This window comes from Martes martes, assembly GCF_963455335.1.
Source record: "Martes martes genome assembly, chromosome: 5".
Classification (NCBI taxonomy): domain Eukaryota; kingdom Metazoa; phylum Chordata; class Mammalia; order Carnivora; family Mustelidae; genus Martes; species Martes martes.
In genome coordinates this window covers 131,815,078-131,938,675 of record NC_137892.1, presented here as the reverse complement: position 1 = coordinate 131,938,675, position 123,598 = coordinate 131,815,078, and the positions used below count along the sequence as shown (strand labels likewise).

Sequence of the window (123,598 nt, the reverse complement as noted above, 5' to 3'; positions counted from 1 at the left end):
CCCAGGCACCCCAACCTTGTTCCTCCTTATCCCATCACTTCCTACACTTTCCTAGCTAGTTCTGTTCACTCCTCCCCATCCAAATTATCATTGCAATGTATATATCATAAATTAGTGGGGGGATATTAAGAGAGAGAAGAATTAGCTGACATGTTTGTTCTCTTGGGTCTCTTTTGTGTAAATTATCTTCCACTCCTAGTCCACTCCTATATGAAATTTAGTCCCAGCCAGTCAGGACTTGACTCCCATCTGGATCAAGGCTCCAATCTATCTTTGAGTCTGAGATAGCAAGAAATGCTACTTGGGATTTCCCCAGCATCTGGTATGCTTACTTGTTTAATGTTGATCTCTTAGCTGAATAATATAATTAATATTATAAATAAATATAATTATATAAATATAAATATATAAATTATATTATATAAATATAATTCCACGAGGAAAGAAATTCATTCATTCACTTATTCATTCATTCAGTAAAAAAAAAAATTTTTTTTTCTTTAAGTAGGCTTCATGCCCAATGTGGAGCCCAACATAGGGCTAGAATCAAGACCTGAGCTGAGATCATGAATTAAATGCTTAACTGACTGAGCCAGCCAGGTGCCCCTCACTCAGTAAATATTTATTGAACGTCTACTCTGTGCTGGACACTGTTCTAGAGCTGAGGATAAGGAGGGGTGTGAGATGAGTAGCTGTGAGGTGTCTGAGACTAGAAGCGGGAAGACCTGTGATGGTTGTAGCAGAAATTCCAGAGGGAAATGATGATGGTGATTAAGGTAGTAATAGCGGGGCTGGAGAGAAGGGCCAAATTCAAGAAATGTTTCTGAAGAAGCTGACAGATGTATGCAAGGCTTACTAAGAAGCCAGAAATAGGGATGACTCCCAGGATCTGGCTTTGATCCTTCAGTTTCCAAAAGTGGGCACACCAGAGGAGGGCAGGTTCAGTGAGAAAGGGGACACTCACTAGCTCCATTTTGGACATTTCACTTGGCACCTGGTGCATCTAAGTGGAATTGTTCAGGGGATAGGTAAATTGTGGAGTTAGGGGTGAGAGGAATGTTGCCTAGCATTAGATATCTGAGAGCTGAAGCCATAGAGGAAATAAGACAACTTAGGGAAAGTGGATAGAGGCAGAAGAGGAAAGAGAAGCACACATTTAATGGCTGTTATTATATGAAGAAGAGGGATCTGTGTATTCTGTTTACATAGGGCTAAACCTGAGAGAAGCCTCGAGAACAGAATGTAAAAAGGAGAGGGCCCTGGGGCACCTGGGTGGCTCAGTCAGTGAAGCGTCTGCCTTTGGCTCTGGTCATGATCTCAGGGTCCTGGGATCCACCCCCCTTCAGACTCCCTGCTGAGCAGGGAGTTTGCTTCTTTCTGCCCCTGCCTCTCCTCGCTGCTCATTCTCTCTCTCTCTGTCTCTCTCAAATAAATAATACCTTTAAAAAAGGGGGGGGGGATGGCCCAAGAGTGTCATACGTTACAGAGAGGCCAAATAAAAGTAGGATTCTGAAGGAATCCTAAGTAGGATTCTGTAAGAGGGCCCCTTCTCTGAGCCCGAGCCCTCTACTCACCTCGGCAGGTCCATCCTGCCTACTGCCGCTGACCCGCTGGACAGCAACTGCCTCTGGGAACCAAGGCCCCCTTCGTCCTGTGATCTTCCAATTTTCTATCTAAATTTGCTTTTTGAGAAGAACAATAACAACAATAATAGTTAATATTTAGCACTTAGTGCATTCTAAGTAAAAACACTTTACATGAGTTGTCTCATTTTAATTACCTCATTTCATCTTCCAAACAACCCTGTGAGATAGGTACTATCCCTTTCCTCATGTTGTAGATGAAAACACTGAGACTGAGAGAGCTTAATTAACTTGCCTAAGATCACAGAAATAGTGAGCAACCCAGTTCTGTGAAGTGCGGAGTCCACAAGCTGAAACAATTCTACACTTTATCTCCAGAATAAGTGGGTCACAGAGATGCAAACATCCTATTCTATTTGAATTCTGTTTCTCACCATAAATTAATAAATAGGCATTCTCATGAAATTTGCAAATGGAATAATATAGATTTGCGAGTGATTTGGCTACAAGCAGTGGTCAGTATTAGGAAGCATTGACAGCTCTAAATCTGCCAGTGATATAAATGGGAGAGATATGTGAAGTTTGTAAGGCAAGTGTATTACAGATGTTTTGTCACCGTTATAGCTTCTTTTTTATTTTAAAGATGGGAGAAAGATGATTTGTTAGCTAAAGACAGTGAGGGGAGGAAGGAAAACATCAGGAGGAAGGGGGGAAACTGAGGGAACAAAGGACCAGAGGAAGAGGCCCGTCACAAATTCAGAGTACAGGTGGCAGAAATAACTTCAGATGGAGGAAAGCTTTTTCCGCTAAGAAATGGAAGCAGTTGCAGAGACATTGCAGGAGAAGGAGGGTGCTGGAAACTTAAGATGATCTCCATGCTCTCAGTAAAACGGGAGGAGATGTCTTTACCTTGAGGGTGGGAGACATTTAAAAAGGGGGAGTTTGAGGAAAGCGCGACGGTTGCAAATGCTGCTCTGGGAAAGGAATCTGCTTCAGAAGGGGGCCAGTTCATAGAATTCCTGGGGGCCACAAAAAGTCCAGCAGAGGTTGGAGACCAGGGATTTGCCGGGGCAACGCTCTGAACAATTTTGTGATTTTCCTCAGCAGCTCTTGACGACCTGATGTAGGAATCAAGCAGTCTGTTACTGGGAGTGAAATTTCATTATGCAGTTAAAGCAGGAGAGTAAAGTCAGAAGGGGCTGAGGGGCTGCTCCTGGCTTAAGCTACGTAGAGAAAGGATTGAAAACGAAAGATGAATGATAGATCGGAAGGAAAAGGGAATCAAGAGTCAGAAAGAAGGGAGTCGGAAAAAAAGAAAGTGGTGGGCAGAGCATGAGATCTGAGTTGAAAATTTTAGAGGAAGTTCTAGGTGAATAATTACAATGGGCAACATTCTACTAATTGCACAGTTTCAAGAATCGAACCGAAGTGCTTGCTGGCTAGCAACGAGGTAATGTAATAGCTAGAAATGCTATTTTCAGGCTCCAAATATGGCATTCAAAAGACAATTGGGAACATCAATATTTAATGTATAAATATCGAATAAGAGGTCTTTTGGTACTGATGTGTTCTATTTCCCTAGCTCTCTGCCACAGTCTATGTACTGCTCTTTTTTTGGCGCAAGGCCAGTACAGTCGATCTTTGAACAACATGGATTTGAACTATGCAGGCCCACTTATACGCAGATCTTTTTCAATAAATATAATATGGTACTGTAAATATATTTCCTTCTCATTTTCTTCACATTTCCTTTTTTCTAGATTAGTTTATTATAAGAATACAGCATACAATAAATATAATATACAAAGCATATGTTAATTGTTTACATTATTGGTAAGGCTTCTGGTCAACAATAGGCTCTTAGTTAAGTTTTGGGGGAGTCAAAATTATATGCAGATTTTCAATTATGGGGGGTGGGACAGGGTCAATGCTCCTAACCCTTACATTTTTCAAGGGTCAACTGAATCTTCTTTCTGTTTCAACTCTTATAGGGCACTCACAATGCTTTTATTCCTCTTAACAAATATGTGTCACTGCCTAATGACAGATAGCTTCGTGACCCCGAGATCAAGAGTTGTAACCTCCTGGGTGCCTGGGTGGCTCAGTCAGTAAGCATCTGCCTGTGTCTCAGGTCATGATCTGGGGGTCCTGAGATTGAGTTTCCAAGTCCAGGCTCCCTGGTCAGCGAGGAGCCTGCCTCTTCCTCCCCACCCCACCCCCATTCCTGTTCATTCTCTCTTCCTCTCTCTCTCTCTCCGTCTGGAATTTAAAAAAAAAGAAAAAAGAAAGAAAAAAGAGTTGCATCCTCCTTCAACTAAGCCAGCCATGCACCCCTGCCCATTTTCTATGTGGATTTTTTAAGAACTGTTGAGTTTTGAGGGTTCTTTATATATTCTACATATACACACTTTGTAGATAAGTGTTTTGCAAATATTTTCTCCCATTCTTTTCTTTTTTTTAAAGATTTTATTTATTCATTTTTTTTAAGATTTTATTTTTTTATTTGACAGAGAGAGAGAGAGATCACAAGCAGGCAGAGAGGCAGGCAGAGAGAGAGGAGGAAGCAGGCTCCCTGCTGAGCAGAAAGCCCGATGCAGGGCTCTATCCCAGGACCCTGAGATCATGACCTGGGCCAAAGGCAGAGGCTTAACCCACTGAGCCACCCAGGCACCCCTATTTATTCGTTTGACAGAGAGTAGTAGAGAGTGAGGAAAAACACAAATAGGGGGAGTAGCAGAGGGAGAGTGGGAAGCCGGCTTGAGCAAAGGCAGACGCTTAACCCACTGAGCCACCCGGGCGCTCCTATTTTCTCCCATTCTGTAGCTTGTTTTTTTCATTCTCTTAACCTCGTCTTTCACAGGTTTTCTCATTTTGATGAGATTCAATTTATCAATTTCTACTTTTATAAATCATGCTGTTGGTGTCAAGCCACGCCCTGGATCCTGAAGGTTTTCCTCTTATTTCTTTTAAAAGGTTTTGTGGTTTTGTAATCGAATCAACATGAATTTGCTCCTTGGTGAGCCAGAAATTGCACCAGGTTGAGTTGTTGCACAAGGAAAACTTTCATTTGTAGCAAATGAGATCATAAGGAATGGCTTCCAAAGCTCTGGCTCCCTGAGAGGGTGAATGGGTTTCTTCGGGTTAGTGTTAGGATGACTGTTTAGATAGAGAAGACTTGTCATCCTGCGGAAAAGAGGGCATAAGGTCATGCTTGTGTCTTAAGGAAATGTGCCTACACAAACATTGTATGTCATGGAAATGTGGCTGAGGCTTCTCCTGGAGCAGAGACTGTGGTATTATAATTAGGTAGAGGTAATTATAGGTCATTCCCTAGGTCAGACCACAGTCTATCTGCAGAGGTGTGAGCCAGGTTTAGCTCAAATGGTCTTGGTGGTCTGGCCAGCGGGGAGATTTTGTCAGTGCGGTTGGTCATCTGGGGGGTGATTTTAGGTTTCATGTGCCCGAGTCTAGAGGAAAGCCTGAGAGAAGTGCTTAGGGGAAAATGTAAGACCAAAGTTAGTGGGTACAAACAGGTGGGCAGTAAAGGCGGGGTTTTGGGGTCAGGCTGGTGACAGTTTTACATTAAAGTCTGTATTCCATTCTGATTTAATTATTGTATAAACTGTGAGACTTAGTTTAGGTGGACTGATTGTTGCCAATGGATGTTCAGTTGTTTTAACACCATTTCTTGAAAGGCAACCTTTCCTCCACTAAATTGCTCTTGCATCTTTGTCAAAATTAAACTGGGCACACTTCTGAAAATCTATTATGGGCCAGAGCCTGGGCTATCTTCCTTACAGTAGTTTTTTCTCCTGGAAACAACATGCAAAATCATTATTTAGCATCTTTTCTGTGCCAAGCACTGTGCCAGTTTGGAGAACTGAGAGGCGGAATGAGCCTGCCTGGAATGCTTCACCGAAGAAGAGACAAGCATGAGCACAAGTCTGCAAAGAGGAGGGAGGACAGGGAGAGCTTTCCGTGCTGAAGAAAAAGCATGTCAAAGGGCTAGGGGGTGTAGAGCAGCTTTGTACATTTAGGAAGCAGTAAGTATATTACAGCTAAAAGAGAGGAACAGGAGATAATTTTCTCATGTTGAGTTTAAAATACCTGTGGCTTACTCAGTGGAAATGACCAGCAGGGAGCTGGCTACATGGGTCTGGAGCTCAAGAGAGAGATCTGGGCTGGACACTAAGCTTTGGAAGTTGTCATAGCACAGTTGACACTGAGCAGGGAGCCCAACATGGGGCTTTAAACAAACTAGCAATTATTTAGCTTTGTGCTGGCTTTTTAATGTCAGTTTTCCTCCATCCTCTTCCAATTAATGTTGAACAGTGTAAGTTCACTTAGTCGGTTAATATTTGCTTCCTAAAATCAATACCGTCTTGATTGGTCTGTTGGGGAAAAAAAGGGCTGAGATTGGGGTTAGTGATGATTGCCTTAAAACCAGTCAAGTGTCTTCATTATTCAAAATCCCTGGAGTCTACAGAGTCTAAGAATACTTTCTCACTGGAGTTGTTCACTTTGCTAATATTTACTTGTAAAAGGGAAGCTTGAAACCATAAACTACTGATAACTGTTTAACATAATAATCATAATAAAAATGCATTTAATTGACCGGTCTCTGGCTTGGTTTTAACTGGATGCAGGGTTTTGATAACGTGTTCTCTTTAGGATTCAGGGGTTGTTTTTTTTTTTTTAATTTTAAGATTTTATTTATTTATTTATTTATTTGACAGAGAGGGAGAGAGAGAGAGAGTGTGTGTGCATAAGCAGGGGAAGCAGCTGGCAGAGGGAGAGGGAGAAGCAGGCTGCCCGCTGAGCAGGGAGCCTAATGTGGGGCTCCACCCCAGGACTCTGAGATCAGGAACTGAGTCGAAGGCACATGCTTAACCAATTGAGCCACCCAGGCACCCCTAGGATTCAGTGTTTGATCTCATGTCTTCTCAGACTCAGTCTACATTTTGATTTTTGGCTGTAGGGCACTTCTCTGTGTTGAGGCTCCAAGCAGAACCTAATGGTGTGTTATACTCTTCTAAAGATTTAATCTTTTTTTCTTCTAATAGATTAGGACTCTAAATAGTAAATACTGTCTTTAAGCATTTGTGGGTACAAACTCTTCTAAATTTCAGAGGGCTTAAATTTGGATGTGTTTAAAATTGGATCTATCCAGGGGCACCTGGCTGGCTCTGTCAGTAGAGTGTGGGACTCTTGATCTCGGGATTAGGTTTGAGCCCCATGTTGGGTGTAGAGATTACATAAAAATAAAATCTTAAAAAAAAATAAAATTGGATTGTCCAAATTTAAATTATCAAATATTTATTATTTAAGTTTTTATTTATTTGTTTAAATTAATTATTAATTATCCAAATCATAGCCCAATCTGTAATTCTGTAATGAAAATTTACATATATGTGAGAGATACTTTTCTTTCTTTTTTTTTCAAAGATTTATTTATTTGAGAGAGAGAGAGAGAGAGAGAAAAGTGGGGGGGGGCAGCTGGGGAGGGAGAGAAGCAGACTCCCCTCTGAGCAGGGAGCCTGACATGGGGCTCAATCCCAAGACTCTGAAATCATGACCTGAGCCAAAATCAAGAGTCCGCCACTTAACCAACTGAACTACCCAAGCATCCTGAGAGGGGTGGTACTTTTCTAAATGGGGATTGGGGGTGGAGAAAGCCGGGAAGAAGAAGCAGATATCAAAGTGGACAACGTCCTCACAAAACCAAAGAGGGAATATAACATTTTTGCAAAAATTTTATACAAGATATTTTCTAAGATTCAGAAGCAACTAACTTACAATGTTTAGAACTTAATCCAATTTTCTTTGGAGACTGCTATGAATATTTTGTAATTACTATGTAGGAGAGTAGGGCCTAAAACAGAACCTTCCAAATGACAAATGTTTTCGATTTGATTTTTTTTTTAAAGATTTTATTTATTTATTTGACAGACAGAGATCACAAGTAGGCAGAGAGGCAGGCAGAGAGAGAGGAGGAAGCAGGCTCCCCGCTGAGCAGAGAGCCTGATGCGGGACTCGATCCCAGGACCCCGGGATCATGACCCGAGCCGAAAGCAGAGGCTTTAACCCACTGAGCCACCCAGGTTTCCAATGACAAATGTTTTCATCTGGAGCAATGGCACCAAGCTATGTTCTACACATGAGAAGAATGAATTTTAAAAATTATCATATACTTACTGTTTAACAGAAAAAGTGAAAAATGGTATGTCATCTTCGAATCTGTTCTGATGTGAAATAAGGAGGTGACATTAAATAACCCATTTAGTGGATTTATTTGAGCCAGGATTTCTCAGTCTTAGCACTGTTGGTGTTTGGGACGAGATAGTTCTTTGTTGTAGGGAGCTGTCCTGTGTAATGTTGACTGGTTAGCAGCATCCCTGGTCTCTACCCATTAGATGTCTTCCCTCTGCAGTGTGATGACAAATGTCTCCAAACACGGTGAGACAAAAGTGTCCCCAGCTGGGAACCACTGATTTTTAAGCCTCGAAAGAGAAAAGCAACAAATATTGGCCCCCAGTGTTTTAAAAGAAGAATTTGTTTTCCCCAGTTTGATTGAGATATAACTAACACGTAGCACTGTATACGTTTGAGGCATACAGCACAATGATCTGACTTACATATATCATGAAAGGGGCTTAGTCTTAATCCTTACCAATTACTTCTGCCTCATTGAAACTGCCTTATCTTGAAACTTTTTCTATGGTTACATTTATCATGGTTCATTACACTTTTTATTTTTTATTATTTTAAAAAATTTATTTATTCAAGAGAGAGAGAGAGAGAAAGTGGAGGGGAGGGGCAGAAGGTGGGGTAGAGAGAAACCCAAGCCGACTCCTCACTGAGCATGGAACGCCACTCAGGGCTTGATATCATGACCCTGAGATCATGACCAGATGGGAAAGCAAGGGTCACAGTCCTAACTGACTGAGCCCCCCAGGTGCTCAAAGCTTTTTTTTTTTTTTTTTTTAATTTATTAAGAGGGGGTGCCTGGGTGGCTCAGTGGGTTAAGCCTCTGCCTTCTGCTGGGGTCATGATCAGAGAGCCCAGGGATCGAGCCCCACATTGGGCTCTCTGTTCAGTGGCGGGGCCTGCTTCCCCCTCTCTCTGCCTGCCTCTCTGCCTACTTGTGATCTCCCTCTTTTCAAACAAATAAAATCTTTTTTAAAAGTTTATTAAGATGATTAGAGGGGCACCTGGGTGGCTCAGTCCTTAAGCATCTGCCTTGGGCTCGGGTCATGATCCCAGGGCCTGGAATGGAGTCACAAATCGGGCTCCCTTCTGCAAGGGAAGCCTGCTTCTCTGTCTCCCACTCTCCTTGCTTGTGTTCCCTCTCTAGCTGTGTTTCCCTCTGTCAACTAAATAAATAAAATCTTAAAAAAATTTGTGAAGAGGATGAGAAAGAGAGAACACAAGAGTGGGGGAGGGGCAGAGGAAGAAAGAGATTCTCAAGGGGACTCCCCGCTGAGCCTGGAGCAGATGCCAGACTCATTTTCAGGACCCATGAGATCATGACGTGAGCCCAAATCAAGAGTCCTATGCTTAACTGACTGGACCCAGCAGCCGTCCACTGCTCTTATATTTTCTAAAATACGGGGCTTGTGTCCTTTCCTGTCTGTGAACTCTTTCAGGAGAAGGGCAGTGTTTTTCCTTGACATCCTCTGGATGCCAGTAGACGTTCGTTAGTTGAATGACCTTTTAGGCTGATTAAAAGCACGAGATGGATGTCCTTTATTTATTTTTATTTTTATTTTTTTAAAGATTTTATTTATCTATTTGACAGAGATCACAAGTAGGCAGAGAGGCAGGTAGAGAGAGAGGAGGAAGCAGGCTCCCCGCTGAGCAGAGAGCCCGATGCGGGGCTCGATCCCAAGGCCCTGGGATCATGACCTGAGCCGAAGGCAGAGGCTTTAACCCACTGAGCCACCCAGGTTCCCCTGGATGTCCTTTATTTTAAAATTTATTTATTTGTCAGAGAGAGGGAGAGAGGGAGCAAGCACAAGTGGGGGAGCTGCAGGCAGAGGGAGAAGCGAGCTTCCTGCTCAGTTCGCTCCATCTGGGCACTCTGGGATCCGCTCTCGTGACCTAGGGCTGAAGGCGGACTGCAGTGTAAGAGATGTTATTAAAGAAAGGGTTTCTCTGAAGTTTCTTTTTAAAGGAATATCTCTGTTTTGCCTATCTTAAATATTTCACTTAAAGTAAACAGCAGTGATCATGCTGACATTTCATGATGATTGAGCTTTGGCTAAGTGAACCATTTTATGTATTCGATTCTTCTCACTTTCAATCAGAAGATACCTGCAGACTAACAGAACTATGTGGAGAGGATAGGCAGGTCCTTATGTTTTGGGGTCCTTTAATAGTTTTGGTGCCATCAACCCAGGCCATGCCCGGCCACTTCATGTCCATCTCTAGCTGCTGGATATTAATACCGCCAGCGGCACACGGCTTTCTCTGGGCCCGCCGTGGGAAGAAGAATACGTAGATGTGTGTTAATTTTTGGGCCTTGACATCGTTTCCGAGGAATTTAACTCCACCTCTCCGGGCAGAATGCAAAAACAGCGCCCTCCTTCCCGCCCTTCACTACCCCGTGACCTCCTCCCACTTGCCTTTTGGTCCTCTTCTGTTACAGAAGTTCTGATTTTTTCCTAGACAGCTAGAGGGAAGGTACCAAAAGTGGAGTTATATTATCTCTTTATTTGCTCTGGTGGGACGCCGGAGAGGAAATCACACTTGCAGCTGGTTCTCCAGTTACAAATGTAGCGCTGCAAACTTAAGCGCCCGCGCAGGGCTCCAGGTTTGATTGACAAGGACGCGCCGAGGGAAAGCGCGGAGGCGGGGCAGGGGGCCGCGGGTCGAGCCCGAGACAAAGAGGTTTTGGCTGCTACTGAGGAGTGAAGGGCCCCTTGGGGTAACTAGCTTTGAGCTCCCAGGGGGCGTTCGGCGAGGTCGTGTTCTTGTCGGGAGTGAGGGAGGCAGGCACTGGGGCCGAGCGGGCTGAAGGGCGGGGTGGGGAGGGGGCGCGGGGCGGAGGAAGGGGCGCGGGGCGGGGGAGGGGGCGCAAGGGGGGTGGCGGGGGTGCGCCGCCGTCACGTGGCCTCCGCCGCCGCGGGGTTGGAGCTGTTCTTCCGGGTTGGAGGCGCAGAGCGGTGGGGCCCGAACCCGGGTCTGCCAGCGCGGCGTCCCCCGCCGCGTGCCGCCCACGGCCGCCTGGCCTCTCAGCCAAGGTGAGCGGCGCGGCGCGGGCAGCCCAGGCGCGGGATTGGGGCGCAGCTGGGGAGGGGCCGCGGGGCTCGCGGGGATGGTCCGGGCCCCCGCCGTGGAGACCTGTCAAGGAGCAGAAGGGGGCGGGGTCGGCAGTGACCCGGGTGCGGGGTGCCCCGCGGCGCCCGCAGGCAAGAGGCTTGGGTCCGGAAGGAGAACCGCGCCTCGAGGGCCCTCTTTCCTGTCTCTTGCTGGGGCGACGTGGAAAGGAGTGGCCGGGTGGTTGGGAAACTGGGTACTCGCAGGGGTCAGGGGACTGGCAGCTGTGCAGGTGCAGATCTTGGAGCTCTGGGGGCGCAGCGGGAGTCGTGCGGTGTCATTTCTGCCCGCAAGATGGGAGGAGGAGGGGAGGTCATAGAGGACTTTTGATAGAGGGTGCACCTAGAGAAGTGGCAGCTGGACGCCCCGAAATTGTGCTGGAACCTTGAGGGAATTCGGGGTCGGCGATCGGCTGGAGACCTAGGCGAGCGAAAGTTGTGAGTGTGCCTGTCTGTGCGGGCTGGCGGTGGTCCGGGCAAACTTCAGCCGGGCAGAGTGGGGCTCGGGGTTGGCGACCGGGAGGAGACAACGGTGGGGGCCGAGCTGATTCGAACCCTGGAGGCGGAATGTCTATTATTCCGCCTTGGCCAATCGGCTCCGGGGGAAGGTTATAAATAGCGGTCCGGTGCAGTTGCCAGCAGCGCGGCAGTTTAGTGGCCGAAGGAGAGGGGCGGAACCGGTGGGTTTGGGCGAGGTCACGCTGCCTGCCAGCCTAAGCTGCTGTAGGGTGTAGTGTCCTTGGTTGGTATGCTTCGATTTAAAAGCGTGACTTGTTTACGGTCGCAGGCGTCCTTTATTCGCCCTGTAGTGCAGGGCAGTCGTAAAAAGATCGCCTTGTAAGGAGTCTTGTGGGACAGACGCCGTTTGGATGGGGCTTGCATGCTTTTTTTAAAAATGTCCCCCTCTTCTCCATCGCACCCCTTTTATTTGCAAACCTGGCTATTTTTATTTTATTAAATGTACAGTTTAGGATTACTTTCTTATCGGCAAGTGTGCTCAGGCTTTTTACCTTTGCTGATGGAATCAGTTTTCCACAAGGATACACAGCATTTCATTTTCAAAGGAAATTTCCTGAAACTCTGTAGAACGTGTTCCCTAGATACCTAGGTTTCAGGTTACCTGGCCCTAGTTATTCATTCATTCAGTCAAAAAAAACACTTGCTGTTTTCCTACTTTGTGGAAAGCTCTGGGCCAGTTAAAATACCAAAGTGAATAATAATAGCAATTAAAATAACTGTGTCTTTTTAATCTTCACAACCCAAAAAGGGTGGTGTTGTCATTATCATGTTAAAGGTGAGGATATCAGGTTCAGAGGAGTTAAGTGACTGACTTGCCAAGGACACAGCTAATAAATTGCAGAATGGGGGCTTACAACCCACAGGTCACCTTGTTAGGCTGTAGGCTGCCCTCTCTCTCTGCCCTCAAGAATTTTAGAACCTACGGGGCACCTGGGTGGCTCAGTGGGTTAAAGCCTCTGCCTTCGGCTCAGGTCATGATCCCAGGGTCCTGGGATCGAGCCCCGCATCGGGCTCTCTGCTCGGTGGGGAGCCTGCTTCCTCCCTTCTCTCTCTGCCTGCCTTTCTGCCTGCTTGGGATCTCTGTCTGTCAAATAAATAAAATAAAATAAAGAATTTTAGTACCTATTAGGGAAGATAGTTGTCCAAATCACTTACATTACACTGATGCACGGATGATATACTAATTTTTTCTTTTTTTTTTTTTTAAGATTTGATTTATTTATTTGACAGAGAGAGATCACAAGTAGGCAGAGAGACAGGCAGAGAGAGAGGGAGAAGCAGGCTCCCCGCTGAGCAGAGAGCCCGATACGGGGCTCAATCCCAGGACCTTGGGATCATGACCTGAGCCCAAGGCAGAGGCTTTAACCCACTGAACCACCCGGCACCCCTACTATTTTTTTTTTCTTCAATTTTGAGTTGTAAAGCTTTCCCCCGTCTCTTCAAAGTCACAGAAGCACGTGGATAATAAAATAGCAGAGAGCTTTTTAAGTGAAGAGAGGGGTAAATGTGACAATTAAGCTAGTATTCTATGTTTGATGGAAACAAGTACCTGCCTGTGATAACACAGTCTCAGATATTCTCTGATTATCTTTTAGGGTCATTTGTATTTGATTTAGGCTTAGTGGTAGGAACCGTTCTTGTCAAAAAACTACTTTTTGATCGCTGTCTGGTTATGTTCATAACTTGATTAAGTGGAATTTTTTGGTGAGATCGGCCTCTGAAGGCCTTGTCCTTAACTGATGTCTGATGCCAGGGATCTGTTCAACATCAAATTCTCATTTTCCAAGTAGGCAGGGCAGTTTTTTCCAGATTCCATGAACTAGGACTTCAGCTTTAAGGCATTGTAAAATCTCATCATAAAAGTTTTAGAGCCTAATGGGGGTCTTACAAATGAGCTTTCCAATGTTTTACAGATGAGCAGACTGAAATGCAGAGACATTCAGGTCAAGCAGGGAGTGAGTGGCAGTGGGTCTGGGTAAACCTCATAAGCCCCACGAGAATGGTGGTTGTTGGGGAGGTGGGATGACCCAAGAAGAGAAACTAGGGTAAATGGGGAGATTGGAATAAGACTAGGTCGTTGGTAATGGTAGGACCAATCTCCCTCAAGGCAAGAATTTTTTATATCTGTATCTTTTATATATCTTTGTATCTCCCTTGGTTCTTGGCATAGATTCACTGAATGTTTTGAATGTAGGGCTGGATGGCTCTCCATTCTCAGCCATGACTAACCCTACAAGTGACCCATGAATAAATAAGGAGAATATTTATGGGACTCAGGAATGCTTGGGATTGAAATGAAACGACATGTGGAAACCCTGAAAATATAAAACCTATTCAAGGGCAAAGCATTATTCATATACATTTCTGATTGCCTGAACCAATCTCGCACGCTTCCCCTTCCTTACATTTTTTTTTGTATTACTTTCTCCATCTTAAATGTATTTCTTTTCTATTTTCTGAGACCTGTAGGAATGCATAATCTCCTTCTTTGATGCCTCAAAGAACTTTGGACTTGCCTTACTCTGCTTTGTAGTGTTATTACTTGTTGACTTTTCTTATCTCAAAATGTGTGACCTATTCCAGTTTGATTTTACAGATGCTTCTAACGGCTGTGCCTCTGACTCAGCTCTCTATACGTGTTTGTTGAATTAAAGGGCATTTTAAGAATAAGACCATCTGGATTAAGGATTTCCATTCCCAGTGTGCCTTTCTGGTATTTGTAAGAAGTTGCTTCAGGGAGTTGTAGCAGCAGTTCTCAGGGAGCTAGACCCTTCTTCCTTTGGATGCTGGGAGAATGCTTATGGAGGTCTTCTGGGACTGGGTTCTGGGCCCCATGAGGGCCCACATGGTGGTACAGAACTTAAAGTAGTTAGTGGAGTTAGCTGAGCTTGACTGATAGGATTCCAGATCTTCCATTTTTTTCCTGATTTTGAAGGAAAGAAAAGAAGGTTGGGGGTTGGGGGAACATTGGGAATCCAGGAATGGTGGGGGTACCTTCCACGTACCCCTGGGGATCTGCCATGGAGTGCAGTGGAGGGAACCACTGAAGCTTAGGTCATCCAGCCCTGTTAGAGCTGGTAAAGAGTGGCCACTTGTGAGAACCACTGATGGAAGAGTTCCTAGTGGCACCCATACCTACAAGCACAAACTAATGTGATAATGGCATTTTCCTTTCTTTTTAAAAATTGGAGTCATATCCCACACATGTTTAATTTTCTTTTTGGGGGGGGGAGATTTTATTTATTTATTTGACACACAGAGAGAGAGAGAGAGAGAGAGAGAGAGTAGGCAGAGGCAGGCAGAGAGAGGGGGAAGCAAGCTCCCCGCTGAGCAGTGAGCCTGATGTGGGGCTCGATCCCAGGACCCTGAGATCACGAACTGGGCCGAAGGCAGAGGCTTAACCCACTGAGCCACCCAGGCGCCCCATGTTTAATTTTCTTAAGATGTGCACTTGGCAAACTTGCATCTCATGTTCACTTATCTCAATTCAGGGGGTCTTACAGGATAAACATCTTGCTTCCGACTAGGTTGCCAGTGTTTTCTGTTCAACATGGTGGCTAAGTAGGTTGCTATTATACACTATTATAGACAATTTAAGGGAAATCCAAGGGTAACTGTGTAATTTTTGCTGTACATGCAGACTTAGAAGGTAACTTGCCTGTAAGATGTGACTGAACGCTAGCAATTTTCTTTTTTAGCTTTCCAGCTACATTAGGGATCAATTAGACTTAGGTGATTGAGGCTTAGAATTGAATAATGGGTTTAGAAGCACAATTTAAGTGGGAAATGAATTCCAAGTTTTAAATATCTTGAGTTGGAAACAAACTTTTGAAGCATCTTCTGTAAGTAAAGGACTTGGCAAATAAATTCATCTTAGGTGCCCACACACAACTTTTATATTCCAAGCTCTTTGAATTAGTATTTTTAAAAATGTTTTTGATGTTCAAATGACAAAGTATGTTTTTCTTAGCACATAAATGCTTTATTTTCTTTCCTTTTAGTATTTTACCGTCAAGGAAATTTGGCATCCAGAAAGTTGGGAGCTCATATGAACATGGCGAGCCTACTGAAAACCGTGGTGTCTGGCTGTTCATGTCCATTACTTAGCAATTTGGGGTCCTGTAAGGTTATACCTGGGAAGAAGGATTTTTTACGAACATTTCATACTCATCAGGCACTGTGGTGTAAATCTGGAAAACCAGGTAAAGTCTCACATCAATTTATGTAAATCAAACCTTCAAGTTGTAGAAGCTAATAGATCTTCTGATAAGAGGAAAAAGATGCAATGTGATAGCCTGGTGTTTATGAGTCATTATTTTGCATTTAAGAAAGCCTAAGAAATGCTTTTTTATATTTTCCATGTATAGAAGTTACTGATCATCAGTGCTAATAGAAAAGAAAAGAAAATAGAAAAAGAGGAACAATAAACCAGTTGAGTTGTATCCAGGAAGCTATTGCTCAGTGTAACCATTTCTCCCAGCAGCTCCTCCTCTTTCCTTGTCAGTACTGAGGAATTGTAACATACATGGCTCATCTCTGCTCAAGAATTAGCAACTAAGTATATGAATTAGTCTGAAGTAGTGCTTCTTAGTTTAGTGAATGGCAACTTCATTTCAGTTACTCAGTTCAGAAACCTTGGGGTCATCCTAGATCTTCACAGTAGGTATGGGTCAGTTCTACCTTATATCTGGAGTCTGTTCTCACCATCACTGCTGTTATCATCCTGTTCCATGGCACCATCATCTGTCACTGGGACTACTGTGCTAGGCTTCTAAATGCGCTCTATGCTTTCTGCCTCTGCTCCCACTACGGGCTGTTCTCTACACAACAGCATCATCTTTTAAAAATGAAAGATCATGTACTTTTCTATTCAGAATTTGCCAGTGTCCTAGCCCATGCAGAGTTAAGAGCTGAAGTCTTTCAGTAGTCTACAAGACCTTCCCTGCTAGGATCCCCACGCTGCTGTTCTAGTGTGCAGGCCAAAAGGAGCTGAAGCTGAATAAGGGCTTTCTAAGCTGAGTGAGATCCCTTTATGCATTTTGCACAAAGGCCCTCCTAGGACTCTGTCTATACCTCATTGGCCAAAACTCAGATAGGTGGCCATTATGTGGTTGTAAGGGAGACTTGGACATAAAAGAGGTCCTTTGTTCTAGATGATGACATATTCCACTAAAATAGGCATTTTTAAACTAAGGTGGAAGAACAGGATGGATATTTGAGGGGGGCAAACTAAAGTCTTTGCCACATAGAATAATGCCCTTCTTTTTAAGTTTGTAGGACTCTTTGCACTTGGGATCCCAACACTGCTATGCTTTTTGAGTTCTTAGGTCTGTCTATCACAGAATTCACAGCCTCTTTTCTTGTTCTCACATGGCAAGTGACTCTTGGCTGGGTACCTGACCCTGCGACTCCTCAATTTTATGTTCAGATTTTTATTTTATTTTAGGTGTTCTAGAAAGCCAAGTGATCCAAGTGTGATAAAACTGTGTATAAGATAAAAGTAAGTAACTGCATTGAGGATGTGAGAGTTGTCCTTGTGAATAAAGGCTGGACATCAAGATCTCTATAGCGACTATGCAGGAGACTTGTTTATTCAATTTCTGGCTCTTGACTATTTCCTAGATAATTCCTTTTTATATCTAAAAGATAAGGATTCTATTTAAAATATATAACGCCACAATTTCATTACCACATTGAAAAGCATGGACAGTAGCCCAGTTAGTATTCATATTTTTTTTTCCATTTTTTTTTTTACGGTTGTCTTACCCAAATAATGATCCAAACAAGGTCCATATGTTGTATTTGCTTGCTACGTCTCTTCTTTCTCCTTACCTTGTCCAGCTTTTGGAAGCTGCTTGCTTTCTTTGGCTCGTGGCCCCCACTTCCATAGCATCTTCAAATTACTGTTTGACTCTGACTCTTCTGCCTTCTTTTTCCACAGTTAAGGACCCTTGTGAGTGCATCGGGCCCACCCAGATAATCCGGGATAATCTCCTTGTTTCAGGGCCACTTGATTAGCAACCTTAATTCCATCTGCTACCCTGATTCTCCTTTGGTGTGTATCCTAACATATCCACAGGTTCCGAGGATTAGATTGTGGCTATCTTTGGGAGACTGTTACTCTGCTTTCTATACATCTGCTAAAGTTGACCAGCGAAGCTTTTTAAAAATACTTGTTGTTTGAGTATCGTGACTAACTCACTTGGATGTGTTTTATTACATTGCAGTTAATTATTCTCTTTCCTGCTCAGATTGCTTCTTATTTGGCCAAGTGGATGCCCTTTCAGCTTGGCTCCGAAATCTTCATTCATCTTTGGTAGCTTCCTTGACTTACGGTATATAGGGCCTGGGTAATCTGAGGTTGTCAGATAAGTAAACTCCAAATGTGATTTAACTTTGCACATCAATCCAAAATATTTTCCAGCTTTCTATTTGTTTCCTCCCTCTTCTTCAAGTAGAGGGTAAGGTTCGTTGTATTTTTGCGTTTGGCTTACTATCGGTTATTACTGCTTATGGAGTATGGGGTCTAAGACTGTGATCAAGTGAAGGTATTTTTAGGTTGACTTCATTTCTCTAAGGCCTCACTTAATGATTATTGTTATTCTGTGGAGATAATTTTTTTACTATGTATATTTAGAGTTTAAGTTGTTAGAGTAGATTTCCTAAGCTTTAGTAAAACGTATAGAAGCAGATTTTTATTTAAAAAAAAAATCTAGGGACGCCTGGGTGGCTCAGTTGGTTAAGCGGCTGCCTTCGGCTCAGGTCATGATCCCAGCGTCCTGGGATCGAGTCCCACATCGGGCTCCTTGCTCGGCGGGGAGCCTGCTTCTCCCTCTGCCTCTGCCTACCACTCTGTCTGCCTGTGCTCGTGTTCTCTCTCTCTCTAACAAATAAATAAATTAAAAAAAAATAAAAATAAAAAAAATCTATTTATGCCTGCATGTTGAGTAAAACAACAGAAGAAACTAATCTACTTTAGCTAAAGCTGTTCAGAACCATCTATAAATACTTTACGTATGTCATACAGGCTGTTTTGGTTTGCAAGGAACAGGATCCCATTAGGATATATTTTGTGATGAGGGTTTATTGTATGTGTTCTTGGGAAGTACAGACGCCCAGGAAACCGTTCATATACTTCTTGGAAAAATGGAATGTTCTTCTGGATTTCATAGCTATGGCTCATCTTTCCTCTTTGTATCACCACTCCTGATGTTTCTACAGCTGTTGCTGTATACCTCCCTTTGATTACCTCATGACTGCTCACGAATAGCTTCTGTACCATTTACTCCCTCTGTCCTTTTCTGTGGCTCTCAGACTCCCTGAGAAAGAACCTGAATGGATTGGATCATCACTGGCCAACATAGAGTGTCCTTGGGCAGTTCCTGTGTAAGTCACATCAGAGGCGTCTGGCCTGTAGACTGTTATCTTTGACCCAGCTGTGAATCCCTGGTCTGATCAGCTGTGGTCAAGAATGTAGGGTCTCAGGATACAACCTTGGAAATCTATGAGGAATTTCTTGTGGTCAAATTGCCAGGAAGGAAACTCTTGAGTGTGGCAGGCCACCAAAATGTCTAGTATAGGGTAGTTCTTTAAAACAGCAAATTACTTCTGTCTTCCTTAAAGGTAAGGACAAGGAGACCATAAATCCCAGAGGGGTAGTTTGAAGAGTGGAATTTGCCTGTTGATTGATTTTTCACAACCCATTCCCCCCACCCCCTAGGCTAAACTCATCTAGTCATGTGCCTTGAAGAGAGCCATTTGGCTAAATGAAATATTTGGGAATTTTCTGGGGAGTGGGCATAAATATTTCCCATCACTGATCAAAAAACTCAGTATGGCTATGGAGTGGGAACATTATGTGGAGCTGTAACTTGTGTGTGTAGTGTATTTTGAACAAACTGCCTATTTTTGTTTTTATGTTGTTTTTTTACTTTTTTTTTTTTTTTTCCCTCTGTAGGAATTCCATATAAACAACTGACTGTTGGCGTCCCCAAAGAGATTTTCCAAAATGAGAAGCGGGTGGCCTTGTCTCCTGCTGGTGTTCAGGCCTTGGTCAAGCAGGGCTTTAGTGTTGTCGTGGAATCAGGTGCTGGTGAAGCTTCCAAGTTTTCTGATGATCACTACAGAGCAGCAGGTGCCCAGATCCAAGGGGTGAAGGAAGTGCTGGCTTCTGATTTGGTGGTCAAAGTAATTATTCTTTCCCCCCCTCATTTATGGAATGCTGACTTTTAAAAAACTTTTCATAAGAAAATTACATTACTCTATTGCTATGTCTCTTCATATTTTCAAACAATGCCTTTTCTCAGAGAAATGCTTGCATGTTGTGAATATTCTTCATATTCCAGTAGAACTTTTCTCAGGCAGTGTGATCCATGGTTAACCACGAGGGGAGAAAGTGATCTTCCTTTTTACATTTGTCATGTGGGAATTCCCTTCTTTTTGGCTGGGGAGAATTTGCACTTCCTGGTTCATATATATCTAAAATACCTACAGGTGAGTATTTAACTGCTACTGGAATAGAAAAAAGGCATGGAATTCCTCCTGGGACTGAATGTACGGTAATCTTCTGATACATAGAAGGAACAGTGAGGTAATTGACATAAATGCTATTTCTAGAGAGGGCAGCACTGCCCTGGATAAAGCAACAGGGGCTGAGTGGAGAGTAGCCATACCTACTTTAATAAAAGGTTTTAATATACAATAGGATCTCTGTGCTGAAGAACTTTAGATGTAAAATCTAAAGTAAAAATTCATATAGAGAAAGGAAGAGATTGCATCACAAGTCTAGCAGAGATAATTACTAAAGGGGAGCATTAACTTAAATCCTAAGCCTTCTGCAACCAAGACAAGGAGGAAAATAGGGATCATAGAAGCATAATCATTAGGCTGAAAGAAGCTCCTTACTTTTCCAGGAAACATGAGCTGTGTGTGTGTGTGTGTGTGTATTAATTTCTAAGATTAATTTTTAATTAATTAATTAATTTCTAAGATTAATTAATTTCTAAGATATAATTTTTTTTCATAATCTCTACTGAATAACTTGGGTAGGGTCTTAGTGATTTTTGCAGAAGACACAAAATTTTTTGCTATAGATGTTAATAGTAAAATTTATGGTATGTAGGTAAGTTGCAATTCAGCTAAAGCTTTTAGAATGTTTAGGTGTGCAGATGCTTGGTGATATAGCTTAGTATATTAAAAGAGCTTAGATAGAAAAATAAGTATAATCCATTCCAATATCTGATCTAGGGATCAAAAACTTTTGAGACATCCCACAGTAAAGGGTTGGTAGGGTACACATAAGTTTTGGAAATGCTTTGTGTTCTTATTAGAGACTCAGTGTGTAGGAGCATGTTAAAAGCATTGAGAAATCCTATAATATTGAAACTTATATAACTCTATGCTTGCATTAATAAACTACTTGGCTTTGGGACCTATTTTTTTTTTAATCAAGTCTTCACTATCTTGTGGAACTAGTGATCTAAAAAGCACATTCAGGGAAACACTCTATTGACTTAAATCACTCAGAAGCCACCCGTTTCATCTGAGCATTTTATAGGGGCCAGTAGCATTAATGCAAAGTCGTCCTCTAATTTTTATTAAATCTATATTATAGATTCTCACTGAGGAAAAATAGACCTTGCCAGAGAGTCTTAATTAAGTCCAGAACCTTAATTAATTAATTAAAATCACATGCATCACTAGAACAGCAACTGACATGGGAGTAACCAATAAAGGCGTCTCATAGGTAAATTGAGATGAAATGCTGTGGAATGAAAGTATTGACCCAGTGTCTGTGTTTCTGTTTCCTTTTAAAATGTAAGTCCCCGAGCTATTGTTTTCTGGGCTTACTTGCCTAAGAACACGGCTGCGAAAGGAGAGCTAATGAAAGGATACATGTTAATTGGAGACTGATTTTTAAACTTGGATATAAAACACATTTTAAAAGCCAGCCAATGAATTGGCTTACCTGAATGCCTGCAGGAACTTAGGAAAGGCTGGTGGTAGTAAGCCATGTTACCAGCCTTAAACACATTGAAGTCATTAAGGTCCCGGAAAATGGCTTTAAGAAATTTAAAAAAAAAAAAAAAAACACAAAACCCCCCCGAGAAAAGCCACATTTCAAAAATCTTTTTAGGTGGAATTAAAAAAAAAATGTGGTTTCAGAACATGGACATTTGAAACTTCCTAACATATGGTGTGTATGTTCATTGATTTATTTGATACTTCTTCCCAGAACAGAGTTGCTTTTTGCTTAAGCGCAATTTAGCACGGCTACTAGTTTGAATAGTGTTCATCCATAAATATTCCCCTGGAATTTTAAGGTGACATAAATCTATAGGTATGACAGTGGAGAGTTTAGGTTATACTGTTCTTAACTTCTTGCCACTCCAGATGTTTGTGCTTGCCAAAATTTGCAAGAATCAAAGAACACACAACAAAAACTCCCTGTCCATTTTTTCTAATATCTCTTAATCTTACCAGAATAATAGTATGCTCTGTACTCAGACTAGTTCATAGGTCATCAATCAGAGGACAGATGGCAAAGATCTTTGTGTTCCTTACCTCGTTTAGGAATTTAATCAGAAATTTATTGCCGAAAGATTACTTCTGGAGTGTTATTTTAATTATGGCATATTATTTACATTGTCCTAGTTACTTAAAAATATGATAAAGATATTTACGTTTTTAATCAGTGACGTGACTTTTTCCCCTCAGGTACGAGCCCCCATGGTTAACCCAACGTTAGGTGTTCATGAAGCTGACCTTTTAAAGACATCGGGAACACTGATTAGCTTTATTTACCCAGCCCAAAATCCAGACTTGCTAAATAAACTTTCTAAAAGAAAAACTACAGTTTTGGCAATGGACCAGGTTCCAAGAGTCACAATTGCTCAGGGATATGACGCGCTAAGCTCCATGGCCAACATTGCTGGGTATGTCAATTCTTTTCCGTTTCAGTTGAACAAAAGTACAGTGGTGCTCTAGAAACATGCTCATTGTAGCTCTTCTCTCTTACAGGGATCTTACCTGTAATAATTGTTGGAGATCGCAGCTTTTTGAAAGTTTGCTTATTTTTAAGGCTTATTTTATTCTTTCATAGTTACAGGAAATGACTTTTCATGTTCTAGTCTGCTCTGCACCCTTTTTTAGTCTTCATAGGTGGAAGCCTTATTTCCTTGCACTGAACAAATGATTATGAAATTATTTGTATGAGGAATAGACTCTCTTCTACATATGTGTGGGTACATGAAATGCCTATTTTTGGTGATATGTTGTGATATGTGACGTGTTGAGTTGGCTATTTTTTTTCAAGTTTTATTGAGAGATGATTGACTTATAACCTTGTATAAGTTTAAGGGATAAACATCATGATTTGATATATCAGTATATTGTGAAATGATTACCACAGTAAGTTTAGTTGATATAAATGGATGTTTTTATAGGTAAAAAATGGTTGGATATTGGCAGTTTCATATGGTTCAACCTAAGGTATACATGTTAGTATTTGCCATTTAATTAGGTTTTACTTAGGTAAATTCATAAACTATTTAATGAATACGGAAAATGTCTGGACTTGAAGAAGTTTCATCTGGTGTCAAAACCCATATTGCTAACTGAGGGCTAACTATGTCCTCTTATTTTTGCCTGCCACTCACATGTTCCCCGGGTACTGGCTGGAGTGCTGTGTAGAGAGGAGACTAAGGCACTTTCTGCTCAGAGGAATGTGGCTCAGACTGAGGAATCGTGCCTGCCCTGGGGAGGGATGGGAGTAGCTGTATGAGTGTAGCCTATTGCTGACTTGGCTAGAGAGTGGGAAAAATCTGGAAATAGATGATGCTTCTGAAATCACCTCCTCTAAGAGACTAGTTGAATTAGGTTTTAAGCATGAAAACCATTGGTAGTGACAATTTGCTAATATGAATGAGGCACCAACAGATGAAAATGGTTAAATAAACAATGCTTGAAAGCGACACTAACTTGAATAAAGCTTTTTATGGCCTGACACATGAGCTGAAGTTTTTCTTAGGTTTTATATCTTAGATGTAGTGTGTCAAATAGGCCAATAGAGCAAATAGATTCTACTTTGGGTTTCAACTGTCCGTTTTTTTATAGTAAAGTGGAAAACAGAATGGACATATTAAAAACACATTTTGTTATTCTTACTATAATATGGCAAATGGTTGGTATGGAAGATGATTTTTGTGATATAAAGTATATACCAAAGGACAGAATTTTTGCCATGTTATTTAGTTTGTAGAAAAGGTGCATTAGGTATTGTGGGACTAAAAATTTTCTGTAGAATGGCTCTAGATCAGTGGTTTTTAACTGTGGAATCTTTTGAGCAAATGAAATACTATGAGGCGATATTAACAAATCCAGGAAGAGCAGAGTGGCCTAGCTTAAATGGAGGGATGGAGGGGTGTCCAGAAACATGTTTATTCTCTACCCTTCCTGGAATGGCTCCATAGCTGGCTGAAATTTGAACCTTTGGGGATTTATGGGGCACAATGTAAAGAATCACTGTCTTATGTCCTGATCTGATATATACAAAGGGCATCGTTGCAGGTGAATCTTCTGGTATACTTATCCACACAGTATGGATAAATCACTGTCTAACTCACACACATAGCTGTGTTACAGTGAGGACACGCTCCTCCCAGTTCACTGATGTTCTTCTGGGCTATTTTGTTCTCATCAAAAAAAGGACAAACTGTTACTACTTTTCCCCTCATCAACATTCTCTTGTACATTTCCTGTGTGCTCCATCTCATTTTTGTTATTTTTTCAGCATAGCAACTGAATCTTTTGAAATATTCCAGCGTCTTACAGTGGCCTTTGAATCTTTGTTTACCTTTTTTTTTTTTTTTAAAGATTTTATTTATTTATTTGACAGACAGAGATCACAAGTAGGCAGAGAGGCACGCAGAGAGAGAGAGGAGGAAGCAGACTCCCTGCTGAGCAGAGAGCCCGATGCGGGGCTCGATCCCGGAACCCTGGGATCATGACCTGAGCCGAAAGCAGAGGCTTTAACCCACTGAGCCACCCAGGCACCCCTTATGTTTGCTTTTTGAAAATTTCTATGACTTGGATTCAGAAGTAAGACTAACAAATAACATAATCTCTAAAGTACTGTTTTCCTGCTATAATAATATTTAACTTAAAGTAATAGTGGTTACCATTTTATACTTTTGTATCCATTATCTTATCAAGTATTATTTTATAAAAAATAGGATCAGGGGAAGGTTTTATTGTCAGCTAGCAAGTAGATCTTATTACACACTTGCATTGTGATTTTAATTGTGTGTATGCTATCAAGTGAGACTGCAGAAGTGCCTTTAAGGTATAAAATGATCTGAAAATGAACTTACTCTAATATGTTAAAAATATCCTAGTAAGGAAAATTGATACATTTTACTAGTTTTTCTTGCGTAGAGTATTTCTTTAGCCAGAAACACTAATATTTACCAAGCATTTATTGTGGCGGGCTTTGTGCTAAGAGCTTCACCTGCATTATTCCATTTAGTCCTTGCAACAACACTAAGAGACAGATGCTTTTTTGTCCCCACTCTGTAGACAAGGAAACCAAGGATTAGAGAATTATAGAAATTTACCCAAGGTCACAAAGCCTGGTTAGTGGTAGAATTGGGACCTGAGCTGAGGGCAGTCTGTCTCAGCATCCCATGCTTTCAACCACTACCGATCAAGGGAAGTGTTTTGTTTGTTTGTTTGTTTGTTTTAAATTCCCTACCTCTCTCTGTGTCTCTGTTTACTCATCTATAAAATGAAGGTAGTAACAGTACCTTTCTACGGGATTGTGGTGGAGGTTAAAGGAGTAGGTATCCATGCAACAGTGAGAACAGTTTTTGACAGGTTTCATGCTTAAAACCTAATTCAACTAATCTCTTAGAGGAGGTGATTTCAGAAGCATCATCTATTTCCAGATTTTTCCCACTCTCTAGCAAAGTCAGCAATAGGCTATACTCATGCAGCTACTCCCACCCCTCCCCACGGCAGGCACAATTCCTCAGTCTGAGCCACATTCCTCTGAGCAGAAAGTGCCTTAGTCTCCTCTCTACACAGCAGTCCAGCCAGTACCCAGGGAACATGTGAGCGTACAAGTGTACTAGTGTACTAGTAGGTACTAGTACTAGTAGGTACTAGAAAATGTTAGCGACTTTTCTTTGATGATTAAAGAAAGCTTAATTGGCAAGGCAGGATAATAGAGGAGTCTAAGATCTTTCATTTCATAGAAATACTTATTTTTTTCAGTTATAAAGCTGTTGTACTAGCAGCAAATCATTTCGGACGGTTTTTTACTGGTCAGATCACAGCCGCTGGAAAAGTTCCTCCAGCTAAGGTAGGAAAATTTTTCATGTTTCTTCATAATATGAATGGATGAAAAGTGAGGGTAGGTGTAGTACTAAATAGTACTAAAATACAGTTGTTTTAAAAGTTTTGTTCGTGTTGACTTCACACTAACAACCCTGTGGCACGTACGGGCACACTGTGGAGCCTCAAGGCTGTTTACGGATGCTTGACAGAAAAGAATTTCGACATTTCTGGAAGTTCTAGTGTTTTTCCATTTTTGACTTACTAACTTGAATTCTTGGAGGGGTTTTGGGTAACTCATTCTGTGTAGCGTGTTTATTACTGATATTTTTAAAAAAACTTCAAGATACCATTCAGTAAGTTCTCAGTTTCGCAATGTTGTGACACTGGGTTCATAGGAAAGATTGTCTTAGTTCAGCAAATTCTCGATTTTCCAACTGTTACATTTCACTCACAGAAAAGATTGTCTTAGTTTTTTCCCTTTTCTTCAAAAATGGGTTAAGAGGAGGGGGGAGGGAAGGGAGGTGGCGTAATCCCGGTCCTTGGCAGAGAGAAGGGGTGTGATTTCTTTAATCTAGATTGAAAGCCGAGAGGAGCCGTTGATGAGCTGTGGGGATGGCTGGGTGGAAGAAGAGATTGCTTCGAAACCCTTCAACACTGCATCCACTAAATGACAGTGTAAGCACATTGTCTGGGTAGAGGAAATAGGACTGAAGAGTATGTCTGTAGGTACAGGTTTCCTTGGTGCTTCTTGCTCTTAAGTACTTTATTATACAAACTGAGAACTCATATGAGATAAATCTCCCAGAAAAAAATGAAAGAAAAAAAAAAAAACGATATGGCAGCTTTGAGGAATCTAGTGGGCCTTAAAAAAAGGCTTCTTCTGACACTTCTGGTCACCCAAAGGGCTTTCTCTATACCGAGCAACTCTGTGACACCAGCAGTGTGTCCCACAACTTATTTCTAATACCATCTCCTTGGGGGTAGGGTGCGATCCACAGGTAGAAGGCTCAGTTCCCCAGGACTGCCCTCACCCCCCTTCACATGCCAGTCGCCAAGTCCAGTTTGTTACAGACAAACAGACTGTAAATCATTCAAAGGTTCCCACGATCCCCTCCCTGGGTTCAGTTAATTTGCTAGAACTGCTGACAGAACACAGGAAAATAGTTCCTTTACCGTTTACCATTTTGTTATAGAAGGAGATGATAACGGGTACAGATGAACTTCCAGATGGAAGAGATGCCTGAGGCAAGGGAGGTGGGAAGGGGTGTGGAACTTCCGTGCCCTCCCTGGACACTCCTGTCTCCTTGCACTTCCCTGTATTCACCCAGAAGTTCTTCAAACCCTGTACTTTTGGGATTTTTTTTTTTTTTTAAGATTTATTTATTTATTTGACAGAGATCACAAGTAGGCAGAGACAGGCAGAGAGAGAGGAGGAAGCAGGCTCCCCGCTGAGCAGAGAGCCCGATGCGGGGCTTGATCCCAGGACCCCAGGATCATGACCTGAGCTGAAGGCAGAGGCTTTAACCCACTGAGCCACCCAGGCGCCCCACTTTCGGGATTTTTAAAGGAGGCTTCATCACGTGGGCATAATTGATCATTAACTCCTTTTCCAGCACTTCTCCTCTCTCTGGAGAATGGGAGGTGGGGCTGAAAATTCTCAGCGGCTGTCCACAGACTCTCTGGTGATCAGCTGCCATCCAGGAGCCCACCAAGAGTCAGCTTGTTAGAACAGAAGATCCTGCTATCACCCTTGAAATTCCAAGGGATTTAGGAACTCCATGTCATGAATTGGGGTCACAGACAAGATATTAGAGCAAAAAATGTTCCTAGTGCTCTTCTAGTTTTGGAAATTACAAGGGTTCTAGGAGTTCTGTGTCGGGAACTGGGGACAGAGGCTAATATATATATATTTATTATTATCTCATGAGGATTTAAAAAAATCGTATGGAAGTTCTGTGGGAGAATGGTTAGTAGGGGGAAGAGTGAAGGCAAGATCTGTTCGGAACTGACTGCAAAAGTCGTGCCCTGGGAAGGGAGTGGCAATAGAGATGTGTAGAAGGGGGTGGATCGGGAGATCTTTGGGGGTTGACACCACGAGTACTTTCTGGTGGACTGAAGGTGGAAACGTGCAAAGGGAAGCCTCAGGATGACATTCCTGTTTTGGCTTGAAGAGTTGTGTGCACAATTAGCGCTCTTAACTGAGCTGGGCAGGCTGAGAGGAGGAACAGGTTAAATGACTGGAAATGAAGAATATCCCTTTTTAAAAAGATTTTATTTGTTTATTTAGAATGTGAGCGAGGGGAAGGACAGAGGGAGAGAGTCTCAAGCAGACTCCGTGCTGCGTGTGGAGCCCGACATAGGACTTGATGATCTCATGACCCTGAGATCATGACCTGAGCCAAAATCAAGAGTTGCACACTTAACTGACTGAGCCATCCGGGCGCCCTGGAGATAGAGAATGTTCCTATGGGGCGCCTGGGTGGCTCAGTGGGTTAAGCCGCTGCCTTCGGCTCAGGTTATGATCCCAGAGTCCTGGGATTGGGCCCCGCATTGGGCTCTCTGCTCAACGGGGAGCCTGCTTCCCCCCTCTCTCTGCCTGCCTCTCTGCCTACTATATGATCTCTGTCAATTAAATAAATAAAATCTTTAAAAAAAAAAAAAAAAGAATGTTCCTAAAGGTCATTTCTTTCCCATGGCCTTCCCTGTTTCCTGAGTTTATGTCTGTGGTGTGCCAGTCAGCAGTCAATGCTTTAGATTCCATCCTTTGATAGAACTGCCATCTGGGAAGGGGTTTTTTGACTGCTCTGTTGCACAAACCAAGCGGCTTGCTCAGGGTCACCCAGGACTAGTTGGTAGTCGAGTCAGGATTTGACTGTGCCCCTTAATCTCTCTGTCTTTTTTTTCACCCGGTGCTGCAGAGAAAGTAAATTCCTGTTGTGAGATCTACATGGCTTTATTATTGTGCAGTTACGGCTTTTAAATTATGGGATTTTTTTTTTTTTTTGGCTATTTCTTAATTCAGGATAGCTTGGTCTAGTTCTGTGATTTTTACTTACTTTATTTTTATTTCATATTTTCTTTTTGTTAGTTTTTTTTTTTTAAAGATGTTATTTATTTGAGAGAGAGAGAGAGAGGGCAAGAGAGAGAACGAGAGCAGGGCCAGAGGTTCAGAGCGAGAGGGAGAAGCAGACTCCCCGCTGAGCAGGGAGCAGACTTGGGCCTTGATCCCAGGACTCTGGGATCATGGCCTGAGATGAAGACAGACGCTTCACCTGAAGCATCCCTTAGTTCACATTTTCATAGTGTGGAGTGGGGTCGGTGCCTTGGAGCCCAGAGCCTCCTTGGTCTCTCTTTGTCCCCTTTTACCCGTTTGTCCCCAAACCATCACCATCAAGATGAATTCACATGATCTCTAAAATACTGCTTAGGGGGCACTGGAGTATGGGTTGACTAGGCTTCTTAAAGAGGTGGAAGGATGTGTGGACATGATGGGTAGGTGGGAATTTATAAAGCTACACTGTTTCGGTTTCTGTGGGTGGCTTTTTTTTTTTTTTTTTTTACACAACCACAAGGAGTTGCCTCAATTGACTGGGGAGTATAATAGAATTTTTTTTCTGGAAGGCCCATTCCAGACTAGAGACAACACTGCTCTTATTGTGTTTCTTAGAAGGCAGGGGCGACTCTTGTTTCTGAGGAATTCTTTGGTTTTCTTGGCTCTGACCCATCCATGGCTAGGGAGAGTCATTGTGTTGCTGTGGTACGGTTCATTCATGATGGTTCAGAATTACGTAGTTCATCCTCTGCTGTTCTTTCAGAAGCATTTGAGCTCCAAATACAGGATAGAGTGGCTATTTCACCAAAGTTGTACCCATCTTTGAAACCTATTTTGACGTCTTACGAACATAGGGAAACCTTCACATTTGAGAGGGGAGGGGTAGCTAGAATGCTACACTGGGAATTTGTTTCAGTACACATAGCTTTATACACTAGGAAAGACCTAGTAATCTTTAACGTATGTACTGTTCATCAGACTGTACGTGGCTTCCACATGGAGAGGCTGGTTTTTTGTTTTCAGTGAAGGTGTTGGGCCTTTGCCAGCAGGTGGTCCTTTGATGAATTTGTAAAAAGAGTGGTGGTTCCATTAAAGAGTTGTCTGTCCACTCAGTGTATTAACTGAGGGCTGTTCACCACCAGCACACCTGGTGTGTTACTGAATTAACTGTGTAGTGCCCTAGCCGCTGACAGTTACTAGCTGGTAGTTTTTCATAATCAGTTGATAATGAACTTTGTTTAAAACATACCATTCTGCCCTTTCCCCTAGATTCTGATAGTTGGTGGTGGTGTTGCTGGGCTGGCTTCAGCAGGTGCAGCGAAGTCGATGGGTGCAATTGTTCGAGGATTTGACACCAGGTAAGTGCCTTTCTAGTGATTGCTGCTAAGGCAAAAGCATGTTGTTTCAGGTGGGTATTATGCTTTCCTTAGAATTTATAAATGGCAGTTGCACATTGAAAACTGCTTTATAAGCTCTTTCCATTTAAAAATATTTCTATTTCTTCAATGTTAACTCAAAGTGGAAAAATATTATCTAGTGGGGGGAAGAAATGGAAGGGCCCAGACTCAGTACTGAAGAAATCATTTAAAAAGCAGAGGAATTGGGGGCGCCTGGGTGGCTCAGTTGTTAAGCGTCTGCCTTCGGCTCGGGTCATGGTCCCAGGGTCCTGGGATCGAGCCCCGTATCGGGCTCTCTGCTTGATGGGAACCCTGCTTCTTCCTCTCCCTCTCCCCCTGCTTGTGTTCCCTCTCTTGCTGTCCCTTTCTTTGTCAAATAAATAAAAGTCTTAAAAAAAAAAAAAGCAGAGGAATTGAAAAGGAAAGACTCGCATTCAGTTTTCTTTCTTTCTGTGGATTAACAGTGGGACCAGAGTTAATCCTATCCTGAGTTTGTGATATGTTGCTCTACCATGTCCTCTTTTGGTTCAGGATGCATTTACAAATCAGGCAGGTCGTGACCACCACATCTGTGAGTTTGAAGAAAGAAAGTAGTACAGGAGATATTTTGGGGGCACTGGGTTGGCTCTGTCGGTAGAGCATGTGACTTGATCTTGGGCTCGTGAGTTTGAGCTCCATGTTGGGCATAGAGTTTAGTTTAAAAAAAGTCAGCGTTAGAGACATTTTGGAGAACAGACAGGTAGCAGAGAGGTAAGGGGTATATTCTGTCTCGAATGGTTGGAAGCAGATAGAGGTGATTGGGCAATGGTAGGCCCAGGGGAAAGTATTCAGTTAGGTTCACAGTGTGCTTTAAAGCAGGCATATCAACGTTGTCTATAATTCTTTAAAGAAAAGTTTGATTAAAATTGTTCTTCATTTTAGAAGATATTAGATACTGGATTTTATTAAATGCTTATTGAGAATGGCTATCATTTATGTGTATGAATACTATTTCAAGGTTGAAACATATGATGGTTATCAGCTGAGATCGGTAAAAGAATAATACCGTGGCTAATCTTGAAAATAGAATGGTCAAAATTTTCAAAAAAATTTGCAATATTCAAAGTTGGAAAGAGTGTGCGTTTCCGGAGTAAGGAATGTTCCATAGAATGTGGTTGTCAGGGCTTACCTGGAGTTTAGAGAAATGATGTACTGATGGAAAGCTATCGCGCTCACATGAGAAAAGGCATTTTTGAAGTAACCAGGTTGCAAGACAAGGATAGCCCAAGTCAAGCCTGTCATTAGTGCTGTCTTTTAATTTTTAATATTTGCTGATGTGAAGTCTTTGAAGACAGCCAAACCCAGAGGGAGGAGGTTGTGCAAATTTTCACTGTAGTGACAGTAAGCAGCATTAAAGTGGAAATGTGTATTTTTGGCTTAGAGAGGTTTTGAAACTTGATGTTGGGACAGCTACAGAGAATTTATTAGGTATTTTGATGTCATTGGTTTAGATTGTGTTCAGAGCTGATAGCTTGAGGGTGGCCGTTGCTTAACTCCATTTACCGTTTATTAGGATAGGTCAAGTACACAACGAAGAAAGATGTGCCTGAACTGACATAATGCTTTTCTAAGAATTATAGCTCATTAATCACTATTTTGAGACTAGAGATTGGTATCATATATAAATATGAAATCCAAATGTATTAGAAAACACAAACAATTACAAATTCTTGTTGGAAGACTGAATAATATATATTTTTGGATAAACATCCTAAAACCTTAAGGACAGCTCATTGCCCAGTGATATTAAAGGGGTGTGATTTAAAAATTTTTTTCAAACAATAACTAGGAGATTCCCCGTGAGCATCCTACTGAATGCCTACATTGAGAAGTTTAGAAAATAATAGCTTTACTTTTTTATCTTTCTGTGTGTGTGTGTGTGTGTGTGTGTGTATGTATGTGTATGTGTGTTCCAATAAAGTTTTATTTACAAAAATAATTGGCAGGGGCACCTGGGTGGCTCAGGGGTTAAAGCCTCTGCCTTTGGCTCGGGTCATGATCTCAGGGTCCTGGGATTGAAACCCGCATCAGGCTCTCTGCTCAGCAGGGAGCCTGCTTCCTCCCCCACCCCCCCGCCCACCTCTCTGCCTACTTGTGATCTCTCTCTCTCAAATAAATAAATAAAATCTTAAAAAAAACCAAAAACAAAAAACAATTGGCAGGTCAGGAGTTGTAGTTTTTGGACAGCTGTTCTAATGCTTACTCTCTCAGGCATTGTGCTATATGTTTTATTTTGTTCTTTACAGAACTTTATGATGTAGAGATAAATAGCCCTGTTTTACATATTATAAAGAGATATAATCAATTTTATAACATTCAGGGTTTTTTTTTAAGATTTTATTTATTTATTTGACAGAGATCACAAGTAGGCAGAGAAGCAGGCAGAGAGAGGGGGAAGCAGGCTCCCCACTGAACAGAGAGCCCGATGTGGGGCTCTATCCCAGGACTCTGAGATCATGACCTGAGCCGAAGGCAGAGGCTTAACCCACTGAGCCACCCAGGCGCCCCTCAGTTTTATTTCTTATCATAAACATAATACATGCTTATTTCCCCAGTTCAGAAAAATATAAAAAAGTACAAAAAATGAAAATAGCCTATTCCCTGGAAAGAACTATTAACATCTTTGTATATGTTCCCTTTTCTACATGTTAATTAAAAATATAATTTTACTGATAGTACTAGTTAACTGACTTTTTTTTTTTTTTTTTTTTTGCTTAACAGTAGATCGTGAAGATCTTTACTTACCTACAAATATATTTAATGGCTGCATAGGATTCCACTGTGTGGAAGTACAGTGACTTAATTAGTCCCCTATAAATGGACATTTTTACTATGTATTTTCTGTGTCAGAACATAGGTATTTCGAGAGATTTCATTATTTAATTAGGGTAAATTCCTAGAAGAGGAATTTTGGGGTCAAAAATATTCATGTCTTACATTTTGGTATATTATAATAGTTTTAAATGATAATTATTTTGAAGGCAGAGATTCCAAAATAGGAGATGCCTGGGTGGCTCAGTCAGTTAATCCCAGGGTCTTGGGATTAAGTCCTGCATCCTGCTTCTTCCTCTGCCTGCTGCTCCCCCTGCTCATGCATGCGTTCTCTCTCTGACAAATAAATAAAAAAATCTTAAAAAAATGACAAAAAAGCATTTATGGTTCCGATTATGCATGTTCATTTTTGAAAAATACAGAGAAACCTTAAGGAGGAAAAGAAAAATGCCTTTTATAATTCTCCCAGCTAGATAAAATTGTTAATGATTTTTTGGGCATCATTTCTTACAGGTATTTATGTAGATACCTTTTGATCAAAATTGTGATCACTCACACAAATATGTCATTTTATTTTTTTATGTCATTTTAAATTTATCTTTTCATTAAAAGTAGTAGACATTTCTAAAACTTGGTAAACAGTAGTATACCTTTGGCTGTAAGGAATAGAAGACAACTCAAACTGGCTTAAACTCTGAGAAAATGTATTAGCTCTCCTAAATGAAAATTCATGGGAAGGGCTCCCATTTTCACACTGACGTCAGCAGCGCATTGGTCCTCTCCACGACCAGGTTCTTTTTGTCCTTTCTGTTGTCTTCAGCTTTGGCTCATTTCCCTGAGTCACAAGTTGGCTTCTGCAGGCAATCTGGGCTTGAAGTTTCCTTGTTCAAGCCAGCAGAAAGGTGAGGACCTCTTGCTCAATCATGTCCTACCCATTGGGTCTGTTCTCTCTGACCCCAATGGTTGCTGGGGCCTGGGAGGCTCAGACCACAGTTTCCCCGAGTTCCCTGGTGGCCAGAATTACCTGCAGCTCTTGCTAAAAATAAGCTTCTGGCCTCTCTGGGGGAGATTGTAATTCAGTGGGTCTGGGAAGGGGCCTACAAATTTGAAGTTTTAACAAGCCCCTGAAATAATCATTGTCATCAGGGATGTTTGGGACTCACTATAGTGGGATGGGTGTTGACAAGTCAAACACACTGTCCAGCGCAACTGAGATCTTTGCTGGCTCTGGTTTTCCAGCCAGTACACGGTGCATGGCTGGTGTTTATTTATTTATTTATATTTATTTTTATTTTTATGATCTCTTGTTCCTTTGCAAGAGAGCGAGAGAGAGCGAGCGAGCACAACTAGGGGGAGGGGCAGAGGGAGAGGGAGAAGCAGACTCCCGGCTGAGCAGGGAACCTGATGTGGGGCTCAATCCAAGGACCTGGAGACATGACCTGAGCCACCCCGCTGCCCCTAGTGTTTATTTATTTATTTTTAAACTGAATGTATTTTTATGTAATTTAAATGTATTGGCTCTTTATACCTTTTATAGGTTGTTTTTTTCAAACACAGTTTATTGAGGACTAGGGACAAAAAATCACTTTGTTAAAATACTTCTAAGAGTCATTCATGAGAGAGAGGTTCCCCTAATTCAGAACATTTATAAATGAAGACCTCAACTTGAGTGATTTGAATGAAGTCAAATCTTAATGTAGGTCAGAGTTCACATCATCATTGACAGTGGGGCCCCAAGAATCAGAAGTGATTGTTGGAGTTATCAGTAGTGAAATTCCTTCTGTGACTGAAGTAAGTAGAAGTTGGAATTCCCTGTAGTTTTAATTTTTCCAGAAAAAAATAATTTTCATAGAAGTGGCACATACTTTTGGAAATAACTGAAATAGTCCAGTCAGAGATATCAAAAGAAAATCTCCAATTTTGCATATATACAGTTTGCTCTTCTTAAAACTCAACACACAAAAAACAATCCAATTAGAAAATGGACAGAAGACATATATAGACATTTTTCCAAAGAAGATATACAGATGGCCAACAGACACATGAAAGGATGCTCAACATCACTGATCATCAGGGAAATGCAAATCAAAACTACAATGAGAGATCACCTCACACGTGTCAGAATGGCTAAAATGAACAACACAAGAAACATGAGGTGTTGGTGAGGATGTGGAGAAAGAGGAACCCCCTCTCACTGTTGGTGGGAATGCAAACGGGTACAGCCACTCTGGAAAACAGTATGGAGGTTCCTGAAAAGGTTGAAAATAGAGCTACCCTACGATACGGCAGTTGCACTACTGAGTATTTACTCAGAGAATACAAAAATACTAGTTCTTTTTTTTTTTTTTCAAAAATTCTAATTCAAAGTGATACATGCACCCCAGTGTTTATAGCAACATAATAATAGCCAAATTATGAAAGCAGCCCAAGTGCCCATTGACTAATGAATGGATAAGGAAGATGTGGTATACACACACACACACACACACTCTCTCTCTCTCTCTCTCTCACACACACTCACACACACAATGGAATTTTGTCCAGCCATAAAAAGTAATGAAATCTTGCCATTTGCAATGACATGGATAGAGCTAGAGAGCCTAATGCTAAGTGAAATAAGTCAGAGAAAGACAAAAAACAATGATTTCACTCATATGTGGAATTTAAGGAACAAAACAAACAAACAAAGGAAAAAAAAAAGAGGCAAACCAAGTAACAGACTCTTAACTGTAGAGAGCAAACTGGTTACCAGAGGGGAGGTAGGTGGGGGCATGGGTGAAACAGGTGGTGGGGATTAAGGCGTGCACCTGTTGTGATGAGCACTGGGTGATGTATGGAAGTGTTGCCTCACTATATTGTACATCTGAAACTAATATTACACTGTATGTTAACTAATTGGAATTTAAATAAGTAAAAACTTTTTAAAAAACCTCAAAAACCCCCCAAAATGTGTAGGTAAAAGCTGATCTTGATTTCTGTTAAGGGCCTAAAATAACCACCGCTTTCCCTTCAATAATCACCAGAGCTGCAGCTTTGGAGCAGTTCAAGTCTCTTGGTGCTGAGCCCTTGGAGGTGGACTTGAAGGAATCTGGTGAGGGGCAAGGAGGATATGCAAAAGAGATGTCCAAAGAGTTCATTGAAGCTGAAATGAAACTCTTTGCCCAACAGTGCAAGGAGGTGGACATTCTCATCAGCACAGCGCTGATTCCAGGTACGTCCTTAAGCTCACGCTTATCAGCAGAGCACTTTGACTGGTGGTATTTCAAAAGGACAGTGAAAGTTGTTTAACATTGGAATTTCTTTAAGTAAAGATTGATTTACTTTCTAGAAAATGAGAAAGCACTGAAAGGCAGAAAGGACAAAAATCGCAGTAGCCCCTAGGTAAAGATGATTATTAATAGTGGGGTGCATTTTTTCCGTATATTTTTACGTAACTTTGTTCATAGTCATATTCTGTATATCATATTGTATTTGTAAGCAATTTCCTTTGTTTATACCCTTGATGAATTGGTTTTTTAATTTACTTCTGTTCCCTTTGTTAAGATACTACATTCTTATTGTAGGACATTCAAACAGTACTGAAAAATACGAAGGAAAAAAGTACAGACCAGAAGTTGCAGCAGAGATGACCATTATTAATATTTTAATCATTTTTCCATACACTAGAGAGAAAGAGAAGGGGACTTGGTGTGTGTGTGTGTGCATGTTTTTGGAAATTCTGGTATATGTTTTTTATTAAAGGATATGACACTTTATCACTTTTTAAATCATTTCCTTTGGCATGTTTGTTCTTTGCAACCAAATTGCAAGCTCTTTGATGGCAGGAATTACTTTTCAATCCTTTACCACATCCTCTTTAAAGAATATTTTTCACTCAATAGATGATTGGTTAAACCTACTGCTTTAGTAAGCAGTTATTATTCAGTAAACAGTAGCTTGATCTAGCAAGATTTTGGCATTGAACAAATGCTCCACCCCTCCTCTTCTCCCTCTCCTTCTGATATTGAATAATGACCACCATGCTAACTCTACTGTTTTCCTTTCTGAAAGGAAGTAGGCCAGATAATGAGAGCTTAGAGGGTTAATGGTTACTTGTGTTAGAATCTTCTAAAGGAGCCTTGCTTTCTCTAGGGGACAGTGGAAAATTAGAGGTTGCTTTGTCATGAGGTCATGGGAGAGGAGAAGTTCTCTTCTGGCATCTTTCCACAACCCCCCAGCTGAATAATGTGTATGCAAGGGCAAGAACTTGAGTGACACCACATCTGTGAGCTTGTAGGGGAAAATACGTCCCCCCAAGTTCTTCTTTCTGTCCTGTTTACCCAGATGATATCAGATAGGTGAGCTGGCCTCTCCAGACACCCACAGCCCACCAGAGCTGGCTAGGGGAAGCAGATGGGACAGGCTAGGGATACAGGGTTAACCCATAGAAGAATCTGTGAATCTAGAAATGAGGTGGGTCGGTTACTGGAGGTGGACGCAGATCAGGCCAGCCAGGGGCTCATGGCAGTGTTGGTGAAGTCTGCTGACTCATGAACAAGCAGTGGCAGGAGAGCGCTGAAGGATTTTGTCCTTTCCTTTTGTGGCAGTGGCTTGTGGCCCAGCTGTTGCACAGGTGACTTTGAAGGAGGGATGGGGTGGCCTTTGCTGTAGCCCCCATCTGACCTTTGGAAGTTAGCTGCATGTTGTGGAGAGGTTATGAGCTGACTAGGTACAACAAGTGGCCAGTAGAGGGTGCTAAAACATTTCCTCATGGAGTAAATGATGCGGACCGGAAGCTGGTTTTAGTCAAGTCGTGTTCTTTTTGGACGTAAGATAATTTGGACATAGTATATAGAATTATTATTGGTGATAAAGCCTAATGTAAGCAATACAACTCAAGACTTCTTATATAAAATGCATACTCTTTTTAGGGCCTACTCCCTCCAATAATATCTTATTTTTTAAATAAGAACTTTATAGTAAGTGTACTTTAGTAAAAGGTCAAATCGTGTAATAGTCTTAAAGAGGATTTGTTAAAGACATTTTGTTAATCTGTTCCACTGAGCCTCTACTGTCTTCGTCTTTTCTGAAGCAGTGATCTGTTCAGAGCATGTTCAAGTTAGATGAAGTGCCTGCCCAGTGGACTGGCCCAGAGCAGGCACTCAGAGGGCTAGTCTTCGGTTACTTTTTTTTCCCTTTTTTAAAAGATTTTATTTATTTATTTGACTCAGAGAGAGAGAGAGATCACAAGTAGGCAGAGAGGCAGGTGGGGTGGGGGCGGGGAAGCAGGCTCTTGATGCGGGGCTTCATCCCAGGACCCTGAGATCAGGACCTGAGCAGAGGCAGAGGCTTAACCCACTGAGCCACCCAGGCATCCCTACATTTTTTTTTTTTTTAAAGTAAAAAAAAAAAAAAGAGAGGAAAAGTTGGTGGGAATATTATGAGGAAGAAGATGATCTTTCTAAAGCTCTTTCTTGTCCCAGGGGGACTGAGACCCGAAAGCGTGAGCATTTCAACAAAAAGATGAAAAGACTTTATAAAGGCACAAATACCCTTTGAAAACCTGTCCTTGGCATTGTACCTTGACTGGTTTATGTCCTGAATCTCTGCATGGGTCACCTGATGTGTGTTGAGCTCCTGAAAGACTCTCGGAACAGAAGCTGTTCTCAAGTTTCCTTGAGTGGATCCAAAGGGGATTAAGTCAAATGTCAGAAGTTGGCCAAGCTCACTTGCTTGGACACAGGTGCTTGGAAGGCTGTACACAGGACCGGATGTGGATAAGAACACTAAGAGGGGGGCATGGGCAGTTAGCTAGCTTCGGGTAGCAACCTTACGGAGCTGGCAAATTTTTGATCCCCCAAGGTGCACTCAGTCTGTGGACTTGAAAGAACAATTACGTTGTGTTTGTGTAGATTGTATGTGGAATGAAATGTCTCTGGAGGTGCTAATTACTATGCTGCCATTTTGTACCACATACTTGTGCCATCATCTGGACTCCCTAGATTGGGGCGGGTGAAGAGTTAAAGGCTCTAGTGTCATTTAATGTAGGTAGCTTCAGGACAGGGCTGACAGTCCCGTTTTGTGGTGCTCTGCACACACGGGAAGACTCCCCAACTTCCCTGTCTGGCTCTTTGTCCTTTGGAGCTACTATTAAAAAGTAAGTCCCTCTGGCCATGTTCAGGTTGTGCTCATAATCTTTTCTGCTAAACTTTTTGAGACTCAAGAGATTTTTCAGCATCTCTGTTGTTCTGGGTGCCATCCTGAGGTCTTCGTTGTTACAGTCTCTTATTTTTCAGTGCTGTCCAAGGAATGAGAGAAAGAACACTCTTTTGTCTCAACTTTTGGATAGGAGCAGTGCAAAGGCTAACTTAAGACTGGGAACCTAGCTTTCTTAAATTTTCCAAAACCAGAATACTTGCCAAATTTGTAATTTGAGGTGGTTAGCTAGGTCTCTCAGGAGATAGAACTGGGAAGCAGTAGGAGGTCTGTCTAGGAGTTAGAAAGTGTTTATTGGTCAGGAAGGAAGATACTCATTGCTTGATTATAAATTATAATATCATAGGTCATATATGCTGGGACGTCTTTTTAGGCACAATACAGATTATGGTAATGATACTTTTCTAGGTAAGGTCTGTAGAATATACCCTATAAAGGATACTTGTGATAATTCTACATGACTCGGAGAATTGGGAGGGGCTGTTTTCCCCGACATGCAAAGGCTATATGCATGGGACAGCAAACTAGAGATATTTTGCCATTGCCTGGAAAACGAGCATTGGTTCTCCATCTGACATTACTTGTCTTTTTGAAATCTGTCTATCCCGAAGAGTAGAAATACGGCACACGGGACGCCTGGGTGGCTCAGTTGGTTAAGCAGCTGCCTTCGGCTCAGGTCATGATCCCAGCGTCCTGGGATCGAGTCCCACATCGGGCTCCTTGCTCCGCGGGGAGCCTGCTTCTCCCTCTGCCTCTGCCTACCACTCTGTCTGCCTGTGCTCGCTCGCGCTCTCTCTCTAACAAATAAATAAATTAAAAAAAAAAAAAAAGAAATACGGCACACAAGAATACTTTTTCACAGTAACGTTCAAACTTATGTTCAGGCAAGAGAATAATTGATACAGTGATATACTCTCACATTTGTGAAAACCACGAAGATAATATTGTTTTCATGCCTCTACAGAGTTTTGGCCCAAAGTCCATGTTTATTGTTTGGAGAGACTGGTCTTTTCCTTCTCTGTAAGCAAGAGGATCTCACAGTACAAAACTATAGAGATCAGTCGTTTCTAATTTTCTTTTTTAAATTATTTATTGTGTTTTACTGACTGATCTAATTCATGGGTCCTCCTTCCCTCCCTTAAAATTATCATATGGCTGTATGGAATTTTGTAATATTACTTCTACGAATTTTCATTTGTTTTGAGAGTTTTGAAGGACGGAGAGAAAGACTTAAGTGTTGCAACATCAAGGGTTGGTAACCACAGGCTGTCTACACACCTCTTGGTAGCTTTCAGCACAAACAGGGCAACTTGTCATCAGGAGGAAGATGCCAAGATGGGGGAGTGTTCATTACCATTTATCAGTCGTGACTTCTGAGAGTGTGTTTGAGCACACTTAGTGAGTTATTGGGCCAAATTTAACAAATGGTCTGCTAGGAAAATTTACGGCACAGAATTATATTCTGGTTTGGTCTGTAATTTCTCCAAAAGTGTGTTGCAAGATTGGAAGCATTGTGTTCCCTTCCCTGGCAGTCCCTGAGTTGAAAAGGATTGGGAGGCCGAGGCCGTCTCTGGGGAAGAACCCTGGATGGAGTTACTGCGAGCAGCTAGTGTGGCCCTCCACGTGCATTTCAGTATTTTCCTTCTTTCCACTCTCCCTATACTTTCTTGTGCCTCCGTGTTGGGGTGGTCTAGCTGCTCTAAGAAAGCAAGGCAAAAGCTCAGACATTACGGAAATTTACTCCTTGCTCAAGTTAACAGGAATGGGCGGTTGACACACTGGTGGGCATCTCTCCTTCACGTGATTGTCTGGGGATTCGGGTAGGACAGCGTTGCCGTTGTCGTCATTATGAGGCTCTGAAGGGCACTCTAGGCACGGTCTCTCTTCCAGTTAGCCGGAAGGGATGGGGACATAGAAGAATGTGCCTAGGATGCCAAGAAATGCCACCTACCACTCCTGCTCACGTTTCTTCGGAAGACTTAGTCATATGGCCAAACCTAACTGTTAAGAGAAGCTGGGAATTGTTGCTTTGCTGTGTGTGCAGGAATAACAGAACATCGTATTAGTCTGCTAATTAGTTAGCTAATTAGTAGCTAATTTTGCTAAGAAAATCCCAGTTTAAACAAGGTGTTTATTTTCTCTCAGTCTGGAGGTTGGCGGTCCCAGGTCAAGGCATAGGCAGGTCTGGTTTTCTTCCGCGTCCTCTCTGGCTTGTAGATGGTTCTGTTCTTGCTGTGTCCTCACATGGTCTTGGCCTCTTTTCATATCCACATTTTCTCTTATTTTAAGGATATCCGTCAGACTGGATTAGGGCCCAGCCTAATTGCTTCATTTTAACTTAATTATCTCTCTAAAGGCCATCGCTCCAAATACAGTCCTATTTTAAGGTACTAGGGGTTAGGGCTCCAACATAGGAATTTTCTGGGGACACAATTCAGCCCAAAACAAACATGGATTTTGGTGAGCAGCTAATAGGTTTTTCCTTTTTCTCACTTTGTAGTTTTATCTGCTCATGTTTAATGCATTCACAGGGGATCAGATCTTGGATTTAGAGCCTGATAGAGTAGATTCAGATGCTAGGTCCACTGCCTGATAGCTGGCTGATGTGTCTCTCTGAACCTCCAAGTCTTCATCTCTGAAAATGGGGTAAAATTTTTATCCCATAGAGCTCTTTCATGAGTAGATGAAGAAAACAATCCCATGTAGGGCCTGGCATAGAGAACATTAGTGTTATTCTCTTTTCTGCCATTGGTGATGCCTGGTTTACAAATGGTACTCAGGACTGAAAACTTACCTCTTTTTTCTTTTTTTAAGATTTTATTTATTTATTTATTTGAGAGAGAGAGAGAGAGAGAGAACGAGCCTGTGCACGCCTGCATAAGCTGAGGGAGGGACAAAGGGAATCAGAATATCAAGCAGACTCCTCGCTGAGTGCGGAGCCCACCTTGGGGCTCAGTCTCATGACCCTGAGATCATGACCTGAACCAAAATCAAGACTCAGACCTAACCAACTGAGCCACCCAGGCACCCCTTGACATTTTTTTTTCCCCCTTGACATTTTTAATAGGAAGTCCAGACAGTCTCAAGGACTCGGTGGAATGTCTAAGACATTCCCTGAAAAACTGCATTTTCCAAAGCTACGCATTTCATTAAGGCTCTTTTGTCAGTTAATCTCATCCTGACCTAAGTTGAATAACATGGGAAATAAGCAGTATTATTTCTATTTTTAAAAATAATCTCTTAATTATTTTATAAAACTAGTAAAATCAGAATGTGTCATAAATATTCATTGCTTCAGTTTTTAAGGCATTTGGTAGCAAAGGTACATTTAAGCATGTGTTGGAAGGAACACAAAGAATGTTGTAATTTATGGAAGAATATAGATGTTGTACGTTTAAGAATGTATACCTTATATTTTTCTGGGGTGCCTGGGTGGCGCAGTCGGTTGAGCATCTGCCTTTCGCTCAGGTCATGATCCCGGGGTCCTGGGATCAAGTGCCACATCAGGCTCTTTGCTCAGCGGGGAGCCTGCTTCTCCGTCTGCCTGCTGCTCCCTCTGCTTGTGCTCTCTCTCTCTGACAAATAAATAAATACAATCTTAAAAAAAAAAGAATATTATACTTTCATGCTACAATTTAAATATGGTAGACTATCTGTTTTTTTAAGAATTTCTACTTCTTATGGAGCCATGGTAAAATCTTGACAAATTTTGATTTTTATTTATACAGAATTTTGCAGCTATGAGAGGTGGATTATTAAGATAATCCTTAAAAATTTTTTTTATGAATGTGTCCTTTAATAATTAGGTAAAAGCTTGTTTTTAGTTTTTTTCATTAAACAGATCTTTCGGGATTTCTCTAATTTGCTGAAATATGCTGTTGACTAATCGTATTTCGTAAGTATTACATTTAGAAATATCTCACGGCATTCAATTTGTAAAAGCCAAGGTTTTGCTGGCCTGGCTTTCTCTCTGTTCCTTATACAAATAATTAATTGTGCAGAGAAAACTTGTCTCTACTGTTATGGATAGAACTCACATGTTAAATACTCTGCTTGGCTCTTTAAGCTTGGGTTAGAATCTCTGTTCCTGACCATAGCTGTCTAAAGCTTAGCCAGTGATAACATAGAAGGAGGGGTTGAATCAGTATGTTGCTCCATGTACCATGAGGCTGGCTAAATCAGACCCAGTAGATGAAAGACCCATGGATCACATAGTCTGCAGTTTCTTGCCACTTCTGGTCGATTACGTAATCAATCATCTGTTTTTCTTATAGGTATACGTAAGTGTATAAAAACCCTTTTGTCCTTCTCTGTAGGCATTTTTATAGCTTAAGAGCCAAAGCTTTAACCCCCATCTGTGATTTTGAAATTCCACAAGAGCCTTTGGTATGTATTGATTACGATGACTTTGGCTGTCAGAAGCAGAAATTCCTGCACATTCAGCCTTAAACAGAAAGGATATTTCTTGGGTTATGTATGCAGACAAAGTCCAGTCAGAAGTGTGGGTAGGTGTGCTGACATCAGGGGGCTTTCACTGTGCTCCTGTGTTCTCTTGCATTGCCCTGCTCTGTGAGTTGGCCCTATCCTCAGTGCTGGAAGGCAACAGCGGGTTGAGCCCTCTGGAGTGCCCAACACAATGTCCACAGGACAAGACAGGTTAGTTCCGATGGCTCCTTCTTTTTTTTTTTTTTTTTTTTTAAAAGACTTTATCCATTTGACAGACAGAGATTACAAGTAGACAGAGAGAGAGAGGGAGGGGGAAGCAGCCTCACCGCCGAGCAGAGAGCCCCATGCGGGGCTCGATCCCAGGACCCTGAGATCATGACCTGAGCCGAAGGCAGAGGCCTCAACCCACTGAGCCACCCAGGTGCCCCTCGATGGTTCCCTCTTGAAGAGGAAGGAAACTTCTTTTTCAGAAGCCCCGAGCAAACCTTCCCATGTTCTTACTGGCCTTCATTGGGTTAGTGTCCATCTCTGAGCCAGTTCATGGAGACAGGGCAATGAGGTACCCCTTGGCTTACATCTGGATTTCTGAACTGGTCACTAATAAGGTGATAAGATTACCCTTAGGCCAACCAGCCTGCATCTGGAGTGGTTTCTGGGGTCAAGTTCCTAGGCTGTGTGGAGAAAATGGAAATCAGAGTAGTGACCGGAGGACAAACAAAGTGGGTGCTGGGTAAACAACAGCACTCAGTGCAAAATTGTGTACTATTAATAATGACATTTCTTTATGTAGAGATGCTGTAGTTCAGAATGTCTTTACATGCTGTACTTTCCATTGAATCAATGTATAGTATCGCATTATGTTAAAAATTCTCCTTGTCTTGTTAGTGCTTGTTCATGAGATACTCGTTTTGGTTTGGATAAATATATTCTGTAATTTGTATTTTTAATGTCTTTGCTACTATATTGTTAAATATACTATGACCTTGTTAAAGCAGAAAGTTTTTCTTGAGCTTGTCTAATTGGATGCCTTATAGGTCAGGAAGTTAGGAGTTTCCCCCATCCAATTACATACTATTGAATAATTCCAGTAAATAATGCTAAAACTTCTTTAGAATCATTTTAGAATTTTGTGGTAAATCCATTTCATCTTGGTGTCTTTTTTTTTTTTTAAGATTTTATTTATTTATTAGAGGGAGAGAGAGCGAGCGAGCAAAAGAGAGCACAGGTGGAGGGGAGGGGCAGAGGCAGAGGGAGAAGCAGACTGCTCGCTGAGCAGGGCTCATGACCAGAGCGGATGGCAGATGATTAACCGACTGAGCCACCCAGGCTCCCCTTGGTGTTTTGTCCTTAATATTTTTAGTGGTTTCCTCTTAATTTGTTTGTTTGTTTGTTTGATGTGATTAAAGTTGTCTGTGAGGGCTTGATTCTTTTCCCGGTAGAGTCTGAGAATTTATTGATTTCAGATGATCATATTAAGCCTGATTTATTCAATGAGGTATAATATATTGAAACTTTCTGGTAACTCTTTACTCATTGGTATTTAGTTTAAGCTAAATCACTCTTTCTGAATATCGTCTTGCAGAGAGGGCAATGATATATTTTTTTGCTATATAGCCCTAGTTGTTACAGCTATTTTTTCTTTCTTTCTTTCTTTTTCTTTTTAAGTAATCTCTATACCTATGTGGGGCTTGAACTCATGACCCTGAGATCGAGACTAAGAGTCACATGCTCTTCCAATCCAAGCCAGCCAGGTGCCCCTAAAGCTGTTTTCAGAAATGAGTAATTTTTCTAGAAATTTCATTTTTGTAAAAGATTTTTTTTTATTTATTTGGGGAGGAGGGGAGAGAGAGAGTAAGCAGGAAGGGGAAGGGCAGAGGAAGAGGGAGAGAGCAAATCTCAAGCAGGCTCGTCTCTGGGCGTGGAGCTGGATGCAGGGCTCAGTCTCACAACCCTGAGATCATGACCCAAGCTGAAACCAAGAGTTGGATGCTTAACTGACTCAGCCAGCCAGGCACCTCTGGAAGTTTCTAACTTTAATACTTTTAAAACTTAATCTTAGCGTTCAATTAATGAGAAAATACATAGTATGAAAAGAATTCGATGAATTCTTAAACTGTGACTTCAGTCATATTTAAGAATGTATGTGTGTGGATCACAGCCATACATCCACACAGCTAGAAATGGTGCACAGGTGAGGCACTTTTTCAGCCTGGAGCCAATTCTGATGCACACAGAGATTCAAGGATACTCACCCAAATCTATGCCATCCCTGCTCACCCTGAATAATGGCCAACCAGTTAGGAAACTATGACATTTTTTAGATGACTGCTTTAAATACCTCAACTGTTTTGGATAATGTAACTGTTCACTAAGCTTTGAATGTAGCTTCTTTCAGTCCTAAAATATTAGTCTTCAGAGTTACAGGGAAAATTTTCCTTCCCTATCCAGCCTGCACATGGTAGGCACTAAATAGTAGTTGAGTGAATGAAAAAATGAATATTCGAATGATGACTGTGATGGCACGATGTCCTACCATTGCCTTGGCTAAGATATGGAAACAAACATCCCCCACTGGGAGAGAACAGAATAATCTTACCATGAATGTGATGTCCAAGAACCAGGAGGAACCAAGAAATATTTCATGAAGTTGGACATCAGGTCAGATCTCTTAGCCACAGTTTGCATTGTGCCAGGAAGTACATAAAAAAAAAATTCTCTCCTTGTTGATTTTTTTCTGTCACATTTTCTGTTGTCATTGTTGTTTTGGGTGGTGGTGGTTTGAGGAAATGTAACAATTTTGGTCTTTTTGTGTAGCTCATGTTTTGCAGATAAAATTATAAAATTAACAGAAATGAGCAAAGGGGAAAGCCCAGTTGTGCCTGCTTAACAAAACAAAACAAAACACCTCTTACTGCCTTTTTTTTTCTTTTTTTTTTTTTTTGGTTTGTTTGTTTCTCTTACTGCCTTTTAAGAAGATTAACTCCTCTGCCTTTTTTTTTTTTTTTTTTTTTGTAGGATTTTATTCATTTACTTTAGAGAGAGAGCAAGCAAGAGAGAGCATGAGCATGGTGGCAGGGAGGGCAGAAGGAGAAGCAGACTCCCCACTGAGTGGGGAGCTGATGCAGGGTTCGATCTCAGGACCCCAGGATCATGATCTGAGATGAAGCCATATGCTTAACCGACTGAGCCATCCAGGCTTCCCTTTATTTCTTTTTAATTAAAAAAAAATTTTTTTTTAAATTTTCAGTGTTCCAGTATTCATTGTTTATGCACCATACCCAGTGCTCCAAATACGTGCCCTCCTTAATACCCACTACCAGGCTCACCCAACCCCCCACTGCCTCCCCTCCGAAACCCTCAGTTTGTTCCTCAGAGTCCATAGTCTCTCTTGCTTCATCTCCCCCTCCGATTTCCCCCAATTCACTTTTCCTTTCCTTCTCCTAAGGTCCTCCATGTTATTCTTTATGCTCCACAAGTAAGTGAAACCATATGATAATTGACTCTCTCTACTTGACTTATTTCACTCAGCATATCTCCTCCAGTCCCATCCATGTTGATACAAAAGTTGGATATTTATCCTTTCTGATGGAGGCATAATACTCCATTGTATATATGGACCATATCTTCTTTATCCATTTGTTTGTTGAAGGGCATCTTGGCTCTTTCCACAGTTTGGCGACCGTGGCCATTGCTGCTATGAACATTGGGGTACCGATGGCCTTTCTTTTCACTACATCTGTATCTTTGAGGTAAATACCCAGTAGTGCAATTGCAGGGTCATAGGGAAGCTCTATTTTTAATTTCTTAAGGAATCATCACACTGTTTTCCAAAGTGGCTGCACCAACTTGCATTCCCACCAACAGTGTAAGAGGGTTCCCCTTTCTCCACATCCTCTCCAACACTTGTTATTTACTATCTTGTTAATTTTGGTCATTCTAACTGGTATAAGGTGGTATCTCAATGTGGTTTTGATTTGAATCTCCCTGATGGCTAATGATGATGAACATTTTTTCATGTGTCTGTTAGCCATTTGTATGTCTTCTTTGGAGAATGTCTGTTCATGTCTTCTGCCCATTTTTTGATGTGATTATCTGTTTTTTGAGTTTTGAGTTTGAGGAGTTCTTTATAGATCTTGGATATCAGCTCTTTGTCTGTAGTGTCATTTGTGAATATCTTCTCCCATTCCGTGGGTTGCCTCTTTGTTTTGTTGACTGATTCCTTTTCTGTGCAGAAACTTTTGATCTTGATGAAGTCCCAAAAGTTCATTTTCACTTTTGTTTCCTTTGCCTTTGGAGACGTGTCTTGAAAGAGGTTGCTGTGGCCCATCGAAGAGGTTACTGCCTGTGTTCTCCTCTAGGATTTTGAAAGATTCCTGCCTCACATTTCAAGTTTATCTTTGTGTATGGTGTAAGAGAATGTAAGAGAATTCGAGTTTCATTCTTCTACACATAGCTGTCCAATTTTCCCAGCACCATTTATTGAAGAGACTGTCTTTTTTCCACTGGATATTTTTTCCTGCTTTGTCGAAGATTATTTGACCATAGAGTTGCAGGTCCATATCTGGGCTCTCTACTCTGTTCCACTGGTCTATGTTTCTGTTTTTGTGCCAGTACCATTCTGTCTTGGTGATCACAGCTTTGTAGTAAAGCTTGAAGTCAGGCAATATAATGTCCCAGTTTTGTTTTTCTTTTTCAACATTTCCTTAGCAATTCGGGGTCTTTTCTGGTTCTATACAAATTTTAGGATTGTTTGTTCTAGCACTTTGAAAAATGCCAGGCTCCCCTTTAATCAACTCTTCTGACTTCTGCAGTTATGTCTTGAAACACTTGATATGATCATTTGATCTTTTATTCTTATATCTAGAATCTATACTAGACTGTCTCTAGGGTATTTGGGACATCTCTTTATATTTGAAGGATTTGAATTAAACATTGGATATAGTCTTCTCATTGTTTTATATTGTAAAAGTCTTCCTGTTTGCTATCCATCCTTATTTAGGTCTCTGTCTTACTCTGTAAGTGTTTTAGAAGCACTTTGAAAGGCTGTCCTAACTGTGTAGCTTCATTTGCTGTAGCAATATTCAACTGGTAAGTAAATAGATTGGTCTAATGGCATTTTTAAGTTGTTTTAACTCTTCTAGTACAACTCTTTTTTTTTTAAGATTTTATTTACTTATTTATTTAAGAGAGAAAGCGAGAGAGCATGACTGCACAAGTTGGGGGAGGACCAGGGGGAGAGGGACAGGCAAACCCCAGGCTGAGTGTGGAGCCCAGCTTGGGGCTCAGTCCCAAAACCCTGAGATCATGACCTGAGCCAAAACCAAGAGTCCAATACTTTAACCCGCTGAGCCACCCAGGTATCCCTCTTCCAGTACAACTCTTAATTTATGTCTTCAACCTAGAGAAGAAACTGGTTGTGATTATACAGGAGTACTTTATTTATTTAGGAATACTTTATTATTATTATTATTATTTTATAAAAATAGTATGTGACTTTTGGAAATGCGGTAAAGTACAAAGTAGAAAATAAAGATCGTCTATGATCTCTCTTCTCAGTGAAAAATACTGTTAACATTTTACTGTTTCCTTTTAGCTTTTTTTTCCATGCATTTTTTAAAAAAGATTTTATTTATTTATTTGACAGACAGAGATCACAAGTAGGCAGAGAGGCAGGCAGAGAGAGAGAGAGGGAAGCAGGCTCCCCACTGAGCAGAGAGCCCGATGTGGGGCTTGATCCCAGGACCCTGAGATCATGACCTGAGCCTGAGGGAGAGGCTTAACCCACTGAGCCACCCAGGTGCCCCTCCATGCATTTTTATCCTGTGGGATCAGGACATAATATCATTCTCATTTTTCACATTTATTTTATTTTAAAGATTTTGTTTATTTATTTGGCAGAGAGAGAGAGAGAGAGAGAGAGCACAAGCAGAGGGAGCAGCAGGCAGAGGGAGAGGGAGAAGCAGGGAACCTGATGTGGGACTCAATCCCAGGACCCTGGGAACATGACCTGAGCCGACAGCAGGCACTTAATCAACTGAGCCACCCAGGCGCCCCTCATTTTTCCCATTTTATACTATATCATAAGTTTTCTCCTTCATATAGCATGATGAGTTGTTAAGAAATTTTTGTATATATATTTTTAATGTTGGGGGGGGATTTTATTTTAATGCACCACATTTTATTCAATGGTTAATGCAAAATTGGGCTTTTCATTTAATTCCACTTTTTGTCAATTAAAAATAATGCTCTAACATTTTTTCTGTGTTATTCCATCATGTGTGCCTTCATTTACTTCCCTGGGATTAATCAAATCTTAGAAGTAGAATTACTGGTTGAGTGGATATCAACATTTTTGGCTGGTTGATACATATTGGTAAATTATGCTTTCCTGAAACTTTTGCGTCGTTCATAATCTCATCAATAGATCATCCAGCTAATTGTTTCATTTCAACATTGTTATGATTTTTAAAAGATTTTATTTTTAAGTAATTTCTACATCCAGTGTGGGGTTGAATTTATAACCCCAAGATCATGAGTCTTATGCTCTGCTGAATGAGCCATCCAGATCCCCCCATTATTATGATTTTTTGATTTTTTCATTTTGAGAGACAAAAAAAAGTATCTCACTTTTTGTAACTTTGATTCATATAAGGGTGAACTTTTTTTTTTTAATTTGGTTGTTACCATTTCTTTTAGAATTGACCATTTGTGTTTGTTTTTCATGTATTAGGATCTTAGTGTTTTGTCTTTATTAAATTTTTTATTATATTAAATTAAATTATATTAAATTTTTATTATATTAACTTTTTGTCATATTGATTTTTGAGGAGTATAATACATACATATTTCATATTTGAATCTATTGATGTTTTCCTTATTTTCCCCATTGCTTTAATTTAAGAAATACTTTTTAATTCAAAGACTAGAGAGAGATTCACCAAGGTTTTCCTTTTTTCTTTTTCTTAATGGGTTGATTCTCTCTCTCTCTTTTTTTAAGATTTTATTTATTTATTTGACAGAGATCACAAGTAGGCAGAGAGGCAGGCAGAGAGAGAGAGAGAGGAGGAAGCAGGTTCCCTGCTGAGCAGAGAGCCCGATGTGGGCTCTATTCCAGGACTCTGGGATCATGACCTGAGCAGAAGGCAGAGGCTTAACCCACTGAGCCACCCAGGTGCTCCAGTTCTCTCTCTTTTTAAAAAATTTATTTAAGTGATCTCTGCACCCAATGTGAGGCTTAAACTCAAGACCCCAAGATCAAGAGTGGCATGCTCTCCCGATCGAGCCAGCCAGGTGCCACAAAGGCTCATTCTCTTTTATAATTCATTCTGATCAGTAGAATTTAGAGTTTAGTTTGAAGTCTGATATTAGATTTGGGTAGATTCTCCTCCCCCCATATCTCACTGATCATCTTATACCTTTTGTTCCTTCCATTTTGTGATGTCACATTTATCATATATTACGTTTTTACCCGAGTAGGCCATCAGGGTAAGACAGTATTTTGAAATTGCCTTCTTAGTCTTCCTCTTGAACTATTCTTTTGAGGATTTGCTCATTTGGAACTTTTATTTTCCAAATTTATGTACTTTGCTCCTCTTTTGGCTCTATTTTTTTCCCTTCTGTTTTCAATTTTCATTTCTGCACTTTTAGAATTTTCAAAAAATTAATCCACATGTGAACGCTTAAAGCCAGCTGCACTATTATATTCATCATTGTATTCCCTGTAGCCTTTATTGATTTTTTTTAATTATAAAATTAAAACTAGCTCTTACAGAAAATTTAGGAGATAAAAGCACAAAGAAGAAAATATTCTTACCACTCAAAGATGTCCTGCTATGGTTAAATATTATACAACATAGAATTTACCAGAAACTATATAGTATATGTAGTATTTCATATGTGTATATAAATATATAAAAATTCACATATGTATATATAAATTTTTTTTTACATTAAGGCAGCAGTCTATACATACTATTTTGCTGTGTGCATTTTACTTATAATAGTTTCATGTATTCCAAATATTCCTCCGTGACTTAAATAAATTTTAACTCACCCTCTAGTTATCTGACTAAAGAAATTACTTTTTGTGAAGGAATAGCGTATCCTTTCAAAAATGAATGGAGTTCAGACTGACAGTACAGACAGAACACTTATTATCTTTGTTAAGATGCAAGTGTGTTTACACGTGGTGTGTGTGTGCATTTAAAGTTGTGTCAGCCAGTGCCTAATCGTTTTGTGAAGGTTGAGTGAATAAAATCAAAGACAAATCGGTGGTATATTGGATGTTTTCTAGGGGTCCTAAATGGTTTGGGCCACTTCAAGTCACTAGGGTGACACAGTCCAGAACTGATCCTTAGCTCTCGCTGGGTCAGAAGAAGGAAGGACTCCAGAATTTTTAGGGTGGGAGGAATTAGATGCCAAATTGAATTTGCGAAGCCTATGCCTGTAAAGTGGGGGCCTTTAGAAGTCAAAGGGGGTGCATTTGGACCCAGATTGCCCTGTCAGGCATATCAGCCTAAGACAGGAGGGAACAAGTAAGATGTGAGGAAAAGCTGTTGCAAGCAAGAGGCTGGTTCACGGAGAGGAGGTCGTGGACTAGAAAAGAGGAAAAAGGACGATCAGAAACACCTAGAAAGTACACATTGCACTTGAAGTTTGCCAGTTTACGTGGATGCGACCATGCGACCCATAGCTTTATATTATCGCAGAGCTCAGCAGCATGACCTCCGGGGGCAGGGGGAGGGAGAGTCCTCAGATGTAGGTTCTTTGCGTCCCCAAATTCTTGTGTTTGAGTAAAGTTTAAATATCCAGGATGGCTTTGTTGGACTGTAGTGGGGGAGAGTAGAGGAAAGGAATATTTCCAGAGAATTTTGAGAGGTGGTGAAGCTGCCAGGACTTCAGAGTGTTGTCTCTTGGGGAAAATACCTCCTCATTCTTGCTCTTTCGTGGAGAGTCAAGGGGTTATCCAACAAACCATGTGACAGCTGGCCCTGTGTGGCTGGAACAGAAGGTCCAGGGGGGCAGTCATGAGAGAAAATGAGAGAAAGAGTGCTGATACCCAGTCAGGAAGGCCTTCAGTAAGAGGAGGCCTGGGATTTGGACTTTATCTTGGCAGTATACAGTTGGCGTTGAGAAAGAGAGAAGTACTATATAAATACCCCTTTGTACCTTTACAACTCTTTTTTTCCACATGTGCTACAAATCTTTATTTTTCTTTTTTTGAATCACATGTATTCCAACCAAGTGGTTTGAAAAACAGATTATTATAGTGCAAATTTTATTTTATATTAATTTCCATTTATAAAATCGATAGTGGTCTTTCTAAAATTCTGTAAACAGAGTTGAAAACTTTCTGAAAGAGGAGATAATGATACTTAGGCTATTAACTCTCTACTTTCCTACTACCAGTCTCACAAGTTTTTTCCTTTGTCTTTTGGGTAACACATATATTGTTCCGTGAAACTTGAGCATCATAATATACTGAGGTGTGGGCCCTATTGAATGTTACTAATATAGGTTAGGTTGAAAAATCTTTACGTTTGGTGCTTTATCTTCTACATAAGAATCAGTGAATGAAATTTTTTTTCTAACTATTTTATTTGTTTATTTGACAGAGATCACAAGTAGGCAGAGAGGCAGGCAGAGAGAGAGGGGGAAGCAGGCTCCCCGCTGAGCAGAGAGCCCGATGCAGGGCTCGATCCCAGGACCCTGAAATCATGACCTGAGCTGGAGGCAGAGGCTTTAATCCACTGAGCCACCCAGGCACCCTGTCAGCGAATGAATTTTAGGTGTGAACTATCTCATGGCTAGAGTGTTCTGTGAGAACAAAGTTCTTTTCTGCTTATCTACCAGTATATTCTGAGCACTAGTATAGGGCTAGACTCACCAGAAGCAGAATTAACAGTGTGCAGAGGGAATAAAAGTGTATGCATGATTCCCAATTCTAATCCCAAACTGGGATTTCCTATTGTTTTCATTTCATGGCATTCCTCTGTCTCTCCTTGGAGTTATCCGGTGTTAAATGAAGGTAGATTAATAAAACATGTGGGAAAGTCTGGTGAAGTTTGTTAAGATGCTTGGAAATATTTAATTTAATTTAATTAATATTTAATTTAATTTAATTCATAAATTACTATTGAATATTCCCTTGACAGTTGTGATCTTTATGAATTGTCCAATTCAGGTACACATATTTTCCTTAATAGCTTACTATATGCATTTAAAAAGAAACGGGCCAAATGTTTGTGTTTTCATGAGTGCCCCGGATGTAAACCCATCTGGAAGAGCAGTGTTGCATGAAGTAAAGGGCGAGATCCCTCCTGCATGTCGGCTTTGCAGTTCCTACTCACAACATTTCTTCCTAGGAGGATGACCAGTTTCGCCGGTGTGATGGACTTTCGGGGTATCTTGGAAGAGTTAAAATTTCAGATGTTACGTTACATTTTTGAGTGTCCAGAGACGACTATAATAATTAGGAAATAAGAGTTTGAAGAAAGCATAACATAATTTGTGCTGTTCTCTTTGATTTTTATCAGGTAAAAAAGCTCCAGTTTTATTTAGTAAAGAGATGATTGAGTCAATGAAGGAAGGTTCAGTTGTTGTGGATTTAGCTGCCGAGGCTGGCGGAAACTTTGAGACCACTAAGCCAGGAGAACTCTATGTCCATAAGGTATAGCAAACAGCTTCTTCTGTGTACGAACCAACTCCCATGTCTTCAGTGATCTGTAAGGGAATGTTTATTCCTTTAAGTATTCAGAGAAACTGAGGCCTGAAAATTTTTAAAATTAAAAACAGGCATATTTAAAGCTCTTTTGAAATCTGTATTTGTTTGTGAGATGTGTATATATTTCTAAAGGTGTGTAATTTCACAACTTAGCCTTGGCTATGGCTGAGATGTGTCCTAGAAGGAATGTGAAGAGATCGACCTTTCTGACTGTAGTTTTGTTCATGCAGGGAGTTACTCACATCGGCTACACAGACCTTCCCAGCCGAATGGCCACGCAGGCCAGCACCTTATATTCCAACAACATCACCAAACTCCTGAAGGCCATCAGCCCTGACAAAGATAATTTTTATTTTGAAGTGAAAGATGACTTTGACTTTGGTACGATGGGTCATGTCATTAGAGGAACTGTAGTGATGAAGGTAAGTGAAGAGACCTGTTGTTCCCTCCTGAGTTTTCATTAGAACTGTGTCTTAAGATTTCTGTTTTATGGAAGGATCCTATGTTGGAACTGAGATATAATCTAATAAAGGGTTGATGTGTTGGGTTTATACCCATTAAAAGGTGTTTAGAAATGCAGAATGATTTAAAGAAAAATATCACAAAGGCTTATATACACTTGAACTCATCCAAAACATGCATTGCTTTTGAAAAACAGAAACAAGCAAAACAAAAAACCAGAACTGAATAAGGTAAAAGTTTAATTTTCCCCTTGCCACCTATCTCCTTTTAGGGGATTGGTCTGTGTTTTTTCCATATATGTTCTGTGCATATAGAAATTATGTATCCATGCATGTGTAACATTCTATATTTATACACACATATGTATTTATATAAAATAAGTTATAAGTGACATGAATTTATTTAAGATTACATTTGAGAGGCGCCTGGCCGGCTCAATCAGTAGAGCATACCACTCTTGATCTCAGGGTTGTAAGTTCAAGCCCCACGTTGGGTGTAGAGATTGTTTAAAAATAGATCTTTTAAAAAAATATGTTTAAAAGAACAGTTTTTCCCCACCCCCAGTACAGTCACTATCTTCTGTGTTTTTGACATGCTGGACTGACTGTTAAAAAAAAGTCTGTTTTTCTAATTTCTATTAGGATGGTGAAGTGATTTTCCCCGCTCCCACCCCAAAAAATATTCCTCAAGGTGCCCCAGTAAAACCGAAGACAGTGGCTGAGCTGGAAGCTGAGAAAGCAGCTACCGTCACCCCCTTCAGGAAGACGATGACTACGGCTTCTGCATATACAGCTGGTGAGAGCCCCGTTCATGAGGGTGGAGTCCTGATGGTTTGGATTTTGTAAGAAATGCATTAAGTGTCAAAATCAGTGAATGAGATCCTGTTGTCCTCTTTTGGATTCCATGAGGAAGCAGACCTGTTAGAAGCAAGTTTACGTAAATGGGTTGCTAGTCTCACCTCCATGGCCTTGGGGACCGCACTGATGGCTGACCCCAGAGATACAGGCACTCGCTAGATACTGGAATAAATGTGTGTGAAAGCGTAGACGGGCTGTTAATGCTTTTCTGTCATAGAAAACATTTAAAATACAGCTGTTAAGAGTTTCATCTTACATCAAATATTATCAGGTAGTGATGTGTGTCAGATTGTGTTGGTGCTAAGTGCCTATATATGGGGTTATTTATTTATCTTCATGAGTTATAAAACGTCAGTTATGATTGTCTGCATGTTGGGTAAGACTGGGGAACCACATGTTTGCGGTGAAGAATAAACAGTAGGAGACAGGTATGGCCCTTGGTTCTTTGTCTAACATCCTAAGTTCTTCACCTAGTAACAAATTTCAGCTTTTAAATTTTCATTTCTTTAAAATTTAACACAAATTCTTGGCCTTTTTCATCTTTATGAAAACATTAAACAGTTGCTGTAAAATAGTGGTAAATAATCATTCTGGTTATGAAGTGTTAGAGTCTAAAATATGGACATTTGGTTTTTAAATTGGTTTCTCTCTCATCAAATGAATTAAAATTATTTAGATCTACTTGGAGCCAAAACAAAAACAAAACAAAAGCAAACTATAAAGAATTAAGGACCAGCAGCAGGCACACAATTCTTGTAGCCTCAGCATTCTCCAAATTCCCCTGTGAGCCCAGATGTTTGAAAGAGAAAAATGTAACTCTCCTTGAAGAAAGAGCAATTCTCAGCAAGATGACTGAAAGCCTCTGGTTGTGAACATGGGGAATAAATGGGGCAGTGTCCCTACTTGCACTTGCTTGTTAAAAAAAAAAAAGAAAGAAACCAGATTATTATATTGTACCTGGAGAAAATCCTTGGGAGGACTGTAAATTTCCATTTCTCTTTGCGATTCGTGAGGAAATACAGCGAGTCACGTATGATGTTTTATTTTTCTAGGTTGCTCTTTCATTCGTTAAGGTTTATTGTATTTTAATAGATATGAAATTAGCATATTTTAGTGAATAAAAGAATGGCCTGATACTTGTTTTTCTTTACCTTAAACTTCTTCCTTTATAATAAACACAAGTATTTTTCTTTTATGTGTGTGTTAGGAATCTATTTGAATAGCATTCTCTAAAGAATATGATTTGCTTTCTTTTCCCTTTCTTTTTTTTCCTCTGTCTTTCTCTTTCCTTTGTTACAAACACTATAGAAATACATTATTATTATTAAATATACTATAGAAAAGACATTAGTTTACTAAAGAGTTGATTAAAAAAACCTTCACATAGGTGATTTTTATCTTAAATGCCCAATAAAAAATGGACTCCAGATTATGATAATTTAGTGCTGCTTGATTAATGTGCTGATTTAATGAATGGTAGGCATTGCACTAAATACTTCATATGCCTTAATCTATTTACTCTCTACAAGACCTCAGTGAGGTGGGCATATTATTTTTTTCTTTTTCCAGGTGAGGACAGAGAGGGTTAGTAATTTTACAGATGATGATACTATGGCACAGAGAAGTTAAGTAACTTGCCTGAGATCACACAGCTAGCAAGCAGCAGGCCCACAGTTTGAACGAGGCAGTCTGGCTTATGAAAACATATTCTTAACCACAACTCTATATAGCTTCTCTGATGTTTAATTAGAGCACAAAACAATATTCTGTCTCCTCTCCCTCCAGATGGTCAACAGGCCATGTATTGGAACCCTGGGCATTTTATATGTGGGTAGAGCAATATAAATTAAAACTGCAGTCTTATTACATGATCTAAAGTAAAATTAATGTCAATTCCTAGATGTTCTAGCTGTGCCACTTATAAAGAAATACTTTGTATCAAGGGGGAAAAAAGTACCTTACTCAAGAAAGTTGAATTCCAGCTCCCTAGTGCCCCCTTTGCATTCTGTTTTTACTGACCACTAGGTAACCCTTCCTTCTGTTGCAGAACAGCAGTCCACATGGTTGCTATTAGGAAAGGCAATAATTAAAGATGTATGTTCAGAGCCGACTGTTTGTATTCTGCACATTCTTAATTTAATTTGGGTTTTTTTTTTTTCCTTTTCTTTGTAAAATCCTGTTTGCTGACTTGGTGTTGAGGCTGGAGCTGAGTGCCCCGGCCAGCAGTCCAGTCCAGCTTCAGGAGCAATTGCAAAACTCCTGTCCCGGGGGCGGAGGGGGTGGAGGAGAGGCCATATGTTTTGGGGAGGTGCTGGAGTGAATGAAATCCTTCCTACTCTTTTAAAATCCCTCTTCCTCAGCCAAAGCTGAGTGACATGACACTGGCTTCAAAACACTTATAAAACATGACTTATAAAGGTCATGTCTTGCCCAAGTAGAAAATGCTTGGGTAGATCCCGTGTAGGTCTCTAATTCTGGAACAAAAGCACTTGTATACACATGCGGCATTGTCAATGAAAGTCACAACAGGGAAGAGGACAATGGGGAAATTGTTATTAAGGTGACTCATAAATTTCACTAGGTCTTTACAGCTTATTTTATTTTGGGTGGTGGTGGTCAGGAAGCTGAGTTTTGTTCGTAATACCTTTAGCCTCCCCTGCCCCCCATTGTGAAATGTGTAAAAAAATCTCATTATTGGAAGACTCATTACTGGGTGCAGAATGTAAAAGCATTGACTATTTCACATTTGTGTGTGATTTTAATCTTGAGATAATTGGATGTCAGCTCACACTCTTCTCTTTCTGTAGGTCTCACTGGGATGCTGGGTTTGGGCATTGTGGCGCCCAATTTAGCCTTTTCCCAGATGGTGACCACTTTTGGCTTGGCCGGCATCGTGGGCTACCACACTGTCTGGGGAGTGACCCCTGCTCTCCACTCGCCGCTGATGTCTGTGACTAATGCAATCTCAGGTTTGCTCTTCTCTTGTTTTCCCTCATTTCAGGTTTTCATGGGCTTATTCAACTCTCCAACTGCTTTCAATGAGGTTTCCAAAGTCTTTGTTTACAAATTGTATGGCTTGGCCTCTGAGGTGGGTGGTTTGGGCTCCCAGAGGTGGGGAGGCAGGGCTAGAAGTGAGGGTCCAGCAGAGTGAGCATGTCAGGCCTTTGGGCTGCTCCCATTCCAAGCAGTGGAGAGCCATTGTTCTTTCTTTCGACTATAATTTTCTTTAAAGAAAGGATTCCTCTGATATCACAGAATCGTAAGCGTAGCATCGTTTAAGGGCTCATCTTAGATTCATCTAAACATTCAGCGGTAAGTAGGCCATAGCTGTCGTCAGACTCACTGTGAAGCCTTTGGAACAGGAAGCAGCCGGCCAGCCAGGGAGGCGTCTGCCGAGCCTCAGACTGTGCTGCGAGTCTTTGCAGGGGTCCGTGTCCACGCAGCTGCCCAGGAGCTCATCTCTTTGGCCCCCAGGGATGCTCAGATCTGAGGAGGGAGACCCACCTCAGACAGTCGGGTGTCCGACTGGACGGGTGTGGGGCCTGCCCTGGCGTGGAGGCCTCATGCTGCCAGTGCTCCAGACACCGCTGCCAGGGGGCTCTGCAAGGATTGTGGCTAATTCCAAGGGGCAGTGTACTCTGGAGGGCTCAGAGTCATGGCTTTGTCCTCCTCTGTTTATAGTTCATGCATAGCTCCTTCCGGTTCAGAAGCAGCTTATCTCCCCACGCTCCCTTTTTATCTCTTGTCCAATGACATCATCGGTTTAGATCTTTATCGGGGGGTGCAGAGCTAGAAAGTTAAAGGAAGTCCAAAGTTTTATGCAGAAGGAGAAGAAGCTTTAACTCTTTGCCCACAAGAGTACTCCAGTGATGGTGGCGCGTGAGGACTTTCTCTGTTGTGCCTGTCCGTGTGAGACCCTGTGACATTTCCTTTGTCCTTGTCTCTACAGCCATTCACCATTTTGATTCTTTCTTCCTAGGGTTGACCGCAGTCGGTGGGCTGGCACTGATGGGAGGACATTTGTATCCTTCCACAACTTCTCAGGGCCTTGCCGCTCTTGCTACATTTATTTCCTCAGTCAACATTGCAGGTACGGTGGCAGTGGTACTGAGAGAGTCCAGAGTGCTATTTAAAAAAAAAAAAATTTTTTTTTATATATATATATATTTGCCCAAGCTCTACACCCAGAGTGGGGCTCAAACTCACGGTCCCAAGATCAAGAGTCACATACGCTTTCAACTGAGCCAGCCAGGTGCCACCCCGGCTTGAGTGCTGTTTTTCTTTTTTTCTTTTAAAGATTTTATTTATTTATTTGAGAGAGAGAGAGGGAAGGCATGAGTAGAGGGGAAGGGCAGAAGGGAAGTGGGAGAATTAGGTTCTTGTCTCAGAGTCAAATGAATCTTGCAGACAACAGAGAGTGAATAGAGTGTTAGGAGTTCATTAAGTGAAGACACAGAAAAAGCTCTCGAGAGTGAGAGGGGTCCCGACAGGGTTGCCCTTGAGTGCTATTTTTTTTTTTTTTTAAAGATTTTATTTTTTATTTGACAGAGAGAGAGAGAGAGAGAGAGATCACAAGTAGGCAGAGAGGCAGGCAGAGAGAGAGAGAGGAGGAAGCAGGCTCCCCGCGGAGTGGAGAGCCCGACTCGGGGCTCGATCCCAGGACCCTGGGATCATGACCTGAGCCGAAGGCAGAGGCTTTAACCCACTGAGCCACCCAGGCGCCCCTTGAGTGCTATTTTTAATGGGGACATGAGAAGCCAATATCAATCCATACAGAATAGACATTTGGATTTTCTTTAGACATTTGAATTTCACGAATTTAATTGTGCCTTAAAACATTGTTTCACTCAGACCATGAATGCGCTCTGTGAAGAAAAATTTTTTTGCCCACTTGTAATTTTTAGAAACTGTTTGATAAAAGAACACCCCCTCCCTCAGTGCCCCAAAATAAACAAGCAAAATGATTGTCTTGCTGCAAGTTAACTGGGAAGTTATTGAAGCGGTTTTGAATTAAGTTAACTTGTAGCTATCACCATAACATCTGTAAATGAGTATACTATTAGATAAAATTTTAGCCTTTGCCTTATCCTAGCTTGTGTTTTTGAAAACAAAGCCTAGCACATCACTTGTGTAAACTCATTTGATGCTATGTTGTAGCCGAAAAATTAATTGATGGCTCCAAGAAACCTGGTTCCTGTTGATGTGGCATTTTTTTTTTCTTTTATCACTTATTACAGGTTTAACAAAACAGAATAACTTATTCGAAAAAAATACTAGCCTTTGATCTTTTGCATTCTCAAGCTGTTTGAATGCCTGTTTATTTGTAGTCATGCAGAAATAGTTGGAAGTTTTCTTCCTGGATATAGGGTTTCCTGCCTTCAATGAAACTGGCTTGAGTGATAGAATAAATTTTAATTTTGAGGTTCTAAAATGTTATTAATATATTTATCCCTTGGTGATAAAGATGTCTTTAAAATGGAGAAATTGTACCAGTTTAAAAATCATGTTGCTCAAAATACCTCTTTCTGTTTCATATTTACTTTGATAAGGCGGATTTCTGGTGACCCAGAGAATGCTGGACATGTTCAAGCGTCCCACGGATCCCCCAGAATACAATTACCTGTATCTGCTCCCTGCTGCTACCTTTGTTGGAGGATATCTAGCTGCCCTCTCTAGTGGTTATAACATTGAACAAGTAAGAGGCTGTCTTGAGAATTTTTATTTTTCCACCATGTTTTCTTTCCAACTAGATTCAACATCATCATTACCCAAACTCAGGCTCCACCAAGCAAATACAATAATAACTCTAGAAACATCTTGGTCAACGAGAGCATTTCTGTCCCCTAAGAATCAAGACCCTGGATTCTAGAAACAGATTTGCCTGCTACCTGAATGTGCTAATGTGGGTTTACCTGTTTGTCCCTCAATTTTTCCACTTGTAAAAAGTGTCAAAAGGTTATTTTGTACCTGAATGGATTGTTGTGGGGATACAATGAAATAATCTGTAAGAGAATCTGAAATTTTTCTGTTAAGTACTGTTAGTCTTTTTCCTACTTACTTTCTTCTCCTACAAATTCAGTATATCATCTCTTGTAACCAGGAGATGTTATGTCAATGCATTTAAAAAAGATAGTGTAAAAATGAATGTTACAGAAAAACAGAAATAATCAAGTTGAACTTTGAAAGTTCCATGTCTCAATGTGATTATAATAGAGACTCAACTTTGTCCTGAACTCAGTATTTTTTTTTTTTATCACTTTTTAATGCCTCCTGGGAGATTGCAACTGACAGCAGAAAGAACATGTCTCCCTTGGTTCCTGCTGTTTCCAACATTTCTTACTTGTTGAGTGAACAAAATCTTTTTTGAGAAGAGTTGGAGTGGTATGTCAGAGAGACCCATGTCTGAATCCTGCAATTGCTATTTTCTGATCATGTGACCTTGGAAGAATTATGTAACCTTAAGTTTTGGTTTTCTCTTTTGTAAAATGAGGATAATGATTCTTTCAACTTCCATGAATCTCATGGGACTGACTTGAGTAAAGTGGATGTTATGGTCCCTGGCATTTATAGCATCAGGGGTCGGCTCCTTTACAGTGTTTGGTCAGGTCTAGATCCCATTATAACTCTGTTTAAATTTAGGTACTTTTTAATGCATTCGTACATGCTAACAAATCCAAGCCCCCCCCCCCCCCAGTTTTCATAAATGGTATAATTGCAAGTACAAATTAAGATATTTAATTTGTTAATTTTCCTAATGGATGGGAACATATATTGAAACATTCAAAGAAGTCCTACTGGTCTCTCCATTGTCTGAATTTAAAATTGTTTGTAGGAAATCGTGTTTCCTCAAGAGAAGTTCTCCCTGTGGTAATAGACTGGATGTTTTGATAGTCTTTCTTTCTCTTTTCTCTTCTCTTTCTTTTAAAAAGATCATGTATCTGGGCTCAGGTCTCTGCTGTGTTGGTGCCCTGGCCGGCCTTTCCACCCAGGGAACAGCTCGTCTTGGCAATGCATTGGGCATGATTGGGGTGGCCGGAGGCCTGGCAGCCACCCTTGGAGGCCTGAAACCATCCCCAGAACTGTTAGCTCAGATGTCTGGAGCAATGGCTTTGGGCGGTACCATTGGTAAGCACTTGTGGAATTCTGCCTTTATGGGAACACATGCCCATTTTTTAGCTCACTCTTTTGACATAGTTGATCTACCTTCTCAATGTTAAGTCGTTTAAAATGTTTATATATATATATTTTAAAGGTTTTATTTATTTATTTGACAGAGAGAGATCACAAGTAGGCAGAGAGGCAGGCAGAGAGAGAGGGGAAAGCAGGCTCCCTGCTGAGCAGAGAGCCCGATGTGGGGCTTGATCCCGGGACCCTGAGATCATGACCTGAGCCAAAAGCAGAGGCCCTAAAATGTTTCTATTTTAATGAGAATTATACCAACTATGATTGTTCACCAAAATAAATACATCATACACAAATTATATTATTCATAACTTTTTTAAAAAAATTTTTATTTTAATAAACATATAATGTATTTTTATCCCCAGGGGTACAGGTCTGTGAATTGCCAGGTTTACACATTTCACAGCATATTCATAACTTTCTAATTAACTTGTTAGATTTTTTTTTCTATGCTCTTGAGATTACCCATATTACATCTGTTTTTAGAAACGTTGTGTGAAGGTGGGCTTTTGTCCATCTCTTCCCAACTCCACCTTTAGTGACATACATGGGTAGCTTGAAATTGACCGTGGTGGTTACATTTATACCACGGAAATCGACAAATGTTACAAATCTGGGTTTCATTTATTGTTTTGTTGATTGTTCAGACCTAAGAAAGAGGTGGAGTAAATATTAATAGTGCAGCTTAAACATAAAAGTGTGCTGCGACTGTAGCCATTACTTTGTAAATACCACCAAAAACTGAGCAAATATTCTTCCAATATTTGAAAACTATTATCAGAGTCAAGGTGTTGCTCACATTGTTGACAGTGAGTGAGGTTCTCACATATATCTCGTTTCACTTTTCTCTTACTTGTTAGTGCAAACAAAAATGTCAGCCAACACTCCCGTGGGAACTACACTCATTTCATCAGTTGCAAACACTAGATTGGTAACAGATTGAAGAGTTTGGCAAAAGTCAACAAAAACACCCCGTGAAAGTCAATTGGCAATATGGAGTTTACCATAAAGAGTATCGTATATTTTATTATTTGAAAATTATGTGCTACTTTATATCATTAAAAACTCAGGTACACATTTATATAACCACATGTTTTTATCCAGAGAAGCTTGTGGTTGCATATTTACCAGTGTAACAGTAGCTTTAGGCCTCTTTTCATACTTCCCCCCAAGCTTTGTGTCCTTTCCTCGTGGTCCCTGGACCTCTCCTCCTGGAGAGGAACAAGGACAATGTGCTGTAAGCTCATGGCAGGAGGACCTCTAGACAAGGTCTTAGCAGATATTCTGAGGCGCACCCCTTCTCTGTCACCTGCCTGGAGCCATGTAGCTCTTTCACAGTCTCCTCATTTGGGTATTAACTACCCGGGTATTTGCATTTCTTTACCTTTGGACATGGCTCCCACTCACCCACCTGAAAGCCCAGGCTTTCCTATCCCAGCTGTTTCTCCTGTGTTCAGGAGCAAGGGCTTGGCTTATGGAGAAGAGCACTTGGGGTTATTCATGCTGTGGGGAGAATGTGAGGGTTTGGTTGGAGCCTCAGGTAATCTGAAGAAGTGTTGGGGAGTGTTTGCAGGTTGTGATGGAAAAGGCATGTGTTAATGTTGTATGTGTGGGTTTTTGGAGTTGGACCTTGGTTAGGTGTGTTGAGAACACCTGCTATTTTGAAAGGGTACGTAATCAGTGTCCTTACCTTCTGTACAGTCCCTGTAAGAGAATATTTAGCCCAGACTAGGAAGCAGATAAATACTTATTAGGGGCAAGGATGGAAAACCTTAAATGTGGCCTTTTTTTAAAAAAAAATTGAGGTATAATTGGGGCACCTGGGTGGCTCTGTTGTTTAAGCATCCGACTCTTTGATTTCAGAATAGATCATGATCTCAGGGTGGTGAGATCGAGTCCTGTACTGGGCTCCGTGCTCAGCGTGGAGCCTGCTTGGGATTCTCACTCTCCCTCTACCCCTTCCCATATGCATGTGTTCTCTCCAAAAATAAAATAAAAAATATAAAATTGAGGTGTAAAGTTGACATAATATATTAGTTTCAGATGTCCAAAATAATAATTCTGTATTTGTATATATTGCAAAATGATCACAATAAGTCTAGTAAGCATCTGTCACCATACATAGTTGCAGAATTTTCTTTCTTATGATGAGAACTTTTAAGATCTACTCTCTTAGCAACTTTCAAATATGTGAAACAGTATTATTAATTATCGTCAACATGCTTGACATGCTATCGACAAGATATGACTTGTTTTATAACTGGAAGCTTCACCTGTTTTACCCATCTCCCATCCCCTGTCTCTGGCAGCCACCAATCTGTCCTCTGTATCTATGAGCTTGGTTGGTTGTTGTTGTTTGTTGTTTTTTTTTAAGATTGTATTTATTTATCTGAGAGGGGGAGAGAGAGAGAGAGAGAGAGAGTAAGCAGGGGAGGAGCAGAGGGAGAGGGACAAGCAGTCTCCCCACTGAGAGCAGAGTCTGATTCAGGGCTCAGTCCCATGACCCCGAGATCATGACACGAGCTGAAACCAAGAGTCGGATGCCTGACTGAGCCACCCAGGTACCCTGGTTTGGTTTTTTTTATTTTTAGATTTCCTAAGTGAGATCATATGATATTTGTATTTTTCTGTTTGGCTTATTTCACCTAGCATAATACCCTCAAGCTTCATCAATATTATTGCGAATGGTAAGATTTCTGTCTTTTTATGGCTGAATAATATTCAGGTGTTGGCTTTATTGTCGTTGTTTCTCAGAGGTCTGTTGAGTTTTAATTTCTCTTTGACCTGCATTTCCCAACAGGACTGACAATTGCCAAGCGCATCCAGATTTCTGATTTACCTCAATTAGTTGCTGCTTTCCACAGCTTAGTAGGTTTGGCAGCTGTGCTCACTTGCATAGCCGAGTACATTGTCGAATATCCACATTTTGCCATGGACGCAGCAGCAAATCTCACCAAGATCGTGGCCTACCTCGGTACTTACATCGGCGGTGTCACGTTTAGTGGCTCTCTTGTTGCCTATGGAAAATTGCAGGGTAAGTGATTCCACGTAACAGAGGAACAGCTGTTGTTCAGGGGACTCAAGGGTCCGTTTCGGTTTCAGAAAATGGCTTCATGGTAGAACTGTTAGGTGAAGAATTTGTATAGCACTCGGAAATACATAAATATATAAACATATATAAATTATGAATACGTAAAAGATTGCTTTCCTGAATTCATCCTTACAGATCTCCTAAACATGGAACCTGTTCTTCTGCAGACAGCCAGTGGAGGAAATGAGTGCACAGAAATTTGTGTAGAGGGACCAGTTGACAATTGATAATACGTGTGAACAAAACTCCGTCTTCCTAAATCCTTAGTTAGAGATGCCTGTTCACAGAAATGAACTTGATACATTTTCCAGAGTAGAGGGAAGCTTGTTGAATAGGTTTGTGTGATCACCGTACATACAGTACTTATTTTGAACACAGACACATTTTTTTGACTCTGGCTTTCCATCTTCTGCTACTGCCGAGGTCAGCCATGAGATTAGAAGTGGGGGGGAAAAACCCTCCAAATCTCACAGAGGCTGTTTTCAGTGTTTTCGTGAATAAGTGAGTCTATAGAGAAACTAGTTTGTGATATAAAGATCTGGTCTTTGCCTCTGAGTAATCAAGCCATTGAAATTAAATAGAGAACTTCCATGAAACTTAAAAGTCACAAAAGCACTTCAAGCCTCCAATGCCCTTGTCTCCTGCTTTTGTTTTCAAAAACAACTAGCAAACCAGGGCTCTGCTCCCTTGGGCTCAGTTGATAGAATCAGAAATGTGAATGTGCTAGGACTCTGTTTTGAAGTTTTAAATAAATGAAACCACACTTAACAACTTCTGTGTTGGTCATACGGGAAAAATGTAATTTTTTAAGATGCTAGGACAAAGAGTAAAGAAATTGTTGTATGATCAAAGTAAAGAACAGTTAAGTTGAGCCATACTTTTCCTACTTCTGTTAACATTTGTTACGTGTAAGAGCCCTAATTTGCTTTTATGTTTCAGGACCGTTTTTTTTCCTCCCTGATATTTAATTTTGATACTTTAGGATTAAATGGCGTGCACTTAAGAGTGTGTATGTGTGTGTGTGTGGGGGGTGGTTGGTGTTCCACAACATGTGCTGGCTTCTGACGGACTTGCACTTGGTCCTAGGTATCCTGAAATCCGCCCCACTCCTTCTTCCCGGAAGGCACTTACTTAATGCAGGCCTGCTGACGGCTAGTGTGGGTGGGATAATCCCATTCATGATGGACCCTAGCTTTACCACCGGCATTACCTGTCTGGGCTCTGTGTCGGCTCTCTCTGCTGTCATGGTAAGAAGTTGGGGTGGACAGCACGCCCTCAGTGAGGAGCTGAGTGCGGTCTAACCATGTCTCTAGCTCTTCAAGACCCTCGATGCAATAAACATGTCTCAGAATGATGGTACACGTTCTTCTTTTTAGAATCTGGCTAATCCAGGAAAGTGTAAGAAGGAAGCCACTCTTTCTCTCCACTGAATGGTTCCTTTCAAAGTTGTCGGGTGACATCTTTAGTGCTCTGGGGTGGATCACTGGATCGATGGGAATTTTAAAAAGCCGAGTGTTTCAATTCTTTTCATTAGGTGCCTACTTACTGTGACAAGGCCCAAAAAACAGTGCTTTGGGTTGTATGCAAAAAGCATCAGATACTCCTTGAGCATTAGTTACGCTCTCATTTACTGGAAGCTGTGGTACCAAGTTAAAGAATTATATAAAATGAGATGCATTAATAAACCTGTGTGTTCAGTGGGGGAGGTCAGGGAAGCCTTAATGATCGGTATGGTCCTCCTCTCACCCTCTCAATTTTGCATTTGTATATTGATACACACAGTGTTCTGTAGTTGTCTGTGTGCCCCAGTAAAACATTTTATTATATCAGTGTATAGGGCTTTTTGCAAACATGAAGATTCCTTCATGTTTGTCTCGCCTGGAGTCCACATTGTAGACAGGGTACGTGTTTTAGGTTTTTATTTTTTATTTTTTCAAAGGTCTCATTTATTTATTTGACAGAGAGACGGGAAGAGGGAGAGAGAACATAGGCAGGGGGAGCAGGATCCAGAGAAGCAGGCTCCCCGCTGAGCAAGGAGACTGGTACAGGGCTCGATCTCAGGACTCTGGGATCACACCCTGAGCCGGAGGCAGATGCTTAACCAACTGAGCCATGCAGGTGCCCCATGTTTTAGGTTTTTAAAATAATTTGTATTGCTTAGCACAAAATTATACATATAGTAATTGCTTATCAAACACATACTGGCTGCTTGGCTCAAGATTTACAGTGTTAAAAATGATACTTATTTTTATGTAATGCTACGAGGCCTGATTTTGGCAGAGAAACTTTAGAAATCTGAAAAGTAGGGGTTCCTGAGTGGATCAGTCAGTTAAGTGTCTGATCTTGATCTCAGCTCAGGTCTTAATCTCACAGTTGTGAGTTTAAGCTCCATGCTGGGCTCTGCACCAGGCATGCAGCCTACTTAAAAAAAAAAAAAAAAGAAAGAAAGAAGTCTGAAAATTAACTTAAAATTCTTTCTGTTGACTGCTGACAGTCCATTTTCTTCCGGTGTATGTAGCACTGGTTTTTGTTTTATTTGCAACAAAATAAAAATGGTTTTGGTATTTTTTTAATCCAGTAAAGCATAATGTTTCAAAATAAAACCAACAGCATAGAAAAGCAAAACTTTAAGAATTACTGTTTTTGAGAAGAGATGAATTTGATATTTAAGAGGTACTTTGTGCTTGTATGAGAATGAGTAAGATAAAATGTTTTGTGGACTATTTTAATGGCTTTTGACTTCATTAAGTGGTACGTGAATGCATTCACATCCGAAACTCAAAATACATAGGTATGTGGACTAAAAAGCAAAAATCTTTCTCCTCATCATTCTTTTCCCTTTCCAGGGTTTGGTGATTTGGGGTTGTATTAGAGAGACTTTGGATTCTGTTATATTCCTCCAAAGAGTATTGACCATTATTTTTTGTCTGTTTTTGTAGGCAGCTAACTTGGCTGCATTCATATTTCAGATCTGGCTCCCTTATGGTGGGGGCAGCTGAAACCTGATATTACTTTATCCTTCACAGGTTTGTTTGAAGTCCATAGAGTTTTGGGCAGAGTTCATACATAAAATTTGGGGCTCCCTCTCTTTTGCCTGCCCCTCCACAACTTCCCTTCTCTTTCCAGTTGCCATAGTCACCCTAAGACCTATCCTTGGATCTTCAAACTATCAAGACTGTGGGCATATATTTTGGATTTAGCTATTTCTTTTGGCACCACTGGGCCTGCCCTTACGTTAACACTGTAAGAACTGGGAAATTCACTGAGTGCTGTTACTTTTTCTCAAGTGCAGACCCCTGTCTAGTTTCTGCCTGCTTTTTGTCACTGCCTGTTAGGGATTTAGGGCTATTTCCGGGGGTGGGAGATGGAGAGGAAGGTGGTTCAGTGCTTACCTGTGTTATATCTGTGGGAGAAGGGATCAGATGGGAGGCACTTGGTCATTCCCAGCCGTGGAACGTCAAGGTAAATACATTAATTGGAAAACCAGAATGATCAAAAACCAAGATGTCCAATGTCAGAGGTTTTATTTTTATTTTATTAATTTTGATTTCCACTTTGGATTTCATCCTAGGGCGTGACGTTGACAGCGGCTATCGGGGGTGCGGACATGCCCGTGGTCATCACTGTGCTGAACAGCTACTCAGGCTGGGCCCTGTGTGCAGAGGGCTTCCTGCTGAACAACAACCTGCTGACCATCGTGGGGGCGCTCATCGGCTCCTCGGGGGCCATCCTGTCCTACATCATGTGTGTGGTAAGAAACTGGTGTTTGAACAGAAAGGGAATGGTGTTCTGAAAATAAGGATCTGTTGGTGATTTTACTTGCAGTCAAAAACGACTCTGTCAGTTCTTATTTTTCTTCAGTAGAAATGTCCAAGTGTTTCATTTGAATGAATTTGTAAGACTGCTTTTAAGGTCCCCAAGTGTAGATAATTAGGAAAATTAAATATCAACCTAAAAAATCTGACTCCATCTGGAGATAAGCACTTAAGATTTTGGTCTATTTCTTTCTATTCTGCTTCTTTTCTGTATTACGTGTCCCTGTATTTACTAGTCTGATCGTATTGTATACTGTTTTAGATTTTATTCTTTTTCTTTCTTTTTTTTATTATGTTTAGTTAGCCAACATATAGTACATCATAAGTTTTTGATGCTGTGTTCAACGATTCATTAGTTGCATATAACACCCAGTGCTCACCACATGTGCCCTCCTTAATACCCATCACCCAGCTACCCTCTCCCCACACCCCTTTTCCATTTTATTCTTTTCATCTTACTATACGTTTGTCATTTTCTTATTTAAAATGCTTTTTATTTTTATTTATTTTTTTAGTAATTTTTTAAAAAGATTTTATTTATTTCTTTGCCAGAGAGAGATCACAAGTAGGCAGAGAGGCAGGCAGGGAGAGGAGGAAGCAGGCTCCCTGCTGAGCAGAAAGCCCGATGTGGGACTCGATCTCAGATCCCTGAGATCATGACCTGAGCTGAAGGCAGAGGCTTTAACCCACTGAGCCACCCAGGCGCCCTAAAATGCTTTTTAAATACCATTTTAAGGCACTTCATACAAATCCATCATTTGGATATATACAATTTATTTAATATTTCCCTAATGCTCTACCTTTTATGTTTGAGTTTTTAATTTTTCTCTGTCCATAAATACATGTTTGGCACTTCTGGTTTTTGTCTTCGGATTGATTCCTCGAAGTGAAAGAGGTTTGCTCATTTTTCTCGGCTCTTTCTGCTTATTACCGTGGTTTTTTGGGAGAGCTTGCTCCAGTCTACACTCCCACGTGTCATCTGTGAAGGTGCCTGTCTTAAAGTTCTGTGGTCAGCATGATTTTTTTTAAAAAAGAGAAGAAAAAAAAAATCAAGAAAATAAATACTTCCTGGCTTCCTTTTTGTTTCTAGTTCTCTTCTGGATGGCAAGAAGATAACCTGCAAATAATTAAAGGTTTGACTAGGGAACTTTTTCAAATGGTAGATAACTGTTTTCTAAATGATAGTTCTGAATGACTGCAGAAGGGCAAGCATGCAACAGAGTGACGTCAGATCATGACTGTGCTGGCTTGTCGTTCAAGCAGAGAAAGGATACTTCTTCCACCTCCGTTCTTCTATTACAATACTTAAAAAGCCCCTTATTTTATTTTATATTTATTTTTTATTTTTTTAAAAAAGATTTTATTTATTCATTTGAGAGGGAGAGAAAGGGAGCACAAACAGGGGGAGGGGGTGGGGAGAGAGGGAGAAGCAGACTCCCCACTGAGCAGGGAGCCTGACCCGGGGCTTGATCCCAGGACCCCGGGATCACGACCTGAGCTGAAGGTAGCCGCTTAACCGACTAAGCCACCCAGGTACCTGGAAAAAGCCCCTTATTTTATAATTCAGAATTCCTCACATATATTAATTGAAAATCTCTTTGTAAATTGAATACTGGAGTTATCTTTTTATAATAAAAAATCAGTTTTCATTGGCCATTTTGTAGAACAAATGATTTGATAGCCCCAAGGAAGAGGTTTTAACAAGATTTAATAATAATTTAATAAATCTCTCAAGTTGTTCAGGAAATTTGGATCTCCTATTTGTATCTCCTATTTGAAATTTGTATCTCCTATTTGAAAAGTTTCAGGCTTTGAGGTTCTAAAAAAACAAATGTTATAAAGAAGGAAAAATTTATTCAGTTGTTTTAGACATAGTTTTCTCTAAAAATGAACTTTTAAAAGGTTTTTGTTTTAATTCCGGATAGCTAACATACAGTGTTATATTAGGTTTGGGTGTATAATATAGTGATTCAACAATTCTATACATTACTCAGTGCTCATCATGATAGGTGTCCTCCTTAATCCCCATCACCTACTTCACCCACCCCCCCAACCCACTTCCACTTCCACTCTGGTAACCATCAGTTCTCTATAGTCTGTTTCTTGGTTTGTGTCTTTTTTTTTTTTCCCCTTTGTTCGTTTGTTTTGTTACTTAAACTCCACGAGTGAATGGAATCATATGGTATTTGTCTTTTTCTGACTGACTTATTTCACTTAGCATTTAAAAACGAAATCGGAAGGGGAGACAAACCGTGAGAGACTATGGACTCTCAGAAACAAACTGAGGGTTTTGGAGGGGAGAAGGGTGGGGGTTGGGTGAGCCTGGTGGTGGGTATTAAGGAGGGCACATATTGCATGGAGCACTGGGTGTGGTGCATTAATGATAAATTTTGGAACACTTTAAAATAAAATAAAATAAAATAAAATTTAAAAACACGAACTTTTAACACTTCGTTTGACTTTGCTTCATTTGGTGAATTAGAATGACCAGCAGGGGGCAGCAGATTTTCATTATTACTTTAACTTGTGGTTGGTCAAAACTCTGGTTTTAAAATTAAATGGGAGGATTTGAATTTTAACAAAGCCAGTGGCATACTGATATGGGGAGAGGTGAGGACCTGTGTCTAGTTCTTGGAGTATCATCACAGGCGCCTTCTTGCCTTTAGTGTTTTTTTTCCTAAATGGTTTTACTTAGGTATTTGTAGTGTTTCCCAAATTTGTCTTTTTTATTTCCTCCCCCCTTCTTCTTCCACCTAGTTTCTTTTATTATTGTCAGTTATAGTAACGACAGACACTTAACAGTAGCAGTTCTATGACGGTAACTAGAATAAGGTAGTCAGAGGCACTTGCTGAAAAGACTTTCTCCTGCGGGTATTTCTGTAACTATACCCTCTTTCTCTTATTCTTTCCTTTCATATTTCTTGATCTGCTATCTATATTTCTTTTTTTTTTTTTTCTTTTCTTTCTATTTCCACCACCTCAGGCATGCCATTTACTGGCCACATATCATAGCTATTTTTTATTCCTGTACTCTATAATAAAGTGTTCTTGTAGCTCTCTGTGACAATATGTGTCACCCTGATCAGAATAGCAACTTGTATTAATTTGGATTCAAAGACAATTGAAGCTTTAATTTTTTAAAAAATACTATTCAGTTACAAAAGTAAAAGATGTTTAATGTGGGAAATGTGGAAGAGAGTAGAAGAGGATAAATAAATCATTTGTAACGCCATTTAATATTCTATTTCCAAATTTAATATTCTAATTCCAGTCTTTGTTCATAAGCCTATATTCAAATATATTCTACGTTTTGTTTAATTATATCACTAATAATTAGTGTTTTTTTCCTCTTCAGTGTACCTCCTTGTGCGTTTTGATTATTTCCTTGGGAATGGAGTAAGGGCTTTTTGTTGGCTGTTGATATTAATGAACTGATTTCCAGAAAGGACTCTCCAGCCTGAGCTCTCACCAGCGATGTGTGGGGTGTTTGTTTTCCTGCATGCTCGCCCTTCCTCCATCTTATTACAAAACAAACAAGGCCAACAGCAAAAACCAGCCTGCTGTATTTTTCAATTTTGAAGATAGAAATTTTCGTTCCTGGGGCGCCTGGGTGGCTCAATGGGTTAAGGCCTCTGCCTTCGGCTCAGGTCATGATCTCAGGGGGCTCTCTGCTCAGCAGGGAGCCTACTCCCCCCCCTCCCCCCCGCCTGCCTGTCTGCCTACTTGTGATCTCTCTCTCTCTGTCAAATAAATAAAGTCATTAAAAAGAAAAAAAAAATTTCATTCCTTCTAAATTGCCCTGATTTCGACTTTTCACATTAATCTTCCTTGATTCTTGGCTTGTGCTTCTTTATTATAAGAAATTGTTTCTTCATGGCTTTAGCAGCTCAGAGTGGTTTATGATAATAATGAAAATGAAATAGCTGCATGTAATTGGGCATAGTAGCAGGCAATAATATACTGTAGGCATTAACGCTGGGTGCTTTACAAATATTAGCTCATTTAGTCCCCATGCTAATTCTGGAGGTAGAGAATACTATTCTCATTTTGCAAGGAAGGTATTTTAAGATGCCATTGATGATTTGCCTTTGTGTTTATGGAGGCTGACCATGAACCTGGCACAGTCATATGAGTAAATAATTATTAAATGAACATTAAATGAATGTTTTATTTGTTTGCTCATTTCATATTTTGGAATCTTCTCTGGATAGGCTGTGGTAACAGATGTACTGCCGTATATCAGGATCTGTTGATAATACTAGTATGCTTAGTTTCGTTATTTTATTATCTACTGAAGAAACGTGCAAGTCCAAACCAGAACAGAGTAGTTTTATTATGGGAGAGGGAATGGAATGCTCTCCGAGTGGCTAATCAGTAATCCCTAAAATTGAATTTTTGTTCTGACAAAGAATTCTTTTGGGTGTCTACTAAGCCACACACTGTGGTTCTACAATATCCAGTATTAAACTGAAAAATGTCTCGAGTGTCCGGACAACCAACTCAAATGAATGATTTGTTTTATGTCCAGGTGTCATATAGACATTAACCTCTTCATGATTCTATAGTCCCTTTACTTGAGATAGTGTCCAAAGTGCCTGGGAAATAGAGGGCTTACAACAATGGGACAGAATTTTCAAACCAAATTTTCTGATTTTTGCACTTTGTTACTTGTTTCCAAATGAAAATAGAACAGAAGGAAAGTGGGTCAAAGCCAAACCAATAATATCTTTTTTTTTTTTGCTTTGCAGTCAGTTATTCAGCACCCACAAAACACTGAAATGAGAGATGATAGTAAATAGTATATGGTATTATTTCTTTGGTTTTGTCTATTTTATGACCTTTCCTTTGTTTTCAGATTGTTTTCTTAGAGTTTGCTTGGAATTACGTGAATTAGGGGTCTCTTTAATGTAGCATACAATTTTCATTATAGGGCTTAATGACTTAAAAGGAACAGTCTTGGACAGTGTTGCGAATACTTTGTCTTGGAAGCTGGGAACTTCTCAATCTGTGGATCAGTGCTCACAGGATAGTTTCATTAATCACTTAAGCAAGCAGGAAAAAAAAAAAAGGAACAGAACAAAGTCCTAAACCCTAAACATTTGTTGAAAATACGATGTTGCAATGGTAAATTCAGAGATGAAAAATAATCCAGTTTTTAAGAGACCACATGGAATCAGCTTAATGATGATATAATTGTGGATATGTGTTCAACAAGTTGACTTTGATTGTTAAACTACTGTGTGGTTCCTTTTTTTTCTCCCGGAGATGCCATTAGAATAGTGGGTAATTAAATGTCCTCAGAAATTCTTTTTTTCTCCTCCATTCAGTTTTATAGGGAAGGAAGAATGGTTCCATTTATTTATTTATTTATTTATAAGCTTTTATTTCTATCCTAGTTGGTTAACACAGTGCAATATTAGTTTCAGGAGTAGAATTCAGTGATTCATCTCTTACATATAACACCCAGTACTCATCATAACAAGTGCCCTCCTTAATGCCCATCACCCATCTACTCTCCTGCCCACCTCCCTCCATCAACCCTGTTGGTTCTCTCTCATTAAGAGTCTTTTAGGGCTTGTTTCCCTCTCTCCTTTTTTTTTTCTGTTCTTCCTTCCCTTGTGTTCATCTGTTTTTCTTAAATTCCACATGAGTAAAATTGTATGGTATGTCTTTCTCTGACTTATTTTGCTTAGTATTAGCGGTCTAGATCCATTCACGTTGTTGCAAACAGTAAGATTTTGTTCTTCCCAATGGCTGAGTAATACGCCATTGTATGTACATACCACAACTTCTTAATCCATTCATCAGTCGGTGGGCATTTGGGCTCTCTCCTTAGTTTGGCTATTGTAGACATCGTTGCTGTAAACACTGGAGGTTGTATATGTCCCTTTGATCTTTATTTTTTTGTATAGAATGGTTCCTTTTAAGCCAAGTTAGAATAAGGTAGTCCTGTTCGTGTACATCTGTCCCTCTACATCATGTCCCTCTGTCATTTGTCCCTCTGCAGGACAGTGGGATGGTGATGAAGCCACTTTGTGGGTTTGACTTTTCTAAAAGAAGATATCTATGACAGAAATATGTCAATATCTGAAATAGTCCTTTGAACCAGTTTTTTTCTTTTTAAGATTTTATTTATTTATTTGACAGAGATCACAAGTAGACAGAGAAGCAGGCAGAGAGAGAGAGAGAGAAGCAGGCTCCCGCTGAGCAAAGAGCCTGATGTGGGGCTCAATCCCAGGACTCTGGGATCATGACCTGAGCCGAAGGCAGCAGCTTAACCCACTGAGCCACCCAGGCGCCCTGAACCAGTTTTAAAGCAAACATTTGATAGATCATATTTCTGGTAATTTAATTTCAGAATCTTCTAATTCAAAACTAGGATTTGTCAAAATTGACAAGTGTTGAATGTTTGGAAGTTTAAGGTGTGGCATTTGGATTTTCAGTAGAACCTGGATTTGAGTGTAGGAGATGGGTTAAGAATTGAAATCTGCATGTCAGATTGGGACTATATATCTAATTAAAAGCATTACTGATTTTTCTCTGACCCTCTTACCTGTTCATAAGTAAGTAAAGGTATTCTAAAGGTATTTATTTTGTATGTGATAACCTTAGACCAGTTTACTAAAGCTTGGACTCTGTAAAGTGTGAATGCTGTGTCTGAGAAATAACCTTAAGTCAAAAGGACAACTTAGAAAATTCTGAGAACATTTTGACCCATCATCTTTCTCTTACTGATATGCTGCCTTTAATCAGGTATGGCTCTTTGTTCTTCTCTGCTCCTTTTCCCACCTCTGTCCCACTTAAGCAGTGTGTGTACACGTCTCCACTCAGATGGTAACAGGCTGTGCTGTCTTGGGTGGATGGTCATGATTTTTCTTCTCCCAGTGTGTTACTTACCACTGAAAATCTTCAGGTGCTTTTTCTTTTCTAATAATAAAGTATTGTCTTCTTTTTAAAATATTTTGTTTATTTGACAGAGAGAGATCACAAGTAGGCAGAGAGGCAGGAGGCGGGGTGGGGGTGGGGGTGTTGGGCGGAGCAGGCTCCCTCCTGAGCAGAGAGCCCAATGTGGGGCTCAATCCCAGGACTCTGGGATCATGACCTGAGCCGAAGGCAGAGGCTTTAACCCGCTGAGCCACCCAGGCGCCCCTGTCTTTTTTTTTTTTTTAAGTGATAGATCCACACTTATATAGCTTTTACATGGGATAAACAATGGGTCAATGAGATGTTTACTATAGCCCTTAAAATAGGGTTTAATAATTTTTTGGAATTTTTTCTGAAGTGAGACATCCAATTATGATCATGTAAAATGACTGCTTTCTTCCTGTACTGATTTGAATTCTTAAAAGGTGTTTGGTTACCCAGACTATCTAGCTTCTTGTCTTGTCTTTTACACCCCAACTCCTGAGGTCTGCAGAAGAACTGTTTTAGAAACCACCCCTGCCATTGTCATGTTTCAGTTGTTGCGTTTGTGTGGCACATTGTTTGATGATTGTAAATGAGCGTGCCTTCCTCTGATTGTTTTTGAGCTTATTTTTCCAGTTAAAACAGCAGGCATAAGGTTCAACGAAACAGGGTATGAACTTACTCATCTGCCTTTTTGGAAGTCAATACTTTAGGAGCCCAATGATGAATCTGGTCACTTCTGCTACAGCTTCGTGGAGCTGTATGTAGTTGATCTGGAAAGTAAAACTCTATCGACTCCCACATTTCTTTTTTTCTTGACAACAGAGGGCAGCAGACTTCTAAATGCTGTGGCTCGCTGTCCTTTAACAATTCCTTGTTGCCTCGTAGCAGGATTCACCTAAGATATCTGTAATCACCTTGTAAAATTTCTCATAGAGACCATTCTCTTTTACGCTGGTGAAATATATGTGAATATGGAGATAGAACTTGCTTAATCAGTACATGGACAGTAGTAACTGGATCTGAATTTTTCATTGATTTCTTAATGTTATTGTTAATTTTCCATTAAATTCCTTTTTAAAATTAACTTTTACTGAAAATATATCTTTTATAGGTGTGATCTATGTGATTTTTTTTAGATGATCAAATCTCTTAAAATGATTATGAATATCATATACATAGGATTCATACCACTTTCAAAAAGTTATGTGGATTAAACTTTCACAGCTAATAATTTTGCTCTCCAGGCAATGAATCGCTCCCTGGCTAATGTGATTCTTGGAGGCTATGGTACCACTTCAACAGCTGGTGGAAAACCCATGGAAATTTCTGGCACACATACAGAAATCAACCTTGACAATGCAATTGACATGATCCGAGAAGCTAATAGCATTATTATTACTCCAGGTAAAAAAAAAAAAAAAAAAAGAAAAAAGAAAACAATCTATAATAGCTATTGGAATTATATTGGTGCAGTTTCTTATAATAGAAAAATTGAATTGGAACGTATTCATTTTTGAAAATTTAATGGAAACATAGAAGCAGCACTATGATTATCAACTAAAAACTCTCAACGATGGTGAGAATCCTCGGCTTCAGTTAATATTTCAGGGATCACAGAGATTTTACAGATCAATGTGGTAGGTTCTAGCCATGTCTTTCTGCAATTCTGTTCACACATTTTAGTCATCTTTGAATTTTGGTTATGTACTCCTCATAGATAGTTTTTGGAATTATTGTCAATATTAAATTAGATGCAGTACATGAAACTATTTAGACTCACTCAGTGAAGGCTAGTAAATGTTAATCTCTTTCTTTTCAAAAGTAAATATTTTAAAAAACTGTTGAGAATCATGGTTTCCAATAAGATGAAGTTACATGACCTAATAGAAAGAACTTGGTCTGGGAGTGACAACACCTCACTTTTGTTCTTAATTTTGCTTCTAACAATTAACGTGATATTGGCCACGTCATTTAATCTCCCAGCCTCAATTCCCTAATTTTTTGAGGGTTAGCTCCATTTTTCTTTAATTGGACCACAGGTTCAGATTAAGATTTTAACTCTATCATGCTATCATGAGAGTTTTCTATAAAGGAAATCTATTGGTTTGACATGTGGGTGGTTTGCTGGTTGGTTATATGCTAAGATGTAAATAACAAACACTAGCAGAATTGAATGTTCAGCTGCAAGCCTTCTCAATTGAGGCAGTATCATTTTCTAGAGGCATTTGACATATGCTGATTTGGGTTTTTGTCTCGCAGATGGAGCTGCTACTGTCCTAGTGTCGGGGAGCAGATACACTAAATATGTTGTATTGCCCGGGACATTCCTGCATTGTGAATTGTCCCACCCACAGTGGCGTTAGTGTTACCTGGTGAGAAACACCTGGAGTATAGAGGTAGAAAGATGTAAAGGACACACTCTTCTCCCTTTAGACATTTTCTGTCTGGGGAAGAAGTCAGATCAATAAATAACATATGGGGGTTATGGTAAGGGCTAGATTGGACTGTGTAGACACACTTTCTTGTTAATCATGAGGAGCCTAAGAAGGATTGTCAGGAAGTGAGTGGTTTTTTGGGGCCTTGAGGATGCACCGTGTTCGGGATGGGAGAAGGCAGAGGGAACAGACTGAGCAGAGACTTGGTATTTGGAAAACTGGGGGTAGAAAAGTGAGGACAGGTGTGCTTGATTGTATAGGGGGAGTGGACAGAGTGTAGGGGTTAAAGGAGAAGGAAGAGGACTGCAGTCTGTGGTCAGACCTGTAATAACATCAGAAATAGGGAGCACTTTTGGGTTTTTTTGGCAGAAGAGGACATTTTTCTGTTCTTCTTAGGAGAGATTAAGTTTGAGGTGGAGATAGGACAATGGACGTGCCATCCTGGAGCTCAAAGGACAGGCTGAGCCTGGGCACAGATTGGGGGTCCTCAGATGGTTGTTGAAGCCATGGGATGGGCTGAGACTTTCCAAGGAGAGTGTGAGGGGCAAAGCCACGGCCCTGGGGAATTTCATTGTTCAAGGGGAACTGAAGGAGATTTAGTGAAGGATGTCAAGGAAGAATAGTAACGAAGTGAGGAGGGGAACCAGGGAACGGCAGTGTTCTCAAAACCAAGTCTGAAGTCAGTTTAAGACTGTTTACGCAAGCCACAGGCACACACACCCAGAGTGTGTGTGCATAAATAAGTGTGTGTGCGGTGTGGTGTATGGGGAGGGAGTGCCCAGCAGTATCAGACAAGGCAGAACATGGAGGAGGGACCACTAGATTTTGAATTTGACATTTAGGCCAATATTTTTAAAAAGTCCAGAAGTTTGCTTTCATTTCTCATCCTATTAACGGATTGCCTTTTTTTTTTTTTGGCATAAAAATATGTTTTGATCAAGGGAGAAATTATTCTTCATAAGATTTCAAAATAAAAATCACTCTGTTCTGTGTGCTTCCTGTTCTTTGCAGGCTATGGTCTCTGTGCAGCCAAAGCGCAGTACCCCATTGCCGACCTGGTGAAGATGCTCTCGGAACAGGGCAAGAAAGTCAGGTCAGTAGGTGTAGTGTGAGGCTGGCGGGTGTGTGTGTGTGTGTGTGTGTGTGTGTGTGTGTGTGTGTAAGAAAAGGAAAAACAATGACTTGTGTTTAGATGACTTTCTTAGAGTGGAGTAAGAAATAGTTGTTAAAACCCTATGCTTGCCTTAATCTGGGTACCTTGTTTCGTGTCTCTCATACCACAGAACCTAAACACAGGCTCATTTTAGAAAAGGAAACTTTATTATACTGAATTCCAGGATTTTTATTAATGGGGAAAAACAAGTCCGGTTTCTGGTTGGATTTGGGGAAGGAGGTCAAATAAAGGAGGTCAAAGAAGCACATCAAGTTGACCCTTTCTGGTTCCTAGTGTTCACACTGACTCATGAAAAGTATGTCAAATGAGCGGTTCCTGATGAAGCGTGAGTGAGACCCAGTGGTGATCTGGTAGGCTGGTTAATGTCTGACTGGGTTCGCTCTCATATTCTGTGGACAAGACCGGTGCAAATGTTCTTTTCCTAACGCTGTACACTTTTTGAAATAAGGATGAGGGCAGTAGCTATGGCTGCTTCTTGGCATTTGGGCACTAGACTCTGCCCTTGGGAGGATCTTGAGCACAGTGGAGAAGTGGAGGATGCTCCATTTCCAGATGATTCCCTGTGACCTTGGATAAAGGGTTTGAGGGATGTAAAGATGGGGTCGGTAGGGGACAGACCCTTGGAATACTTCGCATCTGTCCGGTGTACCTTTGGATCCCTGTTCTGGAACTCTGCTGTCAGGAGTCTGTGAAGGGACCATCTGGAGTTGTCCCTAGGAGTTGATACCTGCTGCCTCTTTGCTAGAGAAGCTGGTTCTCTCGCAGCTTCGTTGACATGGTACCATAAGTCAGAGAGACAAGCTAACTTTATTATTAAATAAAATTTGTTTGTTCACCAGAATGTTAACATATGTTGACAAAACTGTTAATGTCTATTAATGAAAATTCCTTTTAGATGTCTATCTTACACTTTTTCTGAGGCAGATGATAAGAAAATAAGCTCAGCCATGTGCCCAGAACTAGTCAGAGTACTAGTCAGAGTGTCTGTGTAAGACTGGGTGCAGAATCCTGAATGTCCTGGCTATTAATAGTGGTGAAGAGACTTCTATGATGGAATAAGTGGATTTGACATTTTATTTTTTTACTTTAAAGATTTACATATTTATTTTAGAGGAGGAGTGGGAGGGACAGACGGAGTGGGACAGAGAATCTCAAGCAGATTCCCCGCTGAGTGCAGAGTCTGACGCGGGGCTCAATCTCATGACCCTGAGATCAGGGCCTGGAGATCACGACCTGAGGCAAAACCAAGAGTCTGGCGCTTAACGGACTGTGCCACCCAGATGCCCCAAGTGGATCCATCATTTTAGTATCAGCTGCATTTGCTCTCTTCCTTCCTTCCCTCCCTCACTCCCTGCTCTGCCTTCCTGTGATCCATAGTTCGTGTTTTCATATATAGAGTGCCAAAATACTCTTTTGTGGTAGGACTAGCCTTTCTGTGATGTCATGGTTTCCATGTTTAGTATAATCTTAGAAAATTGAAGATAGACGATGAGAAAAATCACTTTTTTTAAAAAAGATTTTATTGACTTATGTAAGATAGAGCAAGTGTGTGAGAAAGAGCATGCGAACTCGAGTGGGGCAGGGAGGGAGAGAGGGAGAAGCAAGCTCCCCACTGAGCAGGAAGCCCGATGTGGGGCTCCATCCCAGGACTCTAAGATCATGACCTGAGCTGAAGGCAGGTGCCCCACTGCCTTTGTTTTTTGATTTCCACCTATGAAGTCTTATTTTGGTCACCATTGTCCATTTTCTTATCCGGTATTGTACAGGGCTGCCCTTTCAATCATATGCTTGCTGCTTAAAGCATTTGCAGACCTACATAAGGAAAGGATGTGTTAAAGAATCTTCTATGATTTTCTTAAACAGAGATTGTTTTTCTTTATTCAGTCCACATGTGAGAAGTCTAATGTATTGGTAATGCCTTCTATCACCACAAATGTTTAGGACATGAGTGGCAGTCTTATGAAGTAGAGAAAGATGGCTTTCCTGTCTTAGATTATTCCCTTCCCAGAGGATAACTAAGACAGGAAAGCCATTTCTCCTTTGGGAAGGGAATGATTAACCTGACATCCCTCTCTTATTACCCATTGACCAGCCCATGTTAACCAGACATCTTGGAAAATCAGTCCAGGGTGAGGTGGATGCAGTATGGAGGGCCTCATGATTGTCGGGTAACTTGACGGAAGCAGGATGTGAGGGGAAAGGAATAAAAGGGATGGAGAAAATGATCTGGAAAGAAAAGGGATGAGATAAATGAAATCTCAGTTTCTGACCTGACTAAAATTTGATTTTGATCCATGAGGACATTAGATAAATTGCTGTTTTAGGATGATTTCTGTCACCCTGAGTGGGAAAAGTAGTTGCTTGACTTAAGCTATATGGAAGATACTAAACATATACGGATAGTATCTCAGTTATAATTTGTGCTTTATTGAAGTAATTTTGTGAACAGGATGTCAGACTTGATGTGAGAGAGCACTCCTGTCATTTCACATAATTGTCATAGTTGGTTCGAATAATTTTTTAATAATAAACTTATTAATAATTTATTATGTAGGATCAGAGTAAAACTGTTCAGTCTAATCTCTCTATTTGTGAGTTAGGAAAAATTAGCCACTTATATTGATCAATTTCATAATAAAGTTGAAATTAAATATTAATGTATCAGGTTTTTTTACTGTGATCTTCTGAATTTTCAATATGGGCTTTGTAGCAAGTTATGCAGATTTCATGTTTGAATTAAATGGGAGATTCCAGAACTATTCTTGCTGACACTGTAACAGTAGATTATCCTATTCTTCCCTTCTAGCTTCTGAGTAGGGATTTTTTTTTTTTTAATTTAAAGGGAGTCATGGAAATTGTTGATTTTTGTCTCATGTGCATCGTCGTCTTTTCCTAGGAGACATGCAGATTTTCTTGATGGATTTAGGAATACGTGTATCCATAGATGCTAGCTTTTTTTTTTTTTAGAAGACAAATGTCTGTTTGCACAAGAGATGGCTGCAGCGTTACCTCGTATTTTAATGAAATAAATCTGTATTTACAGTTAGCGGTAATTTAGTCCTTTCATCACCCTGTGGAGCTCCCACGGTGTTCATTGAGCACAGCTGCTGGGCCTCTGGTTTTAGGAGATCTTTGTGCCTCAGGACCCAGCATGCCTAGCATCCAGATGTGGTGACATATTCACACACATCCCCCGTGGAAATATGCCAGTGTGGACATACGATTGTCATCAATTAGTTATGCCCAAGCGGTGCCAAGAAAAATTGCCTCTGTCATACAGTCTGCCTGGCTTCACGGCCCATGATTGATTTAGAGACACTCCTGTTTTCCTTTGCTTTGGCTGTAGTCATAACATGCTCACCGGGAGCTGAGATGACATAATGAACCACATGACATTTCATGACAGGAGCTCGTGAGTGTTCACTAACCTAGACTTTCTTCAGTGGCCAGTGTACAGTTGCTTCCCAGTTGCTCAGAACACCTCTGTAACTCACCTAACTTAGGCTTGATCTCTAAAAGCATTTTATTACAAAAACCTTATGCTATGAGAGTACAGACATTTTTTCTCTTGATTTCCCAGTCTTTGGATTGATATCATGGGCTTTTCTCTATAGAGCAGAAATAGTGTTCCCACTGAGTAATTCTTAGAAAGGGGTGTATTTTTTCTTTTTGCAATTAATCGCAGTTCGATTTTCTTTTTGGAAAGCATTATTGCTTAGATTATCACGAAGTCTTTCGAGTTTATGAAACCACCCTTCAATTTCTTTGATTGGCTAACTGATGTTATACATTGCTTTCCTGTTAATGTTCAACTGTATCTTTCTATTAATAATTTGCTGATAGAAATTTCTTGTTTTCAGGTATTGAGAGAAAAGTGTGCATAAGCCCAGTTGCCACTCCCAAAAGTGTATGGTTATGAAGCAAACAAACCTATAAACAGAAGACTCAGTGAATGAATTCCATTTAATGTGATAGTGTGCTAGGAAAAGTAGAGTAGAAGGAGGGTCAGAATGCAAAGGAGAGTAGTTATTTGTCGAGGGGACATTTTAAACATTTTATGCTACTCGCAACATGAATTTTTTTGCAGGTTTTAAAAAACATTCAATCTTTTTTTCATTTTCTGTCTAAACACATCTAGCCACCAGTGGTGTTTGTGGTTTAATAGTGTTTTATGGTCTTGTGTGACATGGCTTTGGTTTAAATATAGGTTAGTTTTGCTTAAGAATCCACTCTTTGAAGATATTTCAGGATGAGATACTTTGTCAAACTAGCTGGATTTTCTTTTTTCGAAGGTTAAATGTAATTCAGGTAAATAGAGTTCAGCCTTCTTGGATTTGTTATTTATTGAGATACAAGAAGAGATAGGACATTCACATTTGTAGAGTGATAAAGCACATGCTTCTGAAGAGAATAGATATTAGGCCAGATAAAAGATTTTGTATTTGAGCAAAGAAATAAGACATTATTTAGCATTTTTAAAAAAGATTATTTATTTATTTATTTATTTGAGAGAGTGAGAGAAAGCATGAGAGGGGGAAGGTCAGAGGGAGAAGCAGACCCCCTGCTGAGCAGGAAGACTAATGCGGGACTGGATCTGGGAACTCCAGGATCATGACCTGAGCTGAAGGCAGTTGCTCAACCAGCTGAGCCACCCAGGTACCTTATTTAGCATTTTTTTAAAAAAGGTTTTCTTTATTCATGGTTCAGGGGGAGGCAGAGGCAGAGGGAGAAACAGGCTCCTGGAGAGCCTGATGTGTGACTCGGTCCCAGGACCCTGGGATCATGACTTGAGCTGAAGGCAGATGCCCAACTGACTGAGCCACCGAGGCGCCCTTAGCATTTTAATGATAGCTTTGCAATACGTTCTTTTTAGATGTGACTACTCATGTTAATGACCATTCACTGAACAACTAATTACATAGTGTTTTGTGCCAGGCACTGTTCTAGGCCCTGAGAATACATCTGTGAATATGCAGATGAAAATTCCTGACCCTGTGAAGCGCACATTCATGGGCACGTGATTTCATAGGCTTGAAGATGTTCCGACTTAGAGATACGTCTACCCCATTGTGTCCCCAGCTCAGATGCTGGTGGAAACGATGAAACAGCTGAACATAGATCATTGCATTAGCGCTTCAGAGCTTTGATGGGTACTGTCAGGTGATAAGTTAGCCAGGGCTTCAGGTTCTCTGAAAGACTATGGTGTATTTCCAATGGAATATTACTCAGCTATCAGAAAGGATGAATACCCACCATTTGCGTCCACATGGTTGGAGGGTATTATGCTCAGTCAAATAAGTTAAGTGGAGAAAGACAATTATTATATGGTTTCACTCATATGGAACAAAGGAATAGCACAGAGGACCATAGGGGAAGGGAGGGAAAACTAAAGGGAGAGAAATTACAGAGGGAGATGAACCATGAGAGACTCCGGACTCCAGGAAAAATCTGAGGTTTCAGAAGGGAGGGGTGTAGGGAGGTCGGGTGAGCCCAGTGATGGCTATTAAGGAGGGCACATGTTGTTGTGAGCACTGGGCCGTATACGCAACTAATGAATCATGAAATGTTACATCAAAAACTAATGATGTACTATATGGTGACTAATATAACATTAAAAGAAAGCATATGAGGTATTTCTTTGCACTTTTCTCTGAGCCTGCCTTTGTGAACAACATAGTAGCAGGAAAGTGGGTGTGAGGGGAGTCACTTGTATAGTTCGTCATATGAGTGAAACTTTTGGTAGAAGAGAGTAAAACCAAAGAAAGTATGTGCATCCACTCCCATCTGTGTTCAGCCTATTGTATAGAATTGCCAGTAATTTCTCAGCTCAAAGTGTCTCTTGTGCTCTTAGAAAGCAACCCTGTCCCTCCCAGATTCTGGCTGTTGGCCAGATTACCTTGGCTTTCTGTTTATCTGGTGTATTGGTGTAGCGGAAAGAAAGCCCGTGATGGTTTGTACAGCCTCCGTCTTACTGTTCACTCTAGGGCGCGTTTCTCAGTCTGTCTTCTCGCAGTTCTGGTGGTCTGAGGGAGAAGCTTTACTCCCGATGAAACTGGTGCCTCTGACCACCAGGGTGTTTCTCGGCTTCTTGTTCTAGTATTAGTCGTGATAAACTCTGAGCTGAGGTTCTTCAGTGACGTTCACGTAAACATGGCGGAGTATAAATAAAAGCCCGTTTCTCATTTCATGTTCCCCTTCTTTGATATTTTGCTGACAGTGTCATCTTATGGTGCTCACCAGCCATTACTTCCCAACAGCATCATGAAGTTTATTCAGATAGGAAGATGACATTATGTGTAATTTTTTTACCAAGTCTCTGCACTATGCCAGAATATAATATTTTAGAACACGAGAGGCAAATAGAATTTCAGTTTTTCCTGTGATATCGTTCTTCATAGTCTCGTTGGTTGTTTTGAAATAAAAAGCGTGTCAGTCATCATACAGTTTCTGTTCTGGGCTTGGTTGCTGGATTTGGCTCAGAGATGGAAAAGCCAGGTTTGGGCACAGTCTGTGAAGGCGTCCTTGGAGGGGAGCGGGTGGTGTTGTGGTGTGGTTCTGTAGAGGGATGCACTGAGGTTTGCACTGTCGTCTGGCCTGACCCCCTTTAGATGACTTCTCATTCTTCCAGTGACCTCAGTGTCCAGGCCACATGCACAAATAGAAAATGGGACTGTAGCCCTTTGGCAAATATTTTCTCATTCACAGTCACTGAAAAGGTTATATTCTATATTAGAAAAACTGTGCCCCTGAGACATTTTTGTAAGCTCTTTAACATTCATCCTTTTTTTTTTTTCCTAAAGAAGGGGAGGCTGTAGATAAACATCAGATTTCAGATCAGCCCTGATTTGTCTTCAAAAAAAGAATGAAAGGTACATAGTGTTTTCTAATTCTGGCTATTGGGAAGTTCTAGAAAATTAAATGAACATTTTTTTTTCCCATTCAGAACCATACAAGTGAGTTCATCTAAACCACTATTTCTAAGGTCTTTCACAATTTTAGAGAGGTGGGTGGCTGTCCTTTTACCTAAGAAGCCTCTCCAGGAAGTTGATTCCACAGCCTTTCTCATTGATCAGTTTTTGTGGACAGCAGTGGCCTTGTCAGGAGGGTTTTCCCCTACTTCATTACAATGTTTCTCTTCAGGTGAATAAGCTAACCTTATCCAGCTGGTCCCAGCCTTTTCACCAGTAAGGATGATTTATGTGACATTTGGCCTGCTTCAAGCTTTACAAGTTTTTATTCTAAACTGCATTTACTACAGTTATTTATTAAAAAACAACAACAACAACTTCCTTGTGCTTTTAATCAGTGACGTGTAGCTGTCAATCAGAAGTTGTGATCAGAATGTGACAAACCAAAGGAACCTGCCCTTTCAGGTCCCACCATATTTTCCACAGGTGAAATGCACAATTAGATTACAAAAATAATTGAATATAGTAACAGATCTTTTTTTTTTTTTTTTAAGATTTTTAAACATTTATTTGGCAGAGACAGAGAGTGCAAGCAGGGGGAGCAGCAGAGGCAGAGGGAGAAGCAGGTTCCCAGCTAAGCAGGGAGCCCGATGCAGAGGCTCCATCCCAGGACCCTGAGATCATGATCTGAGCTGAAGGCGGATACTTAACTAACTGAGCCACCCAGGTGCCAAGATCTTTTTATTACCTTCAGGGGCCCTGCTTAGAATGGAGCACTGCCATGTGCAAACATAGAATACAAGAGTCCTTAAGGTGTGTGTGGCCCAGACCAGGGACTCTTCCCTGCATCTGCAGTGGAGCTCCCAACCTGTTTTGTGATGAATACAGTGCACACATACTTGGTGTAATTCTAAATAAAGGAGTCCTGCCTTAGGAAGTAATTGATGGGAGAATCTTTAAGGTCTATTTTAACTCTTATTTTTTTTTATTTTTTAGGTTTTTATTTTAATTACAGTTAACATACAGTGTTATATTAGTTTCATGTATACAATATAGTGATTCAGCACTTCCATACAAGACCCGGTGCTCATCACAAGTGCCCTCCTTCATCCCCATCACCTGTTTCCCCCATCCCCCCCCACCTCCCCTCTGGTAATTACCAATTCTCTACAGATAAGAGTCTGTTTCAGTTAATATCCAGAACATATGAACTCATAAAATTCAACACACAAAAACCAAATAATCCAGTTAAGAAATGGGCAGAAGATATGAATAGACATTTTTCAAAGAAGGCATACAGATGGCCAACAGACACATGGAAGGGTGCTCAACATCACTGATTATCGGGGAAACACAAACCAAAACTACAATGAGAGATCACCTCATACCTGTCAGAATGGCTAAAATGAACAACTCAAGAAACAACAGGTGTTGGTGAGAATGTGGAGAAAGGGGAACCCTCTTACACTGTTGGTGGGAATGCAAACTGGCGCAGCCACTCTGGAAAACAGTATGGAAGTTCCTCAAGAAGTTAAAAATAGAGCCACCCTATGACCCAGTAATTGCATCGCTAGGCAGTTACCCAGAGAACACAAAAATACTAATTCAAAGGGATACATGCACCCGGATGTTCATAGTGGCATTATCTACAACAGCCAAATTATGGAAGAGCCCACATGTCCACTGACTGATGGATGGATAAGGAAGATATGGTATATATACACAATGGAATATTGCTCAGCCATCAGAAAGAATGAGATCTTGCCATTTACAACAACATGGATGGATCTAGAGGGTATCATACTAAGCAAAATAACTCAGAGAAAGACAAATGGCGTATGAAACCTATCTTTTAAAGGTTCTTTAGTAAGAGATTAATAATTAGTTTTCTTCGTCTCTTTTTATATACCCTACAATTCCATGGTGACAGTTATTTTCTGTCCAGTCTTTGCCGATTTTATTCCACAGCCTTCTGGCTTCCCTTGCTTGGGTTCAGTTCCAGACCAGTGCAGAAGTCTCTCAGTGCCTTGATCTCGGATTTCCCAGCCTCCAGAACTGGGAGGCGGACGTGTTTGTTGTTTTAGTCATCCAGCTTATTGTATTCTGTTATAGCAGCCCAGTCAGACCAAGACATTCCTGTTCGAGGAATTGGATGGCATTCTCCCTGAGCAATACATCATATTAGCACTCTTGAAAACATTCTTTTACTGGAGAGCTTTGGATAGTAAGTGACAAAAATCTGAGGAATCCTGAGGTAGGGGAATGAAGAGAGAAATGGTGAAATGACTTCATTTTTGGGAGTGTGGAAGTGGAATGTTTCCACACTCCCAAAAACCTGTTCTGAGTGTGGAAGCATGACTTCACCTTGCCTTTAATCACAAGAGGACGCAGCAGCTCCCTGGGGCCTGGTTCCGGAGCTGCCTAGCGGCTCTCCAGCCCTCTTGTTTTGACTCTTAAGGTTTTATTGGTTTATAAATATTTATGGTTAAAAGCAGGAAGAATAAATAGGCTTCCAACAAGCGAAACTTCAAAAAATTTTCCCTTTGTTATGTGTTTTTCCTCATTAATTTGTCAACTTCCTAGGAGCTTAGAGTAACATATTTAGGAAAATTGTGGGATGATAATACTGGGAGGCAGAATTCCCAAATGTTGTCAACGTATATTTGAAAATATAAAACACAGCAAGAGAAATGAAACGAACTCTTTGAACATCTTGAGTATGAAAACACATTCTGTGCAGTGACTGGCAAAAACATATGACCAAATAGTTGAAGGTTATAAAAGGATTTTTTTTTTTTTATCTGAAGATCCTTTGCAGTATTTATAATAGTAGGAGGCAGCAAAATGGAGAAAACACTAAATACTGTAGAATGAGGCCCCGTTGTCTCTGTAGTTTCTTTGTCTTATTGTTGAGTTGGGTCACTTGGCTCTTCTTCATGTTTTATTGCTGAACTAAATCTGGATATTTCCATAATGCAAGAAGGAAAATGTAGTTTATTTGAGCAGTTGTGGTAGGATCCGTGTGGTGAATGTTTTATGCTCTCTTTACTAGTCCCACATGTCCTAGAATAACTGCTTGTAACACACCCTGGTCAGGACATATTGTCTCCATGGCTCACGATCATGGGAATTCACATCGTTGTGTCCCCTTTAGAACACGTGGTGTCTGAAATCTAATGGGAAGTTGCGAAAAAGTGTAAGAATGGGGTTTATAGCATCATGTGTTATAAAAGAAGCTTAGAAAACGTGTTTTCTCACTTGCATTTTTACCATGTTTTACCCTGTTAACATGAAATTTGTAAATCACTCTTGTATACACTTTTATTTGTTGTTGTTCTTTCTTGGCTAATTTAAAAGGCTCTGAAGATCGTGTTATTTTATCCGAGTAGATTATTCCCCTTTTTTTGAGCCGTGCCTGGGTCTATCGGGAACTTTTAATCAGGGACTGAGGCCTTAGTGTTTATTATATTATATTACATTTTTATAGTATTTTATTATATAATGTTTCACACAAAACTATCATTTTCATATTTGAGAGAGGTAAAGAGCAAAAAGGAATTGGATGGAATCTTTTTCTTGAAATTTTTCTTGCTTCAAGATAAGTGAGACAATTATCCTGACTTAATGATGACACTTGTATTTGTCAGTTGAGGAAACCGTATTCTTTTGCCTGATAGTATCTGTGGAACGGTTAAATGTGGCCTTTTGAAATCTGATTTTATCAAAGAAGTGTGTCTGCATATTAGTCATGAACACATTCCCAGTGAGTCCAATATTCACAGTTAACTGGCCTTAGTCTTTATTGACTATATCATTCTTTTAGTCTTTTGATGTAGTTGTGAATACAAAGAACTGCTCTTATTGGACTATATTGCTATTTACTGGAATTTTAAGGTTAAAAATTAGAAAACCAACTCAGAAATGTAGACATGAAACCAACATTTTTTTAATGTAAAAATGTGTATTTTTCTATAAATGGTCATTAAAAGGTACATTTATTTGAAAAATACCATGAGCATTTATATTACACAGATGTACTTGAATAGAATATTATTATTGAAGGTTAATTTATTAAAGACTTTTATGCTTGGTATTGGTCTAAAGTATTTTGTATGAAAAACTCTTTATATGAACTATCTCACTTAAATCTCACAATAATCCTCTGAAGAGGTTTGTTCTCAGTCCCACTGAGTGCAGAGGAAAGGGAGGCATACAGAAGTGAACTGTCCAATGTTGGGAATCTAGGCAGTGGTTCTCCAGAACTTTCACTGCAATTCTTTACTACTTTTCTAAATTCTTTCTCTAAAAAGAGATGTAGAACATCTATGAGTCAATGCACCTTACTGGGCACATGGTGTTACTTAAAACCCTTTCTCTCCTTCCTTCCTATTGAGTCCCTAGAAGGAATGCCAGGTGCTGTGGGAGCTGATAAGTAAGCCACGTTCCTATGTTACTATGATGTTACTATGCTGCAGTGCAACCTAAGGAGGAGATACATTAAGAGAGTTCTGGGAACCTGGAAGATCTTTCTGTGATCTCAGTTTTGTATTTATTTTCCTTCTGCAGAATCTTGTTGTGGACAGGGACAGCTGATTCTGCTTTGTTAAGCATGTGCGCAATAGGGATAATTTTCATGGCTCAAAGGGAAGAATTAAAAGGCTAGTAGGCTTTGCATTTTCAGATTCTGGATATTCTTCATATGATGATGGAACATTGATGAGCTTTGGCCATCAGTTCCTGGAAATGACTGGTCATGGCCAAACCAATGTCTGGTATAATTAACTGGAATACATTCTTTGGAGATAAGCCAGTTACATGGGCCAGAATTGTTATTAACTTACATTGACTTATCAGTGTGCACATATATATTTCTACAAATTCAGTGTGTTCTGTTACTTCTCTCAAAACACTGGCATTTTCTTGTAAGAGCCTTGCGTGTGTTTTCCTCCAACATTAGAGTCTTAAGGTTTAGTATAATAAATTATTATGTCAACAGATATAAAATGATCTGTCCTTTGGGATATTCAGCATAACATATTGGTTAGCTTTGCCATTATTTCCTCTTCACAACTAGCTCAACAGATATAATGTCTTTATGCAGTCTGTAGCTAATCAAATGTTACAATAACAGCAAATACATTTAGAGCTCTTTGATTTCTAATTTGGCCCAAGACATGTCAGTTTAAGCATAAAGATGATGGCCAGATGGATTAATTGAAAGATAAGCAAGGACAGTATTCAAAACAAACAAATTAATTAAGATGAAAAACTTACTGGAATAAAGGAGGTATACAGAATTGTTATCCAAAAGTAATTTGTATAGTATATATTGGATTATTCAGCTAAAATAGAAACCCTACTTCATGGAATTTTAGGACTGGAAAGGAAGTTTGTGGTAGGCTGAATAATGGCCTTGAAGTGTCCACCTACAATTCCCAGACCTGTGGACATGTTAGTTCACGTGGCAAAGGGGGCTTTGTAGATTTGAGGGGAAGATTTGGAGGTGGGGAGACTATCTTGGATTATTTGGGCTGGATCATGTCATCACTAGGGTTCTCAGAGAGGAAGGAGTCAGAGAGTCCTAGAAGAAGCCGTAAGAGAGAGTCAGAAGAAGAGATATGGCAGTGGAGGCAGAAGTCGGAGGGATGCATTCACAAGCCAAGGAATGGGGCCCCCCTCTGGAAGTAGGAGAAGGCAAGGAACGGATTTTCCCGTAGAGCCTCTAGAAGACGTGCAGCTGTGCCAATACCTTGATTTCAGTGCAGGGAAACTGATTTTCTGCTTCTGACCTCTGGAACTGTAAGATAATTGATTTGTGTCATTTTAAGTTACTAAATATGTGGAATTCGTTACAGCAGCCATAGGACACTAATACAGACCTTAAATATCACATAGTACAGTGACTTGAAGTCTTCAAGTCTTACAAATTGGGTTTTGTGAAGAGGTTTGGACCTGGGGGAGGGAGGAAACACTTATTGGTGATTGGTAAGATTAGGAGATTAGGAGAAATTTTCGGTGTTCAAGAATTGTTATTTGCATTTCCAAAAGAGCACAAATGAGTAATTTGTGGCAATTATAGTACCATTGACTTGAGGTAGAACAGTTCTTTAGTTCTGGAAATCCTGAATTTCATCGTTGTCTCTTATTAGGAGTTAAGACAGTTGCTTTTAATCCTCCCCAGTCCTCCCTTAAATGAAAGGCTGTCTCTGTTGCTGCAACTGTCTTGATTACATCCACTGCCAAGCCATCCTTTGTGTTTGTATGGGAGATGCTCTTGAATCCTTTCTGTACTGAACTGGTGGATGGTACATCAGCTCACATTGATCCTCTCTCTTCCTCACTCCAGAAAAGAAGATGGACACTTTCTCTAACTGGGACATTTGTTTTTAAATAGTTAACAGAAAGTCCTTTTTTTTTTAATTAAAAATTTTTTTAATTAACATATAATGTATCATTTGTTTAGGGGTTCAGGGGTACAGGTCTGTGAATCATCAGTCTTACACAATTCGCAGCACTCACCATAGCACATATCCTCCCCAATGTCCATAACCCAACCATACTATCCCTCTGCCCCCTTCCCCTCCAGCAACCCTCAGTTTGTTTCCTGAGATTAAGAGTCCCTTATGGTTTGTCTCCCTCTCCGGTACCATCTTGTTTCGTTTTTTTCCCTCCCTTCCCCCCACAACACCCCCCCACACACACACTGCCTTTCAAATTCCTCATATCAGAGAGATCATATGATAATTGTCTTTCTCTGATTGACTTATTTTGCTTAACATAACAGCCTCTAGTTCCATCCATGTCATTGCAAATGGCAAGATTTTGGGTTTTTTGATGGCTGCATAGTATTCTATTGTATATATATACCACATCTTCTTTATCCATTCGTCTGTTGATGGACATCTAGGTTCTTTCCATAATTTGTCTGTTGTGGACATTGCTGCTATAAACATTTGGGTGCACGTGCCCCTTTGGATCACTGCATTACAAATACCCAGTAGTGTGATTGTTGGGTCGTAGGGAAGCTCTATTTTCAACTTTTTGAGGAACCTCCATACTGTTTTCCACAATGGCTGCACCAGCTTGCATTCCCGCCAACAGTGCAGGAGGGTTCCCCTTTCTCCACATCTTCACCAACATCTGTCATTTCCCGAATTGTTAATTTTAGCCATTCTGACTGGTGTGAGGTGGTATCTCACCGTGGTTTTGATTTGTATTTCCCTGATGCTGAGTGATGTGGAGCACACACAAATTTTTTTTTAAAATTCTAATTCTTCCCTGTGCATTTGAAGACCATTTTCTTTTCTTTGTTTTATGTAAATGAGGATGATTTGGTCCACTTCTGTTTTATTTGGTGTGCTTGAAAATCACGTTTTGCATTCTTCCGAGCCAGTTGATCTTTTTTCACTTAGAGTGTTATTTTCTAGGTCATTAGATGTTTTGTGTTTCTCTTGAACTTTAGCCAAGTACCCTCTGATCCTTTTCAACCATAGCTCCTAGAACTAAATCTGTTGTTTACTTTTTTCATTGGGTCTAGTCAGTGATGAAAGTGAGCATACCTTTTCGTGAATGTAGAGAACCACCCTGCCATTGTTCACCAAATCAAACACCTTTGAAACTTCCGTTCATCATATCTTGTCTTTTTCTAAATTCATGGAGTCAACAGGCTTAGGAATATATTTTAGTTATTTCAATATAAGGCACTTTATCTCTAGGTCTGTTTTTTATTTTTTTATATTCATGCTTTAAGTACTGTATTATTATTTTTTCTTTCTTCCTTACTTTTTTTTTTTTTTAAATAGGCTCCATACCCAACATGGGGCTCAAACTCACTTGCCTGAGATCAAGAGTTGGATGCTCTTCTGACTGAGCCAGCCAGGCGCCCCTAAAATACTATATTATTATTAAAGTATTAAAATGGTATTTATGTTCATATTTGAAGTTCAGTAATAATAAGCCTCGTTTATTGAGATAAGCTTGAAGAATTTTTTTAAAAATGTTTTACGTTACTGCCACTGTAAAAAATACTAAAATTTTAAAGTAGGTATCCCAACCAAAGAATCAATCTGACATTGAAGAAATGCTTGCTCTGAGACAGTGTGAAAAGAGCCACAGTACTGAATACAGTCTGCATTACCACATGAAGAGTGGGAACATAAATTGTCAATAGTTCATCTTATTTCTTTTGTTTTCGGGGTGATTAAAAACTGGTTTGGTATCGATTATGACATTAGGAGAGCAATTTGCAGTTTAAAAAGAAAGCAATCTTGTCTTTAGAGAATATTTTAAAATTGTACTCAAGTGTCAAACTATTACAGTCCCCAAAATGAAAGGAGAATTTGTGGTTGAAGAACTTAAAACCTTATGAGGTGGTGAGTTTGGGTGGTCATGGTCTGGAGTGAACTAATTAATGACTGCCCTCAATTTTATTTTCACTAGAATAAAAGTACAGCTAACCCACTGAGGGGAAAGATGATGAAGTAGTTGAAAGAGATGAATAGTTCATTCTGTCCAGGTAATTCCTAACTTCCACCCTGGGTAATTTTTCAGAATTGACTTGCCCAGCATTCTGCAGGTGCTCATAAATGTTTTACATTGTGCTGGATACTTTGTATACCGCAACCTGTTTTTCTCCTGTGTCAATTTTTCATGCAGAGATTTAATTTATTTTATTTTATAGCTCTTAGCATGGTTGAAACTTTCTGGGCTCTCAGTTATTCTCAAAGAACACTGAATTGGATTGTTGGAACTCCTTCAGGCAGAGAAAAATAGGTGTTTCTCAAGCCTGTTCATGCAGCGTTTTCTCTAGACTTTGGCAGGATGTGGTCATGTAGTAACCGCGGGTTACTGCTCGGTGGGAAAACTGAGACAGAGAGAGGCCTTAGGTAACCTGCCTGACATCAACGTAACTAGTAAACCGGGACTGTTAACCAAGCAAAATACCTCTCAAAGTGCCTGACCGCACTACTATATGGTATAGTAGCTACAAGTTCAGACTCCCAGGCAAAAAGACCTGGGTCTGAATCCCAGCTTAACTACGTACTGAAAAGGTTGTACAAACTGCATAGCACCTCACGAAGGGCCAGCATTAGCCATCCTGTCAAAAGAGATCTACGTTCTTGCTTCTTTTTGGTGGATAGAGGAATGCAGCTCCACGGGCTTATCTAACCGAGGATGGGGCTTGAATCACTTGCTGGACATTCTAATTCTTGGTGGAGATTTTTAAAAGACGATTAGGGATAGAATGAAATAACACATGAGAAATCCTTTGTAAATTGTGTTACAAGAGAAGAGTGTGAAGTGGTAACTTATTTCAATAATTTTTTTTTAAGATTTTATTTATTTATTTCACAGAGAGAGAGATCACAAGTAGGCAGAGAATCAGGCAGAGAGAGGGGGAAGCAGGCAGAGAGAGGGGGAAGCAGGCTCCCTGCCGAGCAGAGAGCCAGACGCGGGGCTCGATCCCTGGACCCTGAGATCATGACCCGAGCTGAAGGCAGAGGCTTAAACCACTGAGCCACCCAGGTGCCCCAGTGGTAACTTATTTCAAATGAAGTTAATTTTTTTCCACCATAAAAAGTGTATGTTTTCCTCTTTTTGGCACCTGTGAAACTGGGGAGATCCCAGCTGGGCCAAAGTCATTGATCTCATTGCCCTCCTAGCCCTTCACAGTTTCCCTGAAGCCCCTCAGTGACATGGTTTGACTCCTCCCCACAAACGTACACATTCTCACAGGAAATTAGGAAACTATATTTAAAAAAGAGGAGTAGTACAATGACTATCTCTCATATAACTGCTTAGAGGTAAGTGTTTTGTTTCCTTTCAGCTCGGGAATTCTGTTTTTGTTTTGTTTTTTTGTTTTGTTTTGTTTTAACATAAATTGTTATCTAGGAACATTTAGTGATCCCAGAAGGAAGATGATATAAAAGTGAATTTGAAAAAAGAACACCTGTCACTTTTTCCCCTCCCACTTACAAGACCCCTCATTAGGCTCTTCGTTATCACTTTTAAAGATGTAGAAAATCATTTATCAGCTATTGGGGCAATCTAAAAGGCCATTTTAAAACTCTTTTCAAGTCTACTTTTGGGGAGGAGTCAATTCCTTGGTGGCTTTAATCTGTTCCTCGCAGGATCTGTGTTCAAAGTGGGGAGGCCTGACTTGGCTGCAGTTCCCATGAAAAATAAAAGGGAGTCTTAAATGACCATAACTTTTGTATGAGCCAGCAGTGTGTTGTGCCGGCTATAAAGGCCGAGGCCGACCTGGGCACTGTCAACGGAAGAGCCCAGGATGTGGTTTTCTTGCTGCACCTTGTGCATCCAGATCACGATATCCAGCATATTGTGTTCACTTTGGGGGCCTAAGGTATGAGCTGGATATTGACAGTGTAGAAACAGGTGACTAGGACAGCAGTGGGTCCTGTCGGCATGAATAGTTGAAAGAACTGAGGGTGTTTTCTTTAGTAGGCATCCTAGGAGAGCTCAGAGGATTCCACATATGAAAGAGGGAGTAGAGGCTGTAGATGGCCAAACTACAGACCTTGGAAAGCAACGCGATGGGGGTTCTCCTTGGCTGAATATGAGTGTGTGTGTGTGTGTGTGTGTGTGTGTGAGAGAGAGAGAGAGAGAGAGAGAGAGAGAGATGTAATTATTGGGATTGTCTAGTAATGGAATTGACCTCTGGAGGGAGTGAGTTTCTGGTTACTGAAAGTATTTAAGCTGAGGTTGGATGGATCCCTGCCAAGAACTACAATAAAATGCATTTTTTTGCTGCATTTATTCACTCTCATTCACTCACCCACCCACTCCCTCCTTATTGAAGCCTTCCTATGTGTCAAGCATGGTGCCCAGTGCTGAGGGCACAGAGATCAATACTGTGGGCAAGAGGCTGCTTTAAATTACCCCAAAGATCCCATTATGGTCGTGGTTGGAAGACAGTTCTTGATGCTTCCCTTCTTTTGCCTTAATAAAAGTGTGGAGCTCTGATTTGTGTCTCACTCTTTCTTTGAAACACTCCAGCATGTTGCTATCACATTTCTCCCGGGATGTGGAGTCATGCTTCATATCATGCTCGGAAAGATCGGAGGCCTTTAACTCCTGTAATGACAATATTTTATTTCTCTAGCTTTGAACATAGAGGTTAAAGTTGAATGTGGAGTCAGCTTTTGATGGAATTGTGGTGATTTTTCATGGCAAGTGTTTAATTCCAGGCTGACTTACATAAGTTTTTAAAGACGCAAGATTTATCAGAAAGTATCATAAAAGAACATAATGCTTCTTAAATGTAAGGTGATATTTATTCATGTTGTTGGGAATTTGTTGTACTTGAAACATACAAAGAGTCAGGTTCTAAGGTTACATTTATTTCTCAAGAGGAGCTCTCATTTGTGTATACTGAGAGATTAAACCTCCAACTTCAATATTTGTAGATTGATCATATATCTGGACTGGTTCTAGCCCCTCTTGTAGAGATCAGATAGTACCAGGAAGAGTGAAGGTGCCAGGAACAAAGTGTGCAGATCTGGGGGTGATGTAGGGGTCTCTGTACATTTTGGCCCATCTTGTAAGGCCAACTGTTCATTTGTTTCATGTCTAGGTTTGGAATTCACCCAGTCGCAGGCCGGATGCCTGGTCAGCTGAATGTTTTGCTGGCTGAGGCCGGGGTGCCATACGATATTGTGCTGGAAATGGACGAGATCAACCATGATTTCCCAGGTAAGTAGTGGGGGTGATGGAGAAGCTTGTTCTTAGTCCGAATAAAGTGATACCAGTCTTAGGACCTACCTTGTGGGATTACTGAAGACCTACTAGTCAGATGAAGAGTAACCTGCTCCTAGGAGGTGTACAGTTGAAATGAAATAAATGAAAGTACGGAATGAGGTCCAAGAGGCTCGTGAGTGGGAAGGGTAGTATTGGGCCTAGGAGGAGATCGGAAGGTGGTGAAAATCTCGGGGCGGGGCGGGGGCAGTGGAAGTCATTGCAGAGGGATTCTAAAGAGACCTGGCTTTCGGATCCACGTTCTGACTCTCACTTTTGGAAATGGATACTCAGCCTCAGGTTCCTCACTTATAAAATTGCTTCTGTTGATAATTTCATGTCCAGTTCTTTTCAGCACCTGAGATTTTACTGGTTTCCGATTGTACCAACTCACAATCAAGAAAGTAGTTTTTGTTTTTTTTTTCAAGTGCCAGGACTTTGCTAGATAAGGTGCTGTACTTTATGGCTGTTGTTGGGTAGATGTTGAATGTTAATGACATTTGGCTCAAGATCATGTATGTTAAAGTTAAACCGGTTCCCTCTGGCAAGTATCCACTGTAAACTTAAAAAATACTGTTTATTAGAGAAAAAGAATGAAGTTGTGTGTATATCTACATTCACATGGCATTTTTGGCAAAGTTCTAAGGTAATTTATATTATAGAGGGAATTTGGGACATTTTATGCCCCCTTTCAGATTTCACTGTTGCTAAATTATGTGTGAAACCTGCCAGTTCCAGAAATTATGGACACAGCTTTAATACAGTGCAGACCCTTAGACCATTTTCTTTGAGACATCAAATAGCATCTTATGTGGTCATTTTAAAAGATGAAAATGGGATGCAAATCTTATAAAATAATTTAACTGGCAAGATCACCGTGAGATAATAAAAAACCATCAAGTCAGATTGGGTAGATCCACTGTGGGGGAGGGGAAGCACAGCAATGCAAGGTTTGGTCAGGATGCTCAGGCTGAGCTGCAGGATCTACTGTTTCAGCTGTGTGACATTGGCTAGGTTCCTGAGCCTCTCTGAGGAAGCTCTTTGTGCAGTGCCTGGCACAAGTGTGCGTCCTATAAACACTAGCTTCTGTTATTGTTGTTTTAAAGTCCAGATCACTCTAATTTGCTTGAGAAAAAAGAAAATGACCCATTTGCGTTTTTTTATTTCTCTTTTTTTCCTTTATTATGTAGACACCGATTTGGTCCTCGTGATTGGAGCCAATGACACTGTGAATTCAGCCGCTCAAGAAGACCCCAACTCTATTATTGCAGGCATGCCGGTTCTCGAGGTCTGGAAGTCAAAGCAGGTAAGGCTTCAGACTTGTGTTTCATTGTAATCATCAGATGTCTCCTAGAACATGCACACGGAGCTTTCCTGGTTCCCATTGGTGAGGAGTGCCGATGCCTTTTGGGAGCTCCAGGAGCTAGAGTGGGTGTAGGGCCCCGCCGTCTCTATCCAGCTTCTGTCTGTTCGGTGGTCACCAGAGAACCCAAGTAAATGTGCTGGTCAGCATTCGAACTAGATGATGTTATGTGGGTGGATTAACAAAATCTGTAACCACAGCTGAAAAAAGAGCTGTGAGCTTTTGGAATGAGTCTGGCTGACTTCCAGAGAGCGTCCAGTGAAGCAGATGGCTTCCCTCTGGGACAGTGAGTCAGTATCATTGCCTTCATATACGAAGACGAGCACATTTTTTCGTTTAGTGTTTTTGAAAGGGCATTTGTTGTTGTTATGGAGTGTCCAGAAGAAAGGTGATTTAGAAATCCAAACTGTGACATGGCATAAGGAGGCAAGGCCTGCTCACGCACCTTACCTCCATGGAAGCTAACTGCTGGGTTATGGAGAACTCACAGGCTTGTCCATTTCCGCCGCCCTGGTGGAGGGCTGGTCTTCTTACCACTCTCAGGTCAGATCTGCATTTTAACCGTCGTAATGATGTGATGTACGTTTCCCTTTCATTTTGTTTCTTTTTATTGTAAATACATGACCTTGAAATTTGTGGTGGATGAGATACGCACTTGTTCATGTGTAGATGGAAAATTATTGCACTGGTCATCCGTATTTGAGAGTTTGCAGAATGCGTTACTGTACTAAGGCTGTGTGAAGTGGGAGTAAATTTATATTGCTTTCATTTTTGGATAGATTACATGTCCCAGACTACCACAGAAGGGCTTTCCATTTCTTTAGGAACTGACTTGATATTTAAGTGAATAGCACCCTCCATAACTCATGTAATTCTAAGTGACTCTAACGCATCAGTATTAGAGACAGACTGACTTCCATTTTGCTTTGTAGGAGCATAATATTAGTCATTCGCTCTGTCTTATGATGGGCTGGATCGCTCTTCGGGCTTTCGTCGTGGAACCTTCTGCTACACTTTAAAGTGATGGAATAAGAACCATCCCATTTTCCCACTCAGCTACATTTATCTTAGGATCTGTAGCAGAAGTTTATGTGCCAAGTTTGTTCTCTGAAGCCCAGTCAGAGAATGATACTTATTTTTCTGACTGGAAGATGTTACACAGTCTGTATGGAGAAAAGCAGTGAGAAGAAACTCTGTTGTTAATGTGATTTTTCTCTCATGGATAGGAGTACGGGCACATTTTTAAAATGAGAGTTAATACAATGTAAACATGCATTTAGAAAACATTCCCTGTGTGTCGTAGAAGTCTGTGCACTCGGGAGTTGGTCGCAGTATGTGCTTCATTCAGAGCTAGGGCAGGGTGGTGTTGGCCCTGTCACGTGCCCGTCGTGTCTGTTACATACACTCACTCTCTCCCTTTGTCTTTGCTCCTTAGGTCATCGTTATGAAGAGGTCCTTGGGTGTTGGCTATGCTGCAGTGGACAATCCCATCTTCTACAAACCTAACACGGCCATGCTTCTAGGCGATGCCAAGAAGACATGTGACGCACTGCAGGCGAAAGTGAGAGAATCCTACCAGAAGTAAATTTTAAAGACCAAGCTGTTGTCTGACAAAGCCACCTCTTCCGTTGTGGGAACAGACAAATACCGTATCACTATACACAGCTGATACACATCTGTAGCAAAGCTCTTGGAAGAAAAAGAAGACAAGAAAGCAAAACACGTGGGGAGATTTTTTCAGGAGCAGTGATCCCTTGATTTTAAAAAAAAAAAAAAAAGATGGAAAATTCGACATGTCTTTCTGTGCGTATTTTTTGTGTCACGAATTCCAGAAGTATTTTATAAAAGAAAGAACAGCCTTATTTTAGTTGTAATCCATTTGGATTTTTTTTATTCTTCCTCAATAGTCAGCTGTGTTTTAAGGAATTAAATCTTTAGGATCTTAGTACTCACATTATATACGTGGATCTGAAAAATCTGACCCTGTAAACATTACTGCTACCTTCATTTATGTTATTTACAACAAATTCTACTTATTTGAAACTTCTGTCAACTCCTGAGCTATCCTCTTACCATTTAACCATAATCCAAATTAACGTTATCAAATTGGCTTCAACTTTTCGAACTGTATTTCCAGTTCTAGGTTTCAGGGATGTATTTTCTGACTTCTATTTTAATATATTAAAGGACTAGATAATCTTTCAGAGATGCTGGAAACAAATCATTTGCTTTGTATATTTCATCAGGACATCAATGAAACATGTAATTCTAAATCAGTATCGTATTTTTAAAAATCCATTTTCCAATCCAAGATCTTTTTTTAATTTCAATCAGTTTATAATGTGTATTACTGTATTAAGTGCACTTGAATGGAATTCAAGTATTTGACTAATAAAATGAGTTCATCATGTTTGCATAGAGATGTAGCAATTGTCTCTGGTAACAAAGGGCTAACACAAATAGTTCTGCCTGTTAGTAACATCTGGGGAGGGCTTGCTACTATGAAATAGATGAAGTTAATCAGTCTCTTAACTGTTGGCAAGAATTTTTTTTTTTTTTTTTCAAATCAGAGTGTGTTTTGAGGTCTTATGTAATTGATGACATCTGAGAAAAATGGTGGCACTTTCTCTGTGCTACCTCTTTGTTTATCTCAGCACCAGTAAAGATCGTGTCTTTTTGCAGCAAAAGTGTAGATTTTCTTTGTGACTTTGGTACTGTGCCAAAATGTCTAGGTGAATGTGTGAGGAATACTTGGGATATCTGCCTCTCTACATAAGTAATTTGGTACTACGTGTCTCAAAAACAATTGTAAACACATAAAAGCTATTTCTAAACAGTAAATTTTTTACTGTCATGCTCGTGTTTACTCAGTTTACAACTCACGGTATCTGCTGGTTTGATAAGCAGCTTCTATTTTGTTGTGCCTGAGATCAAGATCTGTGTGTGTGTGTGTGTGTGTGTGTGTGTGTGTGTACATATGTTTTAAAGCAGGAAAGACTCCTTTTTAATTTTTAAGTGGTAAATGCAATTTGCTAATGGATCTCAGGTCATTAGTAACCTCAAGTCTGGATTATATCATGAAAGTTCTACTAGAAAAAAGTAAATATTATCTTTATTTATGTCCTTTTCCCTTTATCAAAGTAGTAGGTACATCTGGAAAGCAGCAACTTGGATTGTTTTTGTTGTTGTTGTTGTTGTTGAAATAATTCCTGCCTTCAGCTTAAACTAAAAATAATTATACTTGAATTTATTTATTTTTATTTTTTGTAGTAAGTATTTTCCCATGTTTTTAAAAGTTAGGACCTCATTCTTTGCTACTCATTAGTCCTTTGTCATCCAGTTGTGTTAACTGAATTGAACCAATATCCAGTTGGTTTTATTTTACTTTATTGGTTAGGATATTTAAATGAATTTGGATATATAATTTCTTAAAGTACCACTCCCTAGAAGTTGGTGGCCTTGGATTACTTATGGTAAAGTCTAATATCAACAAAAATAATCTTCATCTATCCTGTTTTTTTATTTCGTTTTTTTCTGCTAAGTCCTGTAACTAGAAGATCCGTCTTCTTTTTATTCTTGTATTGCTCACATTGTATAGTGCTATTCAACTAGAAAGAATTTTTAAAATCAATCCATTGTACCCCAGAGTCTGTTACCAAAAAAAAAAAATTTTTTTTTGAATTCTACCTAGGCATTGAAAGGTTAATGTTGACATGTCTTTTAGGCCTTTTAACAATCCTTTATTTTCTCTTGTTTGTCCTAAATTGGTAGTTTGTGTTTAAAGTTATGCATCTAAGTAAATAATGTATAAAAGTAAATGTATACATTTTAATGCATTATATGTATGTTTCTGTCTGTGTAACTGTGGACAGTTTTCTGGCATATAAATCTTCTTATCATTCTCTCTCCACATTTTTTCTAGGGGTTGGAATAGAGAGGACAGAGAGAGAGAGGACTAATCTTTTTCTGCAGTGGGCGTTTCAGGCGTTTATGGACTCAGTGAATAACAGTTCGGTATTTGGTGATGAATCTGGATAGTGGGCTCTCGCCTTTCTGATTCCATCCAAGTCATGGCCCTAACTTTTAGATTTTTCTGTTTTATCATCCAACACAAATATGGGATATATTATGTATCAGTCAGCTTTATGGTTTAGTTCAATTTATCCTATCCCAGAGCCTTATTATGTATAATTAATAACTCATAACCCATGTGTTCATCTGACTGAGAGGCAAATTTTCAATTCCCTTAAGGCATAAGCCTTATGAGGTAAAGCATTTTCGTACTGGAAATTTGGACAGTTCTTTTGGATAGCTGGGGGAGAAGAGTTCAAATGTCTAATTTATAGCTCTTGCCAGTTTTTGAGAGTCTTTGCCAATAAATATTATTGGGTCAGAATGGTAAGAGGAAACAAAAACAACAAAAAACAACCAAAACTCTACACTCCAGTGGCAGCAACTTGTATATTCCGGCTCCTCTTTAGATTCTCAAAGAATCTAAATCTTTAAAGGAAAGAAGCATTAGTTTAATTAACAAGGAGGGGGAAAATTTTTAAAGTGAAACTTTTTTTAAAAATATTTTATTTAATTTATTTATTTATTTATTTATTTGACAGAGGGAGAGATCACAAGCAGGCAGAGAGGCAGGCGGGGGGGGGGGGAGCAGGCTCCCCGCTGAGCAGAGAGCCCGATGTGGGGCTCGATCCCAGGACCCTGAGATCATGACCTGAGCCGAAGGCAGAGGCCCAACCCACTGAGCCACCCAGGTGCTCCTTTAAGTGAAACTTTTAAAGTGTTAGTTTAGTAAAGGAGCAGAAATGGTAACATTTGAATGTCAAAGCACTTAAGATTGCTGTTCTTAAACTTTTAGAAGTTCCATATTGGACTAAGAGATTGAACTGTTCACGATTGAGGTGGTTATATGGACATTTACTGTGGTGTATACTGTAATTCTGGATGGAAACCTTTTGGATAAAACAGTGATGTAGCTGATGAGACAGTAATGAGAATGTTAATATTTGAAACTCTGGCATATAATGATTAAGATGGTGGTAGAAAAAGATAGTTGGATCTTGGTACATAATTTTTGGGGGGAAGAGTGGAAAACTACATTGGATAGGTAGAGAAAGGCCAGTTTATGATTATGGAGAACTTTAAAAGCTTGAACTGAAGTAGTGGGGAAATACTACATCTCTGTCATGTTGATTGTGAAAGCAGATGACTACTTGATTCTATATAAAATATTTGTACTTCGTATTCTTGCCAAAGATCATAACTTTGAACTCTATTTTCCAATTCCTTCCAAAAGCCCATTTCTGAAGAATAATAACTAATGAAAAGATAGCCTAAAGGATATGGAGTCCACTTTGCCCTCAGATATTTCAAATCTTGCTCAGAGACCAAGCCAGTCCTTCAGAGGTCTAGGTGCTTGGGCTGTGATGTGTGGGTCATTGTGGATAACAACGACATGAAGGTACTGGAATGGGGGCGGGGGAGGGATCCAGCTCACCTCAGGGGACTCCGAGTTTGGGGGAAGTACATGTGGCAGCAATAGAATGGTGGGGAGTAAAAGTGGTTGTCACAGACTTTGGGAAGAATTGAAGTGATGTGGATTTGGGGTATGCAGGTAACACATGGGAAGATGGTGGCTACACTTCCCAAGTGATGCAGAGACGCGAATTGGAAGTGAGACCTTAGAGCAAGAGGTTGGAGGTGTTCCTGTTTGTTATAAAGACAGAAGAGGAAGATCTAAGAGCTCTCTCATCCTCCTTCCTGTTGCATTTGGGACATTGAAAAACACAGCAGCATAGTAATTTGATATATAGTGAATAGGAAAAACCCATGGAAATGGAACATTTAGAAATTAAAATAAGGCCATATCCCCCCTCATCTACACACTCTGTTTTTGGCTTACTACAGGAGAAAAAAAAAAAAAAGGCAAAAAGAAAAAAAATTTGGAAACATCTCCAGTAAGGTGTAGACCTAGATTTAGCCAGTGAACTTTCATCTAAATCAGCCCTTTTCTGGATCCGATTTTCCAAAAGCCAGTGAACAGTTGTCAGCCAGCCTTGCTTTATTCCCCCTTCTTAGGAAGTCCATTTTCCGTACGAGTACGGTGCTTACACAGAGTAGCAGGGGCTGTGCCTGGTGAATTCCATCCAGACCTTGTGATTCTCGACCTCCACTACACACACACACACAGATGCTGGGTTCAAACTGAAAGGTCACTTCAAACCTCTAGAGAAATGGGAGAAAGTCTGAGTGGGTAAGTTCCTTGTATTATGTCAGAGGGAGTAACTTCTTCCCCAGAGGGAGGAAACAGCATGTCATGGCTTTATCTTAGAATGTTTTGTCACTACTCTCTGAGTTTACTGGAACACTATGCTTCAGAAATCATTCCTTCTAGAAGAGGCCTTGTAAAGCTTTCAGGGCTTTACTGATTCATGGAAAATTTTGTTCTTACAAATTATAGCTGCTCTGTGGTTTTGTCCCATTGGGGTATCTATGAGCATGGAAACGTAGATGTCCTTTAGGTCCACATCCTTGTATCTGATTAGGGATAGCTGCTTCATTAGTGTTGGGTATAATTGTAGTAACTTGGATACGTGGTCATATAAGGATTAGAAATCATCATTGTAAATGAGACCAATAGAACATTTGAAGACTATGACAAAATCTTATGAAAGTCTTATTCTACACGTAAGAATTTTAGTGTATCTGTACTGCTTTGGTCCTTGTTGTCATGGACCAGAATACTGTCTTCACCCAGAATACTGTCTGTGTAAGCATCACGAATGGGTGATCTTTGGTGATTGAATACAGGACAAGTGGTTGGATGATGGCATCACTATGAAAACTGTTACTACGTTCTACATAATGAACCCCATTGGATAACGCTTAATATCTGGAGGGTCTCACCTTTTGCTAAATTTAACATAAAGGCATTTTAATAAGTATGTTCCCATGGGCGTGGAGGGAGGGTAATGATTTTTGTGTGTGGTCCACATGGATTTCTGTTTAGGACTCATTATCTGGAAGATTATCTTAAACTTTTTTTTTTTTTTTTAATTCCAGATAGAGAGACTCTGCTCTCTTACTTGTTTTAGTAGCTCAGTGGGTAATATTAACACAGCTACTAGTTAACAAGTGCTCAGTTTGTGCTGGGCACCATCCTGTCCACATCCTGTGAGTCTTCAGGGCCTCCTACAACAGAAAATGGCGCCCTCGACCTGGCTGGCAGCAGGTCCACTCAATCACTCTGTTGATGTTTGTCAAGCAAAAGTAACTAAAGGGAAGTTGGCACTCACGAAAGGGAGGAACCTTGTCATACTAAACTATTAAAGTATATTTTTCACATATGGCGTGACAAAAGTCGCTGCCTATTCCGCCATGATTCGCCTCTCCGCCCATTCTCTCTCCAAACACCTGCTGCCATTTGTCTCATGCACAAAAGCTTAAATTCTGGGATTGCTTCTTCCCTAGGAGCAGAACCAAGAAGCCTTTGGAGAAGCCTTTCTAGGTTTTGCTTTCCAGAATCATACCTACTGCACTGCCGTGCCTGCTTTGACCTCTCACAGCCTCCCACCCGACAGCCAGTCAGGCCACAGTGTTTTGGTGTGAATTGTCACCTCCCAGGCCACAAACTCTGATGTACCAAAATATGACTTTATTTTCCGTAACTGAACCGAATTCCTTTTCTTGAACTCCCATTGTTCCTGTTGTTGAAAACGTCTCCTCCTACTCCTGGGGGCACATCCTCACTCGGAGGCAAGGTAGGGTGGAGAGTTGGGTGAGTTACAGAGACGTTTGAGTGGAGTGCGTTGGTCCTTGGTCTTCATCAGTCTAGTCTGGCATCTTCTGACATTGTTATTCCTCTTACCTAGTTGATATCTTTACCCATTTATTGATATCTTTACCCATCCACATTCTCTAATTTCCTCTTTGGTCTAATGGAATGAAAAAAGTTACAAGATTGTTTAAAGCAATGTAGAATGGGAAGGAAGAAATATACAAGGTGGAGGATATCATCATGTCAACATATTTTGGCAAATTTCTCCTACGATTTATATTTGGGGTGAAAGCCTTTGTATGAAAACAGAATATTAATATTATTTCTACAAAGAAAGTAGTTAAGTACTCTATTTAAATAATTTTAAATGAATTGATTAGAATGCTTTAACCAGAGAAATTCTGAGGAGCCATTTAATTATTTTCCTGGGACCAACTGAATGTGAGCTTCAGGTCAGAGACCTTTATTTTTTAAAACTTTAGACATTGAGCTGTTTTGGGGAAGGTTTTCATTTGGTCCTCTGCCCTACAAGGAATGTAAAGTGCTCTATCATCTATTAGTTTATCAGCAGTACTTTGGTATTAATCTATAGCCAAAGTCAAACCATTTATTATGAGTTGGAGCACATCTGAAATAAAGACAAAAGGGTAAAAAACCCCAGCTCTTTTGATAATTATTGCCTTTTTAAGAACACAAGTTAGAATTTTAGCCCATCTAATTTTTTTGCACTGATAAAATATTTTTTAAAAAATAATGATTTCTGTGTATGTTATTAATTGTAATTTTCACTGGGGAAATTGGAGCACAAAACATCACAATGTTCCCCTAATTACCCTGTGGCAGATGGAGCAAAAAGAACCATATCTTCTGCCAATTAATTATATTTGTCTTCTTAAATTACAATGCCTGGTAAATATCACTATTCCTAATTTATGCATAAGCTTTTTGGTCCTCTGGAATAATATATTCTCCTTCCCCCGCCCACTGGAAATAAAAGAAGTTGAACAAACAGAACAAAGAGGGTAATAAATATGTTCGAAAGTGCCATGATTTAATATTTTCATGGCACCACTGGAGTATGAAAGTAGAATAGACAGCAAGGGACAACAGGGGGCAACCATGTAGAGAGCTTAGCAGAAAAGGTGTTCCTGATGTACCAGAGTCTAGAGGATTAGAGGTCTTGTCCAGGTCAGTCAGAGGGTGAGAGGGGGAAATGGCCACTGCTCAGCCTGGGGGAGATGGGGAAGGAAAGAAGAGAGACCGAGGGAGCATTCAGGAGGTGGGTCAAGCCCAAACTATGATAGTTCTTCTAAATTCCAGGTGAAGAGAGGGGATGGCAAAGGAAAGAAGAATCAGAGATGTTTGGCATGAGATTTTTGGAAGAGATGTGGAGTAAGGAGTTTTAGTTTAAACCGGAAGAAGCCATAAAAAGAGTTAATGGTAGCACTGATGACATTTTCTAGACCACAAGGTGATGTAGGAAATTGCTTATGCTTGCAATGTTTTTTTTTTTTTTAAAGATTTTATTTATTTATTTGACATAGAGAGATCACAAGTGGGCAGAGAGGCAGGCAGAGAGAGAGAGGGGGAAGCAGGCTCCCCGCTGAGCAGAGAGCCCGATGCGGGGCTCGATCCCAGGACCCTGAGATCATGACCTGAGCAGAAGGCAGAGGCTTTAACCCACTGAGCCACCCAGATGCCCTGCTTACAATGTTTTGTATTCTATTCCCTCCACCACTGATTCAGTTGGGTTTCCTATCTATAAAATATATGATCAAGGGGCAATGGAAAGCCTAGCTGTTATTTATTGTTTGACATGTGCTATGCCAGGGAGCAGATACATGTGGCATCTTCCCTTGCAGTGAAATATGGGATGCAAAATTGTAATTTGGTGGAAGTGCAAAAACTAAATGATTTGCAAATTATGGAGGTAGCTCATAGAAGAGAATGATTATTACTGCCTGGGTAAGAGGAGGGAATTCTGGGGAGCTTGTGCAGAGAAGTGTTCTGGAAGATAAATAAGAGGTGGTTAGGCACATAAGGAAGGAACAAGCATTTTATTTTATTTTTAAAAAGATTTTATTTATTTGATAGAAAGTGAGTAAGTGAGAGAGAGAGAGCAAGCGAGCGAGCGAGCACAACCCAGGGAGAGAGTCAGAGGGAGAAGCAGACTCCCCACTGAGCCCGGAGCCTGATGTGGAACTCGATCCCAGGACCCTGGGGCCATGACCTGAGCGGAAGGCAGATGCCTAACCGATTGAGCCACCCAGGTGTCCCAGAACAAGCATTTTACTTTATTATATTTTATTTTATTTTTATTAACATATAATGTATTATTTGCCCCAGGGGTACATGTCTGTGAATCATCAGGCTTATACATTTCACAGCACTCACCATAGCCCATACTGTCCCCAATGTCCATAACCCAGCCACCCTGTCCCTACCCCCCCACCCCTCAGCAACCCTCAGTTTGTTTTGTGAGATTAAGAGTCTCTTATGGTTTGTCTCCCTCCCAATCCCATCTTGTTTCATTTATTCTTTTCCTACCCCCAAAACCCCCCACGTTGTATCTCCACTTCCTCATATCAGGGAGATCAGATGATAGTTGTCTTTCTCCGATTGACTTATTTCACTATAGAGTTGGTAATATTTTAAATAAAACCCTGGTGCCAGAGGACTGTCATTTTCCGAGTTATTGTGGGGAGGACATTAGGAGTCATGAGTCTTGGAATAATTGTTTTTTAAAAAATTTTCTATTGCCTTTCAGTAGTCATTTGTCAATTTTGGTATTGATGAATCTCTTTCCTCATGCTGCTCTCACAAGTAAAATAAAAAATAACATTGCCAGTATTTTTCATGATCTATTCTCCCCCATCTTAGAGCACGAGTGAAGGAGGAACTCTATTTGTGTTATAGAAGCCTCAGGTTACCAAGAAATAGTGGAGTCAGTTGGAACTGGTCAGTGGTTATTCAGTAGAACTAGTTTCTCTACCTTTTCCCAAGGTCTGGGACTTTTTTGACTACTGAGTTGATCTCAGAAGATCAGTCTGTCAGGTCTGTTTCTGATGGGTGGTGACCACAGTCAGTGTGGTTTTGTGTCAATTTAGCTAATCTGGAAGTACCATTTCTAGAATTGCTTTCCTTGTCTGAGTCTACATTAACCCCAAGAGAAACTGCGTGAAGTTTAGGAGATGAGGCAAAGCAGCAGCCATAAAGGCTTGTTCTGGGCCCCCGGGGACTGCTGCAGCTCGGTGGGGACTCATCTCCAGGCCAATTTGCTGACCTTGCACTTTAGTTGGGACCCCAGCTCCTCTCACTCGTGTTGCATCTCTTTCTTCAGCTTCTCAACTTTCTGGGCAAAACCCATGCACGGGGATTTGGGAAGGACCCCTGTGTTGTTGTGTGTGACAGATGACGGTTCCATGTTTCCTCACTCTCTCCCAGTTCACGTTGGGCTGGAGGCTTTCACTTCTTCCCAGCATCTTCAATCATGTCAAATCATGTTCCTAGTAAATCTCTTCTTTCCTATCACTCAGAGTGGTTCTGCTTCCCTGATTGAAACTTAACTGGTAGAGGTCCCTCGTGACATGTCATGAATGCTAATGTAACTAATTTGTGATCATTAATGGTGATAAGGAATTGGGATGGCATAAATAATTGAAATTACAGGCGGTCAAGTGTCTTCTTTAATAATTTCAACCGTTTCTCCTAGTAAATATCAAAATTAGATGACTCATCTTTCACCAGCTTTGCAAATGGATTAAAAGATGAATTCAGTGAATGATTCTTTCATATAGATCCATGCTTTTTCCAAGGAGCACAATCTCGTGTCATAGGGGATTAAAACACTTGTGAAAGCTATCTTGTTTTTGGCATAGAGTGGGGGTGTGTGAAGAGAATGTTTGCTGGTATGAAGAAAAGAGCAGGCTAAAAATTTCCATGGTGTTTTTGTGCTAGAATATGCACACATACAGAGAATGATTGACACCATTTTTAGAAATTCCAAGAACTCTTGTTTTTGCATATGTGAATCAATCCTTTGACTCTGGGCTTTCCCACATGCCTCGCTTTGGCCAATGGGCATTAACAAGTGACATGCAGAGGGAGGCTGGACAAGTGCTTGTGAATCGGGGCTTGGCCTTTTGGAAAATTCCTTCTTGGGAGCTTGTGGTCATATTATAAGGAACTTTGGGCTGAATCACGAGAGGCAATCTGGAGAGAGTCTTGGAGGATTAGGGGCTGTCTTGGATGTAGCAGCTGAAGGCAGCTGCATGAGCAACATCCTTGTAACAGGAGAATCACCAGCTGAACCCTGCCAGAATCCTAATAAACAGAATTCTGCACAATAACAGCTTGTCGTTTGGGAGTGGTTTGTTATACAGCAATGGAAGATTGAAATAGCTATGACAAAGTGCTGATAACAGACTTTGTTCCTTCTCCTCCCCCTCCCCTCCTCCTCCCCCTCCCCCTCCCCTTCCCCCTCCCCCTCCCCCTCCTCCTCCCCCTCCTCCTCCCCCTCCTCCTCCCCCTCCTCCTCCCCCTCCTCCTCCCCCTCCTCCTCCCCCTCCTCCCCCTCCTCCTCCTCCTCCTCCTCCTCCTGCTCCTCCTGTTCCTCCTCCTCCTCCTCTCTTCTTCTTTTAGGAAAAAACCCATGCATTGTCTTACTTCTGACTATGCCTCCTTTCCCCCTTTCCTTAAATTCCTTCTTATTATGGTTCATTGTCTCCACTTCCCCCTTCCTCGTGCAAGCATGGGTGGTCATTTTTCCAGGTGGCAAGATTTGGGAGACACTTAGAAACCTTGTTTACTCCAAAAGATCTTTCTTCTCAGTCTGTCCTGGTACTTGACACTTCAACATTACTTAAATAACGATTTTTTTTCCTTCTAAGCTAAGAATTTCCATCTCCAAAGATGAATGAGTAACTATCCTTGGACACACAACATCGCTCCCTGTCACTGACCTTGGAGCCAGACTTCCTTTGTTAGTTTGCTCTCCCAGGAAGCAGCTGAGAGGAGCTGGCCCTGCCTTGCCAGAGAGCCTTGCTCCCACATTTACATCAGTCTGCAAGACTCTGCCCTTATTTTGTCATCCAGTTAACTACTTCCCTTCCTTCGGTTCTTGGCTCTGTTACCACTTTCTTAGGGAAGTGTCCCAGAAGCCCCTGATTAAGGCTATTCTCCTATGAGAGGTGCTCATAGAGCCGAATGCCTTCTCCAGAGCAATATCAATTTAACCTTTTTTAATATGTAATTATATTACATTTATACCACCTGAGGCCATAAGCTCCAAGGAGGTAGAGATCTTGTTGATTTTTGTCCACTGGAGTATTCTCAATACTTAGAATATACTGCGAGCTGTGGAATGTGTTCAATATATGTGTGTTAGAGAAATCAATGAATGGGTGGAGAAACTGAGATTCTGAACAATTGACTTCTCTTTTACCTTCTTTCTTTAGACAGTTTTGTGCCTGGACTGGGTGTTTCAGTCCTATTGTGGGCAAGAAAGCATTCTGAAAGCTCTAAGAGATGTTTCAAGGGGGGAAATCTGTTAAGAGTGCTATGCTGAAGCTAAGACTTACCAGAGCATGATGGATCCCCTTGCAACGCCTAATCCATTTAAATTCTTACCCCTGAATAAAGACCTTCTCAGAAGCAAGAAAACTAATAAGAGTTCACATGAGTACTAGCACGCCTTGTTAAAACATCACTGGGCTGCCATAAATATTCCTGTTTTCCCATGCAATAAGAGTTAAAAGCTTCCCTTTCTTTTATAACTAAATTTCAGATTATTAAGGAAGAACTGTAATGCTTTATTTTAATTGAGGTACAACTGACATATAACATTGTATTATTTTCAGGTGTACAACAAAGGGATTTAATATTTGTGTACACCTTAAATGATCACCATATTAAGTCAGAACTATAATGCTTTAATACACTTTGCAGTTCTCACATTTATCTTCATTAAAATAAGTAATAATTAAGCAGAAAATCATTCATAGTGGGTTTACTAATGTGAGCAGAAAAAAGGAAATGTTGGAGCTTTATGTTTTATTTTAACATTGCTATTCTGAATTTGAATGGGTTGAGTAAGAATGGCAATCATGATTTAGCCAATATTCAATTTATGAATAGCGTTTTTATAATCCTCTGAGGGTTGTGAAATCAAAAGCTTGTACGTTTATTTCCTCAGGGATAACTGCTGTTTATTCTTTAATTTAGAGTATCTGGGAAGTAACTGACCTGGAGAAGCATTTCTCAAAATGTGGTGCTAATGACAGGTAAGAGGAAAACGGTTTCTATGGTCACAAAAGTTTAGGCAAAGCTGGATTAAACAAAACTCAATGGTATTTTTCTTTTTTTAATTACAGAGACTGATAACATTCATTGTAAAGCTCCAAGAAGAAAGGACCTAAAAGACAGCATTTCCTACTGTCATCTGGTCACTGAATTTGAATTTTAAAATGAAATTCAGTATTTTAATTTATTGCTTTGGTTTGTGGGCTCTTGGGAATTAAATGTGCTCTGCTAAACACTTAGAAGTCTTCTCTTATGTATTTAGAGAGGTTTGTCTATACATTTACCAAATCCCTGGTGACTTATTGGTCTCCTGGCCTTTTCCATAGCCACAGCTCTCTGATCCTCCTATTCTAGGAACTACATACTGGGTTCCTATTCCTATCAGCACACTAATTATGATAATAACTAACCTTTGTTGAATCCTATGTGCCAGGCGTGACTGTAAAAACGTCAATGTGATAACTCATGGATCACAACAGAACAATCCTTTGAGTAGGTATACCATTTTAACAGCTGTAGAAGCTCAGAGTCCAATGAATTAATTAGGTGGTGGGGTCAGGATGGGAGTCAGGCTCTACTCTAAACCACAGTACTATGCAGTCGTAGAACTGGTTTACCAGCTAACTTTTAGAGAACAACCTCTGGTAAGATGGGAACTACTTATAATTTGTGAACTCTTAGGGATGCCAAAAAAAGAAGCAAAGAAGTACAGTTTAATGTACCAGTTTGACATTTGTTCACTCCATTCATGATTTGGCAGTCGATTTTTCCAGAAGATGTCTTCACCTTTTAGAAATACAGAGTCTGTTGTTTTGGTGTGGTGCCACGAGAAGGATCCTGTGCTTCACTCCTAGGATAGGGACAACTAGTTTTTAAGTACAGGCTGCTCCTGGGTTTTCCTTTTCTTCCTTTTTCCTTTTTTTAACGATGTGGCTCTCCATAAGCACACTCTCTCCAGTCTGCCTCTATTTCTGGTCCTGCTCTTTGTTGCCATCTGAGATCTTCCTTGTCTTCTGCTGGTCCCTGTGCCCTACAGAGGTTGCTTCGTTAGAGCAGAGCTGGTTGAGTTTTTGCAGAAAATTGCCTTTCATTCGGCAGTTCCTCACAGTTTAGACTCTTTTCTTCTTTATTAGCCTAATAATTCTGCTAAGAATGCTAAGCCACATTTTACTTCCTCTATATTACTCCCAAACTTGTCTTTCTATACTTGTTTATCTAGCATATGTAAAATTAAAATGAAATATTAAAATATATTGATTATTAGAGGCAGAGCATAGCTGAAGTTTTATAATCTAAGCAGACAAACCACTATGCTCTTGGGTTTTAATTATAGTTTTGTTTTTTTGCTCTAAATTGTGAAACGTTATCAAGGTTTTCTAAAACAAGAGAACTTAACATTAATCTGACATTAGTTTATCTTCTCTACTTAGAAGCTATTTTCTGGGTGCTTGGGTGGCTCAGTGGGTTAAGCCTCTGCCTTCGGCTCAGGTCATGGCCTCAGGGTCCTGGGATTGAGCCCTGCATCTGGCTCTCTGGTCAGTAGGGAACCTGCCTCCCCCTCTCTCTCTGCCTGCCTCTCTGCCTAGTTGTCATCTCTGTCAAATAAATAAAGAAAATCTTTTAAAAAAAACCCAAGAAGCTATTTTCTTTACCAATTCAAGCTCTCAGATGAGTAGTTTACTTTTGCCCACACCCTCTTTACTCCTTAGAAACCTTTGTTGTTGGCTCCTATCCTAATTATTTAGCTAAAATCACTCTCTTGAAAGTCACTAACAACCTCCTTATCACCCGGTGTAAATTTCAGAACCCATTTTCTTGGACACCTCTGTCACATTTGACACCAGTGATTGGCCACTATGGAAAATGTCTCTTCCCTAGGATACTACCACTGTAATTAACATAGTCTCTGAGCACATTGCTCTGTCATAATACCTGTGATGCTTTATTTCCCTAAAGTCTATATCTCCTGGACAGTGAGCTTGAGGGCAGAGACTGTCCTTGACAAATGGTTAGGTCAATATATTAAAAAACTCATGTTAGTGTGATAATGAAAGGAGGGAGGAAGAAAGTAGTGCATGGACTGACATAGAAAATGAAATGTCAAAACTACCCTGGGGTATTCATACAGTGAAATGTGTCACTTTATGCTGTCTGAGGACCCATAATATTTGGTAGTAGAAAGGCCAATTGGAATTGGAAATAGAAAGCATGCTGATTTCTAAAATTCTGAATTTCTAAAAGTTTTCTAAATTCAACATTCAAGACAACAACAAAACTTGAAATGCATAGTTTTGACCTTAGCCATAATGTTTGCATTTCACAAATCTCATTCTGTTTTAGAACAGTGATAAAAGGGTGCTCGTTTAGGCTTAATTAGTACAGATTAAATCGTGATCAGCAACAGGTACTGTTCTGTAATTATTCTGCTTCTTCACTAGATGGTGCTTGTGAGCTAATTAGAAAAAAAGATTGGGTTTATAGTTTATTCACTGAAGGGGAAGCAAGGGGAAAATTTGTGAATTAAATAGAATAAGGCTATGAAAAATTAGAAAAATTTAAGACAGCTCTTTAGAGTTATTAGAGTACTTGGAGAAAATCTCATCTTCCTTTTTGGTAAAAATATTAAGCTTTTGAAAGAAAAAAATTCTCATTAAGAATAATCACTAAAGGGGCGCCTGGGTGGCTCAGTGGGTTGAGCCTCTGCCTTCGGCTCAGGTCATGATCTCAGGGCCCTGAGATCGAGCCCCACATCGGGCTCTCTGCTTGGCTGGGAGCCTGTTCCCCCCCCCCCCCCCCGCCTGCCTCTCTGCCTACTTGTGATTTCTGTCAAATAAAAAAAAAAAAAAAAAAAGAATAATCACTAAATTTTGAATGTATTGTGGGCCAACCGTCCAAACCTAGTGAATTAAAAAATGCTCTTTCCTGTCCTTAAAATGTAGCATTAATCTTTGGCTGGAAACAAAACCATTTAAATTGTTACATGTGAAGAGTAATCGTTCCATTTCATAGTGTTACTTGTTTTTTTTTTTTTTTTTTTTTTTTAAAGATTTTATTTATTTATTTGACAGACAGAGAGCACAAGCAGGCAGAGAGGCAGGCAGAGAGAGAGGAGGAAGCAGGCTCCCCGTGGAGCAGAGAGCCCGATGCGGGGCTCGATCCCAGGACCCTGAGATCATGACCCGAGCCGAAGGCAGAGGCTTTAACCCACTGAGCCACCCAGGCGCCCCTCATAGTGTTACTTGTGAAATGGGTTATTGTCTAGATTTTAAATGGTGTGGTAGGATATTCCTTTCTTTTCATTTAGAGGCTTTAAAGTGTAGGAGTTGACAAGAAGGCTCTGGATTCATACTGCTTGACTTGACTCCAGATCTGCCCCTTCCTAGCTGTGTAGTCTTGGGACTTGCCCTCTCTAGACTTCCTTTCTCTCATCTTGGAAAAAGAGGGTGCCATAGTTCCCACCTTATTGGATTGTTGTGACAACATATAAAAAAAGACTTAAAATGGTGCCTGGCACATAGTAAGCCCTCAAAAAATGTTAACATTCTTGACATTTCTCATCGTGTTTCACTTACCAATGAAGACTGATATATTCCAAGTCACAAAACAATCATGGAAAATGTCACTTTAATTAAGTTAGCCTTTCTTTCCTTTTTTTCCCCTTCTAGTATCCTCACCTATTACCGCTCTGTCTTTATCTATGAAACTCACTTTTATTTACCAAGTGTTTGTTTAGGGGACAGACCATCCCTTCAAGCTCAGTTGAGGCATTCATGTTCTTGCTCTGGGGCCACGCTAATCATCTCTATATTGTTCCAATTTTGGTACATATGCCGCCAAAGCGAGCATGAGGCATTTATGTTCTAATGTGCGGTGTTTGGGATAGCTTAGCTTCTTCTGAACTTCAGGAAATGACGGTTTCATTTTCTCATTGTAGCTCCTGAGTTTGAATGAGTGCAGTGACCGACAGCAAACTTCTCCCCGAGAAGCTTCTGTTGCTCTCAGAACCTGAAGGATGCTACAGGGGATGGTAAGTATCACAGCTAAGAAAGAAAAGAGTGTGAGGAAGAAATTATTCCAAGGAAATATGTGTTCTTCCCCAAATGGTGGCAATATGGATGTGAAAAAGAAAAGGACATACACTTGAATGGATACGTTTTAAACTGAAGAAAGGCTATGTCCACATCCAGGAAGAATCAGGAACAAAATCACCAGTCACCATTTTTGTTTACACTTATACGTGTAGTGTACATGGATCCCCACGCCCCAACTGACAGCTGTCATCACGTGATGCGATTGACAGACCTGTGTCCTTTGTGCTGAAAACTAGGAGATGATCTGCAGGGGAAAGGTAAGTGATTTCTTTGGTGGACCATGACTGCCTCAAGACAGCCGGTATTCACCAAGGGGTCACTCTGCGATCACATTCAATGCTCACTACGCCTCCACGAAGTTGCCAATGTTATCATCTCCAGTTGCCATTATTACCATTCTTCCCATTAAGGAAATGGGTGTTTGGAGACGTTCAATAGCTTTTCCTAGATTGCATAGTCAGTGAGCGGCTGAGCTAGTATTCAAACCCCATTCTGACTCCAGAGCCTCAGGATTTTATCCATTTTCCTGAGATGTCAGTTCAAAGAAAGATATTGTTTGAATTGATTCTGGAAGTATAGGCAGCACCCTAAATGGCACATTTCCTAATTGGTCTTCCCTGCTGAGACATTAACTTGTCAACATAGGGCATTATCCCTTATTAGTTCCCCGCATGCCTGGGTAGTCAAAGAATCCAACTGTCCTTCCTAATTTGAAGACGATACCGCCGCATGTGTGCTGTGGCTCAGAAAAACCAACATCTGACGAGCAGTTCTTTCCGCATCATGTATACATGCAGATCGCTCTCTGGTTTGTGGCTCAAGCCTCTGTCGGCAGAGCCTTGCTTCTGTATTTTGTTCTGCCAAAGTGTGGTTAGCTGAAGCTTAGTTTGAGAAAGGCTTCACTATCACCGAGCCTGTATGCTCACCAGGGCTTCGTCTGTTCCAGTCCCCAGCCACTCCTGGCATTGCCTCACCATCGTCAGAATGGAAGGATCATCAGAAGTCTTTTGGCTTCCCGGGTTTTATAGGCAAGACCTATTTAAAGAGTGTTCCGAGGTCCCTTTTAAGTACATGTGTGGTCCATTAGACCTGAGTCACGATGATTCACTATTTCAAGGCTCGTGGACAGAATGACCTGCCAAACTTGGTTACTGAATCTTGCCATTTGTTTTCTCAGCCCCGAGATACTTGCTCATTGGACAGGAGATGGTGGCCATGGTTCAGAGATATAGGGAGGTTTGATCACTCTCCCTGCTTTAGAAAACTTCCCTGTGAGTTAGGTGCTTGACTCCTCTTCCGGGGCCCATCAGTCTATAAGTCTTATCTAGTCACCCTACGACCAACTGTCCGGCAGAAACAGCTGATGGCTGGGATGAGGGGTGAACTTGGTGACAGTGGGTCATGATAGCTTGGCATTCATCTGCCAAATAGGAAGCTGAACTCATCCCCTTGATACAATATCACCCCTTCTCCTGCTTCTCCTTCTCTTTCTGGACCACATTTACTGACGGAATCCCATAAGCCAGGTATTAGGTTAGCCAGGTTTTCTCAACCTCAGCATCTTCAATATGCTAGTTCGGACAAGCCTTTGTTGTGGGAGGTTGTCCTGCATTTTGAAACAGCATCTGATCCTTATCTACTACATGCCGGCAGCACCTTCTCCTCCTTTCCTAGGTGTGATAATAAAAAATATCTCCAGACACTACTAAATGTCTCTAGGGGAGCAAAATTGCCCCTAGTTGAGAACCACTGGTCTAAGGATATTGTTAAATTCAATCCTCATAATAATTCTATGAAACAGAATTAGTATTTCCCATTTTACAGGTGAGGAAACAGAGGCTTATAATGTTAAGAATTTGTTGAGGATCATACAAAGAGTGAATTCTGAAGCTGAGATAATAGCACAAATCTGACTTTAAATCCTGACGTCTTTACCTCTATGCCATACTAATTACTATTATATGAATTTTGGGTCTTTTCCTTAAGCAGGAACTATGTCCTCTGAAAGCCCACTCCCAGATCATAGTTAACTCCTTTCAGTCCTTGCATATATTTTATTTTTTCATTATTCTGTACTTTTGCACACACTGTTCCTTCTGCCTAGATGAACTTTGCTGCCTCTCTCCATCTAAAGAAAGTGAATTCATCTTGTAGCCCGAGTTCTAATGTCACCTCTTGTATGACACCCGACCCGGTCACTGTACATGTACCTACCCACTCCCACTCCCACAAGTTGCCAGAGTATTTTGTATTCACAGATAGAACACGGATGTAATTTTGAGTGACCTTTTAAAAACATAGAATGGAAAGAAATAAGATCGTATTCTAAGAGTTAAAATGTGTGATAAACATACTCTATCAGATTAGAGATTTACGAAGTTACTTGAAAGAGACCAAGCTGTCCCTGGTTTAAAAAACTTGGTTATTTCCTGATAAAAGGATTGCTGTATCCAAAGAAAAGGATTTATGCATTAGAATAGAGCTTGGGCTCACAGAAATAAAGTCAGAAGCACCTGGTCATGATGTCCATCCCAGCACCATCCAGGGGCAAAGTGTCTTCTGTCAGACAGCTGAGTGGTAGAGCCTGATTTTGTTGGGTGTTTGACCCTCCACTACACCATTGTTTCCCTAAGGATGGAACCCATACCACAGGGCAGAGACAAGATGATGCACGTCCTTAAGTAACATAGACTCATATGGCAAAAATCTGATCACATTCTGATACATGAAGCAAAAAGTTTCATTCTGGGGCCAGTGTGTGTCTTGAATGCCTTTAATACCAATCTCCCTTTAAGCATAGAGAGAGCAGGACTTGTGCTCATGTCCCTTTGCAAATAATAATTTCTACTTATATTATTATGTAGTTTCCATTTATTCTTGTTTCTATATTATGTTTAGTTCAATCAATCAAAGGCAAGTGATATTAGTTTTCCATTTGTAGTAGTGATTTAATGTTTCTTTTAAAAGCAACAAGTTAATGAAATCAATTTCTTTTTTTTTAATTTAAATTCAATTTATATCGACATGGATGGAACGGGAGGGTACTATGCTAAGTGAAACAAGTCAATCAGAGAAAGACAATTACCATGTGGTTTCACTCACATGTGGAACACAAGACATACTCCAGAGGATCGTAGAGGAAGGGAGGGAAAACTGAATGGGAAATGAATCAATTTCAAGAAAAAAATGAAATAAATAGCCAGATAGTTGTGGTAAGAAGATACGTCAAAGTCAGGTGGGATTAGGATGACCAACTCATCCTGACAGGAAAACAGACCATTCTGAATCCCGCTTCAGTCCTGTGCAGACGGAGATGGCTGTTCACCCTAAGTAGAATACAAAAGTGTTTGGTGTTCCACAAACACTGAATTACTCATTCAAACTGCAAGAAATGCAAGTCAGCCCAGATAATTCTAGTGAACAGACGTACAGCGGTGTGGGCAGGTTGAGGGAACAAACTGGATACTGAGGTGGTCCACAGAGACGAGCAACAACTGGAAACAATCGCTTATCTGGAGGCTGAAGACCCAAGGGGGAGAAAGTGGGGTTTCCAGGCTCAGGGCCCAGGCAGTGGAGCTGGAGCCTAAACGATGAAATTCCCAGGGGTCTTGAGGGATGAGGGTTCTGCCAAGAGAAGTGGAACCAAGCAAGGAGAGACCAAGGAGGAAACATCCCAGCTTTACTTTTTTTCCCACCCTCTAATTTCCTGCTGGTGCATCTCAATACTGGAAGCCGAACTGAAGCCTCTGGCAAGGAGGGTAGGGGGTCCCTGCAGGACCCTGGGGCTAACCTCTCTAGACAAGAAGCGAGGCAAAGAAGAGCCAACAAGGAAGATGGAAGGAAGGGAGCCGAGGAAAACCACATAGGAGTCTAAGTTCATTAGATCATCTTCTAGTATGGCTTGTCATGCAGGTATAGGAAGATAATAGGCTGGTCAGCCTGACCCATAAGTATTTTTGTTTTTTTTCTCATTTAATGTTAATGAATCATACATGTTGGTTTTATAAACCAGGCTTTTGTGAGCTTTGTCAGAGTAATTTTTCCTGAGTCTGATAAACTCTGGGATGTTGGAATTGTGTTTCTGAGATACAGAGTCTGGGTCCGGTGAATTTGCCAAGCAAATGTCACCTTGTGCTAGATTGCATGAACAGTCCACGGGCCTCCCTCAGAAGAAAAATACACCTTAACCTCACAGTTGCATGAGTTCTCCTCCTTTTGTTAAAGTGTTCCTGTTACTGAAATTTTTGCATCCTTTGGGTGACCCAGTTGCTACTGTACTGAATTTCTCACCCACAAACCTGTCTTGCTTGTGAACCAGACTGTATCTCGTACTACCCAACCCATGATGGTGTTTAGATCCGGAGTCCTTAATTGAGTCATATAAAGTTCTTTGAAATTTGGCTCTTGAGTTCCTCTTTAGTTTAGCCTTCATGGTATATCTTGTTTGATAGTTTTACTTTCAACTTTTCTATGCCCTTATGCTTTGGATCTGTTCTTCGTAGTTTATATTGTTCAATTTAATTTTTAAGAATCCATCTACATAGACACACACTGATTCATAACCATACGTATATCCCTACCTATTTCTTCCTCTATCTGTATATATTGAAAACCACGAGCTCACACCAGTATCTATTAATTCCAATGTGCCTCTATTTTTTTTTCTCTTTCCACATTTGTAACTCAAAAGCAAGGAAATTTGCTCCCAGTACCCTAAATACATTTACTTGTTTGACCAACCCCCCAGTTGGTATCCAGATTCCTGATGCTGCTGTTGCCTCTGCCCTGGTGGATGCTCTTGTTTCTGCCCTGGAGCTCCAGTAGCTCACGCCCACCTGCCCCTCTTATATAGACCCTCGTTTGGCTTGGCCTTTGACACCCACATCCAGCTGTCTCTCTGCATGGAAACCTCTTCAGCTCAGCTTCTTATTTCCCCTTGCTGGGCTGCCCCCAGATGTGGACATGCTCTTCATCTTTCTTAGGTCTTAACTCCTGCAACTTGGTCCCTTACCTGCATAGACACACTCCAGTGTCTAGAATGGATATCCTCCTTACCTCACCTGGATTCTGATATTCCTTGGCCACACCCCCTTG

General features: G+C 40.5%; 1 protein-coding gene across 5 annotated transcripts; it reads left to right on the top strand.

The window, feature by feature from the left end:
- Nucleotides 1–10,237: 10,237 nt before the first annotated feature.
- Nucleotides 10,238–102,747, top strand: NNT (nicotinamide nucleotide transhydrogenase). 5 transcript variants are annotated; one of them, XM_080803546.1, is made up of 22 exons: nucleotides 10,238–10,509; nucleotides 15,421–15,621; nucleotides 19,377–19,606; nucleotides 22,136–22,353; nucleotides 25,691–25,778; nucleotides 30,075–30,163; nucleotides 36,037–36,224; nucleotides 54,190–54,323; nucleotides 54,608–54,799; nucleotides 55,481–55,634; nucleotides 58,504–58,665; nucleotides 59,676–59,786; nucleotides 61,246–61,391; nucleotides 62,626–62,821; nucleotides 65,679–65,912; nucleotides 67,056–67,216; nucleotides 69,541–69,720; nucleotides 77,938–78,097; nucleotides 80,140–80,221; nucleotides 98,804–98,922; nucleotides 100,155–100,270; nucleotides 101,763–102,747. In XM_080803546.1, exons 2-22 carry the CDS (start codon nucleotides 15,468–15,470, stop codon nucleotides 101,910–101,912), a joined length of 3,264 nt encoding a protein of 1,087 aa, XP_080659672.1. In that variant the 5' UTR covers nucleotides 10,238–10,509; nucleotides 15,421–15,467; the 3' UTR covers nucleotides 101,913–102,747. The 5 variants fall into 5 exon arrangements, with proteins under 5 accessions (XP_080659672.1, XP_080659674.1, XP_080659671.1 ...); XM_080803548.1 differs by having other exon boundaries at nucleotides 10,241–10,395; XM_080803545.1 differs by lacking the exon at nucleotides 10,238–10,509 and adding an exon at nucleotides 10,698–10,825.
- Nucleotides 102,748–123,598: the final 20,851 nt, after the last annotated feature.

Bases quoted from the DNA above. Each gene is read 5' to 3' on its own strand.
- NNT (XM_080803546.1), top strand. From the start codon at position 15,468: ATGAACATGGCGAGCCTACTGAAAACCGTGGTGTCTGGCTGTTCATGT. The intron at 25,779-30,074 runs GTAGGAAAATTT...CCTTTCCCCTAG, and splicing joins GAAAAGTTCCTCCAGCTAAG to ATTCTGATAGTTGGTGGTGG. The intron at 65,913-67,055 runs GTAAGTGATTCC...ACTTGGTCCTAG, and splicing joins TGCCTATGGAAAATTGCAGG to GTATCCTGAAATCCGCCCCA.